Source organism: Dromaius novaehollandiae, chromosome 4 (assembly GCF_036370855.1).
Source record: "Dromaius novaehollandiae isolate bDroNov1 chromosome 4, bDroNov1.hap1, whole genome shotgun sequence".
NCBI classification, from domain to species: domain Eukaryota; kingdom Metazoa; phylum Chordata; class Aves; order Casuariiformes; family Dromaiidae; genus Dromaius; species Dromaius novaehollandiae.
In genome coordinates, this window is record NC_088101.1 from 6,520,967 (window position 1) to 6,638,951 (window position 117,985).

Below are 117,985 nucleotides of genomic sequence, written 5' to 3' on the forward strand. Positions count from 1 at the left end.
GGGCCACGGCCAGGGCGGGCGGGCGGGCGGAAGGAAGGAAGGGCGGGCCACGGCCAGGGCGGGCGGGCGGGCGGAAGGAAGGAAGGGCGGGCCACGGCCAGGGCGGGCGGGCGGGCGGAAGGAAGGAAGGGCGGGCCACGGCCAGGGCGGGCGGGCGGAAGGAAGGAAGGAAGGGCGGGCCACGGCCAGGGCGGGCGGGCGGAAGGAAGGAAGGAAGGGCGGGCCACGGCCAGGGCGGGCGGGCGGAAGGAAGGAAGGAAGGGCGGGCCACGGCCAGGGCGGGCGGGCGGAAGGAAGGAAGGGCCGGCCACGGCCAGGGCGGGCGGGCGGAAGGAAGGAAGGGCCGGCCACGGCCAGGGCGGGCGGGCGGAAGGAAGGAAGGGCGGGCCACGGCCAGGGCGGGCGGGCGGAAGGAAGGAAGGAAGGGCGGGCCATGGCCAGGGCGGGCGGGCGGGCGGAAGGAAGGGCGGGCCACGGCCAGGGCGGGCGGGCGGAAGGAAGGTAGGAAGGAAGGGCCACGGCCAGGGCGGGCGGGCGGGCGGGAGGAAGGAAGGGCCACGGCCAGGGCGGGCGGAAGGAAGGAAGGAAGGGAGGGGCACGGCCAGGACGGGCAGGCGGGCGGGCCACGGGCAGGGCGGGCGGGCGGAAGGAAGGAAGGGCCACGGCCAGGGCGGGCGGGCGGAAGGAAGGAAGGAAGGAAGGAAGGAAGGGCCGGCCACGGCCAGGGCGGGCGGGCAGAAGGAAGGAAGGGCCACGGCCAGGGCGGGCGGGCAGAAGGAAGGAAGGGCGGGCCACGGCCAGGGCGGGCGGAAGGGCGGGCCACGGCCAGGGCGGGCGGGCGGGCGGAAGGAAGGGCCACGGCCAGGGCGGGCGGGCGGAAGGAAGGGCCACGGCCAGGACCAGCAGGTGGAAGAAAGGAAGGAAGGGCCACGGCCAGGGCGGGCGGGCGGGCGGGCGGAAGGAAGGGCCACGGCCAGGGCGGGCGGGCGGGTAGAAGGAAGGAAGGGCCACGGCCAGGGCGGGCGGGCGGGCGGGCGGAAGGAAGGGCCACGGCCAGGGCGGGCGGGCGGGCGGAAGGAAGGAAGGAAGGGCCACGGCCAGGGCGGGCGGGCGGGCGGAAGGAAGGAAGGGCCACGGCCAGGGCGGGCGGGCGGAAGGGCCACGGCCAGGGCGGGCGGGCGGAAGGAAGGGCGGGCCACGGCCAGGGCGGGCGGAAGGAAGGAAGGAAGGGCGGGCCACGGCCAGGGCGGGCGGGCGGGCGGGCGGGCGGGCCACGGCCAGGGCGGGCGGGCAGAAGGAAGGAAGGAAGGAAGGAAGGGCGGGCCACGGCCAGGGCGGGCCGGCGGGCGGAAGGAAGGGCGGGCCACGGCCAGGGCGGGCGGGCGGAAGGAAGGAAGGAAGGGCGGGCCACGGCCAGGGCGGGCGGAAGGAAGGAAGGAAGGAAGGGCGGGCCACGGCCAGGGCGGGCGGGCGGGCGGGCGGAAGGAAGGGCGGGCCGGCCACGGCCAGGGCGGGCGGGCGGAAGGAAGGAAGGGCGGGCCACGGCCAGGGCGGGCGGGCGGGCGGAAGGAAGGAAGGAAGGAAGGGCGGGCCACGGCCAGGGCGGGCGGGCGGGCGGAAGGAAGGAAGGAAGGGCGGGCCACGGCCAGGGCGGGCGGGCGGAAGGAAGGGCGGGCCACGGCCAGGGCGGGCGGGCGGGCGGAAGGAAGGGCGGGCCACGGCCAGGGCGGGTGGGCGGGCGGAAGGAAGGGCGGGCCACGGCCAGGGCGGGCGGGCCGGCGGAAGGAAGGAAGGGCGGGCCACGGCCAGGGCGGGCGGGCGGGCGGAAGGAAGGAAGGGCGGGCCACGGCCAGGGCGGGCGGGCGGAAGGAAGGAAGGAAGGGCGGGCCACGGCCAGGGCGGGCGGGCGGAAGGAAGGAAGGAAGGGCGGGCCACGGCCAGGGCGGGCGGGCGGAAGGAAGGAAGGGCCGGCCACGGCCAGGGCGGGCGGGCGGAAGGAAGGAAGGAAGGGCGGGCCATGGCCAGGGCGGGCGGGCGGGCGGAAGGAAGGGCGGGCCACGGCCAGGGCGGGCGGGCGGAAGGAAGGTAGGAAGGAAGGGCCACGGCCAGGGCGGGCGGGCAGGCAGGCGGAAGGAAGGGCGGGCCACGGCCAGGGCGGGCGGGCAGGCGGAAGGAAGGGCGGGCGGGCCACGGCCAGGGCGGGCGGGCGGGCGGGCGGACGGAAGGAAGGGCGGGCCACGGCCAGGGCGGGCGGGCGGGCGGAAGGAAGGAAGGGCGGGCCACGGCCAGGGCGGGCGGGCGGGCGGGCGGAAGGGCCGGCCACGGCCAGGGCGGGCGGAAGGAAGGGCCACGGCCAGGGCGGGCGGGCGGGCGGGCGGAAGGAAGGGCCACGGCCAGGGCGGGCGGGCGGGCGGAAGGAAGGAAGGGCGGGCCACGGCCAGGGCGGGCGGGCGGAAGGAAGGAAGGAAGGGCGGGCCACGGCCAGGGCGGGCGGGCGGGCGGAAGGAAGGAAGGGCGGGCCACGGCCAGGGCGGGCGGAAGGAAGGAAGGGCCGGCCACGGCCAGGGCGGGCGGGCGGGCGGAAGGAAGGAAGGGCGGGCCACGGCCAGGGCGGGCGGGCGGAAGGAAGGAAGGGCGGGCCACGGCCAGGGCGGGCGGGCGGAAGGAAGGAAGGGCGGGCCACGGCCAGGGCGGGACGGCGGGCGGAAGGAAGGAAGGGCGGGCCACGGCCAGGGCGGGCCGGCGGGCGGAAGGAAGGAAGGGCGGGCCACGGCCAGGGCGGGCGGGCGGGCGGAAGGAAGGAAGGGCGGGCCACGGCCAGGGCGGGCGGGCGGGCGGAAGGAAGGAAGGGCGGGCCACGGCCAGGGCGGGCGGGCGGAAGGAAGGAAGGAAGGGCGGGCCACGTCCAGGGCGGGCGGGCGGGCGGAAGGAAGGAAGGGCGGGCCACGGCCAGGGCGGGCGGGCGGGCGGAAGGAAGGAAGGGCGGGCCACGGCCAGGGCGGGCGGAAGGAAGGAAGGGCGGGCCACAGCCAGGGCGGGCGGGCGGAAGGAAGGAAGGAAGGGCCACGGCCAGGGCGGGCGGGCGGAAGGAAGGAAGGGCGGGCCACGGCCAGGGCGGGCGGGCGGAAGGAAGGAAGGGCCGGCCACGGCCAGGGCGGGCGGAAGGAAGGAAGGAAGGGCGGGCCACGGCCAGGGCGGGCGGGCGGGCGGAAGGAAGGAAGGAAGGGCGGGCCACGGCCAGGGCGGGCGGGCGGGCGGAAGAAAGGGCTGGCCACGACCAGGGCGGGCGGGCGGGAGGAAGGAAGGAAGGGCCACGGCCAGGGCGGGCGGGCGGGCGGAAGGAAGGAAGGAAGGAAGGAAGGAAGGAAGGGGGGCCACGGCCAGGGCGGGCGGGCGGGCGGGCGGAAGGGCCGGCCACGGCCAGGGCGGGCGGAAGGAAGGGCCACGGCCAGGGCGGGCGGGCGGGCGGGCGGAAGGAAGGGCCACGGCCAGGGCGGGCGGGCGGGCGGAAGGAAGGAAGGGCGGGCCACGGCCAGGGCGGGCGGGCGGAAGGAAGGAAGGAAGGGCGGGCCACGGCCAGGGCGGGCGGGCGGGCGGAAGGAAGGAAGGGCGGGCCACGGCCAGGGCGGGCGGAAGGAAGGAAGGGCCGGCCACGGCCAGGGCGGGCGGGCGGGCGGAAGGAAGGAAGGGCGGGCCACGGCCAGGGCGGGCGGGCGGAAGGAAGGAAGGGCGGGCCAGGGCCAGGGCGAGCGGGCGGAAGGAAGGAAGGGCGGGCCACGGCCAGGGCGGGCCGGCGGGCGGAAGGAAGGAAGGGCGGGCCACGGCCAGGGCGGGCCGGCGGGCGGAAGGAAGGAAGGGCGGGCCACGGCCAGGGCGGGCGGGCGGGCGGAAGGAAGGAAGGGCGGGCCACGGCCAGGGCGGGCGGGCGGGCGGAAGGAAGGAAGGGCGGGCCACGGCCAGGGCGGGCGGGCGGGCGGAAGGAAGGAAGGGCGGGCCACGGCCAGGGCGGGCGGGCGGGCGGAAGGAAGGAAGGGCGGGCCACGGCCAGGGCGGGCGGGCGGGCGGAAGGAAGGAAGGGCGGGCCACGGCCAGGGCGGGCGGAAGGAAGGAAGGGCGGGCCACAGCCAGGGCGGGCGGGCGGGCAGAAGGAAGGAAGGGCCACGGCCAGGGCGGGCGGGCGGAAGGAAGGAAGGGCGGGCCACGGCCAGGGCGGGCGGGCGGAAGGAAGGAAGGGCCGGCCACGGCCAGGGCGGGCGGAAGGAAGGAAGGAAGGGCGGGCCACGGCCAGGGCGGGCGGGCGGGCGGAAGGAAGGAAGGAAGGGCGGGCCACGGCCAGGGCGGGCGGGCGGGCGGAAGAAAGGGCTGGCCACGACCAGGGCGGGCGGGCGGGAGGAAGGAAGGAAGGGCCACGGCCAGGGCGGGCGGGCGGAAGGAAGGAAGGAAGGGCCGGCCACGGCCAGGGCGGGCGGGCGGAAGGAAGGAAGGGCCGGCCACGGCCAGGGCGGGCGGGCGAAAGGAAGGAAGGGCCGGCCACGGCCAGGGCGGGCGGGCGGATGGAAGGGCCGGCCACGGCCAGGGCGGGCGGGCGGAAGGAAGGAAGGGCGGGCCACGGCCAGGGCGGGCGGGCGGAAGGAAGGAAGGGCCGGCCACGGCCAGGGCGGGCGGGCGGAAGGAAGGAAGGGCCGGCCACGACCAGGGCGGGCGGAAGGAAGGAAGGAAGGGCCGGCCACGGCCAGGGCGGGCGGGCGGAAGGAAGGAAGGGCCGGCCACGGCCAGGGCGGGCGGGCGGAAGGAAGGAAGGGCCGGCCACGGCCAGGGCGGGCGGGCGGAAGGAAGGAAGGGCCGGCCACGGCCAGGGCGGGCGGGCGGAAGGAAGGAAGGGCCGGCCACGGCCAAGGCGGGCGGGCGGAAGGAAGGAAGGAAGGGCCGGCCACGGCCAGGGCGGGCGGGCGGAATGAAGGAAGGAAGGGCCGGCCACGGCCAGGGCGGGCGGGCGGAAGGAAGGAAGGAAGGGCCACGGCCAGGGCGGGCGGGCGGAAGGAAGGAAGGAAGGGCCACGGCCAGGGCGGGCGGGCGGAAGGAAGGGCCACGGCCAGGGCGGGCGGGCGGGCGGAAGGAAGGAAGGGCCACGGCCAGGGCGGGCGGGCGGGCGGAAGGAAGGAAGGGCCACGGCCAGGGCGGGCGGGCGGGCGGAAGGAAGGGCCGGCCACGGCCAGGGCGGGCGGGCGGAAGGAAGGAAGGGCGGGCCACGGCCAGGGCGGGCGGGCGGAAGGAAGGAAGGAAGGGCGGGCCATGGCCAGGGCGGGCGGGCGGGCGGGCGGAAGGAAGGGCCACGGCCAGGGCGGGCGGGCGGAAGGAAGGTAGGAAGGAAGGGCCACGGCCAGGGCGGGCGGGCGGGCGGGAGGAAGGAAGGGCCACGGCCAGGGCGGGCGGAAGGAAGGAAGGAAGGGAGGGGCACGGCCAGGACGGGCAGGCGGGCGGGCCACGGGCAGGGCGGGCGGGCGGAAGGAAGGGCCACGGCCACGGCGGGCGGGCGGGCGGAAGGAAGGAAGGGCCACGGCCAGGGCGGGCGGGCGGAAGGAAGGGCCACGGCCAGGGCGGGCGGGCGGAAGGAAGGGCCACGGCCAGGGCGGGCGGGCGGAAGGAAGGAAGGGCGGGCCACGGCCAGGGCGGGCGGGCGGGCGGGCGGAAGGAAGGAAGGAAGTAAGGAAGGGCGGGCCACGGCCAGGGCGGGCGGGCGGAAGGAAGGAAGGAAGGAAGGGCGGGCCACGGCCAGGGCGGGCGGGCAGAAGGAAGGAAGGGCTGGCCACGGCCAGGGCGGGCGGGCGGGAGGAAGGAAGGAAGGGCCATGGCCAGGGCGGGCGGGCGGGCGGAAGGAAGGAAGGGCCGGCCACGGCCAGGGCGGGCGGGCGGAAGGAAGGAAGGGCCGGCCACGGCCAGGGCGGGCGGGCGGAAGGAAGGAAGGGCCGGCCACGGCCAGGGCGGGCGGGCGGAAGGAAGGAAGGGCCGGCCACGGCCAGGGCGGGCGGGCGGAAGGAAGGAAGGGCGGGCCACGGCCAGGGCGGGCGGGCGGAAGGAAGGAAGGGCCGGCCACGGCCAGGGCGGGCCGGCGGGCGGAAGGAAGGAAGGGCCGGCCACGGCCAGGGCGGGCGGGCGGAAAGAAGGAAGGGCCGGCCACGGCCAGGGCGGGCGGAAGGAAGGAAGGAAGGGCCGGCCACGGCCAGGGCGGGCGGCGGAAGGAAGGAAGGAAGGGCCGGCCACGGCCAGGGCGGGGGCGGAAGGAAGGAAGGAAGGGCCCGCCCACGGCCAGGGCGGGTGGGCGGAAGGAAGGAAGGAAGGGCCGGCCACGGCCAGGGCGGGCGGGCGGAAGGAAGGAAGGAAGGGCCATGGCCAGGGCGGGCGGGCGGAAGGAAGGAAGGAAGGGCCACGGCCAGGGCGGGCGGGCGGGCGGAAGGAAGGAAGGGCCGGCCACGGCCAGGGCGGCGGGCGGAAGGAAGGAAGGAAGGGCCGGCCACGGCCAGGGCGGGCGGGCGGAAGGAAGGAAGGGCGGGCCACGGCCAGGGCGGGCAGGCGGAAGGAAGGAAGGGCGGGCCACGGCCAGGGCGGGCAGGCGGAAGGAAGGAAGGGCCACGGCCAGGGCGGAAGGAAGGAAGGAAGGGCGGGCCACGGCCAGGGCGGGCGGGCGAAGGAAGGAAGGAAGGAAGGAAGGAAGGAAGGAAGGGCGGGCCACGGCCAGGGCGGGAGAGCAGAAGGAAGGAAGGAAGGAAGGAAGGGCCACGGCCAGGGCGGGCGGGCGGAAGGAAGGGCGGGCCACGGCCAGGGCGGGCGGGCGGGCGGAAGGAAGGGCGGGCCACGGCCAGGGCGGGCGGGCGGAAGGAAGGAAGGGCGGGCCACGGCCAGGGCGGGCGGGCGGAAGGAAGGAAGGGCAGGCCACGGCCAGGGCGGGCGGGCGGGCGGGCGGGCCACGGCCAGGGCGGGCGGGCGGGCGGGCGGAAGGAAGGGCGGGCCACGGCCAGGGCGGGCGGGCGGAAGGAAGGAAGGGCGGGCCACGGCCAGGGCGGGCGGGCGGAAGGAAGGAAGGGCGGGCCACGGCCAGGGCGGGCGGGCGGAAGGAAGGAAGGGCGGGCCACGGCCAGGGCGGGCGGGCGGAAGGAAGGAAGGGCGGGCCACGGCCAGGGCGGGCGGGCGGAAGGAAGGAAGGGCGGGCCACGGCCAGGGCGGGCGGGCGAAGGAAGGAAGGGCCACGGCCAGGGCGGGCGGAAGGAAGGAAGGAAGGAAGGAAGGAAGGGCCGGCCACGGCCAGGGTGGAAGGGCCGGCCACGGCCAGGGCGGAAGGGCGGGCGGGCGGAAGGGCCGGCCACGGCCAGGGCGGGCGGAAGGAAGGGCCACGGCCAGGGCGGGCGGGCGGGCGGAAAGAAGGAAGGGCCGGCCACGGCCAGGGCGGGCGGGCGGGCGGGCGGGTGGAAGGAAGGAAGGAAGGAAGGAAGGAAGGGCCGGCCACGGCCAGGGCGGGCGGGCAGAAGGAAGGAAGGGCCACGGCCAGAGCGGGCGGGCAGAAGGAAGGAAGGGCGGGCCACGGCCAGGGCGGGCGGGAGGGCAGGCGGAAGGGCGGGCCACGGCCAGGGCGGGCAGGAGGGCGGGCCACGGCCAGGGCGGGCAGGAGGGCAGAAGGAAGGGCCACGGCCAGGGCGGGCGGGCGGAAGGAAGGGCCATGGCCAGGGCGGGCGGGCGGGCGGGCGGAAGGAAGGGCCACGGCCAGGGCGGGCGGGCGGAAGGAAGGGCCACGGCCAGGGCGGGCGGGCGGAAGGAAGGGCCGGCCACGGCCAGGGCGGGCGGGCAGGCGGGCGGAAGGAAGGGCCACGGCCAGGGCGGGCGGGCGGGAGGAAGGAAGGAAGGGCCACGGCCAGGGCGGGCGGGCGGGCGGGCGGAAGGAAGGAAGGGCCACGGCCAGGGCGGGCGGGCGGAAGGAAGGAAGGGCCACGGCCAGGGCGGGCGGGCGGAAGGAAGGGCCACGGCCAGGGCGGACGGGCGGGCGGGCGGAAGGAAGGGCCACGGCCAGGGCGGGCGGAAGGAAGGAAGGGCCACGGCCAGGGCGGGCGGGCGGGCGGAAGGAAGGAAGGGCCACGGCCAGGGCGGGCGGGCGGGCGGAAGGGAGGGCCACGGCCAGGGCGGGCGGGCGGGCGGGCGGAAGGAAGGGAGGGCCACGGCCAGGGCGGGCGGAAGGAAGGGCCACGGCCAGGGCGGGCGGGCGGAAGGAAGGGCCACGGCCAGGGCGGGAGGGCGGAAGGAAGGGCCACGGCCAGGGCGGGCGGGCGGGCGGAAGGAAGGGCCACGGCCAGGGCGGGCGGAAGGAAGGAAGGGCCACGGCCAGGGCGGGCGGGCAGAGGGAAGGAAGGAAGGGCCACGGCCAGGGCGGGCGGGCGGAAGGAAGGAAGGGCCACGGCCAGGGCGGGCGGGCGGAAGGAAGGGCCACGGCCAGGGCGGGCGGGCGGAAGGAAGGAAGGGCCACGGCCAGGGCGGGCGGGCGGAAGGAAGGAAGGGCCACGGCCAGGGCGGGCGGGCGGAAGGAAGGGCCACGGCCAGGGCGGGCGGGCGGAAGGAAGGAAGGGCCACGGCCAGGGCGGGCGGGCGGAAGGAAGGGCCACGGCCAGGGCGGGCGGGCGGGCGGGCGAAGGAAGGGCCACGGCCAGGGCGGGCGGGCGGGCGGAAGGAAGGGCCACGGCCAAGGCGGGCGGAAGGAAGGAAGGAAGGAAGGGCCACGGCCAGGGCGGGCGGGCGGAAGGAAGGAAGGAAGGAAGGGCCGGCCACGGCCAGCACGGGCGGGCAGAAGGAAGGGCCGGCCATGGCCAGGGCGGGCGGGCAGAAGGAAGGAAGGGCCAGCCACGGCCAGGGCGGGCGGGCAGAAGGAAGGAAGGGCCGGCCACGGCCAGGGCGGGCGGGCAGAAGGAAGGAAGGGCCGGGCACGGCCAGGGCGGGTGGGCAGAAGGAAGGAAGGGCCGGCCACGGCCAGGGCGGGCGGGCAGAAGGAAGGAAGGGCCGGCCACGGCCAGGGCGGGCGGGCGGGCGGAAGGGCCGGCCACAGCCAGGGCGGGCGGGCAGAAGGAAGGAAGGGCCACAGCCAGGGCGGGCGGGCAGAAGGAAGGAAGGAAGGAAGGAAGGAAGGAAGGAAGGAAGGAAGGAAGGGCGGGCCACGGCCAGGGCGGGCGGGCGGAAGGAAGGAAGGAAGGGCCGGCCACGGCCAGGGCGGGCGGGCAGAAGGAAGGAAGGGCGGGCCACGGCCAGGGCGGGCGGGCAGAAGGAAAGAAGGGCCACGGCCAGGGCGGGTGGGCAGAAGGAAGGGCCGGCCACGGCCAGGGCGGGCGGGCAGAAGGAAGGAAGGGCCACGGCCAGGGCGGGCGGGCAGAAGGAAGGGCCGGCCACGGCCAGGGCGGGCGGGCGGGCGGAAGGAAGGAAGGGCGGGCCACGGCCAGGGCGGGCGGAAGGAAGGAAGGGCCGGCCACGGCCAGGGCGGGCGGGCGGGCGGAAGGAAGGAAGGGCCGGCCACGGCCAGGGCGGGCGGGCGGGCGGGCGGAAGGAAGGGCCGGCCACGGCCAGGGCGGGCGGAAGGAAGGAAGGGCCGGCCACGGCCAGGGCGGGCGGGCGGGCGGAAGGAAGGAAGGGCCGGCCACGGCCAGGGCGGGCGGGCGGGCGGAAGGAAGGAAGGAAGGGCCACGGCCAGGGCGGGCGGGCGGGCGGAAGGAAGGAAGGGCCGGCCACGGCCAGGGCGGGCGGAAGGAAGGAAGGGCCGGCCACGGCCAGGGCGGGCGGGCGGAAGGAAGGAAGGGCCGGCCACGGCCAGGGCGGGCGGGCGGAAGGAAGGAAGGAAGGGCCGGCCACGGCCAGGGCGGGCGGAAGGAAGGAAGGAAGGGCCGGCCACGGCCAGGGCGGGCGGAAGGAAGGAAGGGCCAGCCACGGCCAGGGCGGGCGGGCGGAAGGAAGGAAGGGCCAGCCACGGCCAGGGCGGGCGGGCGGAAGGAAGGAAGGGCCGGCCACGGCCAGGGCGGGCGGGCGGAAGGAAGGAAGGGCCGGCCACGGCCAGGGCGGGCGGGCGGAAGGAAGGAAGGAAGGGCCGGCCACGGCCAGGGCGGGCGGGCGGAAGGAAGGAAGGGCCGGCCACGGCCAGGGCGGGCGGGCGGAAGGAAGGAAGGGCCGGCCACGGCCAGGGCGGGCGGGCGGAAGGAAGGAAGGAAGGGCCGGCCACGGCCAGGGCGGGCGGGCGGAAGGAAGGAAGGGCCGGCCACGGCCAGGGCGGGCGGGCAGAAGGAAGGAAGGGCCGGCCACGGCCAGGGCGGGCGGGCGGAAGGAAGGAAGGGCCGGCCACGGCCAGGGCGGGCGGGCAGAAGGAAGGAAGGGCCGGCCACGGCCAGGGCGGGCGGGCGGAAGGAAGGAAGGAAGGGCCGGCCACGGCCAGGGCGGGCGGGCGGAAGGAAGGAAGGGCGGGCCACGGCCAGGGCGGGCAGGCGGAAGGAAGGAAGGAAGGGCCACGGCCAGGGCGGGACGGCGGGCGGAAGGAAGGAAGGGCGGGCCACGGCCAGGGCGGGCCGGCGGGCGGAAGGAAGGAAGGGCGGGCCACGGCCAGGGCGGGCGGGCGGGCGGAAGGAAGGAAGGGCGGGCCACGGCCAGGGCGGGCGGGCGGGCGGAAGGAAGGAAGGGCGGGCCACGGCCAGGGCGGGCGGGCGGGCGGAAGGAAGGAAGGGCGGGCCACGTCCAGGGCGGGCGGGCGGGCGGAAGGAAGGAAGGGCGGGCCACGGCCAGGGCGGGCGGGCGGGCGGAAGGAAGGAAGGGCGGGCCACGGCCAGGGCGGGCGGAAGGAAGGAAGGGCGGGCCACAGCCAGGGCGGGCGGGCGGAAGGAAGGAAGGAAGGGCCACGGCCAGGGCGGGCGGGCGGAAGGAAGGAAGGGCGGGCCACGGCCAGGGCGGGCGGGCGGAAGGAAGGAAGGGCCGGCCACGGCCAGGGCGGGCGGAAGGAAGGAAGGAAGGGCGGGCCACGGCCAGGGCGGGCGGGCGGGCGGAAGGAAGGAAGGAAGGGCGGGCCACGGCCAGGGCGGGCGGGCGGGCGGAAGAAAGGGCTGGCCACGACCAGGGCGGGCGGGCGGGAGGAAGGAAGGAAGGGCCACGGCCAGGGCGGGCGGGCGGGCGGAAGGAAGGAAGGAAGGAAGGAAGGAAGGAAGGGGGGCCACGGCCAGGGCGGGCGGGCGGGCGGGCGGAAGGGCCGGCCACGGCCAGGGCGGGCGGAAGGAAGGGCCACGGCCAGGGCGGGCGGGCGGGCGGGCGGAAGGAAGGGCCACGGCCAGGGCGGGCGGGCGGGCGGAAGGAAGGAAGGGCGGGCCACGGCCAGGGCGGGCGGGCGGAAGGAAGGAAGGAAGGGCGGGCCACGGCCAGGGCGGGCGGGCGGGCGGAAGGAAGGAAGGGCGGGCCACGGCCAGGGCGGGCGGAAGGAAGGAAGGGCCGGCCACGGCCAGGGCGGGCGGGCGGGCGGAAGGAAGGAAGGGCGGGCCACGGCCAGGGCGGGCGGGCGGAAGGAAGGAAGGGCGGGCCAGGGCCAGGGCGAGCGGGCGGAAGGAAGGAAGGGCGGGCCACGGCCAGGGCGGGCCGGCGGGCGGAAGGAAGGAAGGGCGGGCCACGGCCAGGGCGGGCGGGCGGGCGGAAGGAAGGAAGGGCGGGCCACGGCCAGGGCGGGCGGGCGGGCGGAAGGAAGGAAGGGCGGGCCACGGCCAGGGCGGGCGGGCGGGCGGAAGGAAGGAAGGGCGGGCCACGGCCAGGGCGGGCGGGCGGGCGGAAGGAAGGAAGGGCGGGCCACGGCCAGGGCGGGCGGAAGGAAGGAAGGGCGGGCCACAGCCAGGGCGGGCGGGCGGGCAGAAGGAAGGAAGGGCCACGGCCAGGGCGGGCGGGCGGAAGGAAGGAAGGGCGGGCCACGGCCAGGGCGGGCGGGCGGAAGGAAGGAAGGGCCGGCCACGGCCAGGGCGGGCGGAAGGAAGGAAGGAAGGGCGGGCCACGGCCAGGGCGGGCGGGCGGGCGGAAGGAAGGAAGGAAGGGCGGGCCACGGCCAGGGCGGGCGGGCGGGCGGAAGAAAGGGCTGGCCACGACCAGGGCGGGCGGGCGGGAGGAAGGAAGGAAGGGCCACGGCCAGGGCGGGCGGGCGGAAGGAAGGAAGGAAGGGCCGGTCACGGCCAGGGCGGGCGGGCGGAAGGAAGGAAGGGCCGGCCACGGCCAGGGCGGGCGGGCGAAAGGAAGGAAGGGCCGGCCACGGCCAGGGCGGGCGGGCGGATGGAAGGGCCGGCCACGGCCAGGGCGGGCGGGCGGAAGGAAGGAAGGGCGGGCCACGGCCAGGGCGGGCGGGCGGAAGGAAGGAAGGGCCGGCCACGGCCAGGGCGGGCGGGCGGAAGGAAGGAAGGGCCGGCCACGACCAGGGCGGGCGGAAGGAAGGAAGGAAGGGCCGGCCACGGCCAGGGCGGGCGGGCGGAAGGAAGGAAGGGCCGGCCACGGCCAGGGCGGGCGGGCGGAAGGAAGGAAGGGCCGGCCACGGCCAGGGCGGGCGGGCGGAAGGAAGGAAGGGCCAGCCACGGCCAGGGCGGGCGGGCGGAAGGAAGGAAGGGCCGGCCACGGCCAAGGCGGGCGGGCGGAAGGAAGGAAGGAAGGGCCGGCCACGGCCAGGGCGGGCGGGCGGAATGAAGGAAGGAAGGGCCGGCCACGGCCAGGGCGGGCGGGCGGAAGGAAGGAAGGAAGGGCCACGGCCAGGGCGGGCGGGCGGAAGGAAGGAAGGAAGGGCCACGGCCAGGGCGGGCGGGCGGGCGGAAGGAAGGAAGGGCCACGGCCAGGGCGGGCGGGCGGGCGGAAGGAAGGAAGGGCCACGGCCAGGGCGGGCGGGCGGGCGGAAGGAAGGGCCGGCCACGGCCAGGGCGGGCGGGCGGAAGGAAGGAAGGGCGGGCCACGGCCAGGGCGGGCGGGCGGAAGGAAGGAAGGAAGGGCGGGCCATGGCCAGGGCGGGCGGGCGGGCGGGCGGAAGGAAGGGCCACGGCCAGGGCGGGCGGGCGGAAGGAAGGTAGGAAGGAAGGGCCACGGCCAGGGCGGGCGGGCGGGCGGGAGGAAGGAAGGGCCACGGCCAGGGCGGGCGGAAGGAAGGAAGGAAGGGAGGGGCACGGCCAGGACGGGCAGGCGGGCGGGCCACGGGCAGGGCGGGCGGGCGGAAGGAAGGGCCACGGCCACGGCGGGCGGGCGGGCGGAAGGAAGGAAGGGCCACGGCCAGGGCGGGCGGGCGGAAGGAAGGGCCACGGCCAGGGCGGGCGGGCGGAAGGAAGGGCCACGGCCAGGGCGGGCGGGCGGAAGGAAGGAAGGGCGGGCCACGGCCAGGGCGGGCGGGCGGGCGGGCGGAAGGAAGGAAGGAAGTAAGGAAGGGCGGGCCACGGCCAGGGCGGGCGGGCGGAAGGAAGGAAGGAAGGAAGGGCGGGCCACGGCCAGGGCGGGCGGGCAGAAGGAAGGAAGGGCTGGCCACGGCCAGGGCGGGCGGGCGGGAGGAAGGAAGGAAGGGCCATGGCCAGGGCGGGCGGGCGGAAGGAAGGAAGGGCCGGCCACGGCCAGGGCGGGCGGGCGGAAGGAAGGAAGGGCCGGCCACGGCCAGGGCGGGCGGGCGGAAGGAAGGAAGGGCCGGCCACGGCCAGGGCGGGCGGGCGGAAGGAAGGAAGGGCCGGCCACGGCCAGGGCGGGCGGGCGGAAGGAAGGAAGGGCGGGCCACGGCCAGGGCGGGCGGGCGGAAGGAAGGAAGGGCCGGCCACGGCCAGGGCGGGCCGGCGGGCGGAAGGAAGGAAGGGCCGGCCACGGCCAGGGCGGGCGGGCGGAAAGAAGGAAGGGCCGGCCACGGCCAGGGCGGGCGGAAGGAAGGAAGGAAGGGCCGGCCACGGCCAGGGCGGGCGGGCGGAAGGAAGGAAGGAAGGGCCGGCCACGGCCAGGGCGGGCGGGCGGAAGGAAGGAAGGAAGGGCCCGCCACGGCCAGGGCGGGTGGGCGGAAGGAAGGAAGGAAGGGCCGGCCACGGCCAGGGCGGGCGGGCGGAAGGAAGGAAGGAAGGGCCATGGCCAGGGCGGGCGGGCGGAAGGAAGGAAGGAAGGGCCACGGCCAGGGCGGGCGGGCGGGCGGAAGGAAGGAAGGGCCGGCCACGGCCAGGGCGGGCGGGCGGAAGGAAGGAAGGAAGGGCCGGCCACGGCCAGGGCGGGCGGGCGGAAGGAAGGAAGGGCGGGCCACGGCCAGGGCGGGCAGGCGGAAGGAAGGAAGGGCGGGCCACGGCCAGGGCGGGCAGGCGGAAGGAAGGAAGGGCCACGGCCAGGGCGGAAGGAAGGAAGGAAGGGCGGGCCACGGCCAGGGCGGGCGGGCGGAAGGAAGGAAGGAAGGAAGGAAGGAAGGAAGGAAGGGCGGGCCACGGCCAGGGCGGGAGAGCAGAAGGAAGGAAGGAAGGAAGGAAGGGCCACGGCCAGGGCGGGCGGGCGGAAGGAAGGGCGGGCCACGGCCAGGGCGGGCGGGCGGGCGGAAGGAAGGGCGGGCCACGGCCAGGGCGGGCGGGCGGAAGGAAGGAAGGGCGGGCCACGGCCAGGGCGGGCGGGCGGAAGGAAGGAAGGGCAGGCCACGGCCAGGGCGGGCGGGCGGGCGGGCGGGCCACGGCCAGGGCGGGCGGGCGGGCGGGCGGAAGGAAGGGCGGGCCACGGCCAGGGCGGGCGGGCGGAAGGAAGGGCGGGCCACGGCCAGGGCGGGCGGGCGGAAGGAAGGAAGGGCGGGCCACGGCCAGGGCGGGCGGGCGGAAGGAAGGAAGGGCGGGCCACGGCCAGGGCGGGCGGGCGGAAGGAAGGAAGGGCGGGCCACGGCCAGGGCGGGCGGGCGGAAGGAAGGAAGGGCGGGCCACGGCCAGGGCGGGCGGGCGGAAGGAAGGAAGGGCGGGCCACGGCCAGGGCGGGCGGGCGGAAGGAAGGAAGGGCCACGGCCAGGGCGGGCGGAAGGAAGGAAGGAAGGAAGGAAGGAAGGGCCGGCCACGGCCAGGGTGGAAGGGCCGGCCACGGCCAGGGCGGAAGGGCGGGCGGGCGGAAGGGCCGGCCACGGCCAGGGCGGGCGGAAGGAAGGGCCACGGCCAGGGCGGGCGGGCGGGCGGAAAGAAGGAAGGGCCGGCCACGGCCAGGGCGGGCGGGCGGGCGGGCGGGTGGAAGGAAGGAAGGAAGGAAGGAAGGAAGGGCCGGCCACGGCCAGGGCGGGCGGGCAGAAGGAAGGAAGGGCCACGGCCAGAGCGGGCGGGCAGAAGGAAGGAAGGGCGGGCCACGGCCAGGGCGGGCGGGAGGGCAGGCGGAAGGGCGGGCCACGGCCAGGGCGGGCAGGAGGGCGGGCCACGGCCAGGGCGGGCAGGAGGGCAGAAGGAAGGGCCACGGCCAGGGCGGGCGGGCGGAAGGAAGGGCCATGGCCAGGGCGGGCGGGCGGGCGGGCGGAAGGAAGGGCCACGGCCAGGGCGGGCGGGCGGAAGGAAGGGCCGGCCACGGCCAGGGCGGGCGGGCAGGCGGGCGGAAGGAAGGGCCACGGCCAGGGCGGGCGGGCGGGCGGAAGGAAGGAAGGGCCACGGCCAGGGCGGGCGGGCGGGCGGGCGGAAGGAAGGAAGGGCCACGGCGAGGGCGGGCGGGCGGAAGGAAGGAAGGGCCACGGCCAGGGCGGGCGGGCGGAAGGAAGGGCCACGGCCAGGGCGGACGGGCGGGCGGGCGGAAGGAAGGGCCACGGCCAGGGCGGGCGGAAGGAAGGAAGGGCCACGGCCAGGGCGGGCGGGCGGGCGGAAGGAAGGAAGGGCCACGGCCAGGGCGGGCGGGCGGGCGGAAGGGAGGGCCACGGCCAGGGCGGGCGGGCGGGCGGGCGGAAGGAAGGGAGGGCCACGGCCAGGGCGGGCGGAAGGAAGGGCCACGGCCAGGGCGGGCGGGCGGAAGGAAGGGCCACGGCCAGGGCGGGAGGGCGGAAGGAAGGGCCACGGCCAGGGCGGGCGGGCGGGCGGAAGGAAGGGCCACGGCCAGGGCGGGCGGAAGGAAGGAAGGGCCACGGCCAGGGCGGGCGGGCAGAGGGAAGGAAGGAAGGGCCACGGCCAGGGCGGGCGGGCGGAAGGAAGGAAGGGCCACGGCCAGGGCGGGCGGGCGGAAGGAAGGGCCACGGCCAGGGCGGGCGGGCGGAAGGAAGGAAGGGCCACGGCCAGGGCGGGCGGGCGGAAGGAAGGAAGGGCCACGGCCAGGGCGGGCGGGCGGAAGGAAGGGCCACGGCCAGGGCGGGCGGGCGGAAGGAAGGAAGGGCCACGGCCAGGGCGGGCGGGCGGAAGGAAGGGCCACGGCCAGGGCGGGCGGGCGGGCGGGCGAAGGAAGGGCCACGGCCAGGGCGGGCGGGCGGGCGGAAGGAAGGGCCACGGCCAAGGCGGGCGGAAGGAAGGAAGGAAGGAAGGGCCACGGCCAGGGCGGGCGGGCGGAAGGAAGGAAGGAAGGAAGGAAGGAAGGGCCGGCCACGGCCAGCGCGGGCGGGCAGAAGGAAGGGCCGGCCATGGCCAGGGCGGGCGGGCAGAAGGAAGGAAGGGCCAGCCACGGCCAGGGCGGGCGGGCAGAAGGAAGGAAGGGCCGGCCACGGCCAGGGCGGGCGGGCAGAAGGAAGGAAGGGCCGGCCACGGCCAGGGCGGGTGGGCAGAAGGAAGGAAGGGCCGGCCACGGCCAGGGCGGGCGGGCAGAAGGAAGGAAGGGCCGGCCACGGCCAGGGCGGGCGGGCAGAAGGAAGGGCCGGCCACAGCCAGGGCGGGCGGGCAGAAGGAAGGAAGGGCCACAGCCAGGGCGGGCGGGCAGAAGGAAGGAAGGAAGGAAGGAAGGAAGGAAGGAAGGAAGGAAGGGCGGGCCACGGCCAGGGCGGGCGGGCGGAAGGAAGGAAGGAAGGGCCGGCCACGGCCAGGGCGGGCGGGCAGAAGGAAGGAAGGGCCGGCCACGGCCAGGGCGGGCGGGCAGAAGGAAAGAAGGGCCACGGCCAGGGCGGGTGGGCAGAAGGAAGGGCCGGCCACGGCCAGGGCGGGCGGGCAGAAGGAAGGAAGGGCCACGGCCAGGGCGGGCGGGCAGAAGGAAGGGCCGGCCACGGCCAGGGCGGGCGGGCGGGCGGAAGGAAGGAAGGGCGGGCCACGGCCAGGGCGGGCGGAAGGAAGGAAGGGCCGGCCACGGCCAGGGCGGGCGGGCGGGCGGAAGGAAGGAAGGGCCGGCCACGGCCAGGGCGGGCGGGCGGGCGGGCGGAAGGAAGGGCCGGCCACGGCCAGGGCGGGCGGAAGGAAGGAAGGGCCGGCCACGGCCAGGGCGGGCGGGCGGGCGGAAGGAAGGAAGGGCCGGCCACGGCCAGGGCGGGCGGGCGGGCGGAAGGAAGGAAGGAAGGGCCACGGCCAGGGCGGGCGGGCGGGCGGAAGGAAGGAAGGGCCGGCCACGGCCAGGGCGGGCGGAAGGAAGGAAGGGCCGGCCACGGCCAGGGCGGGCGGGCGGAAGGAAGGAAGGGCCGGCCACGGCCAGGGCGGGCGGGCGGAAGGAAGGAAGGAAGGGCCGGCCACGGCCAGGGCGGGCGGGCAGAAGGAAGGAAGGGCCGGCCACGGCCAGGGCGGGCGGAAGGAAGGAAGGGCCGGCCACGGCCAGGGCGGGCGGGCGGAAGGAAGGAAGGGCCAGCCACGGCCAGGGCGGGCGGGCGGAAGGAAGGAAGGGCCGGCCACGGCCAGGGCGGGCGGGCGGGCGGAAGGAAGGGCCGGCCACGGCCAGGGCGGGCGGGCGGAAGGAAGGAAGGAAGGGCCGGCCACGGCCAGGGCGGGCGGGCGGAAGGAAGGAAGGGCCGGCCACGGCCAGGGCGGGCGGGCGGAAGGAAGGAAGGGCCGGCCACGGCCAGGGCGGGCGGGCGGAAGGAAGGAAGGAAGGGCCGGCCACGGCCAGGGCGGGCGGGCGGAAGGAAGGAAGGGCCGGCCACGGCCAGGGCGGGCGGGCGGAAGGAAGGAAGGGCCGGCCACGGCCAGGGCGGGCGGGCGGAAGGAAGGAAGGAAGGGCCGGCCACGGCCAGGGCGGGCGGGCGGAAGGAAGGAAGGGCCGGCCACGGCCAGGGCGGGCGGGCAGAAGGAAGGAAGGGCCGGCCACGGCCAGGGCGGGCGGGCGGAAGGAAGGAAGGAAGGGCCGGCCACGGCCAGGGCGGGCGGGCGGAAGGAAGGAAGGGCTGGCCACGGCCAGGGCGGGCGGGCGGAAGGAAGGGCCACAAGGAAGGAAGGGCCGGCCACGGCGAGGGCGGGCGTAAGGGCGGAAGGAAAGAAGGGCGGGCCACGGCCAGGGCGGGCGGAAGGAAGGAAGGGCCACGGCCAGGGCGGGCGGGCGGGCGGAAGGAAGGGCCACCACCAGGGCGGGCGGAAGGGCGGGCGGGTGGGCGGAATGGCCACCACCAGGGTGGGCAGAAGGGCGGACAGGTGGGCCACAACCAGGGCGGGCGGGCAGGCGGGCGGGCAGAAGGGCCACAACCATGGTGGGCGGGCAGAAGGGCCACAACCAGGGCGGGCAGAAGGGCAGGCAGAAGGGCCACTGCCAGGGCGGGCGGGTAGGCAGGCGGGCAGAAGGGCCACTGCCAGGGCGGGCAGGCAGAAGGAAGGGCGGGCAGGCCACGGCCAGGCAGGCGGAAGGAAGGGCGGGCGGGCCACCGCCCAGGCAGGCAGGCAGAAGGAAGGGCGGGCAGGCCACCGCCAGGGCGGGCGGGTGGGCCGAAGGAAGGTCGGGCAGGCCACCGCCAGGGCAGGTGGAAGGATGGGCGGGCCACCACCAGGGCGGGCAGGTGGAAGGAAGGAAGGGCGGGCAGGCCACCGCCAGGGCGGGCGGGTGGAAGGGCGGGCAGGCGGGCCACCGCCACTGCCAGGGCGGGCGGGCGGAAGGAAGGAAGGGCCGGCCACGGCCAGGGCGGGCGGGCGGAAGGAAGGAAGGGCCGGCCACGGCCAGGGCCTCTGGAAGGGGACCCTAAGGAAAGGAATCCCTGGGCAATTGTAGCCTTTGAATCCAAGGTCTCCACCCCTCATGTGGTAGTTGGGACCACTAGTAATATTCAGCTCTGGGGTCTCCTGTTCCTTATTGGGTCCCATTGTTGTCCCTGGGCAGGCTGTTTCTTTCCTCATCTTTACTGGTGTGGTTTCTGCTGAGGGATGTGCCTTTGTTCCTTGTTGGGTCCCTCTGTCTCTCAAGGTCCTGAGGAGGAGGAGGTGGTTGCAGACCACAACTCTCCCTGCCCCAGCAGGGAGAGGAGGCTTTGTTTCTCGAGGTCCTGATGGCCAGCACAGGCCTTATTTCAGAGTTGTGACATCCTCCCTTCTGGAGTGTGAGACACAGGGATACAGACTGCTTGTGATGTCCTTGTCTTTCCAGCTGGAGCTGGCCCTGGGGCCTCTTTTCCTGAGCTGGATGCAAGTCCCTCCTGTTCTCTGAGTGTGGCCTAAGGCTTCAGCAAATTGAACTACTCATGCCAAGTGTTTATAGAAGTTGTGCTGGGCAGCTACCTCTAGACAGTTTCAGTTCAATGTTCTTTAGCAGTCCTCCCTTTGTTTTTATTAAGCATCCCTGCTAACACTTGAAACAGTCCTCAGTCTTCTGAGGCAGACTGTCACTTTCCATAATTTCATGTATAATATGGTTGTAAGTGATGGGCATGACACAGCTGAACTTAACTACTACTGGGTGCAGCAGGTGATTATAAATCCCTGTTGTGCTTGGTGACCATCCTAGGAGTGTTTCCCACCCATGATGGTCTCCATCCTTCCTTATCCTTTCTAAGACATGGTATCTCTTCTGTATCATGAGTGGTGAGAGTTCTTGTCCATTGTTTTGGATGCCTTCTAGCAGTTGATGCAGGTCATCATGTTGTAGTAGCTTTTTCACCAGTGTAAGATGTATTCCAGTGGGGGTAGGTAGTAAATTCTGAGTCAATGTATAATTAGATGGTAACAACTGTTAAGATCTAACAGGAGCTGAATGATTGAAGTTGCATCCCATAATTTTGGTCCAGTTATGAACACAAATATTTGAGTCACTACTTGTATTTGCAGCAATGGTGTCTATGAATATAAGACTGCCAAGGGTTCTCATACATGCCCGTCTCTTTCCAGTGTATGCAAGTACAGTTCAACTTGAACAGCCAAGTAAGAACACAGCATGGCAGTATATGGCCTGTCCCACTTAGGTTCTGACTTGGATTTTTGTAGAAATGTTTTACCTAAAGCTTCATCCCCAGGCTGTCTGTCATGTGCCTGAATGTCAGATGGTACTGGCTGAAACCAGGGAGCCTGATTTTGTGAAGCCTTAAGCTGCTCCTGTAAAGCTAGTACATGTTGTGTCACTTGTTCATCTCTAACAGGCTGGTCTTAGCAGGGGTGTAAGGCCCTGGTATGGCTCAATGTCTCCCAAAGGGAATTTCTGCTGGTGTTGCCCCTCTGGGTTGTCATGGGGCATTTCAAACATCCCATAGAGCTAAGTTCAATGCCTCTGGCCATTTTAGAGCTCTGTGTGTGTGTGTGTGTGTGTGTGTGCATATTCCCCCCATCATGCTTGGGGATGGAGGCTAAGTCCTGCATTTCTGGTGCTCCCAGACAGGCCCCGGGGGCTCGTTTGGGGGCTCCAAAATGGAGGCTCATCCTGCAAGTCCGGGGCTCAAGCCCAGGCTGCTGGGACTGGTCTCAGAGCTCACAAAGGGGGCTAGGTCCTGGGTTTGGGTGCTGGAGAGCAGGTTCAGGGGGCTGTATTGGGCCTTCGGCTCCTGCACCCCTCGGGCCCCTTCCGCCCCTCCGCCCCACGGCCCCCTCTGCCCCTCCGGCCCCCTCCGCCCCTCCGCCACATGGCCCCTCCGCCCTCCGCACCCCGCCCTCTGCCCCTTCTTCCCTCCGCACTCCGCCACTCCGCCCCTCCGCCGCTACGCATTCTGCCCCTCCGCCCCTCGGCCCTCCGCCCCTCGGCCCTCCGCCCCTCGGCCCCTCCGCCCCTCGGCCCTCCAACCTTCCGCCCTCCGCCCTTCTTTCCTTCTGCCCGTCCACGCTCCGCCCCTCCGCCCTCCTGCCCCTCCACCCGTTCCACCGTTTCCGCCCCTCCAGCCTTCTGCCTCTTCCCCCCCCTCCGCCCCTTCCACCCTGCTGCCTCATCCGCCCCGGAAGGGCCACGGCCACGGTGAAGCGGTGGAAAAAAGAGCCATGGCCACGGCCGGCCGGCGGGCCGAAGGAAGGGCCACGGCCAGGGCCCGCATGCCGAAGGAAGGAAGGAAGGGCGGGCCACAGCCAGGGCGGGCGGGCAGAAGGAAGGAAGGAAGGGCGGGCCACGGCCAGGGCGGGCGGGCGGGCGGAAGGAAGGAAGGAAGGGCAGGCCATGGCCAGGGCGGGCGGGCGGAAGGAAGGGCGGGCAGGCGGGCGGGCCACAGCCAGGGCAAGCGGAAGGAAGGGCGGGCGGGCGGGCAGAAGGGCGGGCAGGCCGGCCACGGCCAGGGCAGGCCAGCCACGGCCAGGGCGGAAGAGCGGGCCGCGGGCGGAAGGGCGGGCGGGCCACGGCCAGGGCGGAAGGGCGGGCCAAAGGAAGGGCGCAAGGGCGGGCGGGCGCGAGGAAGGGCGCAAGGGCGGGCGGGCGCGAGGAAGGGCGCAAGGGCGGGCGGGCGCGAGGAAGGGCGCAAGGGCGGGCGGGCGCGAGGAAGGGCACAAGGGCGGGCGGGCGCGAGGAAGGGCGCAAGGGCGGGCGGGCGGGCCGGCCACGGCCAGGGCCGGCGGGCGGAAGGAAGGGCGGGCGGGCGGAAGGGCGGGCGGAAGGGCGGAAGGGCGGGCGGGCCACGGCCAGGGCCAGCGTGCAGAAGGAAGGGCGGGCCATGGCCAGGGCGGGCAGAAGGAAGGAAGGAAGGGTGGGCCACGGCCAGGGCAGGCGGGCAGAAGGAAGGAAGGGCCACAGCCAGGGCGGGCGGGCATAAGGGCCACCACCAGGGCAGACGGAAGGGCGGGCGGAAGGGCCACCACCAGGGCAGGCGGAAGAGCGGGCGGGTGGGCGGAAGGGCCACGACCAGGGTGGGCGGGCAGAAGGGCCACGACCACTGTGGGCGGGCAGAAGGGCCACAACCAGGGCAGGCAGAAGGGCGGGCAGGCGGAAGGGCAGGCGGGCAGAAGCGCCACAGCCAGGGCGGGCGGGCAAGCAGAAGGAAGGGCGGGCGGGCCACCGCCCAGGCAGGCAGAAGGAAGGGCGGGCGGGCGGGCCACCACCAGGGCAGGTGGAAGGAAGGGCAGGCAGGCGGGCCACCGCCCGGGCGGGCGGACGGAAGGGCGGGCAGGCCACCGCCCAGGCAGGCGGAAGGAAGGGCGGGCAGGCCACCGCCACTGCCAGGGCAGGCAGGCAGAAGGAAGGGCCGCAGCCAGGGCAGGCAGGCGGAATGAAGGAAGGGCCACAGCCAGGGCCGGAAGTTACACAATCCAGGCAGGGTCACAGCAAAGAACCTGTCATGACACACACAGAATTTTATGTGATTTACTACACTCAATTTGTGCTGCAGGAGTATTCACCTCTCACACATGCCTCCTCCAACACTGACAGCACATGCTGACATACTGCCTTCAATATAAGGCACAGAGACTGCAGCTGTGCTAGCAACTAGAGCAGGAAGTACTGTCCAGCCAGCATTTTATCTTCCTCCAGTTTTTTCCCTTTTGTCTCTAGTACCTACTGTCCTGGTATAATTGTCATCACCCTCCCCCCCACTCCACTGCAGCTTGTTGGAAGTTATGCTGATACATAGAAGAGGTATACATTTCACAGCCTCATAAAACTATTTCACAAGCATGACACAAGCCCTTATCAAACCAAGGCTGCCCCCGGGTTAGCAGTCACCATTCCTTTTAATGGCACTGTAATGCAGCTTGTCTTGTTCTCCTTAGTGTTTCATGTTTCTTCACTTGCTGGGAAGAAGGTTTCTTTAACCAGCTTGCCTTGATGCTATTTATCCAGAGAACTGATGCCCTGCTGCTGCCACCAACACAGCCTTGCTTCAGCCCTTGGGAAGTCGAGGCACACCACATTCTGACAGGAAGGTGACACAAGCTGACAGCCTGAGGACAAGACACAGGGAACAGCAGGTTCTGCAACAACTGCACTCTCATTCAGCCAGTGCAGAGCCTGCAGAGATGCTCCCCTTGTCAAGGGCCCCATCTCCTTGTCAAGGACTGCTCCCTGTCCCCCCAGCTAGGCACAGACTTGCCAGGCTGATGCTCTGGCAGCTGTCAGAGCCCTTAGCAGGCTAACCAGCCCTCTCTGCTGCTCCTGCTAGTGGGAAGCCTGCAGAAGAAACACCCTCTCTTGGTGAGGTGATCCTCACCCATGTTGTGACTTGGGGCCTTAGGCCCATGGAGCCAGCTCTGACTCCAGGCACTCTCTCTCCCCACTTCTCCTTGAAAAAGCATCAGGCAATACACTCATTCCCTCCCCCTCTCCCCCCACCTTCTCTTTTCTTCTACCTGGGCACTTCCAGTTGAGTGCTTGGCCTCAAGCCAGGGCAAGTCTCTCACCAATTCAACAAGGCCCAAACAGCACCCCTGATTTTCAGCTAAGTTTTTGAGTATGGAATAGCAATAACCCAATCCCACCAAGAGTGCCTCTACTACAGAGTTACTATGACACACAGGACAGCATTCAGATCTAGGACACCCCCACTGACACCACTTTCCCTTCTCACCATAGTCTAATTCCAACAGATGCTTCTTCCCCTGGACAACAGCATGAAGTCACCACGGCTTTAAGTTGTTTTTAAAGCAGTTACACACCTAAAGGTACTACAGAAAGAGACAGGATAATCCTCGACAGAAAAAGACAAGCTAACAGTCCTTTCCCAAGCCAGGGCCCTCTAGGAAGGGAGCATTTCAACACCAGAAAGAGGACCAGAATGGGAGCAGTCAGTCTGCCTCATCTTAGGAAGCCAGGGAGCAGTAAAAGCAAGAACTCAATTCTGTCCTCCAGAGCAAGGCCAGAGCTGGAGACAAGACAGAGTAGCTGGGAGCATTAGGTCTCATGCTTATGTTAGGTCTGTCCCTACGCCAAGCAGGACTCGTGGATGGTTAACTTCACTAGGCCTGTACATAACACTAGCCCTGCTCTGAGCTGCAGCCCTTAGCTTCCCTGCTACAGCAACCCCAGTGCTCCCTTGCATGTCCACACAGGTAACTGGTTTCTGTCCCCCTCCCCACCCCCTTTGTGGCTGCATAACTCCATACATCCACATGTCACATTAAATGGAAGGGGAGGACAGAGGCCAGGATTCCCTCATCAGCAAGGACACAGCCTGCACACATCCACCCACCAGCTCACAGCTCCAGTGCTACCCGGCTGCAAAATTAAAGCAGGCCTCCCTTTGTGAGGACAGCAGTGAGACAGGAAACCATATATTCCACACCATTAACCCTCAAGTACACTTCCCTCTAACCAAGCTCCAGACTACCAAGCCTCTACAACCTGCAACAGTTGGGTTTCAGCTATTTCAGCTTAACACTGGATACACTGAACTATTTAGCAGCTTAACACCCTTGTCACATTTAACTTTCACACCCAGAGATTAGCCTGAGAGTGCAGCCACTTTATAGGTCAAACCCTCCCACAGTGGAGTCTAGCTTTTTCTTAAAAAGAAAAACCTTCACCCCCCTGAGACTCTTTCAAAACCATTTGTGGTTTTTTATATTGGTCTCTTCAGGGCAAGCATCTGAAGAGAAGCAGTGTCTGAAGACCCTGTCACACAACACTAAGACCTCCCAGTCACTGCTAGAACTCCTCCCCAGCACACCTCACTGTATCCCCCAGCTCTTGCAGGTGCACCTCACTGGGACATGCCAGGTGAGGGTAACCACCTCACCCCCCCCCCCCAAGACCCCTTCACAGCTGGGACACTGAGTGGGTGGCATGCCCACTGCTAGTTACTGCTTGTAAAGCATTTCCATGTGACTACACTAATCCCAACACAAGCTTTGAGCTCGCCACAAGAAAACCCTCTGTGTCATCAGACAGAATCCACAAGGAAATCCTGACTATCAACTAGTCAAGCATCTTGTAGTTCAGCAAGACAGGAACTCACAATGAGGCAGGAGTTGAACAGTGCTGACCACTCCAAAAGGCAAGCCTGCCAAGAGCCATGCTTTGCACTTTCAGCTACTTCCAGAGAAGCAAGACTCTGCACACTGGGCAGCACAGGGTGTCCTATCATTTTACCCTTGATGTGGTAGCTGGCCCCCTTCTGTGTCCTGGGGGCATAAGCCATGTCTTTAGCTAGGGCAGCAGCAGCTCAGGCTTTTGAAGCCCAGAGACTGCAGCAGAGCTCTCCTGCAGCTGCTTCTCTCTTCTCAGCTGCAGCACTCCACATGCCTTTGGAGAGCTCCAGAGAGAAACAAGAGCATCCAAAGGTGTTACAAGACAACCCTGAGAAGCTCAGAAAGAATGTTTGAAGTAGGTACATCTGGATAACTTCTATCTTAGATAGAAGTTGCTTAGCATGAGTAGCTAAATTTGCTGAAGCCTTAGGCCGCGCTCCTAGTTCGGTAAGAAAGGGCCTCAGAGCTGGTGCAGGCTGGAAAGATGAGGGAGTTACAAGCAGTCTGCATTCCTGTGCCCCACTCTCCGAAAGGGAGGATGTCAAGGCTGAGAAATAAGGCCTGTTTGGGTGCCAGGACCTTGGGAAGCAAAGCCTCCTCTCACTGTTGAAAACAGTGCTGATTAAGGGGTCTGGATTATGTCCTCTTCCTCAGGACCTTGGGAGATAACACCTACTGACCTAGCTGGGGCAGTGTTAACTGATCAGGACCTTGAGAAGCAGGGGTGGGACCCAGGGAATGAAGAAATCACTAACCAATCACTGTAAAAGGGAAAGTCACAAATCTGGCAATTTGTGTGTATAAATGCTACTTGAAAAGTTGGGGGGGTGTGCTTGATTTGTGGGAAACCACTGAGCACCCAGGCTCACGCAACTCTGAAATAAACAAATGTCTCTCCTGAGTGTGTAATTATTGGCTTATTGCACACCGGGCAACAAATCCGCTTTTCAGACAACAAAGGGAGCTGGAAAGAGAGGAGACACTCATTTCTCCTCAAAACATAGCACTGCCAAGCATCTGCCAAACATGGCTGTGAAGCTATCTGACCAAACTTGGGAGGTCTTTGAACACTTTGTGTTTTGTCTCTCATTCTTCTCTGCTAGGCTTGATTACAACAACACTGCTTAACTTAAGCTTGAAGCATGAAGATTTCTTGAGAAGACCTGCCTTAAGTACTGGGACATTTGGAAAAACACTCTCACCTCCATCTCAGAAGGCACAGGCATAGTCAAGGAAGGACTCTGACCCAATTCTGTCATAGGAACTGGGTTTTGTGGTCAGAAAACAATGCTTTTGAAGAACTCCCTCCTGAGCTGGTCATCTAAGCATCTTTCACAGCCTCCCCACCTTCTTCCCCCCTCCCCCCAGCATAAAATAGCCTTTCCTGCAAGATAAGGAGAGGCAATAAACAAACTGCATGAAAGAGGAATTCAAGCCCTTTCAGCTGCAGAGATTCTACATCTGACCAGCTCCTTTGATTTCACACTTTTTGCTTTCCAAGAAATGAGACTGGGAGTTTTCAAGCTTCTCCTGGTGGGGCACTCTTCCCATTTAAAGAGAGCAGCCCAAGAAGCATCCTACCAGAAGCTGAAGGGCACAGCTTTTCAACAGGGACTCCTCAGGAGATCAGAAGTATTAGCCCCTCAAATCACAGAGTAACTCCTAGCAAGGAGCACTCAACCCTAGTTACATACTTACCTCCTAAGGAACAGGAAACACAGCAGGACTCCAGGAACAAACACAAGCTTACAAGCCTGGGTGATCCAAACACACACAGACACACAGTCAGCCTTTGCACACCTACAGCCCTACAATGCCAGGGCACCACAGCAACTTTAAGAGTCACCTCACACAGAGCTCCACACAGCATAAAACAGAGACAAACAACTAAACAGACCATGCACAAGCACCACCCTAGAGACCCAGCCCCCAAAACACACTCACCCTGCACGCACGCACGCACACGCACGCACACACACTCACTCTCTCTCTCTCTCTCTCTCTCTCTCTCTCACTCACTCACTCACTCACTCTCCCTCCAGGGCACCCAACAGGAACAAGGGGCCCCTCACCAAGCTTAAATGCAGCCCTCTGGCCAATGGGTAGAGGACAGGTGGGTGGAAGCCCCAGCTGATTCTGGTCAGGGAAGCCACAGCTGAGCCTGGTCAGGGCAATTAAGGCCTCCTGCTGCACCAAGGGCCCTAGTGCCATAGCAAGAAAGCTCTTCCATGTGAAAAGTGACAGTCCCTTGGAACACCTCACATGGAAGCAAAGCTTAACCAGGACAATTTTGTTAGGTGGGTATATCATACCCACATATATACATGTCACCTGCCCCCAAAGGCCTTTGATACGATGGTAGTGAAAGCCTTCTTTGAATACCTGCTAGCGTTTGATGTCGAGAACCTTCCCAACACTTCCAAGAAGCTGTACCTGCCTAGATGTGCAGCGCGAGCATACAGGAATCCTTCTCCTGCAGGTGTCATGTATCTTGCTATCTGTGGCTCAAGCATTCCCAGCACCAGAGGTGGTGCCTCTGCATTTCACATCCCTCACAGGTTTTTCTTTCCTGAGAGTTTGTCCAGGCTTTTTTGGAGCCCATGTGAACTGTTCACATCCAGCCAGAAATTCCAGCGCCTATTTATGCATTATGTGAAGAAACATCTCTTGCATGCTTTGGGCCTGGCCCTCGCTAGCACTGCTTAGGGGCTTTTTTTAGTCCCTACAACGCAAGAAGCAGAAAACAAACATTCCCCAGTCATTTTCCTCTCTTGCAGAATCTTTTGGTGTTTCCTCAGCAAACTACGTAAAACTCCAGCACCAGCTGGAGCTGGGTGCTGCTGAAGAGGGACCCTGAACAAAGAAATCCCTTGGGCAATTGTAACTCTTCAGTCTAAGTTCTCCACCCTTGTGTGGTAGTTGGGACCACCAGCAATACTCAGGTGTGGGGTCTTCCCGTTCTTCCTTGGGTCCCATTGGTGTCCCTAGGCAGGCTGTCTCTTCCCTTCTCTTTGCTGCTGTGACTTGTGCTGAGGGATGTGCCTTTGTTCCTTGTTGGGTCCTGCCCTTGTCTCCCAAGGTCCCGAGGAGGAAGAGGTGGTAATTCCAGACCACAGGAACTACCCCTGCCCCAGCAGGGACAGGAGGCTTTGTTTCTCAAGGTCCTGATGGCCAGCACAGGCCTTATTTCAAAGTCCTGACATCCTCCCTTTCAGAGTGTGAGGCATGGGAATGCATGTCAGAGCCTTCTAGTGCTGTGGCTTCTGACTCCCTTCAGGATTATTTGGGAAGAGATGCTTGGTGTGTGTTAAACTCTCTTAAAGCAAGGCTTCATTTAATGCCCCGTGCTGCTGGTGCCCACAACACAGTTGTGTCCTTGTTGGGAATTGCTTCTGAGTCCCTCGGAGTGAGAGGGGAAATGGAGCGGGACTGTGTCAGAGCAGCAAGTGGGAGCTGGAACTGGCACATGGCCTTCTTGCTCTGTAAGAGAAAACAGTCCTTTGAAGTTCCAGTTGTTGTCAAAACTGGAATGCAGGCACTGAAGGAGAGGAGTAAACAGTGGCCTGGAAGAGACCATCCAGGCTCTTCCCGAATGAGCAGTAGTTGGGGGTAGTTGCATTAGGATGTGCTATCTCTTTTAGCCTTATGTTGATTTAAAAGAGAGCAAGTCTAAGCAAATGCTTCTCAGCCAACAAGTGTCAACTAACAACAAAGCAGGAAAAGCCTCAGGCAGTGAAGAGCTCTTCTCCCATGCACAAGGTGTTTCCTGGGTTTTTTGGTCAGCAAACTGAATTGATTCAGGCCCTGGAGTGGAAACCCAATGTGATGGGAACCCAGGTCTTGGCTCCAAGTCAAGGCAGGTGGTGAGGAAGGCCTTGGGAGTCAGGGTGCCCTGGGTCTGCTCCTGGGAGCTCCTCACAGCTGTAGCACAAGCAGATGCTGCCTCCAATTCTCCTGCCATGGAGGGGCTGGGGTGGGCAGGAAGGCAAGGAGGGGAGCCCTTGGCATGAGCCCTCAGAGTTGTCCCAGTGGGACCTGGTGCTTCTTGACTGCCCCAAAGCAGCAGGTCTGATCTGGTGCTGATTAACCAATTAAAACTGCCTGAATTTCCCTAACTGAAGGAGGGAAGGAAATGAGTGTGACCTCCCCCCCAACACCCCTTCCCATGATAATGGAGGAGGGACTGCTGTTTGTGCTCTGCCAGGGTGTGGATTTTCTCCCCTTCCTGGTTTTTGACAGCTGGTTTTGATGCTTTTTCTTCCCTGTTTTGGGGACAGTGCTTCTTGAGACAGGGGGCTCCTTCCCAGAAGCTGTTTTCCAGTGTCTCTAAGTGGGTGCTTGGAGCTTCTCAGCACTGTCCCCTCCCTGGGCACCTGTTGGTGTTACTCCCTCTTTTGCCCTAGGGGCCCTTTGCCTCAAGGCTGCCTTTCTCCTTCCAGGAGCTTCTGGAAGCTTCTGGGGCTGCCTGTGGGGCGGGGCTGCAGCTGATTGGTGGAGGGGTGGGGCTGGTGTGAGCTGATGGGGGGGCTGTTGTGGGGGAGGGGGGAGTGACAGGAGCTGCCTCAGGGAGTGGGGGGGGGGGGCTTCCCCCAGGCTGCGGGGGGGGGCTGGGTGCCTCTTGCAGGGGGTGGCTGCCCCGGGCCGTGGGAGCCCTGCTGTGCTGGAGGCAGTGGGTGGCTGGGGAGGAGGAGGTGGGGCTGTGCAGCACCAGGGGGGAGGAGCTGGGGACACCAGCCCCTTTGCAGAGCTCTGCTGAGGTCAGTGCCTGAGCCCGGGGGCAGGGCAGGAGGGACAGCTGGGGACAAGGCTGGTGAGAGGCCTGAGCTGGGGAGGCTGTGAGCTCCTGCCTCCCGGCAGCTGCAGCAGGGCTGCTTGTGCCTGCTGACCCGAGGGTCTGGGCAGGGCCCTGTGCCCAGTAGCTGAATGGGGCAACAAGCCCTGGTAGGACAGTTGGGAAAGCAGCTGGCTCTGGAAGGGGCTCGTGCAGCTTTTGCATTTGGATGTGTGATGTGCTGAGGGGGAGCAGCAGGTGACAGTGCCTGGGGGCTCCTTTCAGCAGGCAGCAGTCCCCTGTCTTCCTGCCAGACATGCTGTCATGGCACAGGCATTGCTTGTTGGGGGCTTTTTCCTGGGCCCCGTGCTCTTTGGAGAGCCCTTTTTAGTCTTTCTCATGAGAGGTTGTGAAGCTTGATGGGCCTGAGATGTTAGTGGCTTGTCAGAGGAGCCATCCAGTGAGGTGAGTTGCTGCATGCTTTGAGTTTCCAGTCTCTGCCTAGTCCATTGACATGGGTGTTGATCACCCCAATGGGCTTGAATAAGCTTTGCTTGGAGGTACAACAGTGTAGTGATTGCCCCTGTGTTTCAGTATGTGGCATGCCAAGTCCTGTAGCTAATCACGGGGTACAATTGGGTTGACTCTGCTTTTCCCCTGCAGGTCTTAGAAGAGTGCTGTGTCTCATGAACATGGCAAGATGGGGTCTGCTCCCAAGGCAGACATAACTGGGATCCGAAGGCTGCCATCAAAAGCTGAAAAATGTACCTGGTATGTTGTCTGCCTCGTGTTGCTTTGACTTTTTAGACATGATAGAAGTCAAATAGGACTGCTTCAGAGACTGCCTAAAACTATTTTATCTGTCAAGGAGATTCCCCAACTGCCTTCTACTATAGGGTGTGTGCAGAAACTGAGTGGTGTGTAAAACTAGCCCTTACCAGCCCCCCAGGAGACTCCTGAGCTTAGGACAGTGTGTTTCAACATGACTGCTTTGTGAGCTCTTGTGAGCACAGTCCAAATCTCTCCTGAATGTAGTGGGGCCAGGAGGGACTTGTGGGAGGAGCAGGGGGTTAAGAGTGTTGCCCTTCTGGTGACAGCTGGAACAGAGGCTCAAAAGGAGAGCAAGGGCAGTTTGGGTGGTTTGAGAAGGGATGAATTATTTCCAGAGCTGCTGAGAATGAGTAGCCCTCTTGGGAGGGGGGAGTATTGGCAGGCAAGGCCCTATTTAAATCCTTTAGTACTGCTGAACTGTGTCTTAAAATCCTGTACAAGGTAAAGCCCTCGGGTAATAAGCAGAGAAATTGTCAGGCATGACACTAACCCTTGAGCATGGGGCTTCCCAAAGAGGCTCAGACCAGCAGTTGGTATTGCTCCAACAGTGTTAGGGAAGGTTAGGTTTGCTGCCCACCACAGCAGGGTCTGACCCTAGGTTCCTGCTGGGAAGTGTGGAGCCAAATCCAAGTGAATGAAATGAATTTTAATGGCATGTGTGCAGTAATTGCAGCTTGAGCTGGGTGCCTCTGGAAGGGGACCCTAAGGAAAGGAATCCCTGGGCAATTGTAGCCTTTGAATCCAAGGTCTCCACCCCTCATGTGGTAGTTGGGACCACTAGTAATATTCAGCTCTGGGGTCTCCTGTTCCTTATTGGGTCTCATTGTTGTCCCTGGGCAGGCTGTTTCTTTCCTCATCTTTACTGGTGTGGTTTCTGCTGAGGGATGTGCCTTTGTTCCTTGTTGGGTCCCTCTGTCTCTCAAGGTCCTGAGGAGGAGGAGGTGGTTGCAGACCACAACTCTCCCTGCCCCAGCAGGGAGAGGAGGCTTTGAAATAAGGCCTGTGCTGGCCATCAGGACCTTGAGAAACAGAGTTGTGACATCCTCCCTTCTGGAGTGTGAGACACAGGGATACAGACTGCTTGTGATGTCCTTGTCCTTCCAGCTGGAGCTGGCCCTGGGGCCTCTTTTCCTGAGCTGGATGCAAGTCCCTCCTGTTCTCTGAGTGTGGCCTAAGGCTTCAGCAAATTGAACTACTCATGCCAAGTGTTTATAGAAGTTGTGCTGGGCAGCTACCTCTAGACAGTTTCAGTTCAATGTTCTTTAGCAGTCCTCCCTTTGTTTTTATTAAGCATCCCTGCTAACACTTGAAACAGTCCTCAGTCTTCTGAGGCAGACTGTCACTTTCCATAATTTCATGTATAATATGGTTGTAAGTGATAGGCATGACACAGCTGAACTTAACTACTACTGGGTGCAGCAGGTGATTATAAATCCCTGTTGTGCTTGGTGACCATCCTAGGAGTGTTTCCCACCCATGATGGTCTCCATCCTTCCTTATCCTTTCTAAGACATGGTATCTCTTCTGTATCATGAGTGGTGAGAGTTCTTGTCCATTGTTTTGGATGCCTTCTAGCAGTTGATGCAGGTCATCATGTTGTAGTAGCTTTTTCACCAGTGTAAGATGTATTCCAGTGGGGGTAGGTAGTAAATTCTGAGTCAATGTATAATTAGATGGTAACAACTGTTAAGATCTAACAGGAGCTGAATGATTGAAGTTGCATCCCATAATTTTGGTCCAGTTATGAACACAAATATTTGAGTCACTACTTGTATTTGCAGCAATGGTGTCTATGAATATAAGACTGCCAAGGGTTCTCATACATGCCCGTCTCTTTCCAGTGTATGCAAGTACAGTTCAACTTGAACAGCCAAGTAAGAACACAGCATGGCAGTATATGGCCTGTCCCACTTAGGTTCTGACTTGGATTTTTGTAGAAATGTTTTACCTAAAGCTTCATCCCCAGGCTGTCTGTCATGTGCCTGAATGTCAGATGGTACTGGCTGAAACCAGGGAGCCTGATTTTGTGAAGCCTTAAGCTGCTCCTGTAAAGCTAGTACATGTTGTGTCACTTGTTCATCTCTAACAGGCTGGTCTTAGCAGGGGTGTAAGGCCCTGGTATGGCTCAATGTCTCCCAAAGGGAATTTCTGCTGGTGTTGCCCCTCTGGGTTGTCATGGGGCATTTCAAACATCCCATAGAGCTAAGTTCAATGCCTCTGGCCATTTTAGAGCTCTGTGTGTGTGTGTGTGTGTGCATATTCCCCCCATCATGCTTGGGGATGGAGGCTAAGTCCTGCATTTCTGGTGCTCCCAGACAGGCCCCGGGGGCTCGTTTGGGGGCTCCAAAATGGAGGCTCATCCTGCAAGTCCGGGGCTCAAGCCCAGGCTGCTGGGACTGGTCTCAGAGCTCACAAAGGGGGCTAGGTCCTGGGTTTGGGTGCTGGAGAGCAGGTTCAGGGGGCTGTATTGGGCCTTCGGCTCCTGCACCCCTCGGGCCCCTTCCGCCCCTCCGCCCCACGGCCCCCTCCACCCCTCCGGCCCCCTCCACCCCTCCGCCACATGGCCCCTCCGCCCTCCGCACCCCGCCCTCTGCCCCTTCTTCCCTCCGCACTCCGCCCCTCCGCCGCTACGCATTCTGCCCCTCCGCCCCTCTGCCCTCCGCCCCTCTGCCCTCCGCCCCTCGGCCCCTCCGCCCCTCGGCCCTCCAACCTTCCGCCCTCCGCCCTTCTTTCCTTCTGCCCTTCCACGCTCCGCCCCTCCGCCCTCCTGCCCCTCCACCCGTTCCACCGTTTCCGCCCTTCCGCCCCTCCAGCCTTCTGCCTCTTCCCCCCGCTCCGCCCCTTCCACCCTGCTGCCTCATCCGCCCCGGAAGGGCCACGGCCACGGTGAAGCGGTGGAAAAAAGAGCCATGGCCACGGCCGGCCGGCGGGCCGAAGGAAGGGCCACGGCCAGGGCCCGCATGCCGAAGGAAGGAAGGAAGGGCGGGCCACAGCCAGGGCGGGCGGGCAGAAGGAAGGAAGGAAGGGCGGGCCGCGGGCGGGCGGGCGGGCGGAAGGAAGGAAGGAAGGGCAGGCCACGGCCAGGGCGGGCCACAGCCAGGGCAAGCGGAAGGAAGGGCGGGCGGGCGGGCAGAAGGGCGGGCAGGCGGGCGGGCCGGCCACGGCCAGGGCAGGCCAGCCACGGCCAGGGCGGAAGAGCGGGCCGCGGGCGGAAGGGCGGGCGGGCCACGGCCAGGGCGGAAGGGCGGGCCAAAGGAAGGGCGCAAGGGCGGGCGGGCGCGAGGAAGGGCGCAAGGGCGGGCGGGCGCGAGGAAGGGCGCAAGGGCAGGCGGGCGGAAGGAAGGGCGGGCGGAAGGAAGGAAGGAAGGAAGGGCGGGCGGAAGGAAGGAAGGGCGGGCGGGCGGAAGGGCGGAAGGAAGGGCGGGCGGGCGGAAGGGCGGGCGGGCGGAAGGAAGGAAGGGCGGGCGGGCGGAAGGGCGGGCGGAAGGGCGGGCGGGCGGAAGGGTGGGCGGGAGGAAGGAAGGAAGGGCGGGCGGGCGGGCCACGGCCAGGGCCGGCGGGCGGAAGGAAGGGCGGGCGGGCCACGGCCAGGGCCGGCGGGCGGAAGGAAGGGCGGGCCATGGCCAGGGCGGGCAGAAGGAAGGAAGGAAGGGTGGGCCACGGCCAGGGCAGGCGGGCAGAAGGAAGGAAGGGCCATGGCCAGGGCGGGCGGGCATAAGGGCCACCACCAGGGCAGACGGAAGGGCGGGCGGAAGGGCCACCACCAGGGCGGGCGGAAGGGCGGGCGGGTGGGCGGAAGGGCCACGACCAGGGTGGGCGGGCAGAAGGGCCACGACCACTGTGGGCGGGCAGAAGGGCCACAACCAGGGCAGGCAGAAGGGCGGGCAGGCGGAAGGGCAGGCGGGCAGAAGCGCCACAGCCAGGGCGGGCGGGCAAGCAGAAGGAAGGGCGGGCGGGCCACCGCCCAGGCAGGCAGAAGGAAGGGCGGGCGGGCGGGCGACCACCAGGGCAGGTGGAAGGAAGGGCAGGCAGGCGGGCCACCGCCCGGGCGGGCGGACGGAAGGGCGGGCAGGCCACCGCCCAGGCAGGCGGAAGGAAGGGCGGGCAGGCCACCGCCACTGCCAGGGCAGGCAGGCAGAAGGAAGGGCCGCAGCCAGGGCAGGCAGGCGGAATGAAGGAAGGGCCACAGCCAGGGCCGGAAGTTACACAATCCAGGCAGGGTCACAGCAAAGAACCTGTCATGACACACACAGAATTTTATGTGATTTACTACACTCAATTTGTGCTGCAGGAGTATTCACCTCTCACACATGCCTCCTCCAACACTGACAGCACATGCTGACATACTGCCTTCAATATAAGGCACAGAGACTGCAGCTGTGCTAGCAACTAGAGCAGGAAGTACTGTCCAGCCAGCATTTTATCTTCCTCCAGTTTTTTCCCTTTTGTCTCTAGTACCTACTGTCCTGGTATAATTGTCATCACCCTCCCCCCCACTCCACTGCAGCTTGTTGGAAGTTATGCTGATACATAGAAGAGGTATACATTTCACAGCCTCATAAAACTATTTCACAAGCATGACACAAGCCCTTATCAAACCAAGGCTGCCCCCGGGTTAGCAGTCACCATTCCTTTTAATGGCACTGTAATGCAGCTTGTCTTGTTCTCCTTAGTGTTTCATGTTTCTTCACTTGCTGGGAAGAAGGTTTCTTTAACCAGCTTGCCTTGATGCTATTTATCCAGAGAACTGATGCCCTGCTGCTGCCACCAACACAGCCTTGCTTCAGCCCTTGGGAAGTCGAGGCACACCACATTCTGACAGGAAGGTGACACAAGCTGACAGCCTGAGGACAAGACACAGGGAACAGCAGGTTCTGCAACAACTGCACTCTCATTCAGCCAGTGCAGAGCCTGCAGAGATGCTCCCCTTGTCAAGGGCCCCATCTCCTTGTCAAGGACTGCTCCCTGTCCCCCCAGCTAGGCACAGACTTGCCAGGCTGATGCTCTGGCAGCTGTCAGAGCCCTTAGCAGGCTAACCAGCCCTCTCTGCTGCTCCTGCTAGTGGGAAGCCTGCAGAAGAAACACCCTCTCTTGGTGAGGTGACCCTCACCCATGTTGTGACTTGGGGCCTTAGGCCCATGGAGCCAGCTCTGACTCCAGGCACTCTCTCTCCCCACTTCTCCTTGAAAAAGCATCAGGCAATACACTCATTCCCTCCCCCTCTCCCCCCACCTTCTCTTTTCTTCTACCTGGGCACTTCCAGTTGAGTGCTTGGCCTCAAGCCAGGGCAAGTCTCTCACCAATTCAACAAGGCCCAAACAGCACCCCTGATTTTCAGCTAAGTTTTTGAGTATGGAATAGCAATAACCCAATCCCACCAAGAGTGCCTCTACTACAGAGTTACTATGACACACAGGACAGCATTCAGATCTAGGACACCCCCACTGACACCACTTTCCCTTCTCACCATAGTCTAATTCCAACAGATGCTTCTTCCCCTGGACAACAGCATGAAGTCACCACGGCTTTAAGTTGTTTTTAAAGCAGTTACACACCTAAAGGTACTACAGAAAGAGACAGGATAATCCTCGACAGAAAAAGACAAGCTAACAGTCCTTTCCCAAGCCAGAGCCCTCTAGGAAGGGAGCATTTCAACACCAGAAAGAGGACCAGAATGGGAGCAGTCAGTCTGCCTCATCTTAGGAAGCCAGGGAGCAGTAAAAGCAAGAACTCAATTCTGTCCTCCAGAGCAAGGCCAGAGCTGGAGACAAGACAGAGTAGCTGGGAGCATTAGGTCTCATGCTTATGTTAGGTCTGTCCCTACGCCAAGCAGGACTCGTGGATGGTTAACTTCACTAGGCCTGTACATAACACTAGCCCTGCTCTGAGCTGCAGCCCTTAGCTTCCCTGCTACAGCAACCCCAGTGCTCCCTTGCATGTCCACACAGGTAACTGGTTTCTGTCCCCCTCCCCACCCCCTTTGTGGCTGCGTAACTCCATACATCCACATGTCACATTAAATGGAAGGGGAGGACAGAGGCCAGGATTCCCTCATCAGCAAGGACACAGCCTGCACACATCCACCCACCAGCTCACAGCTCCAGTGCTACCCGGCTGCAAAATTAAAGCAGGCCTCCCTTTGTGAGGACAGCAGTGAGACAGGAAACCATATATTCCACACCATTAACCCTCAAGTACACTTCCCTCTAACCAAGCTCCAGACTACCAAGCCTCTACAACCTGCAACAGTTGGGTTTCAGCTATTTCAGCTTAACACTGGATACACTGAACTATTTAGCAGCTTAACACCCTTGTCACATTTAACTTTCACACCCAGAGATTAGCCTGAGAGTGCAGCCACTTTATAGGTCAAACCCTCCCACAGTGGAGTCTAGCTTTTTCTTAAAAAGAAAAACCTTCACCCCCCTGAGACTCTTTCAAAACCATTTGTGGTTTTTTATATTGGTCTCTTCAGGGCAAGCATCTGAAGAGAAGCAGTGTCTGAAGACCCTGTCACACAACACTAAGACCTCCCAGTCACTGCTAGAACTCCTCCCCAGCACACCTCACTGTATCCCCCAGCTCTTGCAGGTGCACCTCACTGGGACATGCCAGGTGAGGGTAACCACCTCACCCCCCCTCCCCAAGACCCCTTCACAGCTGGGACACTGAGTGGGTGGCATGCCCACTGCTAGTTACTGCTTGTAAAGCATTTCCATGTGACTACACTAATCCCAACACAAGCTTTGAGCTCACCACAAGAAAACCCTCTGTGTCATCAGACAGAATCCACAAGGAAATCCTGACTATCAACTAGTCAAGCATCTTGTAGTTCAGCAAGACAGGAACTCACAATGAGGCAGGAGTTGAACAGTGCTGACCCCTCCAAAAGGCAAGCCTGCCAAGAGCCATGCTTTGCACTTTCAGCTACTTCCAGAGAAGCAAGACTCTGCACACTGGGCAGCACAGGGTGTCCTATCATTTTACCCTTGATGTGGTAGCTGGCCCCCTTCTGTGTCCTGGGGGCATAAGCCATGTCTTTAGCTAGGGCAGCAGCAGCTCAGGCTTTTGAAGCCCAGAGACTGCAGCAGAGCTCTCCTGCAGCTGCTTCTCTCTTCTCAGCTGCAGCACTCCACATGCCTTTGGAGAGCTCCAGAGAGAAACAAGAGCATCCAAAGGTGTTACAAGACAACCCTGAGAAGCTCAGAAAGAATGTTTGAAGTAGGTACATCTGGATAACTTCTATCTTAGATAGAAGTTGCTTAGCATGAGTAGCTAAATTTGCTGAAGCCTTAGGCCGCGCTCCTAGTTCGGTAAGAAAGGGCCTCAGAGCTGGTGCAGGCTGGAAAGATGAGGGAGTTACAAGCAGTCTGCATTCCTGTGCCCCACTCTCCGAAAGGGAGGATGTCAAGGCTGAGAAATAAGGCCTGTTTGGGTGCCAGGACCTTGGGAAGCAAAGCCTCCTCTCACTGTTGAAAACAGTGCTGATTAAGGGGTCTGGATTATGTCCTCTTCCTCAGGACCTTGGGAGATAACACCTACTGACCTAGCTGGGGCAGTGTTAATTGATCAGGACCTTGAGAAGCAGGGGTGGGACCCAGGGAATGAAGAAATCACTAACCAATCACTGTAAAAGGGAAAGTCACAAATCTGGCAATTTGTGTGTATAAATGCTACTTGAAAAGTTGGGGTGTGTGTGCTTGATTTGTGGGAAACCACTGAGCACCCAGGCTCACGCAACTCTGAAATAAACAAATGTCTCTCCTGAGTGTGTAATTATTGGCTTATTGCACACCGGGCAACAAATCCGCTTTTCAGACAACAAAGGGAGCTGGAAAGAGAGGAGACACTCATTTCTCCTCAAAACATAGCACTGCCAAGCATCTGCCAAACATGGCTGTGAAGCTATCTGACCAAACTTGGGAGGTCTTTGAACACTTTGTGTTTTGTCTCTCATTCTTCTCTGCTAGGCTTGATTACAACAACACTGCTTAACTTAAGCTTGAAGCATGAAGATTTCTTGAGAAGACCTGCCTTAAGTACTGGGACATTTGGAAAAACACTCTCACCTCCATCTCAGAAGGCACAGGCATAGTCAAGGAAGGACTCTGACCCAATTCTGTCATAGGAACTGGGTTTTGTGGTCAGAAAACAATGCTTTTGAAGAACTCCCTCCTGAGCTGGTCATCTAAGCATCTTTCACAGCCTCCCCACCTTCTTCCCCCCTCCCCCCAGCATAAAATAGCCTTTCCTGCAAGATAAGGAGAGGCAATAAACAAACTGCATGAAAGAGGAATTCAAGCCCTTTCAGCTGCAGAGATTCTACATCTGACCAGCTCCTTTGATTTCACACTTTTTGCTTTCCAAGAAATGAGACTGGGAGTTTTCAAGCTTCTCCTGGTGGGGCACTCTTCCCATTTAAAGAGAGCAGCCCAAGAAGCATCCTACCAGAAGCTGAAGGGCACAGCTTTTCAACAGGGACTCCTCAGGAGATCAGAAGTATTAGCCCCTCAAATCACAGAGTAACTCCTAGCAAGGAGCACTCAACCCTAGTTACATACTTACCTCCTAAGGAACAGGAAACACAGCAGGACTCCAGGAACAAACACAAGCTTACAAGCCTGGGTGATCCAAACACACACAGACACACAGTCAGCCTTTGCACACCTACAGCCCTACAATGCCAGGGCACCACAGCAACTTTAAGAGTCACCTCACACAGAGCTCCACACAGCATAAAACAGAGACAAACAACTAAACAGACCATGCACAAGCACCACCCTAGAGACCCAGCCCCCAAAACACACTCACCCTGCACGCACGCACGCGCGCACACACACTCTCTCTCTCTCTCTCTCTCTCTCTCTCTCTCTCACTCACTCACTCACTCACTCACTCACTCACTCTCCCTCCAGGGCACCCAACAGGAACAAGGGGCCCCTCACCAAGCTTAAATGCAGCCCTCTGGCCAATGGGTAGAGGACAGGTGGGTGGAAGCCCCAGCTGATTCTGGTCAGGGAAGCCACAGCTGAGCCTGGTCAGGGCAATTAAGGCCTCCTGCTGCACCAAGGGCCCTAGTGCCATAGCAAGAAAGCTCTTCCATGTGAAAAGTGACAGTCCCTTGGAACACCTCACATGGAAGCAAAGCTTAACCAGGACAATTTTGTTAGGTGGGTATATCATACCCACATATATACATGTCACCTGCCCCCAAAGGCCTTTGATACGATGGTAGTGAAAGCCTTCTTTGAATACCTGCTAGCGTTTGATGTCGAGAACCTTCCCAACACTTCCAAGAAGCTGTACCTGCCTAGATGTGCAGCGCGAGCATACAGGAATCCTTCTCCTGCAGGTGTCATGTATCTTGCTATCTGTGGCTCAAGCATTCCCAGCACCAGAGGTGGTGCCTCTGCATTTCACATCCCTCACAGGTTTTTCTTTCCTGAGAGTTTGTCCAGGCTTTTTTGGAGCCCATGTGAACTGTTCACATCCAGCCAGAAATTCCAGCGCCTATTTATGCATTATGTGAAGAAACATCTCTTGCATGCTTTGGGCCTGGCCCTCGCTAGCACTGCTTAGGGGCTTTTTTTAGTCCCTACAACGCAAGAAGCAGAAAACAAACATTCCCCAGTCATTTTCCTCTCTTGCAGAATCTTTTGGTGTTTCCTCAGCAAACTACGTAAAACTCCAGCACCAGCTGGAGCTGGGTGCTGCTGAAGAGGGACCCTGAACAAAGAAATCCCTTGGGCAATTGTAACTCTTCAGTCTAAGTTCTCCACCCTTGTGTGGTAGTTGGGACCACCAGCAATACTCAGGTGTGGGGTCTTCCCGTTCTTCCTTGGGTCCCATTGGTGTCCCTAGGCAGGCTGTCTCTTCCCTTCTCTTTGCTGCTGTGACTTGTGCTGAGGGATGTGCCTTTGTTCCTTGTTGGGTCCTGCCCTTGTCTCCCAAGGTCCCGAGGAGGAAGAGGTGGTAATTCCAGACCACAGGAACTACCCCTGCCCCAGCAGGGACAGGAGGCTTTGTTTCTCAAGGTCCTGATGGCCAGCACAGGCCTTATTTCAAAGTCCTGACATCCTCCCTTTCAGAGTGTGAGGCATGGGAATGCATGTCAGAGCCTTCTAGTGCTGTGGCTTCTGACTCCCTTCAGGATTATTTGGGAAGAGATGCTTGGTGTGTGTTAAACTCTCTTAAAGCAAGGCTTCATTTAATGCCCCGTGCTGCTGGTGCCCACAACACAGTTGTGTCCTTGTTGGGAATTGCTTCTGAGTCCCTCGGAGTGAGAGGGGAAATGGAGCGGGACTGTGTCAGAGCAGCAAGTGGGAGCTGGAACTGGCACATGGCCTTCTTGCTCTGTAAGAGAAAACAGTCCTTTGAAGTTCCAGTTGTTGTCAAAACTGGAATGCAGGCACTGAAGGAGAGGAGTAAACAGTGGCCTGGAAGAGACCATCCAGGCTCTTCCCGAATGAGCAGTAGTTGGGGGTAGTTGCATTAGGATGTGCTATCTCTTTTAGCCTTATGTTGATTTAAAAGAGAGCAAGTCTAAGCAAATGCTTCTCAGCCAACAAGTGTCAACTAACAACAAAGCAGGAAAAGCCTCAGGCAGTGAAGAGCTCTTCTCCCATGCACAAGGTGTTTCCTGGGTTTTTTGGTCAGCAAACTGAATTGATTCAGGCCCTGGAGTGGAAACCCAATGTGATGGGAACCCAGGTCTTGGCTCCAAGTCAAGGCAGGTGGTGAGGAAGGCCTTGGGAGTCAGGGTGCCCTGGGTCTGCTCCTGGGAGCTCCTCACAGCTGTAGCACAAGCAGATGCTGCCTCCAATTCTCCTGCCATGGAGGGGCTGGGGTGGGCAGGAAGGCAAGGAGGGGAGCCCTTGGCATGAGCCCTCAGAGTTGTCCCAGTGGGACCTGGTGCTTCTTGACTGCCCCAAAGCAGCAGGTCTGATCTGGTGCTGATTAACCAATTAAAACTGCCTGAATTTCCCTAACTGAAGGAGGGAAGGAAATGAGTGTGACCTCCCCCCCAACACCCCTTCCCATGATAATGGAGGAGGGACTGCTGTTTGTGCTCTGCCAGGGTGTGGATTTTCTCCCCTTCCTGGTTTTTGACAGCTGGTTTTGATGCTTTTTCTTCCCTGTTTTGGGGACAGTGCTTCTTGAGACAGGGGGCTCCTTCCCAGAAGCTGCTGGTGGGGTTGCTGTTTTCCAGTGTCTCTAAGTGGGTGCTTGGAGCTTCTCAGCACTGTCCCCTCCCTGGGCACCTGTTGGTGTTACTCCCTCTTTTGCCCTAGGGGCCCTTTGCCTCAAGGCTGCCTTTCTCCTTCCAGGAGCTTCTGGAAGCTTCTGGGGCTGCCTGTGGGGCGGGGCTGCAGCTGATTGGTGGAGGGGTGGGGCTGGTGTGAGCTGGTGGGGGGGCTGTTGTGGGGGAGGGGGGAGTGACAGGAGCTGCCTCAGGGAGTGGGGGGGGGGGGGCTTCCCCCAGGCTGCGGGGGGGGGCTGGGTGCCTCTTGCAGGGGGTGGCTGCCCCGGGCCGTGGGAGCCCTGCTGTGCTGGAGGCAGTGGGTGGCTGGGGAGGAGGAGGTGGGGCTGTGCAGCACCAGGGGGGAGGAGCTGGGGACACCAGCCCCTTTGCAGAGCTCTGCTGAGGTCAGTGCCTGAGCCCGGGGGCAGGGCAGGAGGGACAGCTGGGGACAAGGCTGGTGAGAGGCCTGAGCTGGGGAGGCTGTGAGCTCCTGCCTCCCGGCAGCTGCAGCAGGGCTGCTTGTGCCTGCTGACCCGAGGGTCTGGGCAGGGCCCTGTGCCCAGTAGCTGAATGGGGCAACAAGCCCTGGTAGGACAGTTGGGAAAGCAGCTGGCTCTGGAAGGGGCTCGTGCAGCTTTTGCATTTGGATGTGTGATGTGCTGAGGGGGAGCAGCAGGTGACAGTGCCTGGGGGCTCCTTTCAGCAGGCAGCAGTCCCCTGTCTTCCTGCCAGACATGCTGTCATGGCACAGGCATTGCTTGTTGGGGGCTTTTTCCTGGGCCCCGTGCTCTTTGGAGAGCCCTTTTTAGTCTTTCTCATGAGAGGTTGTGAAGCTTGATGGGCCTGAGATGTTAGTGGCTTGTCAGAGGAGCCATCCAGTGAGGTGAGTTGCTGCATGCTTTGAGTTTCCAGTCTCTGCCTAGTCCATTGACATGGGTGTTGATCACCCCAATGGGCTTAAATAAGCCCCTCTGAGCAAGCTTGCTTGGAGGTACAACAGTGTAGTGATTGCCCCTGTGTTTCAGTATGTGGCATGCCAAGTCCTGTAGCTAATCACGGGGTACAATTGGGTTGACTCTGCTTTTCCCCTGCAGGTCTTAGAAGAGTGCTGTGTCTCATGAACATGGCAAGATGGGGTCTGCTCCCAAGGCAGACATAACTGGGATCCGAAGGCTGCCATCAAAAGCTGAAAAATGTACCTGGTATGTTGTCTGCCTCGTGTTGCTTTGACTTTTTAGACATGATAGAAGTCAAATAGGACTGCTTCAGAGACTGCCTAAAACTATTTTATCTGTCAAGGAGATTCCCCAACTGCCTTCTACTATAGGGTGTGTGCAGAAACTGAGTGGTGTGTAAAACTAGCCCTTACCAGCCCCCCAGGAGACTCCTGAGCTTAGGACAGTGTGTTTCAACATGACTGCTTTGTGAGCTCTTGTGAGCACAGTCCAAATCTCTCCTGAATGTAGTGGGGCCAGGAGGGACTTGTGGGAGGAGCAGGGAGTTAAGAGTGTTGCCCTTCTGGTGACAGCTGGAACAGAGGCTCAAAAGGAGAGCAAGGGCAGTTTGGGTGGTTTGAGAAGGGATGAATTATTTCCAGAGCTGCTGAGAATGAGTAGCCCTCTTGGGAGGGGGGAGTATTGGCAGGCAAGGCCCTATTTAAATCCTTTAGTACTGCTGAACTGTGTCTTAAAATCCTGTACAAGGTAAAGCCCTCGGGTAATAAGCAGAGAAATTGTCAGGCATGACACTAACCCTTGAGCATGGGGCTTCCCAAAGAGGCTCAGACCAGCAGTTGGTATTGCTCCAACAGTGTTAGGGAAGGTTAGGTTTGCTGCCCACCACAGCAGGGTCTGACCCTAGGTTCCTGCTGGGAAGTGTGGAGCCAAATCCAAGTGAATGAAATGAATTTTAATGGCATGTGTGCAGTAATTGCAGCTTGAGCTGGGTGCCTCTGGAAGGGGACCCTAAGGAAAGGAATCCCTGGGCAATTGTAGCCTTTGAATCCAAGGTCTCCACCCCTCATGTGGTAGTTGGGACCACTAGTAATATTCAGCTCTGGGGTCTCCTGTTCCTTATTGGGTCTCATTGTTGTCCCTGGGCAGGCTGTTTCTTTCCTCATCTTTACTGGTGTGGTTTCTGCTGAGGGATGTGCCTTTGTTCCTTGTTGGGTCCCTCTGTCTCTCAAGGTCCTGAGGAGGAGGAGGTGGTTGCAGACCACAACTCTCCCTGCCCCAGCAGGGAGAGGAGGCTTTGAAATAAGGCCTGTGCTGGCCATCAGGACCTTGAGAAACAGAGTTGTGACATCCTCCCTTCTGGAGTGTGAGACACAGGGATACAGACTGCTTGTGATGTCCTTGTCCTTCCAGCTGGAGCTGGCCCTGGGGCCTCTTTTCCTGAGCTGGATGCAAGTCCCTCCTGTTCTCTGAGTGTGGCCTAAGGCTTCAGCAAATTGAACTACTCATGCCAAGTGTTTATAGAAGTTGTGCTGGGCAGCTACCTCTAGACAGTTTCAGTTCAATGTTCTTTAGCAGTCCTCCCTTTGTTTTTATTAAGCATCCCTGCTAACACTTGAAACAGTCCTCAGTCTTCTGAGGCAGACTGTCACTTTCCATAATTTCATGTATAATATGGTTGTAAGTGATAGGCATGACACAGCTGAACTTAACTACTACTGGGTGCAGCAGGTGATTATAAATCCCTGTTGTGCTTGGTGACCATCCTAGGAGTGTTTCCCACCCATGATGGTCTCCATCCTTCCTTATCCTTTCTAAGACATGGTATCTCTTCTGTATCATGAGTGGTGAGAGTTCTTGTCCATTGTTTTGGATGCCTTCTAGCAGTTGATGCAGGTCATCATGTTGTAGTAGCTTTTTCACCAGTGTAAGATGTATTCCAGTGGGGGTAGGTAGTAAATTCTGAGTCAATGTATAATTAGATGGTAACAACTGTTAAGATCTAACAGGAGCTGAATGATTGAAGTTGCATCCCATAATTTTGGTCCAGTTATGAACACAAATATTTGAGTCACTACTTGTATTTGCAGCAATGGTGTCTATGAATATAAGACTGCCAAGGGTTCTCATACATGCCCGTCTCTTTCCAGTGTATGCAAGTACAGTTCAACTTGAACAGCCAAGTAAGAACACAGCATGGCAGTATATGGCCTGTCCCACTTAGGTTCTGACTTGGATTTTTGTAGAAATGTTTTACCTAAAGCTTCATCCCCAGGCTGTCTGTCATGTGCCTGAATGTCAGATGGTACTGGCTGAAACCAGGGAGCCTGATTTTGTGAAGCCTTAAGCTGCTCCTGTAAAGCTAGTACATGTTGTGTCACTTGTTCATCTCTAACAGGCTGGTCTTAGCAGGGGTGTAAGGCCCTGGTATGGCTCAATGTCTCCCAAAGGGAATTTCTGCTGGTGTTGCCCCTCTGGGTTGTCATGGGGCATTTCAAACATCCCATAGAGCTAAGTTCAATGCCTCTGGCCATTTTAGAGCTCTGTGTGTGTGTGTGTGTGTGCATATTCCCCCCATCATGCTTGGGGATGGAGGCTAAGTCCTGCATTTCTGGTGCTCCCAGACAGGCCCCGGGGGCTCGTTTGGGGGCTCCAAAATGGAGGCTCATCCTGCAAGTCCGGGGCTCAAGCCCAGGCTGCTGGGACTGGTCTCAGAGCTCACAAAGGGGGCTAGGTCCTGGGTTTGGGTGCTGGAGAGCAGGTTCAGGGGGCTGTATTGGGCCTTCGGCTCCTGCACCCCTCGGGCCCCTTCCGCCCCTCCGCCCCACGGCCCCCTCCGCCCCTCCGGCCCCCTCCACCCCTCCGCCACATGGCCCCTCCGCCCTCCGCACCCCGCCCTCTGCCCCTTCTTCCCTCCGCACTCCGCCCCTCCGCCGCTACGCATTCTGCCCCTCCGCCCCTCTGCCCTCCGCCCCTCTGCCCTCCGCCCCTCGGCCCCTCCGCCCCTCGGCCCTCCAACCTTCCGCCCTCCGCCCTTCTTTCCTTCTGCCCTTCCACGCTCCGCCCCTCCGCCCTCCTGCCCCTCCACCCGTTCCACCGTTTCCGCCCTTCCGCCCCTCCAGCCTTCTGCCTCTTCCCCCCGCTCCGCCCCTTCCACCCTGCTGCCTCATCCGCCCCGGAAGGGCCACGGCCACGGTGAAGCGGTGGAAAAAAGAGCCATGGCCACGGCCGGCCGGCGGGCCGAAGGAAGGGCCACGGCCAGGGCCCGCATGCCGAAGGAAGGAAGGAAGGGCGGGCCACAGCCAGGGCGGGCGGGCAGAAGGAAGGAAGGAAGGGCGGGCCGCGGGCGGGCGGGCGGAAGGAAGGAAGGAAGGAAGGGCAGGCCACGGCCAGGGCGGGCCACAGCCAGGGCAAGCGGAAGGAAGGGCAGGCGGGCGGGCAGAAGGGCGGGCAGGCGGGCGGGCCGGCCACGGCCAGGGCAGGCCAGCCACGGCCAGGGCGGAAGAGCGGGCCGCGGGCGGAAGGGCGGGCGGGCCACGGCCAGGGCGGAAGGGCGGGCCAAAGGAAGGGCGCAAGGGCGGGCGGGCGCGAGGAAGGGCGCAAGGGCGGGCGGGCGCGAGGAAGGGCGCAAGGGCGGGCGGGCGCGAGGAAGGGCGCAAGGGCAGGCGGGCGGAAGGAAGGGCGGGCGGAAGGAAGGAAGGAAGGAAGGGCGGGCGGAAGGAAGGAAGGAAGGAAGGAAGGAAGGGCGGGCGGAAGGAAGGAAGGAAGGGCGGGCGGGCGGAAGGAAGGAAGGGCGGGCGGGCGGAAGGAAGGGCGGGCGGAAGGGCGGGCGGGCGGAAGGAAGGGCGGGCGGAAGGGCGGGCGGGCGGAAGGGCGGGCGGGCGGAAGGGCGGGCGGGCGGAAGGAAGGAAGGGCGGGCGGGCGGGCCACGGCCAGGGCCGGCGGGCGGAAGGAAGGGCGGGCGGGCCACGGCCAGGGCCGGCGGGCGGAAGGAAGGGCGGGCCATGGCCAGGGCGGGCAGAAGGAAGGAAGGAAGGGTGGGCCACGGCCAGGGCAGGCGGGCAGAAGGAAGGAAGGGCCACAGCCAGGGCGGGCGGGCATAAGGGCCACCACCAGGGCAGACGGAAGGGCGGGCGGAAGGGCCACCACCAGGGCAGGCGGAAGAGCGGGCGGGTGGGCGGAAGGGCCACGACCAGGGTGGGCGGGCAGAAGGGCCACGACCACTGTGGGCGGGCAGAAGGGCCACAACCAGGGCAGGCAGAAGGGCGGGCAGGCGGAAGGGCAGGCGGGCAGAAGCGCCACAGCCAGGGCGGGCGGGCAAGCAGAAGGAAGGGCGGGCGGGCCACCGCCCAGGCAGGCAGAAGGAAGGGCGGGCGGGCGGGCGACCACCAGGGCAGGTGGAAGGAAGGGCAGGCAGGCGGGCCACCGCCCGGGCGGGCGGACGGAAGGGCGGGCAGGCCACCGCCCAGGCAGGCGGAAGGAAGGGCGGGCAGGCCACCGCCACTGCCAGGGCAGGCAGGCAGAAGGAAGGGCCGCAGCCAGGGCAGGCAGGCGGAATGAAGGAAGGGCCACAGCCAGGGCCGGAAGTTACACAATCCAGGCAGGGTCACAGCAAAGAACCTGTCATGACACACACAGAATTTTATGTGATTTACTACACTCAATTTGTGCTGCAGGAGTATTCACCTCTCACACATGCCTCCTCCAACACTGACAGCACATGCTGACATACTGCCTTCAATATAAGGCACAGAGACTGCAGCTGTGCTAGCAACTAGAGCAGGAAGTACTGTCCAGCCAGCATTTTATCTTCCTCCAGTTTTTTCCCTTTTGTCTCTAGTACCTACTGTCCTGGTATAATTGTCATCACCCTCCCCCCCACTCCACTGCAGCTTGTTGGAAGTTATGCTGATACATAGAAGAGGTATACATTTCACAGCCTCATAAAACTATTTCACAAGCATGACACAAGCCCTTATCAAACCAAGGCTGCCCCCGGGTTAGCAGTCACCATTCCTTTTAATGGCACTGTAATGCAGCTTGTCTTGTTCTCCTTAGTGTTTCATGTTTCTTCACTTGCTGGGAAGAAGGTTTCTTTAACCAGCTTGCCTTGATGCTATTTATCCAGAGAACTGATGCCCTGCTGCTGCCACCAACACAGCCTTGCTTCAGCCCTTGGGAAGTCGAGGCACACCACATTCTGACAGGAAGGTGACACAAGCTGACAGCCTGAGGACAAGACACAGGGAACAGCAGGTTCTGCAACAACTGCACTCTCATTCAGCCAGTGCAGAGCCTGCAGAGATGCTCCCCTTGTCAAGGGCCCCATCTCCTTGTCAAGGACTGCTCCCTGTCCCCCCAGCTAGGCACAGACTTGCCAGGCTGATGCTCTGGCAGCTGTCAGAGCCCTTAGCAGGCTAACCAGCCCTCTCTGCTGCTCCTGCTAGTGGGAAGCCTGCAGAAGAAACACCCTCTCTTGGTGAGGTGACCCTCACCCATGTTGTGACTTGGGGCCTTAGGCCCATGGAGCCAGCTCTGACTCCAGGCACTCTCTCTCCCCACTTCTCCTTGAAAAAGCATCAGGCAATACACTCATTCCCTCCCCCTCTCCCCCCACCTTCTCTTTTCTTCTACCTGGGCACTTCCAGTTGAGTGCTTGGCCTCAAGCCAGGGCAAGTCTCTCACCAATTCAACAAGGCCCAAACAGCACCCCTGATTTTCAGCTAAGTTTTTGAGTATGGAATAGCAATAACCCAATCCCACCAAGAGTGCCTCTACTACAGAGTTACTATGACACACAGGACAGCATTCAGATCTAGGACACCCCCACTGACACCACTTTCCCTTCTCACCATAGTCTAATTCCAACAGATGCTTCTTCCCCTGGACAACAGCATGAAGTCACCACGGCTTTAAGTTGTTTTTAAAGCAGTTACACACCTAAAGGTACTACAGAAAGAGACAGGATAATCCTCGACAGAAAAAGACAAGCTAACAGTCCTTTCCCAAGCCAGAGCCCTCTAGGAAGGGAGCATTTCAACACCAGAAAGAGGACCAGAATGGGAGCAGTCAGTCTGCCTCATCTTAGGAAGCCAGGGAGCAGTAAAAGCAAGAACTCAATTCTGTCCTCCAGAGCAAGGCCAGAGCTGGAGACAAGACAGAGTAGCTGGGAGCATTAGGTCTCATGCTTATGTTAGGTCTGTCCCTACGCCAAGCAGGACTCGTGGATGGTTAACTTCACTAGGCCTGTACATAACACTAGCCCTGCTCTGAGCTGCAGCCCTTAGCTTCCCTGCTACAGCAACCCCAGTGCTCCCTTGCATGTCCACACAGGTAACTGGTTTCTGTCCCCCTCCCCACCCCCTTTGTGGCTGCGTAACTCCATACATCCACATGTCACATTAAATGGAAGGGGAGGACAGAGGCCAGGATTCCCTCATCAGCAAGGACACAGCCTGCACACATCCACCCACCAGCTCACAGCTCCAGTGCTACCCGGCTGCAAAATTAAAGCAGGCCTCCCTTTGTGAGGACAGCAGTGAGACAGGAAACCATATATTCCACACCATTAACCCTCAAGTACACTTCCCTCTAACCAAGCTCCAGACTACCAAGCCTCTACAACCTGCAACAGTTGGGTTTCAGCTATTTCAGCTTAACACTGGATACACTGAACTATTTAGCAGCTTAACACCCTTGTCACATTTAACTTTCACACCCAGAGATTAGCCTGAGAGTGCAGCCACTTTATAGGTCAAACCCTCCCACAGTGGAGTCTAGCTTTTTCTTAAAAAGAAAAACCTTCACCCCCCTGAGACTCTTTCAAAACCATTTGTGGTTTTTTATATTGGTCTCTTCAGGGCAAGCATCTGAAGAGAAGCAGTGTCTGAAGACCCTGTCACACAACACTAAGACCTCCCAGTCACTGCTAGAACTCCTCCCCAGCACACCTCACTGTATCCCCCAGCTCTTGCAGGTGCACCTCACTGGGACATGCCAGGTGAGGGTAACCACCTCACCCCCCCCCCCCCAAGACCCCTTCACAGCTGGGACACTGAGTGGGTGGCATGCCCACTGCTAGTTACTGCTTGTAAAGCATTTCCATGTGACTACACTAATCCCAACACAAGCTTTGAGCTCACCACAAGAAAACCCTCTGTGTCATCAGACAGAATCCACAAGGAAATCCTGACTATCAACTAGTCAAGCATCTTGTAGTTCAGCAAGACAGGAACTCACAATGAGGCAGGAGTTGAACAGTGCTGACCCCTCCAAAAGGCAAGCCTGCCAAGAGCCATGCTTTGCACTTTCAGCTACTTCCAGAGAAGCAAGACTCTGCACACTGGGCAGCACAGGGTGTCCTATCATTTTACCCTTGATGTGGTAGCTGGCCCCCTTCTGTGTCCTGGGGGCATAAGCCATGTCTTTAGCTAGGGCAGCAGCAGCTCAGGCTTTTGAAGCCCAGAGACTGCAGCAGAGCTCTCCTGCAGCTGCTTCTCTCTTCTCAGCTGCAGCACTCCACATGCCTTTGGAGAGCTCCAGAGAGAAACAAGAGCATCCAAAGGTGTTACAAGACAACCCTGAGAAGCTCAGAAAGAATGTTTGAAGTAGGTACATCTGGATAACTTCTATCTTAGATAGAAGTTGCTTAGCATGAGTAGCTAAATTTGCTGAAGCCTTAGGCCGCGCTCCTAGTTCGGTAAGAAAGGGCCTCAGAGCTGGTGCAGGCTGGAAAGATGAGGGAGTTACAAGCAGTCTGCATTCCTGTGCCCCACTCTCCGAAAGGGAGGATGTCAAGGCTGAGAAATAAGGCCTGTTTGGGTGCCAGGACCTTGGGAAGCAAAGCCTCCTCTCACTGTTGAAAACAGTGCTGATTAAGGGGTCTGGATTATGTCCTCTTCCTCAGGACCTTGGGAGATAACACCTACTGACCTAGCTGGGGCAGTGTTAATTGATCAGGACCTTGAGAAGCAGGGGTGGGACCCAGGGAATGAAGAAATCACTAACCAATCACTGTAAAAGGGAAAGTCACAAATCTGGCAATTTGTGTGTATAAATGCTACTTGAAAAGTTGGGGTGTGTGTGCTTGATTTGTGGGAAACCACTGAGCACCCAGGCTCACGCAACTCTGAAATAAACAAATGTCTCTCCTGAGTGTGTAATTATTGGCTTATTGCACACCGGGCAACAAATCCGCTTTTCAGACAACAAAGGGAGCTGGAAAGAGAGGAGACACTCATTTCTCCTCAAAACATAGCACTGCCAAGCATCTGCCAAACATGGCTGTGAAGCTATCTGACCAAACTTGGGAGGTCTTTGAACACTTTGTGTTTTGTCTCTCATTCTTCTCTGCTAGGCTTGATTACAACAACACTGCTTAACTTAAGCTTGAAGCATGAAGATTTCTTGAGAAGACCTGCCTTAAGTACTGGGACATTTGGAAAAACACTCTCACCTCCATCTCAGAAGGCACAGGCATAGTCAAGGAAGGACTCTGACCCAATTCTGTCATAGGAACTGGGTTTTGTGGTCAGAAAACAATGCTTTTGAAGAACTCCCTCCTGAGCTGGTCATCTAAGCATCTTTCACAGCCTCCCCACCTTCTTCCCCCCTCCCCCCAGCATAAAATAGCCTTTCCTGCAAGATAAGGAGAGGCAATAAACAAACTGCATGAAAGAGGAATTCAAGCCCTTTCAGCTGCAGAGATTCTACATCTGACCAGCTCCTTTGATTTCACACTTTTTGCTTTCCAAGAAATGAGACTGGGAGTTTTCAAGCTTCTCCTGGTGGGGCACTCTTCCCATTTAAAGAGAGCAGCCCAAGAAGCATCCTACCAGAAGCTGAAGGGCACAGCTTTTCAACAGGGACTCCTCAGGAGATCAGAAGTATTAGCCCCTCAAATCACAGAGTAACTCCTAGCAAGGAGCACTCAACCCTAGTTACATACTTACCTCCTAAGGAACAGGAAACACAGCAGGACTCCAGGAACAAACACAAGCTTACAAGCCTGGGTGATCCAAACACACACAGACACACAGTCAGCCTTTGCACACCTACAGCCCTACAATGCCAGGGCACCACAGCAACTTTAAGAGTCACCTCACACAGAGCTCCACACAGCATAAAACAGAGACAAACAACTAAACAGACCATGCACAAGCACCACCCTAGAGACCCAGCCCCCAAAACACACTCACCCTGCAAAACACACTCACCCTGCAAAACACACTCACCCTGCAAAACACACACACACACTCTCTCTCTCTCTCTCTCACACTCACTCACTCACTCACTCACTCACTCACTCACTCACTCACTCACTCACTCTCCCTCCAGGGCACCCAACAGGAACAAGGGGCCCCTCACCAAGCTTAAATGCAGCCCTCTGGCCAATGGGTAGAGGACAGGTGGGTGGAAGCCCCAGCTGATTCTGGTCAGGGAAGCCACAGCTGAGCCTGGTCAGGGCAATTAAGGCCTCCTGCTGCACCAAGGGCCCTAGTGCCATAGCAAGAAAGCTCTTCCATGTGAAAAGTGACAGTCCCTTGGAACACCTCACATGGAAGCAAAGCTTAACCAGGACAATTTTGTTAGGTGGGTATATCATACCCACATATATACATGTCACCTGCCCCCAAAGGCCTTTGATACGATGGTAGTGAAAGCCTTCTTTGAATACCTGCTAGCGTTTGATGTCGAGAACCTTCCCAACACTTCCAAGAAGCTGTACCTGCCTAGATGTGCAGCGCGAGCATACAGGAATCCTTCTCCTGCAGGTGTCATGTATCTTGCTATCTGTGGCTCAAGCATTCCCAGCACCAGAGGTGGTGCCTCTGCATTTCACATCCCTCACAGGTTTTTCTTTCCTGAGAGTTTGTCCAGGCTTTTTTGGAGCCCATGTGAACTGTTCACATCCAGCCAGAAATTCCAGCGCCTATTTATGCATTATGTGAAGAAACATCTCTTGCATGCTTTGGGCCTGGCCCTCGCTAGCACTGCTTAGGGGCTTTTTTTAGTCCCTACAACGCAAGAAGCAGAAAACAAACATTCCCCAGTCATTTTCCTCTCTTGCAGAATCTTTTGGTGTTTCCTCAGCAAACTACGTAAAACTCCAGCACCAGCTGGAGCTGGGTGCTGCTGAAGAGGGACCCTGAACAAAGAAATCCCTTGGGCAATTGTAACTCTTCAGTCTAAGTTCTCCACCCTTGTGTGGTAGTTGGGACCACCAGCAATACTCAGGTGTGGGGTCTTCCTGTTCCTCCTTGGGTCCCATTGGTGTCCCTAGGCAGGCTGTCTCTTCCCTTCTCTTTGCTGCTGTGACTTGTGCTGAGGGATGTGCCTTTGTTCCTTGCTGGGTCCTGCCCTTGTCTCCCAAGGTCCCGAGGAGGAAGAGGTGGTAATTCCAGTCCACAGGAACTACCCCTGCCCCAGCAGGGACAGGAGGCTTTGTTTCTCAAGGTCCTGATGGCCAGCACAGGCCTTATTTCAAAGTCCTGACATCCTCCCTTTCAGAGTGTGAGGCATGGGAATGCATGTCAGAGCCTTCTAGTGCTGTGGCTTCTGACTCCCTTCAGGATTATTTGGGAAGAGATGCTTGGTGTGTGTTAAACTCTCTTAAAGCAAGGCTTCATTTAATGCCCCGTGCTGCTGGTGCCCACAACACAGTTGTGTCCTTGTTGGGAATTGCTTCTGAGTCCCTCGGAGTGAGAGGGGAAATGGAGCAGGGACTGTGTCAGAGCAGCAAGTGGGAGCTGGAACTGGCACATGGCCTTCTTGCTCTGTAAGAGAAAACAATCCTTTGAAGTTCCAGTTGTTGTCCCAACTGGAATGCAGGCACTGAAGGAGAGGAGTAAACAGTGGCCTGGAAGAGACCATCCAGGCTCTTCCCGAATGAGCAGTAGTTGGGGGTAGTTGCATTAGGATGTGCTATCTCTTTTAGCCTTATGTTGATTTAAAAGAGAGCAAGTCTAAGCAAATGCTTCTCAGCCAACAAGTGTCAACTAACAACAAAGCAGGAAAAGCCTCAGGCAGTGAAGAGCTCTTCTCCCATGCACAAGGTGTTTCCTGGGTTTTTTGGTCAGCAAACTGAATTGATTCAGGCCCTGGAGTGGAAACCCAATGTGATGGGAACCCAGGTCTTGGCTCCAAGTCAAGGCAGGTGGTGAGGAAGGCCTTGGGAGTCAGGGTGCCCTGGGTCTGCTCCTGGGAGCTCCTCACAGCTGTAGCACAAGCAGATGCTGCCTCCAATTCTCCTGCCATGGAGGGGCTGGGGTGGGCAGGAAGGCAAGGAGGGGAGCCCTTGGCATGAGCCCTCAGAGTTGTCCCAGTGGGACCTGGTGCTTCTTGACTGCCCCAAAGCAGCAGGTCTGATCTGGTGCTGATTAACCAATTAAAACTGCCTGAATTTCCCTAACTGAAGGAGGGAAGGAAATGAGTGTGACCTCCCCCCCAACACCCCTTCCCATGATAATGGAGGAGGGACTGCTGTTTGTGCTCTGCCAGGGTGTGGATTTTCTCCCCTTCCTGGTTTTTGACAGCTGGTTTTGATGCTTTTTCTTCCCTGTTTTGGGGACAGTGCTTCTTGAGACAGGGGGCTCCTTCCCAGAAGCTGCTGGTGGGGTTGCTGTTTTCCAGTGTCTCTAAGTGGGTGCTTGGAGCTTCTCAGCACTGTCCCCTCCCTGGGCACCTGTTGGTGTTACTCCCTCTTTTGCCCTAGGGGCCCTTTGCCTCAAGGCTGCCTTTCTCCTTCCAGGAGCTTCTGGAAGCTTCTGGGGCTGCCTGTGGGGCGGGGCTGCAGCTGATTGGTGGAGGGGTGGGGCTGGTGTGAGCTGGTGTGAGGGCTGTTGTGGGGGAGGGGGGAGTGACAGGAGCTGCCTCAGGGAGTGGGGGGGGCTTCCCCCAGGCTGCGGGGGGGCTGGGTGCCTCTTGCAGGGGGTGACTGCCCCGGGCCGTGGGAGCCCTGCTGTGCTGGAGGCAGTGGGTGGCTGGGGAGGAGGAGCTGGGGACACCAGCCCCTTTGCAGAGCTCTGCTGAGGTCAGTGCCTGAGCCCGGGGGCAGGGCAGGAGGGACAGCTGGGGACAAGGCTGGTGAGAGGCCTGAGCTGGGGAGGCTGTGAGCTTCTGCCTCCCGGCAGCTGCAGCAGGGCTGCTTGTGCCTGCTGACCCGAGGGTCTGGGCAGGGCCCTGTGCCCAGTAGCTGAATGGGGCAACAAGCCCTGGTAGGACAGTTGGGAAAGCAGCTGGCTCTGGAAGGGGCTCGTGCAGCTTTTGCATTTGGATGTGTGATGTGCTGAGGGGGAGCAGCAGGTGACAGTGCCTGGGGGCTCCTTTCAGCAGGCAGCAGTCCCCTGTCTTCCTGCCAGACATGCTGTCATGGCACAGGCATTGCTTGTTGGGGGCTTTTTCCTGGGCCCCGTGCTCTTTGGAGAGCCCTTTTTAGTCTTTCTCATGAGAGGTTGTGAAGCTTGATGGGCCTGAGATGTTAGTGGCTTGTCAGAGGAGCCATCCAGTGAGGTGAGTTGCTGCATGCTTTGAGTTTCCAGTCTCTGCCTAGTCCATTGACATGGGTGTTGATCACCCCAATGGGCTTAAATAAGCCCCTCTGAGCAAGCTTTGCTTGGAGGTACAACAGTGTAGTGATTGCCCCTGTGTTTCAGTATGTGGCATGCCAAGTCCTGTAGCTAATCACGGGGTACAATTGGGTTGACTCTGCTTTTCCCCTGCAGGTCTTAGAAGAGTGCTGTGTCTCATGAACATGGCAAGATGGGGTCTGCTCCCAAGGCAGACATAACTGGGATCCGAAGGCTGCCATCAAAAGCTGAAAAATGTACCTGGTATGTTGTCTGCCTCGTGTTGCTTTGACTTTTTAGACATGATAGAAGTCAAATAGGACTGCTTCAGAGACTGCCTAAAACTATTTTATCTGTCAAGGAGATTCCCCAACTGCCTTCTACTATAGGGTGTGTGCAGAAACTGAGTGGTGTGTAAAACTAGCCCTTACCAGCCCCCCAGGAGACTCCTGAGCTTAGGACAGTGTGTTTCAACATGACTGCTTTGTGAGCTCTTGTGAGCACAGTCCAAATCTCTCCTGAATGTAGTGGGGCCAGGAGGGACTTGTGGGAGGAGCAGGGAGTTAAGAGTGTTGCCCTTCTGGTGACAGCTGGAACAGAGGCTCAAAAGGAGAGCAAGGGCAGTTTGGGTGGTTTGAGAAGGGATGAATTATTTCCAGAGCTGCTGAGAATGAGTAGCCCTCTTGGGAGGGGGGAGTATTGGCAGGCAAGGCCCTATTTAAATCCTTTAGTACTGCTGAACTGTGTCTTAAAATCATGTACAAGGTAAAGCCCTCGGGTAATAAGCAGAGAAATTGTCAGGCATGACACTAACCCTTGAGCATGGGGCTTCCCAAAGAGGCTCAGACCAGCAGTTGGTATTGCTCCAACAGTGTTAGGGAAGGTTAGGTTTGCTGCCCACCACAGCAGGGTCTGACCCTAGGTTCCTGCTGGGAAGTGTGGAGCCAAATCCAAGTGAATGAAATGAATTTTAATGGCATGTGTGCAGTAATTGCAGCTGGAGCTGGGTGCCTCTGGAAGGGGACCCTAAGGAAAGGAATCCCTGGGCAATTGTAGCCTTTGAATCCAAGGTCTCCACCCCTCATGTGGTAGTTGGGACCAACAGTGATATTCAGCTCTGGGGTCTCCTGTTCCTTATTGGGTCTCATTGTTGTCCCTGGGCAGGCTGTTTCTTTCCTCATCTTTACTGGTGTGGTTTCTGCTGAGGGATGTGCCTTTGTTCCTTGTTGGGTCCCTCTGTCTCTCAAGGTCCTGAGGAGGAGGAGGTGGTTGCAGACCACAACTCTCCCTGCCCCAGCAGGGAGAGGAGGCTTTGAAATAAGGCCTGTGCTGGCCATCAGGACCTTGAGAAACAGAGTTGTGACATCCTCCCTTCTGGAGTGTGAGACACAGGGATACAGACTGCTTGTGATGTCCTTGTCCTTCCAGCTGGAGCTGGCCCTGGGGCCTCTTTTCCTGAGCTGGATGCAAGTCCCTCCTGTTCTCTGAGTGTGGCCTAAGGCTTCAGCAAATTGAACTACTCATGCCAAGTGTTTATAGAAGTTGTGCTGGGCAGCTACCTCTAGACAGTTTCAGTTCAATGTTCTTTAGCAGTCCTCCCTTTGTTTTTATTAAGCATCCCTGCTAACACTTGAAACAGTCCTCAGTCTTCTGAGGCAGACTGTCACTTTCCATAATTTCATGTATAATATGGTTGTAAGTGATAGGCATGACACAGCTGAACTTTACTACTGGGTGCAGCAGGTGATTATAAATCCCTGTTGTGCTTGGTGACCATCCTAGGAGTGTTTCCCACCCATGATGGTCTCCATCCTTCCTTATCCTTTCTAAGACATGGTATCTCTTCTGTATCATGAGTGGTGAGAGTTCTTGTCCATTGTTTTGGATGCCTTCTAGCAGTTGATGCAGGTCATCATGTTGTAGTAGCTTTTTCACCAGTGTAAGATGTATTCCAGTGGGGGTAGGTAGTAAATTCTGAGTCAATGTATAATTAGATGGTAACAACTGTTAAGATCTAACAGGAGCTGAATGATTGAAGTTGCATCCCATAATTTTGGTCCAGTTATGAACACAAATATTTGAGTCACTACTTGTATTTGCAGCAGTGGTGTCTATGAATATAAGACTGCCAAGGGTTCTCATACATGCCCGTCTCTTTCCAGTGTATGCAAGTACAGTTCAACTTGAACAGCCAAGTAAGAACACAGCATGGCAGTATGTGGCCTGTCCCACTTAGGTTCTGACTTGGATTTTTGTAGAAATACTTTACCTAAAGCTTCATCCCCAGGCTGTCTGTCATGTGCCTGAATGTCAGATGGTACTGGCTGAAACCAGGGAGCCTGATTTTGTGAAGCCTTAAGCTGCTCCTGTAAAGCTAGTACATGTTGTGTCACTTGTTCATCTCTAACAGGCTGGTCTTAGCAGGGGTGTAAGGCCCTGGTATGGCTCAATGTCTCCCAAAGGGAATTTCTGCTGGTGTTGCCCCTCTGGGTTGTCATGGGGCATTTCAAACATCCCATAGAGCTAAGTTCAATGCCTCTGGCCATTTTAGAGCTCTGTGTGTGTGTGTGTGTGTGTGTGTGTGTGTGTGCATATTCTTGCTATTTTTTCTTTTAATGTTCTGTTCATTCTTTCTACTTGTCCTGCAAACTGTGGGTGATAAGGGATATGCAGGTTTCTCTCTCTCCCTAGGGATGTGTATAGTTGCTTGATTATGTTTGCTGTGAAATGGGTAGCCCTGTGTGACTCCATTGCTTCTGGAACCCCATATCTGGGTAGGATTTCTTTTAGTTAGGTTTTTACCACCCCTCCTGCCTCAGCCTTTCTTGTTGGGAAGTCCTCTCCCCAGTCTGATGACTGATCTCCTATCACTGACAAGTGTTTGTACCCATTGGTGGATGGCATATCCGCGAGGTCTAGTTGTAGCCTTTGAAAAGGGAAGGAGGCCCACGGTTGTCCCCCTAACTCTGAGGTTGGTTTGCTGCTGGAGACCTTTTGGCAGGTTGGGCAGCTATCAGTTATTCTTTCTGCAGCTGCATAAATTCCTGGTTTGGCCCATGCTTTCTGTGTCTGGTTAGCTACTGCCTGGGCTCCCCCATGAGCTTTATCATTAAACCACCTAGCTACAGTAATTACTTTGTTGGGGTGGGTAGAATGTTTTCCCCCAAGTGTCCATATTCTATTGTCATTTTGTTTTTTCCCATTGTTTCTTCTCTGCTCCTGAGCAGTCCTTTTCGTGCATGGTTTTGGGGTGTATTAAATTCAGCCATTCACTCTGGTTCCTGATTGGAGCTGCAACCACACAGTCTCTCAAAGGTTGTTGGGCTGCAGCCTTTGCAGTGGTGTTGGCTAAAGCATTTCCTTTCCTAATTTCTGTAGTGTCCTTAGTACGGACTGGGCAGTGCATCACAGCAATTTCTTCAGGCAGCTGGACTGACTCTAGCAAATCGCGTGGTTTCTTCTCCATTAGCCACTTTCTTTCCTGACTATGTGAAAAGTCCTCGTTCTTTCCAAAACATCCCAGTTGCATGACATACCCCAAAGGCATATTGAGAGCTGGTGTAGATGATGACTTGCTTTCCTTTTCCCAGGTGCGCTGCCTGTGTCAAGGCTACTAGTTCTGCTCCTTGCACACTCATTTGTGTGAGAAGCGGTTCAGCCTCTATCACTTGTTCCTGGCTGACTACAGCATACCCAGTTTGTCGCTGTCTGTGCAGCTAGTAGGATGAGCCCATCTACAAATAGAACTAGATCTGAGTTTTGCAAAGGAACATCAGTTAAAGGGGTTATTGGCTTACTCGAAGTGTGCATTACCTGCTCATGTTGGACATGTTTCTCTCCATCATCAGGCAGAGGTATTAGGGCTGCTGCATTCAAGGCATTGCCTCTTTTCAAGACTACATGATCTGCCATGAGGAGGATCAATTCATATCTGTGTGCCTGTTGTGGCAACAGTGCTTGGGTTGCATGTTGTTTTAGCAGTATCTCCCCTTTGTGTGGGACAAACAGTTACAGGGTGTCCCAGAATGGGAGGGTGGCTGCTCTCCACTAGTGCTGCTGCCACAGATTTGGTGCAGGCTGGTGCCCCTGCTGCAGCCTAATCTAGTTGAGCAGAATAACATGCTACTGGTCTCTGGTGGGGTCCTAATTCTTGCATTATTACTCTGCTGGCAATCCCCTTAGGTCCATATATGTACAAATCGAAGGGCTTTGTCTAATCTGGGAGCTGGACAGCAGGTGCAGATGCCAAAGCTCCTTTCATAGTGCTGAAAGCTTGCTCTCTTTTGGGGCCCTGTGCAATGGGTTCTGCTTCTTCATTCTGGGTTGCCTCTGCCAGGGGTTTTGTTAATTCTCCCAACCCAGGAATCCATGGTGTGCAAAATCCCCCAGCTGCAAGGAATCCTTGCAACTGTTTCTTTGTTCCTGGAGGTGGGAGATTTATTACAGCATCTCCTCTTTCTGGGTCTAGTAGTTGTTGCCCTTATTTCAGAATGAGCCCCAGGTATTCTACTTCCTTTTGACACAGCTGGAGACTAGATGGAGATGCCTGGTGACAGTTTTCTGCCAAAGCAGTGCAGAGATGTACAGAGTCTATTAGACAGGTATCTTCATCTCTACTTGCTATCAGCAAGTCATCTACATACTACACTAGAGCTAATGTGGATTACCCCCAGTAATTTGATATCCTTTACATCCTTCTCCAGTATTTGTGGAAAAAAGGGGTGGGAGACCCTGTGAAACTTGGTGGGAGGTGTGTCCATGTTAATTGTTGCCCTTTCCCTGTAAAAGCAAATAAGGGTTGGCTACTTTGTTGGCTGCAAACTCTTGGAGCATGGTCTGGGGTACTAGGATCTGCTAGTGAGAGTGTCACCTTTGGTGGGGTTCCCTTCCTCCCTGCTTTCTGGCTTGAATGCTCCTGTGCCCATGCCCAGTTATCCCAAATGGACCAGTAATCTGTTTGAGCTGGAAACCTCTCTTCTAGATGATGTTGCAGGAAAGCTACTGTTTCCTCATCAGAAGTCCCTTCTGCTGGCCACTGTTGTGCTGGATTACCATCTGTTGCGAAGGGCCACTCTTCCTGCCATAATGTAACTGTGTGCCTTTTTGACAAGCCAACTGTACCATCAGTCTTTTACAATTTTCCTGTGCCTCAGCTAAGGGCATCCCCTTCTCCCTGCCAGGTACATTCCCCATTGCCTGGGTGATGCCTTGTGCCACGCGGGGTTTATCCTGCATCTCAGAAACACTTTCCAGGGAAGTTGCTGCCCCGACTGGTTTCTCTGCCTAGATACTGAGAAGGGAGGTGATGCGGAGACACCATTTTGCAGGCACTACAGGGCCCATGTCTGCAGCTCTGGGACTCCCTGGCAATAAGGAAAAGCAAGGCCAACCTGTTCCTTTCTGGGCTGCGTCCCCAGGGCGACAGAGCGGAGATCTACCGAGAGCTGGAGAGAGTCCTGCAGGGCGATGACGGCCGCGTGCAGAGCGCTGTCCTGGCCAGAGTGATCGCAGCGGCCTCGAGGGACATGAGAGAGGCGCAGGTGAGCTGCTCCTCTCTGAAGGCAGCCAGAGGCGCCTGGCTAGAGCCCGGTTTGGTAAAATGTAGGAGGGCTCTGAGGACCTGTGTCTAGCACTAAGCCCTGTCAGAGGCTCCCAGACCCCCTGTGACAGCTCCTTCCCCGCGGATGCGGCTCCGCGATAGCAAAGGCCGTATCCAGCCCTGCTGCAGAGGGAGCGCAGAGCAGAGCAGCTGCCTGTGCCAGCGGCGCCTGCGCCCAGGGCTGGTGGCGGAGCTGGGACGTGCAGGGCCACGATTTCTGCACCAGCAAGTGTTTCCTGGAGGCAGAGGCCTTGGGGACTCATCGCTGCAGTGGATTTGGGGGGTGATACCTGGAGCTGTGCGGGGAGGTGGCCAAGGCAGGAACCGAGAGCTGGAGGCAGGCGATTGCTGCCGGCGCCTTCAGCCTTTCTCCCGCTCTCGCCAGGGTGTGACGGAGGAGGTGCGGATGGCCGCCAGTGACGTCCTGGTGGCTCTGGCCCACTCCCACTTTGATAGCGTCATGTACGAGCTGCAGTGCCACCTGAGGGCCCTGGGAGAGATCTCCGAGGACCTCGTGTTCGTCACCTTGGGCAAGCTGGCCAGCAGCTACGGTAGGGCCCGTCAGCCTCTGGCTCGGGGCTGTGGTCTGCGGTACCCGGGAGAAGGGATCTTCCCCGATCTCCCCAAAATGTTCCATGCTGAACCGGAGGCTGCAAGGTTTCGGTGCCGCTCGCTGGCTGCCGGGGCTGGCTCTGCCCCCGCCGCCCTCCCAGGCCCCCTGAAGGGCTGCCCCGCACCCCACTTGGGGCAGGCACCAGCACCCCATCGAGTCCCGCCAAGCCGTCCCCATGCCGGGGCCTGCCCCAGCCCCTGGGGCAGCTCTGGTGCCCCCCTGGCCCCCCGGCGCATCGCCAGGGGCCCAGCAGCCTGGGGGCTCCCCCCGCCGTGCTGCCCCGGGGCTCCCCCGCGCGCTGTCCCGGCTCCCAGTGATGACGGCCGCTCTCTGCGCCTCTGCCCTGCCCTCTCTGCAGCCCTGCGGTGCGTCCCCTTCGTGGGCATGACGCTCTTCGCCCTGCGCATGATGCTGAGCCAGGTGGGGAGCAGCCGGACCCTGCGCGCCGTCTGCAGCGGTGAGTGTCGGCCCCGCGGGCAGGGGCAGGGCCGGGGCAGCCTCGGCGCCTCTGCTGCTGCGCTTTGCTCCCGGTGCGACCTGCCGGGCTCTGAGCTCTGCCCCGGCTCCCTCCCGCCTGCTGCGTGCAGGGCGGGCTGGTTTTGGGGGGTTTTGGGGGAGAGGGCGAGTGTTTGGGACGGCTGGGGCAGGGACGCAGGGGGAAGCGCAGGAAGGGAACACGGCTGGGAGGAGGAGGAGGAGGAGGTGTGATGGGGAGGAGGAGAGCAACAGCGCAGCGTTTCCATCAGGGCATCTCCGAGCACCGCGCGGCTTGTGCCTGGGGCCGGACCCGGTCTCGGATGGAGCCGCGGCGAGCGGGGGGCTGCGGCTGAGGGCAGGCTGGGGCAGCAGAGCAAGGTCTCGTCCCCGCCACAGGCTCTGCCCTGATCCTTCTGCCCTTCTCTCGCCGCAGTCCTGGAGCAGTGGTCGAAGGCCGTGAACACCTACCTGGGCGCCTGGGAGCAATGCAGCTTCCCGCGCATGGGGCAGGCCCAGTTCTGCAGCAGCGTTTCCCCGCTCTTCCACCACGTGGTGGGGAGCTGGCTGGGCTGCGAGGAGGAGGAGGTGAGAGCGGCTGCCGTGCCGGCCCCGCGACTCCGGGGGCCTTTGGGCGGGGCCGGGGTGGGGACGTGCCCTCTCCTCTGGAGCAAGGCCTTCTCCTCCAGGGGAGCAGGGCACTGCCTCTCCGTGGGGAGGGCAGACCGTGTCGGGGTGGAAGGACGTTGGGCCCCGCTGAAGAGCGTCTTGCTGCCCTCCCTGCAGGCCAAGCAGGCTGTCCTGGGGGCGATGGCTGCCATGATGGGCCTCCTTGTGCGCGAGGAAGAGCACCACGAGTGCATGTGGGAGCAGCTCCCCTGGCTCCTGGGGCAGTACCAGCAGGTCCAGGACACTTTCCGGGTGACCAAGGTGAGGCGTTATGTGGGGCACGGTAAGGCTGTGGGGTCTGTGCGTGTGCCGCGAGGTGTTGGGGGTCTGTGGGGTGTCTGAAGGAGCTGGGAGCCCTTGAGAAGAAAGGGGGAGAGCAGGGGAGGCTTGAGGCCTGCTGGGCTTCTCGGGCAGCGCCAGAGCAGCCCAGGTGGGGCCGAGAGGGAGCTGAGCATCCCCGGGGCTGACCTCCTTGGGAAGGGAGGGTTTTTTTCCAGGGGGCTGGAATTTCATCACAGAAACGCTGGGTTTCCTTTCTTAAGACGTTGCTTTAGGTGACAGCCCCACTCTTCTTCCCACCCCCGTTCCCTTGCAGGCTCTGAGTTATTTTCTGGAGATTTTGGGGGAAGTGCAGATCCCCATCCCCCAGGACGAGGTCCAGGCCATTGGCACCGCTGTGCACCACCAGGTAAGGGCAGCCTGACCCCGTACCGCTTGCGCTGGGTGCAGCAGACCTGACCCACGGGGACAGGAAGGTCCTGCTGGGCGGCCGGGCAGAGTGTCCTTGCGGCGGGACCTACCTTAAGGCCAGGTCTATGCAGATATTTGGGAGTTGCCTCCTATGCTGGGGTCTAGAGGCTGCTGTAGCCAAAGCCCCCGGGGAGACAAGAGCGGAGGCAGCAGTTTCTTTCCAGTCCCCTCGGAGCTGATGCTCTTCTCTCTAAAGCGCCCCTTGTTCCCACAGCTCAGTGATGGGAGCAAGCAGCACAGCGGGGAGCACTGGTCGGAGCTGTCCTCCTGCGTCCTGCTGCTGGGTGAGGGGAGGAGACTCCGCGGGACACCGCTGTGCCCTCGCTGCTCTCTCCCTACTCTCTGGCTAACGCAGAGCACGACTTTTCCCTCACAGCCCGAGTTTGCCCTGAGGACACGGTGGCCTTTCTGCGCTCACAGCTGGGGAGTGGGAGCGAGGCCACTCACGTGGTGTCCTTGGATCTGCTCAGAGCCCTGGTGCGCCCCACAGGTCAGCGGGGCGCAGCGAGGCCAGCCAGGGGTTTGGGCTGCCGGGCTGGGGGCAGACATGACTGCAAGTGATGCACAAACGCCCGAAACGAGCTGCAAAGTGCGTGTTCCCCAGCCGAGCTGCCACGCAGCTGCAGGGACAGGGATGAGATGAGGCAGCTGTAAATGGCGACGCACCGGTGACAGCACTCGACGCTCGGTGATGGGGCCGGGACATGAGCTACTTGTACCCATCGCATTTCTGCAGCACTCTGTGTTGTTAAAACAGTCGGTCCCGTCACCCAGTTGTGTCTGTAAACAGAGTCACTGGGGGACTCTGCTGCTTCCTCGGCTGTCACAGTCTTGTCCTGGGTTTTCTGTGCCGCTCGTGTGTGAGCGAGCTGGGAGCTTTGGCAGCTCCCTGCTGAAATGAGGGCTCTGCCTGAGCGCCCGCCTCTCCCCGTCTTTTCCAGCAGCAGAGAGAGGCCAGAGCCTGCCCCTGCTCGTGCAGGCGGTGCGCTGCGCGCTGGGAGACCCCAGCAGGAAGGTGAGCTGGTTGGCGCGGGGCGGCACCGCGGTGGGCAGCAGAGAAAGCTTTTGCTGGGGGCAGAGCCTGGCCAGCCCCTGGCAGGGCTGCTGCTGGGGGTCGAGCCTAGAGGAGCGTTTCCCCGTGGAAATGTTGCTGCGTGGCAGTGGCTGTGGGAGCAGCGGGGCCTCCTGCACCCCCATGGTCTCCCCGCGGGGCACAGGGGCTGGATGGGTGTGAAGGTGTCTGCCCCTGGGCTTTTGAGCAGAGGAGGGTAACTGCAATGTGCTCCGTGGCAGGTGGCGAGGGCAGTTCTGCGCTTCACCAAGGAGCTGCTCGGCCTGGGATCTGGTGGCCCACGTCTTCGCCACGTTCAGCCAGGCCTCCGGCAGACTGGTGAGGGCAGAGCGTGACGCTTCGGCTTTGCTGTGTGCCTGGGGTGTCCTGGGAGCCCCTGCGGGTGCCCTGGCAATGGGGAGCCCCCCCCCCCAGCAGGGCTGCAGTCCCCGGTGCAGAGGGCTGAGCGGCGTCCCCACCGCCGTTCCCGGGGAGATCTCGGAGGAGGCTGGGGGAGTGCTTTGGCCTCCCACCAGCACACAACAAATCCGACTGCGGTGCTGCCTGGGCCGTGACTCCGCTGGGCCGTGCGTGCTGCCATTTCAGCGCTGTCACTGAGTACAGCCCTGCCGCAGGGCAACCTCCTTGCATCGGCTTGGTGCCACTGCGGCATCACTTGGGCCCTGGAGGAGCTCGTAATCCTGACACCCCGACTAACGATGCTGGCGACCGCCCCAAGGAGCAGCGAGTCTCCCTGGTCGCAGCCTGTTTAGTGCTTCCTTCCCCTGGGATCTGGCCTCTCCTGTGGGACTTTCTGCTCTCTCCTGCCTCCGGAGATGGGGGCTCCCAGGGGAGCATCACAATAGCGCTGGGTGGTTCATGCTTCACCTCCCATCTCAGGGACAGGGGCTGATGCTGGTGTTGTCCCAACTGTGTCTTGCAGGCGCAGAGAAAGCTGTCTCAAGCAGAAGCGCAGGAAGCAGCAGATCTTCAAGCCCTGTGCTTGGACATCCTGCGCTCTCTGGACGTCTCCGTCTGGGGGATGACCAAAGTAAGTCGTCCTGCGCCCTGCTGCTGCCTCCCTGCCCCACTCTCCCCAAAGTGCTCCCTGAGCAGCCCCTTAGGCGCACAAGGTGAGTGGAAATGCAGAGTGTCGTTTCCATCTCAGAGCTGAAACGAGCTCGAGCTGGCACGGAGGTGGGAGCCACAACGTGCTGAATGGCCTCGTTCTTCCCTGCAGCTCCTGTGGCCGCGGCTGCTGCAGTACGTGGTGCCAGCCCAGTACGCCGGCACGTTGGTGCCGCTCTGCCGGTGCCTGCGAGAGCTGGCCGAGAGCCGGGGGAGAGCAGGGGGCGAGGACGGAGAGGAGGAGCCCGATGTCGTGGCCTCCCGGGAGCGAGGTAGGAAGCCGAAACTCTCGCCGTGAGCCGTGTCAGGCTGTGCCGGGGGCCCGTGGGCCGCGTGGGGGCTGCCCAGCCTGGGCAGGGGCAGGATATGGCGGGTCGCGCCGCTCTCACCGGCCTTTCTGTCTCCTCACAGCCAAGCTGCCGAGGCCGCAGGCCCTGCTGGCTCGCCTGCTGGTGAGTAGGGGCCCCGGGGAAAGCGCTTTCAGGGGCTGGAGGTGACGGGAGAGGTCGGGGCAGAGCTGTGTCGCAGGCCAGGGCCAGCAGCCCGCAGGGAGGAAGAGGCGTGCGAGAGCGAGTCGGAGCCTCCCTGGCCCCGCGGGACCCTGCTGCTGCGCGGGGGAGAAGCCGGCGGCGCCAGGGAGAAGCTCCCAGCTGGGCCGGGGCCAGGCAACCGCCCTCCCTGTGGGGAGAAGCTGCGGCTCCTCCGGCCGCCCCGAGCCCAGGTCTCGCCTGCCCTCTCCCAGGTGGTTGCGGCAGCTCCTCACGCCGGCTGCAGCGTCGCTGCCCTGCGGCTGCTGCAGGCCCTGTCCACAGAGATCCACAGCGCCGTGGGGATGGTGTGGGCCATGAAGATCCCCTTCCTGCTGCAGTGCCTGGAAGGTAACGTGCCGTCAGGGAGGAGGAGGCTGGAGAGGCCGAAGGGGAGGCAGGAAAAGGCAGCGTCCAGGCGTGAGGGAGGGGAATTGGCCCTGGCTTTCTCAGCGCTGGCTCTGCAGCTGTTGCCCTTCCAGGGAGCAGCGCTGACGCCCAGGAGCAGTTCATCTGGGGGATGGGGCCTTTCTTGCCCGTCACTGCCACGAGCAGGTGTTGCAGCACCCCGGCGTCCTCGCTGGGTGGGTGTTTGGGAGGGCTGGACTTGGTGCTTCTGGGGGTGGGTGAAACGTGTCCTGGTGCAAATGTGTGTGCGTGGTCCGAGCCCTCGTGTGAGGGCCTGGTTTGCTCTGGAGCTGCAGTCGAGCGATGGGGACTGGGAGCGGCGGGTGTGTGGCTGAGCTGAGTCCGTGCCCCTGTCCCCCGTCCCCAGGGTCCGTCAGGTGTCCTGGGCCTGGCCAAGAGTTTGGCATGAGGGCTTGAGCCTCGCGGCTTGGGCCCCTTCTGGTGTGGGAGCCGGAGGGTGTTTGAGTGCCAAGGAGCCCCCGGGCTCTTCTGTGGCACCAAGTAACACGGAGGGTTTTCTTGCTCCGGCTTTGTAGGGCAAAGCGAGAGCTGCCTGGACTCTGCCGAGTGGGAGCAGCTCCTGCTTAAGGTACAGCACTGCTGCGAGGGCAGCAGCTACCGGTGGGAAAGTGGGGGAAGGTGTGGGTGGAAAGGTAACCAGGAGCAGGGGAGCCCTGAGCAGGGAAATGCCAGTTTTGTTCAGAAAACAGGAAACACAGGAAAGACCCCCTGCAAAGGCCCTGAGGATTTTGTTTTGCAAAGAGCTGTGGATCACAGAGGGTCGTGTCGTGTTGTGCCATGTCCCATCGTTGCACGTTGTGACCCGCTCTGCGGGGGCTTTGCTTCAACTTGTGTTTCTCCTAGTTCCTGAGGACATCGCTGGAGACGATCGAGAGCCAGGCCTGGACCATGGGCCTGAGCGTGGAGCTCAGCCAGCAGACGGGCAGCTACCCCTGGCTGTCCCGGGAGCAGGTGGGTCCCTGCTGAGGCCTCGTTTCTGCGGGAGCCGAGCTGGACGGCCAGGCGCCGCGGCCAGCTCAGTCGTGCCTGGTGTGGGCTGGTGCGTCGCGGCCCGGCTCTGTGCCGCCAGGCTGTGCGTGACCACGTCTGGGGTGGCCGCTTGTCTTTCAGGCCTTCCTGTATAAAGCTGTCGGGGTGTCCCTGGCAGCGTGTCAGCATGTCCCCTACGTCCGCCGGGAAATGAAGAAGCATCTCTCAAGGACAAATTACTTGGAAGCGTCTGAGAGAGAGGTGAGTTTCCTCTTCTCCCCTTGCTTTCCCCGGAGCCCCTCGGTATTTCCAGGGGAGCGGTGATCTCTCCGAGCAGAGCGCTCCAGGCTCTTCTCATTTCCTTGTCACTGCTGTTTCTGTCGGACGATATCGCGAGTGTCGCTCGGAGCTTGCCGTGGCTGAGTGTCGGCCAGAGGCCGCCTCACCCTTTCCCTTGTGTTGCAGGCGATGATTTCTGTTTTGGCCGGCTCTGCCGAGAGCCACTTCCACCTTGCCTTGGAGGTGGTGCAGGAGTTTGGGGCGTCCATGGAGGAAAGACCAGTGTCTGGGGCTTTCAAACGCCTGAAGGTAAAGGATGCCGGGTGTCTTGGCTCGTTTTTCCTCTGCTTTATTTTCACTTCCAAACCAGTAGCAGCCCAGGGGTGGCTGCTGCGTGGAAAGCGGGGCAGCTCCTTCGCCGGGAGGCAGCGGGAGCTGGGGCCCGACGGAGGCGCTGGGCTGACGTCTCGTGGCTTCTCCCACGGCGCAGGAATACCACCAGGGGAAGAGAGCGGGGAGGCACATGGCCCTCGTGCTGGCCTACGGCCAGATCGCGCTCTGCGCCCCCCCGGAGCAGCTCCTGGCCCGCGTGGAGAGCGACGTCGTGGGGCGCATCCTGCAGCACTACCGCGCCAGCTGCCAGGTGGGTGCACGGGCGCAGGGCCAGCCACACAGACGTGGGTCTTCCCTGAAGCTCCTGCGAGTGCCGACTGCCCCCAGCGCCCCGGGGGCGGTTGTGCCCTGCCCGTGCTGGCGGAGGGGGACGCGGCAGCCCTGGTTCGTCCCTGCTGCCCTGCGGGGTCTGTGTGCTTCGGGGCCGTTGCTGCGTGTCCTGCGTCTGTGCGCCTTGGTTCACTGCCTCTCACTCCACCGCCTTTCCCCTTCCAGGTGCTGGGCTTCTCCTTCTCCACCAAGGTAAGTCCTGCCCCCCGGGGCCTTGCTCGCTGCCCTTCCCACACCCCTTTCCCCACGCAGGCGTGCCGGACTCGCCCTCCCGCTCCCCAGGCCGGGGGCCGGGGGTCTCCTTGCGGTAGGTAGCCGGGAAAGCTCATGCCTTCGCGGGGGGAGCTTCTTCCCAGGAGGGGAGAGGAGGTTTCCTTCCTGCGACCCGTGTGCCGAGCCGGGGCTCTGGGCAGACGCAGTCGCCCTTGTGCGCTGTGCTCTGGGGCTGGACTGCCCGCCGTGTTCCTCGTTGAGCCCTTGGTGCTGTGAGGAGTTCCTCACCGGTGCCGCCGTGTTTCCCTGTGCCGGGACGCAGGACATGCAGCTCAAGCTGGCGCTGATCCGGAGCGTCACCGAGGTCAGCCGGGCCGTGCGGGTGGCGGGGGGCTCCCGCGGCGTGGAGCTCTGCTGCAAACGGGAGCTGCTGGACACCTTGCTGGTGAGTGCCGGGGCCGGGACGGTGCCACCGGGGAGGTTGGGGCCGAGCCCCGAGGCCGGTCGTCCCGAGGCGCGATGCTCTGCCTTGGCCGCACGCGACCTCTGGAGCGCCCTGAGCCTGGTCCCGGTGGGAGGGCTCTCGGCGGCTGCCCGCTGCCCACTGTGCGCGTGTCTCTGTGACCTGCAGGGCTTCGTGCAGGGGGAGCCCCGGGATCGCCTGGTGTCCCCCGTGCGCCAGGAAGCGTTTGTGGCCGTGGGGCACTTGAGGTAGGGTCTTTGCGCCGGGGCTGCGGGGAGTTGTCATCTGAGCCGCTGCTCTGGGCAGTGGTAGTGAGACTCTTGTGTGTTTCCCTCTTTCTCTGCCAGCAAACTGAAGCCATCGCTGAGCCGGGAGGAAAACCGCGACCTCCTGGATCAGTGTGTGCGGAGCGTGATGCCCCTGCCTGCCCTGGAGCCGGCGGAAGAGGAGGGGGCGACAGCGGCAGACGCTCTGCACGTGCAGGTACCTGCTGGCCCTTCTCTGCCGGCCTCTCTGGGGATCCCTCAGCAGCACGCGCTGCGCTCTGCCCCCTCCGGCCGAGCTGGGCGTCTCTGAGCGCGGCCCAACGCCCGTCCTTCTCCCCGCGCTCAGGGTCTGCACGCGCGGACCATGGGGGCTCTCGGTGAGCTGGTGACGGCCCTGCTGGAGGAAGACCTCAGCTCGGACTGGCTGTCGGAGATGCTGCACGTGAGTGTCCGTGGGGGGACGGGGAAGGCGTCACCAGTGCCGGGTGCGTGGGGAGAGCTGGGCTGTGGAGGCGGCGGGGTCAGCGCGAGGTGGCCGTGGGGCACGTCTGCGCCGGTGCCCTCCATGAGGGGCTGCCGGGGCCGGCAAGGGGCTGTGCCGCCAGCTGCCGAGGCAGCAGCTCCTCGGCGGGACTCTGGGTGGGAGGGAGGCGTTTGGGGTGGCAGTGGGCAGGCCAGGATGGCTGGGGGGACTGTTGTGAGCCAGGTGTGCTCTTCCGCAGGTGCTGGAGTACTGGCTCACCTCGGCCAAGGAGTGGGAGCGGGAGAGGGCCCTGCAGGCCTGCGCCCAGCTGCTGGGTGCTTTCGAGGAGCGATTTGAGCTCACGGTGAGAAGGGACCCCCCATGTGCCATGTCCCCCCTCCCTGCTGGCTGCGGGCCCAGCTGGGAACTCTGCCCCGGGGGTCTCCTGGGCTGTGGGGCTGCACCGCTGCCTGCCCCGATGCCCTGCCACAGCTCGGGCGCCAACACAGCTGGGACAGGGAGATCAGCCGCCAGGGCTGCCTGCGACCTCCTTGTTGTCCTTGTGTTTCCCCAGGGAGAAACCTCTTTCGGGCCCTTTGGCTCCATGGTGGGACTGCTGGCGCCTTTCACCTGCGACTCGCTGGCCACGTCCCGCCAGCGGGCAGGGGCCTGCCTCGGCCACCTCCTCCGCATACAAGGTGAGGGCAGCCCCCTCCTGGCCTCAGCCAGCTCCCCGCTGCCCCCCGCGCCCCACGACTGCGCGGGGCTGGGCTCCGTTACTCCTTCCTCTCTCGGCCCCTGGGCCAGAGGTGGGTCTCCGTCACCAAGGCTGCCCTTCTCTCCTGGTGCTCCCTGCAGGCAAGATGCTGGAGACAGGGGCCGAGGAGGACGAGGTGCAGCCTTTGTGCCAGTGCCTGAGTGCCCCAGACGCCGAGGCTCTGCTCCAGGCTTCCTCCAGACTCAGAAAGGTACCTGGCCCCACGGCGCGGGGGAAGCCGGTGCCCGGGCTCCCGTGCGGCTCCCTGCTTCGCTGCTGGGGCCCCGCTGTGTTTTGGGAGAGCTGCCACAACGGGCGCCCGGGGTTAGGGAGCAGCAAGCGGCTGTCGAGCAGCACAGAGCATGGCAGGCCCTGCCTGCACAGCTGCCCTGTAAAGCCCTGGCACCCTGCAGGCCCAGCGAACTGCCCCGCTGACCGCGCGCTCGAGTTTCCTCTCCTTTGTGAAGGGCCGGAGCAGACCTGCGACGTGGCCTCTCCCGTTTCTGATGTCTCCCCAGATCGTCTGCAAACACATCCCGCCAGCGCAGGCCACGGACTTCCTCTCTGCCGCCCTGGACGGGATGCTGTCGGCCAGGTCCGCGTGTGCTCAGGCAGCGGGCGAGTGGCTGCTCACCTTCCTGGAGACGTGCGGGGGACAGCTATTCACGGAGGTGAGAGACGCCTTTTCCCGGGGGTTCGGGCCTTCCCGCCTCCGCCGTTGCCGGGCACCTCGTGCAGGTGCCGGGGGCCAAAGTGCCGCCCCTGGTGCGCAGCGCCGAGGGCTCTGTCGAATCCGAGTGCCGGCCGCCTCATCCCGGGGTTGTTCTTCGTCCGGTGACACTGACCCTGCTGGGCCAAACCCCGGTGGCTCCCACGACAGAGGCAGTTAGAGCTGAGGCACCCAAAGTGCCCAGTTGCTCCCCGGTTCTCGGGCGTGATGCTCAGCCCTCCCGGCCCGAGGAGCCCAGGGTGGCTCCTTGGCATTGCCCTCGGTGGGCAGCAGAGATGTGTCCCCATGGCCGTCCGGCATCCCCCCGCCGCTGCGCAGAGCCTTGGGGCTTTAGGGCTGGGTCCTGAGAAATGGTCGGGGAGCAGGAATTGCTCATGGGCCGAGTGGGGGTGCCTGGGCCGTGCGGGAGGAGCAAGAGAGGATGGAGACGACGGCTCTTTTGGTCTGCGTTCAGGTGCCAGAAATCCTGAGCATCATCTACATCCGGATGCCGACCATGCAGCAGGACACCCTCCGACACTTCCTCTTGGAGGCGGTGTCCCTGCTCGCCCTCTACCACCCCGGGGCCGTCATCAACAGCCTGCTGCAGAAGCAGCTGCCCATGGACAGGTACGTGCACTGCCCCAGCCCCACGGACGGGCAGGAGCCGCCGCTGACGGGGCGAGGAGGAGCCAGCGGAGAAGCCGGTCCTGCTGCTCCGGGGGCAGAAAGCCTGAGCGCGGCAAGAGCCGTCTTGGAGGCCAGGAGAGCGTTTGGCCCCTGCCGAGGGCGTCGCAGGTACCAGAGCCCACGGGCTCACGGGGGAACTTCTGCTCCCTTGCAGTGACACCGAGGAGCTGTGGAGGGTCCTGGGGGGGAAGTTCTTTGTGGACCACTTCCTGAGGGTTTTGATGGAAAAACTGAAGAACTCAGGAAGCAACCAGCCCAGGACCAGCTCTGCCAAGCCTGAGGCAGATGAGGAGGAGGCTGCGCTGGAGCCTCTCAAGGTACATGCACCGGCTTTGTACCTGACTTCCCAAATCACCCTTCAGCCTGAGGGAGCTCCGTGCATGCTGCGAACATCCCTGAGCCCCCCGGGCTGGTGCCATGCTGGGCCCTGGGCAGCGCTGTCAGCCGAGAGCGTTTGCTGCTGCCAGGCTGCAGGGGAGTAAACTGCAGGCAGTAAAGGTCCCCGAGGCGGGCAGGGCACAGGTGGGAAAAGGCCTTGTTTTCACAGGCAGCTTTTGGTTGCATTTCTCTGCAGATGACCCGGGCCATCTCTGTGGTGGTGTCAGCGCTGCAGAGCCCGGAGGCTGTGCAGCGCCTGCTCCCGGAGCTGCTGCCGGTGCTGCTGAAGCAGATCAGCGCCACAGTGGGCAAGGAGATGCCATCTTCCCCACTCAGCACCCGGGGAAAGCTGTTCCTGAAGGGCCACGCGAGCGATGACAATCCTTGCAGGTAGGAGCCAGGGGACGGAGACGCAGGGGCTGGGCTTGGGTCCCTGTCACTTTGATTCCCAGGGAGGAAGGTGCCCCAGGGAGACTTGTTTTTTCCCCGGGCTCTATTTATTTTGGTTTGGGTTTGTCTGTTTGGTTGTAGTTCTTGTTTTATGAGTGTTGGCGTGCTGGTTGGTTTGGTCTCTGTTTGGCGTGTTTGTGAGCCGACGGTCCCTAGGGTCCGTAGGCCAGGTTTCTTAGAGCTTGTCAGGCTTCAGGGTTGTGAGATGTCATTCCAGGGGTGTTTGCAGCTCCCTCGGTGAGGCTGAGCACGAGTGAGCGAAGGCCTTGCCGGCGGCAGCGTTTCCTTCGCCTGTTGCCGTGACTGAGGCCTCGCTGCTCTCTTCTCGCCCAGGCTTTCCCTGGAGACCCTGGAGGTGGTGCTGCGCACGTGCCTCGATGGGAAATGGCTGTGGCTGCTGCGGAAGCAGGGCGCCTGGGCTGCCCTGGAAGACCCCCGGGCTCACCACGACGGCGTCTGCCTGCTGACCGGGTGAGAGCCCGAGGAGGCGCCTCGCTGCTCCGGGGTGGCCGCGACCCGGGAGGGGCTGGCGGGACCCTTCCCCTGGGCCCGGGCATCTCGGAGGTGCCGAGCAGAGCCCGCGTGGGAGCGGGGGGATCGCGGGGGCCCGAGGCTGGGTGCCGCCCTGTGTAACCGCACGTCGCCTGCCTGTGCTCTGTGCGCAGGGTGCTGCTCCGCGCCGGGACCATCTCGCTGCCCCTGGTGCTGACCCAGTGGCTGGACGCCCCCTCGGCCAACCTGCGGGTCATGGCCACGGCTTTCTTTGCGGAGGTGAGGGAGAAGGTGGGAGAGGGAGGTTTAGGAGGGCTTTTCTCAGGATGCCAGCAAGAAGGTGCCGGCAGAAGGTGTCACATTCCCGGCGGGAGCAGATCCCCCCTCATAGCAGGTCTCTCAGGAGCTGCCCTTCCTCAGCCCCTTCCCACCCCCCACCCACCCATGAGCACCCCCGGGCACAGGGCAGCGCTGCCCTCAGCCTGGCCAAAGCCGCAGCCTGGGCCGGGCCCCAAGGAAAGCTGCCGGGCATGGGGGTGGTCAGCTGGGGCTGGTGGGGCTTCCTCGTGCGGAGCCCGGGGCGGCTGCTGTTCCCGGGCCTGGTCTGCATCCGTCTCCAGGTGCCGATGGCCGGGTTGCTGTGCTGCAGCTGATGAAGGAGCCGGCGCTGCAGGAGTGGAGGTGCCTCCAGCCCATCGCAAGGGCCTTGCTGGAGAAGCTGCAGGACTCGAGCAGCACCGTGCGGCAGATGGCAGCGCGCGGCCTGGGCAACCTGGTCAGCGGAGCACCGGAGAAAGTGAGAGAGGCTTTGCTCTGCATGAAACGCAGCCCCTGCGTGACCAGAGAGATGCCGGCGGGGAGCTGCGGGGGGATTAGAGAGTGGGCAGAGCAGCAGAGGCAGCTGTGAGTCTTTGCCCCGAGGGCGCTCTGTTCTGGGGCACCAGCCGGGCTGCAGAGGGGACGGAGGTGCCGACGGGCCCCTCGGGCTGCGATGTGCTCGGGGGCTGCTTCTGAGAGCTTCAGCCCCTGGAGGCGATGGGGAAGAGGAGCGGTTGGAGGCAGGACTAGCAGGAGGCTCACGTGTGTGTCACGCTTGGCAGCTGCGAAAGCACAAGGGAGCCGTGCTGGAGGCGCTGCGGAGGAGCCTGGAGGACGTGGCCGCGGCGGAGGTGGTGTCAGAGAGCCTGCTGGCGCTGGCGAAGGTGGTGACGGAGCTGAAGGGGAAGGCTGTGGGCTCCACCTTCAGAGACATCGCCAGGGCCACCAAGGGGTTCTTTGATGCTGTGAGTGAGCAGTGGTGTCTGACGCCTGCTCGAAGGGTCCCTCGCGGGCTCGTCCGAGAGGGGCGGCGTGGGCAGGGGCCGCTGCGGATCGGGAGGGTTCGGGGAAGATGCTTCTCCCTGGGGAAGGTGGGGGAGCTACTGTTTGTGACCCCTGTGGGGGTCCTTTCTCCGGGCATTGTGCTCGACCGGCAGCGCCCAGGTGTTGCAGAAACAGCTGTACGCGGTGTCCCAGTCGCCCACCTGAGGGCTGGGGTTTCTGGGTTGCAGGAGCAGGCGTCGCTGCGCTCGGCGGCCTTCACCCTGTACGGGGTGCTGGCCGCCTCTGCCACGAGGAGGTGGAGGTCTTTCTTCACGGAGGAGCTGGGAAGCACGTGGGCCAGCCTCGTCCTGCACCTCCGGGACCCCGACCTGGGAGCCTCCATGGTAAGAGCCCCGGGGGGAAGGGAAGCAAGACGTGAAGCCAGGCAGCAGCTGCAGGGACATTGCTGCCGTTGCCGCCTGCTCAGCAGCTGCAGGGTCTCTGCAGAGCCTCCCCGAAAGCGTCCCCGCGCAGTTGCCCCTGCACTGCCCAGGGTAGTGACTCCAGCACCCCGGCTCACCTCTCTTTGGCAGGCGTGCCAGGGCGCCCTGCGGCTGTGCGCCCCGTTTTTGGGGCTGCGGAGGGTGCGGCAGGGCCTCGCTGTCAACACCCGGCTGAGCGCGGCCGAGCTGCTGGGCGACATCTGCAGCCAGCTGGTGAGGAGCTGCACGCCCGGGCGCGATGGGGCTGCGGGGCCCTCGCCGGCCCCGGGAGAGGGAGGGAGCGGGCAACACGCCGAGGGCGGCGGGGTTTTTTTGCGGCCGAGAAGGACAGTGTGTCCCACGTCCCCCAGGCCCAGGAGAGCCCCGAGCACCAGGAGATGCTGTACGTCGCCGCCAGGCGCTGCTTCCTGGTGAGCTGCGGGGACCTGCAGGCTGCGGCCCTCGACGTCACCGGTGAGTCGGAGCGGGCGCTCTCTGCGGCTGTTCCCCCCACGCTGCTGCTGTCCCCGTCTGCCCGGGCTGGGGGTCCCGGGGGCACTCTGATGTCGGTGTGTCGCCCTGACGTCGGTGTGTTGCTCTATGCACGCAGGGGTCCTCGTGGAGCACGCGGGCATCGAGTGGCTGACAAGGGAGGAAGTGATGCCGCTCTCAGCAAGTAGGTGACAGGGCCCTGGCGCCCCGGGCCTGGGGGCTTGGTGGAGTTTGGGCCCCGGCATGGAAGCAGCTGCGGGGCAGCATCGCCCTGCCGGGGAGGCTGGGCTGGTGCCGGGTGCGGCCCTGACGCCGTGGCCGGTGCCGTTGCAGCTCTGCGGGTGCTGCGGAAAGACAAGGACCCGCGGGTGCAGCAGGCGGCCGCTCGGCTCCTCCGGGACACTGGCCTCGAGCAGCCCCCGCGGCGGTGCTGAAATAAACCTCGCCGGGAACCTGCCGCAGCAGCGGGGGTGTTTCTGCGCCGGGGCCTGGGAGTCGCTTTGCTCCCCACTGCCCCCCTTGGCCACCGGGTCCCCGGGGCTCTGGCCAGGGCTGCTGTCCTGGGGCTGAAGGGGGTGTGGCCAGAGCTGGGGTGGGGCGGGGCTGAAGGCTGGGGTGGGGCTGGAACCAGGGGCGGGGCAAGGCTGCAGGTGAGGTGGGGCAGGGCCAGGCCAGGGGCAGAGCAGAACTGGGAGGTGGGTGGGGCCAGTGCCAGGGGCAGGGTGGAGGGAGGTGGGGTGGAGCCAAGGGAGGGGTGGGGCCAGAGCAGTGGGCAGGGCCAGATCCAGTGTGGGGTGGAGCTGTGGGCAGGGACATGGGCAGGGCAGTCCCAGGTGGCCCTTTCCTGGCACCTGCGCAGCTGCTCTGGCCCCCAGACCCGCGGGTGGGCAGTGGTGGTGGGTGGTGGTGGCGCTGGGTGTCCGGGACCCCCGGGCAGCCCCCTCCCTGGTGCGGGGCTCCCGCTTGCCGCAGCCTGGAGTCTGGGCCGTGGGCGGGGCGGGGCGGGGGGCTCTGCCTGGCTGGGCGAGGCGGCACGGGGCAGGAGGCAGCTGCGGGCCCCGCCCGGTGCCAACAGGGCCCGGGCCCCGCGGTGGGGGAGCAGCCGCGCTCAGCCAGGTTCAGGCTGCGGGGCTGGCGGGGGCCGGCGCGGTGCAGTAAAGGCCGAGGGGCCGGAGCCCAGCGCCCGCCCGGCCTGGGCTGCCCAGCGCCGCGGGGCTGGGCCCTGCCTGCAGGGAGCGGAGGGTCCCCCCGGCCCAGGGGCCTGGTTAACACCTGCTGGTGCCGGGAGGGGAGGGCTGATGCCTGGGGGCTGCGAAAGGGGCTCAGGGCACTGCTGTGGGGCTGGAATTGGGGGTGGTGCAGGGCTGGGAGGGGAGGGTGAAGGGGCAGTTTGGGGGACTCAGTCTCCACTTCAGAGCCCCCAAATGAGCACCTGGAGCCTGTCTGGGAGCACCAGAAACGCAGTGCTTGGGGATGGAGGCTAAGTCCTGCATTTCTGGTGCTCCCAGACAGGCCCTGGGGGCTCGTTTGGGTGCTCCAAAATGGAGGCTCATCCTGTGAGTCTGGGGCTCAAGCCCAGGCTGCTGGGACTGGTCTCAGAGCTCAGAAAGGGGGCTTAGTCCTGGGTTTTGGTGCTGGAGAGCAGGGTCAGGGGGCTGTTTTGGGGCTGGAGAAACAGGATGGGGGTCCGGTGTAGGGCTTAGAAAGGGAAGGCAAACGCTGTGGTTTTGGGGCTCAAAGGTGGGTTGAGGGGGCTGCTGTTGGGGTCAGAGTCCATTTCTGAGACCCAGACCTGTGTTTGAGCTGCAAGAAGGCAGGGTTTAGCTTCCCTTTCTCAGTCCTGCATTTCTGGGCCTCAGAAAGCAGGTGCTGGGGGCTGTGCTGGGGGCTTGGAGACAGAGGCCTGGTCTGGGGTTCTTGAGCTCAAAAAGGGAGACCAAGTCCAGTGTTTTGGGGGCTTGAAAACTGGTCGGGTGGGCTGTTTTGGGGCTCAAAACCAGAGGCTAAGTCCTGCGTTTTTGAGATTTGAAAACACACTCAGCCATCTGTTTTCAGCCCCAGAACCAGAGGCCAAGGGGGCCTGTTGGTTGGGGGTGGGAGGGGTGTGGGCAGGGCCTGTGGACCCTCCCTGGAGTTGGGGGTCCATGCGCAGGCACCCCGCAGGCAGGGAGGCTGGCATGCACCAGGCCAAACCTCGCATCTGAGAGAGTCTCTGGCGCAAAAGCAGTTTTGGGGAAGAAACACCAGCCGATGCCAACTTCCCAGTCCAGCCTTTATTCAGTGTTCACCCAGCACTTTCACCACTAATTAAGCAGTCAGCTTAGGGGAATTGCATCCATACTGACCAGGGAGTCAATGTCGATGCAATATCCATAAGCCTAATGCTCAGTTAGTTCAAGCAGTGCACAGGGAACTGACATATATGAACCAATTAGTCAGCATTTACCCCCTACTTTCAATACTAAGTAACCACATCCCTTACAATCCTTGGAGCAATGCTAAGCAACTAATTAGTGGTTATTGATTCCATATGAGTAAGGTCATTAGTCATCCCTGAGTGCAGGTACCTTAGCTCCTTACTCAGCCTTCCCTGAATCTCCATGGGGTAATTAGTCCCCACTGACCCAGCAGCCCTCAGCTGTGGCCACAGTGCTGCACACTGGTACAGCTGCCCTCCACCTCCAGGCTGGGGCAGCAGCTGATTTAGGGCCCTGTCCAAGATCAGTCCATCAGCCTGTACCTACGGGGTCGATATGAACTGGTTACCAGCAGTGCGGGTGCCACATGCGCAGGCTCGTCGCTCAGCACCGCGTCCCTGTCCCTGTCCCCATTGCTGCCCCGGGGGGGCCCGGTGACACCCTCCGCCCGGGGACAGTGGCTGGTTCCCAGCCGCGTCGCTTCCGCGGGGCCCCAGCCCACGGCACCAGGCAGCAGCTGGTGGCTCCGGCCCGGGGCATTGGCCCCAGCGGCACCGGTGGCTCTGGCTCCCAGCGGCAGCTCCGGCTCCTGCGGGAGGGAGGGAAGAGGCGCCCGGGGAGCCCTCGCAGCCCCCCCCGCGCCGCCCGGGGCCCCTCCAGCCCCGGCCAGGCCCATCCGGCAGCGCCGGGGCCCGACCAAGCCCCCCGGGCAGCCCCAGCCCGGCCCAGGCCCCACGGTCCGGGGGCAGCACAGAGACCCCTCTGCCGCGGGCAGCGCCCAGGCCCGGCCCCGCCGCCGCGGCCTCACCCGCTCCTCCGGGCAGGGCCGGGCTCGGGCTCCCTCCGCCCCACGGACAGACCCGGGCCGCCCCGGTTCTCCCCGCACCCCCCGGCAGAGCTAGTGCCCGGGCCCCCCCGCCGCAACCCGGCTGCGGCCTCCCGCTCCCCACCGGTACCTGCTGCTGCCGCCGCTGCCCGGTCCTGCGGCTCCGGTTCCGCCCCTCAGCGCCGCTCCCCGGTGACGTCACGGCTGCCGCGGGCGGTGCTGTGCCGAGGGGCCCCGCGCCACGTGCGGGGGCCGCGGGGAGCCCGGAAGCAGGAGGCCGCGGCTGCGAGTGCCGGAGCAGGGCTGTAGCCTGGCCGCGGGTGGGCGGAGGGGGGGGCGGGTGGCGCTGGGGCAGCAACAGGCTTCGGGGGGGGGGATGGTTGGGGTGCAGGCTGGTCCCGGGGCGCCACCTGGGTCCTGGGGCCTCGAGTGGCAGCTGAGCCGGGTGCTGGGAGCAGAGACCAGGTCGTGTGTTTTGGGGTCCAGAAACGGAGACGCAGCCGCTGCTGTGACTCCCAAAACAGCCGACCTCGCCTCTGTTTCCCAGTCCCAAAAATGCATGACCTGAGTCTCTGTTTTGGGGCCACAAAGGGCAGGTTAGTCCTGTGTTCAAGCACAAGAACAGGCCAATGAGCCCTGGGTTTTGGGGTCCATAAGCAAGGCCAAGTCCTGCATTTTGGAGCCACCAGTGGAGGCTCATGGGGCTGAAAGCAGCAGCTAAGTGCTGCATTTTGGGGCTACACAGAGCATCTTAGTCCCCCTGTTCAAGCACAAGAGCAAGCCAATGAGCCCTGGGTTTTGGGGCCATGGGTGGAGGCTCACAGGGCTGGAAAGAGCAGCTAAGTGCTGCATTTTGGGGCCACAGAAGGGCATCTTAGTCCCTGTTTTCAAGCACAAGCACAGGCCAATGAGGGCTGTTCCTGTGGCTGAAAACAGAGACTAAGTGCTGCGTTTTGGGGACTCGGAAACAGAGGCGAGTTCAGCTGTTTCCAGCCCCCAAGTGGAGGCCGAGGGGGCCCTTTTGGGGTGGGGGCAGGCAGGGGTGGGGGCAGGGCACATGGACCCTCCCCAGAGAGGGGGGTCCATCCGCAAGCCCCCCATAGGCAGGGAGGCTGGCATGCACCAGGCCGAACCTCGCATCTGAGAGAATCTCTGGCACAAAAGCGGTTTTGGGGAGGAAACACGATCAGACACTGTCTTCCACTTCCAGTGTTTATTCCACATTTGTACAATACTTGGAATATTTTATTCCATGTGTGTATTGAGTATGTACACTGTTAATATTGCATACATACTGAGTTTATCATATTTATACTATATATAACATATAATACGCACTATTAAACTATGATATTAATATGCAAGCTGTGACAGTGATTGATTTATGACCTTGTCAGTCACCACCATTGCTGTAATGAGGCCAAGCCCTAAGGAGCCAGAGCTGAGCTGTGAGGAGCCCGTGCTGTGCTCCCAGCAGGCTCCCAAGGAGGCCCAGAGCCAGGTGGGCCCAGGCAGGTCGTCCCCAGCCAGGAGCAGGGCAGGAGGGAGGCGAGCAGAGGCATCCTGCTGCGAGCAGGGAGCCAGGCAGCTTCTGTCTGGGAGGAAACAAACCTCACACTGCCTTTCTGTGCCACAGTGCTCCCAGCTTCATTGCAGAGCGCAGAAAGGAGGTGCGAGGCCATTGTGTGGTGTCAGCAGCCCCTGGCCAGGACACAGAGACAGGCAGCAAGGCTGGAGCTGTTACTCACCAGTGACACAACCCTCCCAGGCTCCTTAGGGAGAAGGCACCAGGGGAAAATGCCCCCCCCTGGCTCACCAGGAAGCACCTCCGAGGTCCCTGTGGGGGTGAGAGGGGCCGGGATGCAGCCCCTGCTGCCGGACACGCTGTCTCAGGCTCTGCGCGCAGGCGGCAGCGTCCGAGAGCCGGTGCTGGGGCGATGCAGGGGCGTTTGCACTGGCCGTCCCAGACAGCACTGCTGGGACTCCTCTGTCCCTGGAAAAGTAAAAAGCAAAAAACAAACACAAAAAAGTAGTGCAGGGCATTTCAGGAGAGGCCCAGCACCACCACAAGCCACCCCCAGGCACCCGGCTTGGCCGTGCCCACCCCGCCGGGCACCCCGCAGCCCCCCACGCTCAGCACTGGGGCTGTGGCAGAGACACTGCAGCCCTGCCGCAGCCTCCCCGGGCAGAGCTGCCCCGCGGGGCTCGGCCTGAGCCCGGCAGCAGCCTGGGGGAAGGTTTTCAGCCAAAACAAAGAGCACTACAGGCCATAACGACAGGCATGTAAGAGCTCTCATTCCCAAGAGTCAGCAAAAGTTAGGGCTCATTCAAAAAAAACCAATAGATTTGAAAACTAGCTTTTCCACACTGCATCAAGCCACCTGAAGGGTATTCAGTCATACAAGCAAGTGGCCTGACTATTAACAAACAATTCAACAGAACAGAGGCTTAGAAATAACACCGAATCTTTGCAACAACTCATCTCAGTGTGGACTACAAATCGTATTTCCCCATTTCTGGTTGAAGACAGTAGGGACAGACAGGTCATAATCAGCCAAGTACAGCCACAGTTACAGGCCAGACCATTCGAGGAGACCCATCTCACTAACTAGCCCCAAGCAGACACACAAACTGATCCACGTTACCTGGTCTAGGTCCTCGGGGTGGAAAACCTGGTCTTTCCCTTGGATGCTGTTCACGTACGCGAGGAGGCTGAGACTGAGCTTTGGGTTTAGTTTCAACTCTTGGCTGAAACAGGAGGAAAAGACACATTATTAAACACCGTGTATTAAAGAAAAGCCCCAGTTAAAAAAAAAACAAAAAACAAACAAAAAAAAAACACACACACACCAAAAATCAGGCAAGACAGGTAAGCAGCATGCACAAGACAAACTCGGGAAGATATGCATCCATGTCAATGTGTTTGTGTTTCGAAACTGATTTTTTTCCACCTCTATCAATTCCTCTGTACCAACCCAGGACTGCAGTGTTCAATTTTGTCTACTAAAAGGTGCAAAGCAAACATCTCTGAATCAGAACTTTTCCCCAAATGCACCGCTAAAGTGAACTTTCTGTGTTTGACCAGGCATTGAGACCCCCAATGCCCCATAATTCAAGAATCCCTTGACCTGGCTAAACAACTGCCCCCCCCCCCCATAGATCAAATAAAGCTTCCTCATGCCAAGCTCAAAGTTGAAGGATTAGCAGGGGGTCCAAGACAAACATGAAGAGATGGAGAAATCACATTTTCCATTCAAGCCCCTGAAGGATTCTTTTTCTAGAGTGCTGGAGAAGTGCAAGGCAGCTACTGAAAAGCAAGAGGAAAACCAAACAAAAGCCTTCAGAAGCACATTTCTGATATAAAAAAAACCACCTGAAACAACAATTTCTACAGACTACCTGCTGAGATTCCTCCTCAACTTTCGTTATGTCAAGGTCACAATGTACAGAGGACAACCTGGAAGTTCTCAGGAACAAGAACGTCTCAGTCAAACTTTTGCAAGTAAAAAATGCCTTTAAAGGTATTTTGAAGAAGAGACAGACAGAACTTTCAAAACTATTTCCAAGCAGCCTGTTGGTTACTGAAGCAATTTCCAACCTTTTTCAAAATCCATTTTTTGTACAACAGTCCAGCAGCTGCTGCTGCACTTGCTTATCATCTTGGAAAACCAAAATAATTTGTAGAAGCTACAAGATGAACACTAGCTTCCGAGTAAGGTTACACAAGGACAATGGCTATAAGCTCAGTCTATCAGACTGCCACTGAAAAGGAGTTCATGTTAAGCAGCTCCCTTGTTTTCCTTTGAGGACTCAAGGCAACTGACAGTTGCAACTGGAGAACCCCCGAGAGGGAAAAAAAGACATGAAACACCCAGGTATTATGCACCAAATAAGTGTCTCGGTCCTCCTATTGCTTGTGCTCTATTCAGCTAGGCATTACCTTGTCTTTCAAACATTTCTGGAATCAGTACTTCAACTCCAAGAATCAGCTGGAAAAATCATCATACCTCCTTCTGGCTCATAAGATCACCACCGTCTTTTACTCACACATCTTTACTGCATTAAAAATTACACCTCTGAAGAAAAACTCAAGATGTTTCCATCCTCCATTGCTTAGACTCTTACTGCTATCAGGATTAAATACTCTTCCCCTACCCCAACCAGAGCAAAACTTTGCTAAGTCACTGATGTCCCTCTTCTAGATCTTGTTATAACAGAAAACCGCTTTGCAGTCCTGTGAACTTCTCACCTCCCACGTAAATACTTTCTCTATACCTAACCAAAAAGCAGCTCATCTCATTAGTTGCTTTCTAATCAGTACCACCCCCTTTCACAGAGAAAAGCTGCCTCAGTGCTCTCTGGTGCTGCTCAAAGATGTGAGCACTCCTGCAAATCTCTGCTCTGCCAAAAATACTGTAATCATTAGCAGCATCCCAAGGTTCCTGTAAAGAGCTGCCAGTTACAGTCCAAGCAGCAGCTAATTCAAAGACTAAAGGAGTGCTCAGCCCGGGAGCAAGTTATGCCACAAATCTCAACCTACCAGAGCCTTGAGAACAACTCCGGAAAAGATGACAGCGTCTCCGTTCGCTCCTAGAGCTCCAAAGGAGAAGGACATGGGCCTCTTTCTGCCACTGCAGTGCTACTGGCCATGACAGCAAAAGCAGTCAGCCACAAGCCTTTCCTCAGTTTGGAACAGAATACCCTCCTCAAACAGAGGAGGACGGGCAGAAAGGGCGAGACACGAGGTGGCTCCAAAGGCCGGTACAATTCTATTCCGGAAATCTTCAAGGTTTAAAAGCCTCTCCAGAGTGAGATGTTTGCCACACTGATGACACGTGCATGCAAAGAACCAACTAGCCAAGCAAAGCAACCAACCAACCCCACAAAACAAAGGAAAATGAAAAAAGCACATCCCCTCACCTGGATTCCAGCAGTCAGGTTAGATGCATAGCTCAGACCGCTGCCACGCTGTCTCGGAGGCAAACAGGGACCACGTGAGAACTCTCTGAAAGGCACTCGTCAGTCACTTCCACAAAGGCATCACAGACTGACACAAGCTACCGAGCCAAAAACGCTAACCATCCTAAACCGAGAGAGGACGGAGCAGCTTTCAGAGCCTTCTCTTCAGTTAAACCTTGCTCCATAAAACTGAAGTCGGCCTTAAAATACCTTGGACTTCCAGCACAGTTATGTTTAATGCACAGATCCCTCCACAGAAAAAATTTAAAGTCTATTTAAAGTCTGAAGAGATTTTAGGTGGTGAGGTGAATGAAGCCTGTATAAACACCAACCTCATCTTGAGCTCACCATTTCCAAGCCCAAAGGAAAGGGTCAAGGAGTACCCTGCCTGCCTCCCCACCACCACCTCTAGGACAGCTACGGTATGAATGCCAGCAGAAGGTCAGGATGGCTTTCCGTTTACAGTAAAGAGCAAGACATGCAGCTAATGAGTGCAGAACAAGTAAAGGCACTCTCGCAACAGGCAAGGGCATCTCTCCCTCTTGCAGCAGGTCATTTTTTTTTAAGCTCGTGGTAAAAGTCCAAGTGCCTGGTCTGCACCGGATCTCTGAGACTACTCACAAACACCAGCTATCCTGAGGTTAAAAACTAAGTCTCTTCTTTGCTGTAAAGAGAAGGTCCAACTTACCACTGCAGGTTGCTATTGGTCAGTGACAATTTCTAATCACCCACAAAGAGAAAAAGAGCAAGGATTACCTCAGCCAGGAATGCCGACCTGTTTAACTTCACAGCTGTCAACAGATAGGACCTGAACGGGTTTTTATCTGAAACACTACACATGAAGTCCTCCAAGGTGTTCCGAGCTATACCAAGGAGGTTTCATTTAAAACTTGATAAAAGACGGGGAAAAAAACTGGAGCGATGGAAGGAGAGGGCTGAGACAAACAGTTTCTGGACTGTTTTGTAACATCACTGATGCTGGTTTGAGCAGCATCCCCTCCCCACCCACCGGTGCAATCTACTATCCTTGTTTACATGTACCAGACATTAATGAAGGCAAGAGCACGGGAACAAACTGCTGCTGCTTTGTAACCCCTCGTAGAAATAGTTTGGGTGCCTTTTCCACCAGCTTTCTGCACACCGTGTCTGAAAAGCGTGCAAGAGAAGGAATTGAGAACAGACTATCCTGTCTCCAAAAGAGTTGAGAGAGTTATCCTGCCTGTTCCTGTTCCTCTCTTGTTCAAAAACTTCCATGCAAAATTACTTGAACATGAAGTCACAGCAAACGTAATCTAAAAGGTGGAAACCACAACGAGCTGCAGAGGCAACATAAAGAAGGTTCAGCTGGACACCTACAGCCTATAGTCTGTTCTCTGGACTAGATCATTTTAAATGATTCTTCAGTCATATTACAAAAATCTACTCTCTCTATTGCAACTAAAAGCACTGAAAAGCCTGTTCTGGTTTTGTATAAGGAAAACCTATTTTGCACTAAAAAAGAAGCACCGTTTTGACTGCTCAAATACCACCTGAATGCTCAAAGCCCTTTTGAAGCCGATGAAAGCAGACAGTCTTCCCAACTCCTTACACAGCCATCATCTGATTTTCATGACAACCTTGTCAGACCAGAAGCAATACCATACAAGGCAGATTTTTCTTTTTTTTTAAAAAAACATGCTTTTGGCTGAAGAGCAATCCTAGACTGGTTCCTCTCTGTCAATAAAAAATGAAGAAACCACTGCAAAAACAACAGCTGCAATAACACAGATGCCCTACTAAAAGTTGCAGTCTTTGTAAAAGGCTGGACATGAGCTGCGCGATATACGTGCCTGTGGAACACAGCGTCAGTAAAACAGATTAAAGCGCATGATGTTTTTTATTTCGAGGGCTCTTTGTTTACATGGAGGCAGCTGAATTGAGAGTCTCAGGTCATCTCACACCAAGTTTTTTGGCATGTGCAGGACATGAGCTACCACCCGGTCCAACTTTCTTTCTCTGGTCCTCTGAAAAATGGTGCAATCCCTTTTGCTGCTGGGGCACTTCTGCCAACGAAATACCCCTTTCGCACACGCATTAGGAAACTACTATTTTGGGGGTTTTCTTGTGCTTTTTGTTGTTTTTCTTTTTAAGCCAAACCATATCCCAAAAAGACAGGCCAAAGAAAAACCTTAGTAGTCATTTCCTGATTGCATATTAACAGCTTTTAACTTTACCACCACCCAAAGTTTCACCTGTTAAGTGTACGTGCCTTCAGCTGTGACAAGAAGGTGAGTGCATTAACATTGAAGACACAATTCATTTGTGAAATTTCAGCCATGCAATCTGATCTGTTAAGAACTGAAGCAGTTTGCAGAAGTAATGAGACAACCCAAGGTGTTCACAGAGGGGTTACCTGTGAGACGGTGCTTTAACGTGGGGTGGAATTGCAGAGGAAGAAACAGACCCACCAGAGGCAGGTTTTTCCTGGTCACCGAAGCCCAAGAGAAAGCCTGCAGGAAACGCCACAAACCTGGGCTGCTCATCACAGCAAACCGCTGACATTCCTGCAGGGAAACTCGTCTGCTGAAAATACACTTTTGGTTCACATGCAGCTATTAAATCATTGCTGTGCTGGCATTACCTCGACGATACAGAAGGATTTGCAGTTCTAACCAGCTGTGGACTCCAACAGCACAGATCGAGCAGGTACCGTACTCACTGCCACTATGTGAGTGAGCTCAGCTCCCTCAGCATCCCGAGATCGCTGCTTTCCGTGATGTAATCAAACCTAGGACTGAAGGCAGACGCTGCCCTGGGCGGGTGCGTGCCCTGGCTGCATTTAGTGCCACCGAGCCCAGCGGGACCTGCGCACTGCCCCCCGCCACACCCCAGACCGCCCCATGCAGGTGACAGCAGCCAGGAGCCACGAGGCAGGAGGGGTGTTTCCTGGCCAGCAGCCGGGCACAGGCACTCACCGGACACCGCCTCCCTCCCGCGCCGGCATCCCCCAGCGCTCCGTGTCCGGGCTGCGCTCCTCGCCACGGCTCAGGCTGAGCTTTCCCCGCTCAGCCGCTCCCGCGTGGCATCACCTGTGCTGGCAAAGGCCCTCGCGAGGGACCGGCCGCAGAGCCGCAGCGAGCAGGATCCGGCTCTCGCCCGAGCAGCAGCTCCCGCCCCAGCGCTGGGCTGGACCTCGGGATCTCGCTGTGATGGAGCAGCTGGGGATCACGGCCGCTCCCCACGAGGCTCCCGTCAGTCAGACACAGCCATCACAGCACCACCGCCGCACACAGCACCACCGCAGCAGAGCCAACCCACACGACCGCGTTGCACAGGGCCCAGAGCCGCCCCCTCCGCAACCACCCTGTTGCAGCAGCGCCCGGTGCCAACGGCCCCTCCCTGCGTTACCGAGGCCCTCGGAGGAACAAGGAGCATCTCTGACCCCCAACAGCAGAAACCCTGCTCCCCTCACGGGGAAAGCAGTAGAAATGCTTTGCCCAGGCTCGGCCGTGTAGCTCAGCAGCTGCTGTTCAGAGGGAAACACTGACACCTGATGAAAAGTTGTAGTTTACAGAGCATGCCTTGCTCCTGATTTGGTCCTCTGATAGTCACTAACATTTTCCTTTCAGGTAAAACAATGACCTTTCATTCATGATAAATTAGCAGCTGCCTGTTACCTTCTCCAGGGTTAAGTGTTCCTGTACTCCAAGTCACCAGTTTTATTACACAAAGGCTGCAGCTGCAGTCCCTGTTTTCCAGGGCACTAAAACACCCAGACCACCACCATCTGCTTTTTCACCATTTAAAAAATAAGGGCAAAGTCAGGACTAGCTTCTCTCTGACAGCCTGTACCTCAGGCATATGATCACCTCCAGAAATTAGATGCTTCTTCAGCCTATCTGTAAATCCACCTTCCTTCCATCCGCACAGCCTATGGGAAAGAGAGCACATCTCATGGCTCAGAAAGATGCAGACTTCAGAGTACTCCTTTGGAAGCTGCACTGAGTTCAGGGTTGGGGGTAATACTCATGTTAATTCATTGAAGAAAAGGTTGAGGCCAAACCAGAGGACTTGGAGCATTTAAAAAGCAAGAACAGCAGTGTTCTGCCACTGGGAGAGGACACAGCTACCTAGAGGCCTTGATCTCTGAGAGCTCCTAAAGGAAAAGACTGGGATTTCTGCAATAAGAAAAGATCACTGCAAAGCAGCACCTAGTGACAAATGCTGCAATGTCTCTGGGATGTGATTTCCATGCCTGCTGCTTAGGTCTTTCATCTAACTAGACATTATCTGCTCTTCTCACTGTATACATCAGTTTCCTTCCACAAAGATGTCAACATGGCACCATCAAGAGGACCCAGTACGCCCATGTTTGCTTAGGCTGCATAACCACATTCATTCTGCATTGAGTTCCTCTAGTCTATCTAAACAGAAAAACTGTATTTATCAACAAAGTACTCCAGCATCTTACAAAAAGCCCTCTCCTTTTGTGTCACAGTTCACTCAGACTGTTTCAAGGGTTTAATTCTCTCCCCTTCTCTGGTGCCTGGCAGACCCTGCTTTGCCTCACGCGGCAATGCTTCTTCATTACCTACAATGCTTGCAGTGCTTTACCGTGACATTTCAAATGCTGCAGTTACAGCCTTTCCAGGGGAACTGAACCACAGGCTCTCTGTGAAGGTAGCCATGGCTCAAATCTTATGAAATCCTGCAATCAAGAGAGATGAACAGCTGTCTGAGGAAGGGGGGGAGGCAGGAGGGGCGTTTAATTTAGGGCCATCGTACCTGCGGCACAGACTCTTTTCTGCGCCTCTCCACAGCAGACGAACCAGCATCCACTTGTCATCTGACCCGTCATTCATGGACTGCCTGGATTAGTGTCTTCTGTTCGTTTTGGCTGCAGTCTGTTGGGAGAAAAAGTTATTCGGGGTGGGAAAACTAGAAGCAACAAAAGCAACGACTCTGTCTTTGACAAGCTGCTCCACTACTACTCTTTCTTTCTTTCGTCCTCTGGCTGTTGAAGGCAGCCCCTTCCCTTTGGAGCGCAGCTCCGGCTCGTGGCTGACACCCATCCTCACCTCAGTCTCCGGGATTTGGGGCTGCTTGCTGGAAAAGATTTTAGCCTTTGTCGGATGCTGTGAGTACACGCTTGCAATGTACCTTGTATTTTCTTTCAGGAGCATAAAACTGAAGAGGAAGACCACCCTTCACATCATCTCAGCAGCTCCACTTTCTCTGCCACAGAATAAAGAGCAACACTCGTATTTTTTTTCCCCCTTCAAATTACAGCACAGCTTTAAGCCGTGTTCCTCCATGTTTGCCAAAGTGTTTCCAAGTCTTAGGCATCTGTTTTTTCAGAGAGCAGGTGAAAAGCTTAGCTCCCAGTAAAATGCATGAAGTCTGAAAAAGAGGTCATCTCAGAAATCTGTTATGTAACACATCTTTAAAGAAGCTATTTCTCTCTATGTCTGGCAGCACCCGTTGCCAATTGAGACAAGAAAGGAGCACTTCTGGGAAGGGGATGCGCTGGTTCTGCTCAGCAGAGCATCCGGAGAGGAGCACAGAGTCTCTCAGGAAAAGCCTGAAGGCTTACCGTGAGGACATGGGACACATCAAATGATGCACAACATACAGACAGAGCCATGAATCCACCTGACCTTCACTTTCTGATTTCTTCTGATCTAATGAAAATGCTAAACAAGGCAGGATTTGGTAGGTACAGTAAGTTCCCATTATAATAATAACTATAATAATTTATATTTAATTATTATAATAATTTCTGTGGCTCTTTGATACCCGCATATATTTATACACTTGTCCAAACCTAAACTATATTTCCTCCTTAATGAAAACCTGGTAATTTTTCCCATCAGCCTGGGTGGCTTGCTCTTTACAACTCTGTAGTCCAAGCGTCTAATCCTGCAAGATAGTGCTTACAGTAGTTGGTTCAATTAAAACCTAGTTGCATCTCTCCTACTTTCAACATTCATTATTTTGAAATACAAAGACTACTTTTAATTCTCTCTCCTCCTTCAAGAGTATTTTCCCAAAACACAGATTTGCATGAAGAAATTTGGATACAAATAGGCACTGCGTGATCCTGACCATTCTCCGCAGTACAGCAGCATTTCACAGAGCAGAGGGTCACTGCCAGGGGGTCTGAGTCTCTCCGCTTTGCAGCCTAACACCAAAATCTTTCTCTTTTGTTTCATGGGAACCTCGGGAAGCCACAGTCAGGACTGGCGCCTCGCTGGGCTAGAGGGTGGATAAGCAGCTGTGAGGACGGGGGAAAGTTTGCAGTCCTCCCTGCTTTTTCCAGTGCACATCTATTTCCTTATGAAAAGCGTTAACAGCTGCTCCAGATGAGTTCTGGTAGTTCTAGAGACAAGCACTTTGAGGTGCTTTGGGCAAATATACCCGATCTTGCTCTGCAAAGACTTTTCACATTAGATTAATCCACTCTTCACATCAACTGAACAAACCAGCAAGGCTGGCAGTCCTTTGACATGGGCACCTGCCTCTTGCAATATGGATTAAAGTCATAAGACTCATTTCTTACATACCAGAGGACCTTTCTGAGAGCATCACAGACACCTTGGCTGTGCCGGGCCAGAGCCAACGAGCAGGGGGTGAAAACTCCCCATTTCACAACAAACCCCTGCAGCCGTCCCATCCATCCTGTCAGCACAATGTTGGATTCTGTTCCAGGGAGCCCCTTCTCCATCCTTCTTCAAAGAAAGGTGCGTTTCCTCCTTACCGGGGTTCTGCGAGAAAGAAGAGCTACACTGTAAAAAAAACACTGCTATCACTGCTAGATAAAAACAATCTTGCTGCTTTAGAGGAAATAAAGCACAGAACACAACTGCAAAGTGAACTCCTTGGCGGTCAGCTGGATCGGGCAAAGCTCCTTATCCTTCAGGTAGTCCAAAAAATTACATATTTTAATGCTTGACAAGAGGTGGCATGCTGAGCATAAATGCCCTAGATGCTGAGACAGCTAAAGAAATGTTTCCATTTCCAGCAACTTCTTTGGTTAACTCTTTGACACTTGAAATAAAAAAAAATGCAGACAAGTTCATTAAATACAGCCCCTGGTACATCTGATCACTTCATGGTATGATGTCACATGCCTACTGCTAATACCTAGGAAAGACAGAAAACCCATCATCACGTGCTGAACCTAAGGACTTCTGCTCCCAAAACGCTCTTTCCTATAAATTTCTATGAACTGATGAAGAAACAGCAGCAACAGAAACAAGACCTGTGTGTCACCTACCCCAATCAAGTAAGCACACAATGTCTTTTTCCCAGGTTTTACACTAACCAGTCATCATGATGAGTGTGACTATGAAACCCAACCAGGATACACCTCCCTAGGCCTCCTGCCCACTTACAGCCATCCCTTGCACTGCCAGTGCAATGAATCAGTTTCAGACTGCCAGTTCACAGAAAATCCTATGCCCACAGGCTTTTCTGCAGCCTTGTTGAAAGCCATGACCCCAGAGCAGACCTTAGCTTCCTTTTGGTTCATGTTTCCAGCCCCACCACCCCCATATGCTCCCTGCTGAAAGCTGAGGGGGAATTGGAGGACTGCAGGGCTCAGGCCCACAAGCTCATTTCTAGAAACCCCACTCACACCAACAGGAAGCTGCAGGCAGTTCCCATGCTCAGCAGGGACACAGTCTTTTACATGGGGCTTTGTGGTGGCAGTGGGCAACAGAAGAGGAACAGCAAGGAGGAAGACTGCTGGTGACCAGGGCAGAGCTCTCTAGGGAACAGGAGGATCCCTCCTGGGCCTCATGTGCAGGATACAACCGGATTTAGGTCTCTCTGGGCACACAGGGAGAGCAAAAGCTGGGGGAATTGGCTGCCAGCTTGAGCTTTGTGCAGTGGGTCAGGACACAGCTGCAGGCAGCAGAGATCTTGATTGCACCCTCTACCCCACCCAGGGGTCCAGCCTCAGGAGGGAACCCAGCATGCTCCCCATGCAGCCTCCCCCTCCCCTCAGCCCCCCACACCACAGCAGCTGTGGGCTTCCCCACTGTGTCCAGGCTTCAGGAAGCTCAGGGCTCCCACACTGGCAGACCTCATGCCTCCAGAGCAGGACACAGCTGCACCCATGGTGGAAGAGAAAAGGAGGGAGCAAGGGAACCCCTGTGGCTGTACCACTGCACAACCCACTCCTGCACCCACAGAGTGGCAGCTGCTCTTTCCTCCAAGGCTCCTCCCAAATGCTCTCTCTACACCTAGCAGATGAACAGTGGTAGCTCCTGGGCCAGGAGGACAGTCCAAAGCAGCTGACCTGGCAGCTGTCCCCAGCTGCTCTCCACACTGCTGAAAGCAGCTGTCATGTACAGATGAGAGAAAGAAAAGTCTCCTACTTGCACAAATACAGCATATCACAATCACAACACACAGGGTTATCCCCACTGGTTGTGGAGCCTTGTCTGGAAACCACTTAATTATATGTGGGTCTACTCCCTTCCAGCAAGCACACATCTGCCAGCTGAGCAATAGCTTGAGATCCAGGCACTTGACACCTTCCAGGGATAGCTCCATTTTTTCCTCTTTTCCTCAGGCTGACAGAAGAAACAAGTTACTTTGTAGACACACCCAGCACTTGCTGAGGCACCCTTTCCACTGGGGGTCCATTTTATGCTTGGTAGTTTTCAGTGAAACATGATCCATCATCAATGGACCCTTATCACTAGGCCTTAAGGCAGTCAACACTGCTCCATGAAGTCCAGTTGCATCAGAAAGTGGAATGACTTATGGTTTGAAGGCTGGAGAAACAATCCCTATGTGTAGCTCTCTGTGCTAAAGAGATGCTGCTCCCTTTCCACAAACCACCTTTGGAAGATGTAGATAATGCCATAAAGTTTCCTGGGACAATGTCCATCCAACTGTCTCAGCTGAAGCCCAGTTCAATCACTAGTCTTGGTTTGATGCATAACAAAGACAAAGAGCAACCCATGCATCTGGCCTGAAAGGATATTTTCCTGTTTCCACAGGCTCCAGGACAACCCCCAGTGTGTTTTGCATGCTCATCACCAAATGCCAGAAGCACTGCATTGGCATTTCCAGGAGCTAACAGGTAGCACAGCTGTTTGGGGGCCTGAGTGTGAGACACCCAATCCCTGTCCACAGCAGGCTTTTCAGACCACACTGTGGACACAGCTGCATGGAGGAGGCAGAACATGCCCAGGCCAAGCAGTGCTGCAGGAGCTTTGGGTCCCAGCAGCTGCCTCAGTCATACCCAGGCTTGAGGAGTACAAGGCTTGGCTGCGCAGGCTGACTGGAACACACCAAGGAAAAGATGTCTTCTTCAGCTCTGGGGCTTGCCTGAAGAGCTCTGCCCTTTTCTTAGTAGTCCCCATATGAAGGACAGGCCAAGGGCAGGATATGGCCTCAGCTGTAAGGAATTGCAGCACATCTGCTAAGGAAAAAGACATCTTGGTGAAGAGTTTCTGGCACAGGTACTTACTTCTCCCACACCACAGGTCAAGGGACACAGTGACACAGCCAAGGCGGGCGGAAGGGACACAGCCAGGGTGGGAAGGCGGGCGGGCAGAAGGGACACAGCCAGGGTGGGCGGGCGGAAGGGACACAGCCAAGGCGGGCGGGCGGAAGGGGCGGAAGGGTAGAGGGGCGGAGGGGCGCAGGGGGCGCAGGGGCAGAAGGCGGAGGGGCGGCGGGGGCCGGAGGGGGGGGGGCGGGGGGCAGAGGGGGCAGTGGGCGGGGGGGGCGGGGGGGGCGGAGGGGGTAGGGGGGCAGGGGCTGGAGGGGGCAGGGGGGGCGGAGGGGGCAGGGGGAGGAGGGGCGGAGGGGCCAAAGGCCCAAAACAGCCCCCTGAACCTGTTCTCCAGCACCAAAGCCCAGGACTAAGCCCCCTTTCTGAGCTCTGAGACCAGTCCCAGCAGCCTGGGCTTGAGCCCCAGACTCACAGGATGAGCCTCCATTTTGGAGCCCCCAAACGAGCCCCCAGTGCCTGTCTGGGAGCACCAGAAATGCAGGACTTAGCCTCCATCCCCAAGCACTGCATTTCTGGTGCTCCCAGACAGGCTCCAGGTGCTCATTTGGGGGCTCTGAAGTGGAGACTGAGCCCCCCAAACCGCCCCTTCACCCTCCCCTCCCTGCACCTCCCAGCCCTACACCACCCCCATTTCCAGCCCCACAGCAGTGCCCTGAGCCCCTTTCGCAGCCCCCAGGCACCAGCCCTCCCCTCCCGGCACCAGCGGGTGTTTGCCAGGCCCCTGGGCCGGGGAGACCCTCCACTCCCTGCAGGCAGGGCCCAGCCCCGCAGCGCTGGGCAGCCCGGGCCGGGCGGGCGCTGGGCTCCGGCCCCTCGGCCTTTACTGCACCGCGCCGGCCCCCACCAGCCCCGCAGCCCAAACCTGGCCGAGCGTGACTGCTCTGTGCCCCCACAGGGCCCGGGCCGCGCCGGCAGCGGGCAGCACCCGGCAGCGGCACCAACAGGTAGGCACCAGGCCGGGCCTGCAGCTGCCTCCTGCCCTGCGCCCACCCCGGAGCCGCGTCGCCCAGGCGGGCAGAGCCCCCCGCCCTGCCCGCCCCGCACACGGCCCAGACCCGGCCAGGCCGCCCGGCCCCAGGCTCCAGGCTGCGGCAAGCGGGAGCCCCGCACCGGGGAGGGGGCGGCCCGGGGGTCCCGGACACCCAGCGCCGCCACCACCCACCGCCACTGCCCGCCCGCGGGTCTGGGGGCCAGAGCAGCTGCGCAGGTGCCAGGAAGGGGCCACCTGGGACTGCCCTGCCCATGTCCCCACCCACAGCTCCACCCCACACTGGATCTGGCCCTGCCCACTGCTCTGGCCCCGCCCCTCCCTTGGCTCCACCCCACCTCCCTCCACCCTGCCCCTGGCACTGGCCCCACCCACCTCACAGTTCTGCTCCGCCCCTGGCCTTCAGCCCCACCCCTCCCCAGCTCTGGCCACGCCCCCTTCAGCCCCAGGACAGCAGCCCTGGCCAGAGCCCCGGGGACCCAGCGGCAAACGGGGGCGATGGGGGGCAAAGCGACTCCCAGGCCCCGGCGCAGAAACACCCCCGCTGCTGCGGCAGGTTCCCGGCGAGGTTTATTTCAGCGCCGCCGCGGGGGCTGCTCGAGGCCGGTGTCCCGGAGGAGCCGAGCGGCCGCCTGCTGCACCCGCGGGTCCCTGTCTCTCCGCAGCACCCGCAGAGCTGCAACGGCACCGGCCGCGGCGTCAGGGCCGCACCCGGCACCAGCCCAGCCTCCCCGGCAGGGCGACGCCGCTCCACGGCCGCCACTATCTCAGCGACCGCTGCAGTGCCGGGGTCCAAACTCCCCCAAACCCCTGGGCCTGGGGCCCTGTCACCTACCTGCCGAGAGCAGCATCGCTTCCTCCCCTGTCAGCCACTCGGTGCCCGCGTGCACAGGGCGACACACCGACATCAGGGCGACACACCGACATCAGGGCGCCCCCGCAGCCCCCCGGCCTGGGCAGACGGGGACAGCAGCAGTGCAGGGGAAGCAGCCGCAGAGAGCGCCCGCTCCAGCTCACCGGTGACGTCGAGGGCCGCAGCCTGCAGGTCCCCGCAGCTCGCCAGGAAGCAGCGCCTGGCAGCGACGTACAGAGTCTGCTGGTGCTCGGGGCTCTCCTGGGCCTGGGGGACGTGGGACACGCTGTCCTTCGCCACCGCAAAACACCCCCTGCCGCCCCGCGGCAAGCAGGTCGCGCGGACTGTGGGGCATGGAGGAGATGAAGCGGGGCCGGGAGGCATGGCCAGGCCCAGCGCCAGCCCCGCAGCAGTGCCCTGCCGCCCTCAGCGTGTCGCCCGCTCCCTCTTTTGGGGCTGGCAAGGGCCCCATGGCCCCTGCAGTGCACAGCTCCTCCTCAGCTGGCTGCACAGGTCGTCCTGGAGCTTGGCCACGCTCAGCCTGGTGTTGATAGCAATACCCTCCTGCGGGACCCTCCTCAGACCCAAAAACAGAGCACGCAGCCTCTGAGTGCCCTGGCACACCTGACAAGGAGAGTTGAGCCCTGTCACTGCTGTCCCAGCACAGCTGGGCCCTTCCCAGGGAGCTCGTCATGCCGCAGTCTGCCAGTCCCGGCCCTCAGCCCGGAGAAGGGGTCGCGCTGCACGCAGTATCCCGGCGGGAGGGAGGGATGATACCGTAGGACGGAGCCTTCCCCAGCCTTGTCCGCGGCACCCTGCAAACAGCACTGCTGTGGATCGGAGGCGTCTGTGAGGCTGCTGCAAAAGCCCATCCCCAAAACTTAACACCAGGCCTACTCACAGCTTACCACTAAGAGGGCCACCCTCGTAAAACAGCTCCCAAACCAACCAGGGCTCACATGCACAAGCTCTGGGTAGGAAAACATTACTATTCCATGCCTAGGGCAGTCCCACAACAAGTGTCCTGCTCAGCTCCCTCACCTCCTGTATCTTATGCCAGGCCTACTCATGGCTTACTACCAGGAGTGCCATCCTGTTAAAATGTCTCCCACACCAACCAGGGCTCACACGCACGAGCTCTGGGCACCTCAAGTTTGCCTCGGCATGACGAGGGCAGCCCCACAACAAGCGTCCTGCTCAGCTTCCTCCCCTCCCAAAACTTACACCAGGCCTACTCACAGCTTACTGCTAGGAGGGACAGCCTGCTGAAGTGACTCCCCCACCAACCAGGCCTCACAGGCAGGAGCTCTTGGCACGACAAGTTTGTCTTCACATGCCTAGGGCAGCACCACAACTAGTGCCCTGATCAGCTTCCTCCCCTCCCAAAACTTACACCAGGTCTACTCACAGCTTAGTCCAAGGAGTGCCATCCTGCTACAATGGATCCCCCACCAACCAGGGCCACACGCAAGAGCTCTGGGCATGACAAGATTGCCTCGGCATACCTCGGGCAGCCCCTCCACAAGTACTGCACTCGGCTTCCTCCCCTCCCAAAACTTACACCAGGCCTACTCACACCTTACCAGGATTTAAAGCGAGTTGCCCACAACCTCCATACAGCTTAAACTGGATGCTGCTTTTGGGAAAATTCCTTTTTCCTTGCATAAAGAGGCTGCATTTATTCCAGTACCTGATCCTGGGTGTTACCTACAGGAGCCCTCACCCTTTTCACTGTGCTTTCAATTTTTTCAACCTTTCAGCTTTTTCTACCTTTTTGCTGATAAGCCCCTAATGTAATCACAGTATAGGAAGATGACTCACTCCATGTATAGATCAAGAAGTGTTTATACTTGGTGCTAACAGTCAAGAAACCTTCTCCTTAAAAGCTGGACATCCACTGCAAATTAGATTCATGTGGCCCCAAATTATGTTTGGTAATCACAGCTGTACTAAATTGATTTTCCTTACTACCATCCACACCCATCTGTGTTTGCTTAAAGATTATCACTATCCCTGCAGCAAATTAGTGACCTATATGGAATTCAGTTGAGTTACACATAATTTGTAAATTGTAAAATGTATTTTTTACAAATTGTACATTTGTTAAAAAAAAAAAAGAAAAAAGCTTGTAAAAAAGGAAATAAAACAACCCCAGGAGGATTGGTGCCAACCCTGCTGGTGCAGCTGCTAACCTAACTGTTCTCCAGCCAAAGTGCATTAGGCCAGCCAGTATGTCAGTGCAGTTTACCTAGGAAGGTTTGTGCACACAGACCATGGGGTGGGGAGTGATTACTTTTGGCTGTATTGATCTGAGGTGGGTTTGGTAATTCTGCTTTGCATCAGCTTCCACAAAAAGAACAAAGCCTTTCCAATAGCCATGGCTGATGGCTTTGGAGCAGCTCAGTCTCAGGGGAGAAATCCAGCAATACCTGACCAAACTAAAATTGGAAGCACCGGCTCAGTGTTGCTGCCCACATCCCCCATTCAAAACACTCCAGGGCTGTGTCCAGTCCCACCCCTCCCGTGCCACCCCCCCATCCCCATCCCACCCATGTCCATGCTGGGAGCTACCAGAAGACTGAAGATCCTCCCTGCTCGCCTCGAGGCACCCCTGGACTGCAGCGGGTCATCCGGCACAGCAGAGCAACTGCCCCATTGCTCAAAGGGGCCTTTCTGGGGGAACACATGGCTGCCTCCAGTTGCCCTTTCACAAAGCTGTGTGCCCTGGGGGGCAGGACTGAGCCCAGTAGATGTATTGAGCCCAGGCATTTGTGAGATACGAGTCTTCCCTTAAAGAAAAAAGCAAAAGAACCACAACAAAACTAACTGCTTGCTGGTTCACACAACCTCAGTCCAGGAGGCCTGATGCAAATCAGACAAGGCAGTAAGTCTGAACTCTTCCCAAGCTTGTTCAATAGGAGAAAGGGAAGGTGCTGCTTTAGGAAACACGTGTTTTGAAACATGCGAAGCCTGGGAAGCAGAAGGAAAAGCAATGCTGCATGACAGGCACTGTCTGACCATGGGGACTCAGGGGGACAAAGCCTTTGTGTGGGACCTTTCACAGTAGGAAAGACAGGGGAAGAAGACTCAAGTGTCTTTGACAAGGAGGATTTTCCAAGTCCTATATGGGACAGTTATAGTCTAGTATTCCTCACTATCATTTGTAAGGGAGTGAAACGTGCCTTTGCTTTAACAAGAGAGGAAGAGCTAGACTTTCTGTTTGCTCTGCAGCTCCGCAGGGGATGGGCTGAGCCCATCCCTGCAGAGCACAGTGCTGGGAGCAGGTCGTGGAGCTGAGGAAGAGGCTGAGCCCACCCCTGCAGAGCACAGTGCTGGGAGCAGGTCGTGGAGCTGAGGAAGAGATTGGAGGCCGGTCTCATCCCTGCTGCTGCCTGGGCCGTCCGTGACGCTGCTCTCGCCTGGCTGCCCTGGTCCTTGCTCTGCGACGTGGCCGTGGAGGTGAGGAGTTCCCTGGCACAGGACTTCTCTCTCTCCCAAGGTGTTACAGCGCCCGGCACAAAGGGGCCCTGGATTTAACTAACAGCCTCTTCAAGCAAAGGGAGGAAATGTTAATCCATTCTTCTTTGTTACTTTCCACCTGGCTTTTTAAGGTGCTTTTCCAAAGCAATAGGTTTTAAAGGGAGAAGAAAAGCCAGGGCAGCGAGCCCTTTTCAGGAGTAAAACGTTTCAACTGTTTGTCCTTTCTAGTGAGCGGGTGTTAAGGGTTCTCTCTTCTGAGGTGCCTCACTCGCATCAGTACATGACCTTGTAGTGTTTTGCACTGAAGGTTGAGCTGCAATTGCGTAGTGGCCCTTGAAACTACCATCGCTTACCTTCTCAAAAGCAGGATGGGGGGAGAAGGAGTAATGAAAAACAGTGGAGCAACTTGAAAATGCTTGAAATAAGAAAGTGACACAGCAAACTACCTTCCTTACTCTGGACACAACTTACCAAGAAAGCTAAGCAAGCAAATGAAGAGGGAATCGCTCAGAGTCTGACTCTCAATTGCCTTCAGCTCCCTTTGCACCACTGTGGAGATGTGACGCTCCCTCCCCAAGCATAAAGGGGTTCAGACTCATCGGGGGGTGCTATGAACAGGGGCCATGTCAAAGTGAGAATAAACCCTTGTGCTCAGTCTGGGCAGCTGATGGCTAGGGCTTGACTAGTTTCCTACCAATGGGAGTGGAAAGATACCTGCTGAGTTTGAAGGAAACCCAACTTGGCTTTTGTGGCTCATCTTCTCAGAGAAGGAAAATAATTCCTGATGGTGTTTCTGCAGTCTCTTGTAGCTGAACTGAAGAGCGGCTCAAAGGAGAAGCTCTTGATTCAGAGCCCCAACCTTCTTTGTACCATCTTGTCTGATCTGCTTTACATGGGAGAAGCTACTTTGTGATGTAGCAATACTCTGAGTTCATCAGGTTGTACCTCGAGACAGTTTCTCTTGTGTTCTCTTTTCTGTTCATCTTTCCCTTTCTCGAGCTGCTTTCTTTTCATGTTCTTATCAAATTTTTAGCAGACAGATGTGCACAGCAGTATGAAGAGGGCTGCCTCGCAGAAAATGAGTTCCAGAACTGCCGTTCATCTTAGTCACTATTTATTTTATTTTTCTACCCTCTTATTGGATTTAGAGAAGGAAAATACATAAAGCATGTTTGAACATCTTACACTTGCTTGGAGAACCCTTCCCTCAGCCAACAATGTCAATGGTGAGGACCAGGACTAGGATGTCAGAGGTGGGCCACTCAGTGGGCGAAACATGACCCGTTGCCCATGCAGTGAATTAGGAGCGGGAAGTCATGCCAGCTCTTCTCGCAGTGACTGTTGCATTTTTAAGTGCTTATTGATGTTTCTCCTGTTAATGGCAGCAGGATTTTCAGGAGCACAAAGAAGAGCCTGCTCTCCAGCAGGCCACTGGAGTGCTCTGTGACCTTGCCTTCTTAAGGGTCCTATTTTGCCCGCGAGCAGCTGAGGTTGCTGTTTCCTTCAGAGGGAGCTCAGCCCGGGAGTCAAGGTGCAATTCAGTTGTGAGCTGCCTCGTAAATGTGTCTGGGGAGAACTCCCATCCTGCCCCAGGCAGCCTTTGCGGCAGTGGAGGGGGAGGATAGGTTCCCTTTGCACAAGTGCCACAAAATGTCTTCACCCACCTGCGAGGCAGCTTAAAGAGGGCACGAGGTGATGGTGGGTTATGGTATTTGGCCTGTTCAGAAGGTGTGCGAGTATTGGCGGCGGCGGTGGTGGTGCAGTCTGGCTGGTCCTTGTGGGCTTAGCATCTGCCCTCGATCTACTGCCTTGTCTTCTGCTGCTTTTCCTGATTGCTGCCTGGGTCCTTGAGCTCTGTGCAAGAGAGAAATGGGGCAGCTTCTTGCAGTGAGTGCTGGGACACTTCGTCCGTGGCCTGGTAAGCTCCTACAGAGGCACCTGCTCACCCAGAGGGGCCTCCCCTTTGTCTCTGCCTTCTTCACGCCACTCTGCAAGCGCTTGTGGCCTCCGCAGCCAGAGTTCCTGGCACTGCAGTCTGAAGGCTACCCGCACATCACCTTGGTGCAGTAAAATTGCTTTTGTTTTTTGTCCCTGGCAAGCGAATGACCAGGGATGACTGTTCAGTGCCGTTCAAACTCTGTGAGGTTTCCTCTTGCCAGGTTCATGCAGTCTGCTCCTGCGCAAGCTGGAGGATCCTTTCTTCCTGGGGGCAGGAGGGAGCCCTGGGTAGGTGGTTCTCAGGCTTCTTCTTCGGCCGGTGTCAAACGAGCCCTTCTTATAGGCAAGTATATATTCAGGTACCCTGGCATAAAGTGTGTAGTATCTTTCTTTTTCTATGCCAGTGCATAAAAAGAAAGGGGGTTTTGTGGGTTGGACTGGCTTGGAGATGTTTGGTGGCAGATGGCACGTTTCTCCTGGAGGTCTCTGATTCCCCTCCAGGCCAGGAGGTTGTTGCTCTCAGGTAGCTGACAGTGTGTGCAGAAGAGTCTCAGTGTGAGGAGGGATGCTGCACAGGAACCTAGAGAAGTAGGCAAAAGAAGCTAGTAGCCAAAGAGAACCATCCCCGGAGCTCCGTGCTTGGGGGACAGCAGAGGTGTGGGTCAGTTTGCCACCAGCGCTGTGGCGGGGAAACTCTCCAGCCCCTCCATGCTGGGCTGGGCTGCTCTTGGCAGCATTGTGTCCTGGGGACAGGAACCAGGGCAGTGGCCGCAGGGCTGTTGCCAGTGGTTTGCCTGCTCTGTCTGTGGTCTTCAAGCAAGCAGGGGAAGGAAGAGGGAAGCCGGAGGATGTCAATAAATTAGGAACATGCATTACTACTTACCTGAAAACACGGCCTCTTCAGTGTTTGTATCTCTTCATTTTTCTTTCTTGGTACCCCTAATGCGTGCCAAGGCCCCCGTCATTGCTGGGAAGGGTGAGTGCCCAAAGTGTGCAAGACTCTCGGCCTTGTGTGTGTAGAAAGCCTGAGCTTTACTGGAAGCGTTTGCCTGAGAAGGTGCTGCTGAGCTTTCAAGCTTGAACTGGAGAGTCCGGCTCCTGGTTTGTCTCCTTTGTGACCGGGCTGGCTGGACTTGGAGCAGGTGACGGTGCTGTGAGCCTTCAGGGACACAATGGCAAAATACTGATGGCCTTCAGGGAGGCCAGAAATTCTCCCTGGGCCTTTGTTGACCCGACCGTTGTCCCTTTCAGTAGAGCTCTGTGCCTGCTTCCAGCTGGGTCTCCTTACTTGCCCAGGGCGCAAGAAGGCATGGGAGGTTTTCAGGGTCCTGCGAGTCATGTGAATCATGAGCGCACAGTCCTTGGCAGGGTAGGGCGTGTTTTGTGAAATAGCTCAGTACTAACGGGGTCTGCTCTGCAGTTTTGCCCTGAATTAACAAGCTAGTAATGGCAAAATGGTTTAATATTTGTCTCTCCTCTGCGTAGAAAAATGTCATGTGCCTAGGCTCTCCTGTTTTTAAAACCCACACGTTTTGCTGTGACACCCGCACCGTTTCCCCTCCAGTGCACGCAGCCCATGAGTAATTTTCTTGGAATTGCAGACAACCACTGCTTCTCACTGGCTAGGTGATGCCCATGCAAGCTGTATTTTGCTCTGTAACACTCCTTGGCCTTGTGAGGGACTCTGGGGGGCAAAAGGAAATGGCTGAGCAATTAGCTTTCTGGCAGCGCTTTTGTTGCTGCCTCCTGTCCCCCAGCAGGTTTTCTCAGGGATTTGTTGCCACAGGTGGGAAAGCAGCCTGCAGTGCCTGCTGGGGACCTGGGCCTGGGGGCTTTATTTCCCTTGGTGCTCTGGAGTGACGTGCCCAGCCATGGACGGGGCATATGTGACTGCTGTGTGACGGATTGTGAGTGACGGCAGCTCATTGCTGGGCCTTCCAGCCCCACTGCGGGTCATGGGAGCTTTTCTGTGCCGAGAGGGAACCGGGGAATTGCTGGAGGTGAGCGTCCTTGGTGGGTGGTTTGGGGGAAGCTGGGGCAGGCTGAGTGTGTCTGTTTCCATTCCTGGCAGCGATGGAGCCTCCCGGTGCTGCAGAGGGGCTGGGAAAGTCTGCCTGTGTGCTGCTGGCACCAATAAAGTGTGCGGCAGGTCGTTCTCCCTTGCGCATCGCAGCCCTGCCAAGGCAGGAACGTAACAGCACGGGTGTGGGGTGGGAGAGCTGTTCATCTGTTGCCATGTGCTGCTGACGTGGGTCGTAGCTGGGTTTGGTCTGGGATCCTTCACTTGTGGTACTGGTATGTGCCCGGAGGAGAACGTGGATGCAGATGGTGGGGATAATTTTGCAGAGTTAGCATTTGGGTTTGATGTTTTGCAGTTGCACGTAAAGGATCGTGTTCAGCGCAGAAGTGCCAGCGGGCCGTGCTTTCCCGTTGTGTTTGCCTCCCAACCATTTGCTCCTTTTTCAGCAGAGCTGGAGCAGCCATTTCTCCAACAGTTGCTGTTTGATCAGCTGGGGCCCAGCTGCTTGTGGAAAGCAGCAGAACTGCTGCCATGGGTTTGTAGGGGGCCGAGTAGGCTTGTGGTCAGAGCACTGGGACAGACTTGTGGCGGGAGAAAAGCGGTGTTACCAGCTGATCTCCACAGGGCTGCTTCGGTTTATGCTGATGGGGCTGAGGCATCACGCTGTAGCTTGCTGTCACAGAAGGGGGTAGCTTGAGTCCTGCTTGATCATCTTGTTTCATATTCAGTGAAGAAGTGCCATCAGGCCTCGCCTGGCAGCTCGTGCCTGGAGTGGCAGCAGTACAGTGCATCTGCATCACTACGAGTGCTGCTTACATCCCCCCCAGGACACCCGGAGAAACTTCCTGCTGTCCAAAATCACTGTTTGGAGGACCTTGTTTGCCTTGGTGTCGTGTGCTGTTCAGGGTGTTTCCCGGTTGTGGGCGCAAGGTGGGGGTGCCACCCCGACCCCAGGCAGGGACAGATGCACAAATGCAAGGCACACAAGGATCGTTAGAAGATCAAACAGCAGCTGTTGGAGAAATGGCTGCTCCAGCCAGTCTGTGTCCCTGCAGGGGTTCCCCCGTGTTATCCTCATCAAGGCGATAAGAAGATGGGAGAGTCCCCGGCACCGCTGAGCGTCGGTCCATGGCGAGGAACCCAGGGAGGGGGAACTAAGAAGTTTTTATGCAACAGGCGCATGCGCAATAAGCAGAATTACGTTATGCTCATGAAACGGTCATGTGACATTATAGCCACTAAAACATGCCAAGCTAGGGGTTGTAACAGATAAGATGTGCAGGACAGTTTATACTGTTTCTCTTTCCTCCTGGGACAGTCTGGCTAGTTCCCATCGCCTAGCTCCTCAACGCTCTTCCGCATTACTCCATACACCGGTGTTTGCGTGCGTGGAGTTGTAGGGGAAGTTTTCCTGGGGTAGAACCGGCTGGTGAGGTGAGGCGGGGAGCTGGCTTACATGGAAGGGGCGGTTTGAAAGATGATGCTTCTTGGCTGACAGACCTTCCAGTAAGGAAGGCCAAGTCCAGCCGAGCAATCTCCAGGCAGCTCTGCTCTTTGGGCTCTGCCATAAAACCCTGGTCTAGTCTGCTGGAACAGCTTCTGATAACGCACGTAAGGATGAATTTCTGCACTGACAGACTCCTCAGGAAACTTCACAAGACAAACATGGGGCTTCTGTAACAAAAGAAAAAAAACTTTCTAATTCTGTGCTGCAGTTACACGTGTTAGCGATCACAAAAACAAGACAGCCCTCAGAGAGGGACAGACAGATAGGACCTGCTGTCTGAACATGACTTCCACCTGCTGTACTTAAATGAGACTCTCAGTTTAACGCGTGCATCAAGCATGCAATGCGATTAGCTTCCTGTAGACTCCTTTCTCAAGGAGTTGGGCTTGTAGCAGAGGGAGGATGCCAGCAAAAGAGGAGGACCCAAACCTGCGGAAGCAAGGATGCCTGTTGTGCCAGAAGCAGCCTCTTGCTCAGCTCCAGAGGCTCTCGCTCACCACTTGAAACGTGGCCGCGGGACCTTGTTCGACAGCGGTGGGAGGCTGATGCTGGATGACTCCTTGGTCTGTGAGTGATGAACAGCAGTGCACGATTGCAAACCTCTGCTCACGACTAAGCTCCCTCATTGCCCACAACTGTTGGAGCCAGGCAGTGCAGATGATGCTGAATTCTCCATGTGCATCTCTACCACGCTCCTCTACGTCATGCTTTGCCACTTCCCTAGCTATGTCCCTGGGAGCCAAACCCCTCCCTCAGGAGCAGGGCAGCTCAGGCAGAGCAGCTTCGTGCCACTCGCTGCATTTGCACCAAGGAAATGATGCTGCAGCCTTGGGTCAGGCTCGGTGCTGTTGCTCGGGGCTCAGTGCAGGAGCTCGACCTGCTGGTTCCCAGGCTGGGCCATTTCCCTGGTTTTGCTGCTCCCCTCCCTGCCTTGGGAGAGACTTTGTGCGGGGCCAGTCTGGGCATTAGTGCTGGTGTCTGAGCAGGGCAAAACGCTGCAGGGGAAGAAATCCCCTCTGCAAGGGAGGACGAGGGCGCCTGTGTGGCGTCGTTCAGCCCTGCCGGGAGGAGACTTGGGATGCTTTCTGCAGCAGCTGAGCACTGCTCCCGCTGGACTCAGCCTCAGGGCCCCAGAAGAACGGCCTGCCTTGGCGATGGATGCGAAACCGGTCACAGCCCTGCGGAGGGCTGCGATGTCTCCCTGGCTCCCTGTCCCCCACTGCAGAGCCTTGCTTGCTCCCAGGGGGAAGAGGGAGCCAAAATCCTCTGCTGGCTCACAGGTCTCTGGGCACCGGCAGCTGCACCCTCTGCCTGGGGCTGCTGCACTGCAGTGGGGAGTTGGGGGACCTTCCTGCCCCATGGGAAGGGACTCAGCACAGAGCCTGCTGAGAGCCGCTCTCCAGGCAGGCAGCTCCCAAAGTGTTTCAGTGGGGGACATGGTCACGGCTCAACAGGGGCTGCGTGCTAGTGATTAAACCGAGGTGCCGGCCCTTTTCTCCCCTTGCGCTGCACCGCAGCCAGGAGAGAGGGGAGCCGCTGCTCTGCTGAAGGAGGCCCTGAAAGAGCCCAGGTCTGCCCTGTCTGCTGTCACGCAGCCGGGGTGCTGCAGCTCCCCGAGCTCTGAGCGCAGCAGTGTCCCGGGCTCCCGCACGTGTCTGGCGGCTGGACCGTGCTGGTCTGCGCCATCTCCCTGGTGTGGAAGGGTGGCTCTGTGTCAGCCAGGGAGAGCAGCTGGGACTTGCTGCCCCCGCACGCAGTTTTGGGGCTTCAGTATCCCACCTCACTAGTGAATAAGTAAATAAAAAAGGAAGAACAATGTGTGGTTGCTTAATATCCCAGGCGAGTTTGCTTGCTTTGCTGTCTGAAGAAGAGGGCAAACCATACACTTTGGCAGCTGCACACCTGGTGCTCAGTAACTTGGGTTGTGCCCTATTAAGGCTGCCCCCAGAGATGGTCGGGACGTTCGTCCTGCCTCAACTTCTGTGCCCAGGGTGCCAGGGCTGGCAGACGGGCCAGGAGACCTGCAGGAGAAAAATGCCTTTCTGCTGCTGGGGGAGACAGAAACAGATGATACGCCTTTCTGCTTTGGGGCTGCAAGACTTGTCTTGTGCAACATGAATTATCACATCTGCCCACGTCACAGACTGTAAAGGGACCATTCATATCAAGTGTGCCCAAGGCATCCTTTCTCCTTTTTCCACCGACTCACTGGGAACTGGCTGCGACAGGTATCTGGCTGCTGTATCTAGTATATAGCAGGCAGTTCCTGGTGGAGAGCTGATGGGATTATTCAGCTGACATCTTCAGCGGGGCGGGGGAGTGGGGTGCGTTTCCCTGCGTTCCAGGCAGGCTGCTCTCATCACTGAGCCTTTGGGGCCGTTGGCTCTGACAGGCAGGGAAGAGCCGAAGGCTGAGTGCTGCCAGCCCTGAGTGTGTTGGTGTCTGACAATAATCAGGGCGTAGGGGAGAATTACATGGGAGTTAGGCACATCTGTGTTGCCCCCAGGCAGTGGGGGACAGAACTGCATTTGCCGTGTTGCCGAAGCCCTAAGTGTGGAGAGCCCGAGACCCCTGAAATGTGGCGCCCGCAGGATAAGTGTGGGAGCCACTCGCTTCACGTTGGTTATGGTGATTTCAGAGCTGGGACTTGCTGCAGAGCTTGCGGTGCTCCTTCACTGCCCTCTGTCAGGGTTTGGTTTTAGTGATGCCCATTTCTGCTGAGTGTGGAAGGGTTGTTATGGCTTATGCTGATTAAAACCCCCAGTGCTCTTTCCTTTCAGACAAATGCACAGCATTTCTTGTGATTTGCTTGTTCCTGGTGCATCCTTTCATGTATTTAATAATGTTAAATGTAGTACAGATTAAAGCCTGGCAGTAGGCTTCCTGTTGGGCCCGCTGATGCTCTGTGAGTCAAAGGAGCAGGGCTGCAGCTCGCTGCACTTTTCCAGGTGCTTTAACAAAATGGTGCTGGGGAGTGACATTTGTGCTGTAGCCTTGGCACCGGTGATGCATGAATCCAACTGTGTGTGCGCGTGTGTTGTGATGGGCTTTGCTTAATTCACTTTGCATTTCACCCCCCGTGAGGGCTTTCTGGTTTGATCTGAGCTGCCCGCTCCTGGTGCTGTCCGGCTGCTACCTGGAGCCTTTTCTGATCCTCGTAGGTTGAACCTGGGGTTACTGTTACACAGGCAGCGATCTGCTTCCATTCAATACAACGTGCAATTCCACACGTGCTTACTGATCAAAAGACACTGGATGCATGCTTATGCAGTTTTCATTTAGCTTTAGTTTCTCACAAAACACTCTGTATATGCAGGCTGATTTGAAGCATGACTTCTGAGCGCTCTTGCCTGTGTGCCTAATGCTGCAGGTAATTAAGAGCAGTCCTACTAACTTGTTATGTTGTCAGCAATCGCATGCCAGACGGTTTTCCCTTCCCACCACAGCAACAGTTGGAGTTTCTGTGGGGTGGAGTTGGCAGCACTTTCCTCCTCTCCTGGTTGCAAGACTGTCGGACACAGGGTGTGCAGGCAAGGACAGGAGGCTGTGCCAAGGGATGGGAAGATCCTTTGGGAGCCGTTCTCAGTGGTCCCAGGGGCTGCTCCTATCCTTCCCTGCCATCACCCCATGGTTCTCCTTGCTTCCTCTTTCATCAGCTTTGCAGCAGAGCCTCTGCAGGGTGACCTGAAGCCCTGGGAGGGTTTTTGAAGGGCCACTTGGGTTTAAACCGCTCTGCCTCCTGTTCATTTGCAGCCGTGGATTAAGTGGGGCAGCAGTGCTTCCTGAAGGCTCTGTGGTCTCCACCTCCTCAGAGGTGGTCAGAAATCAGCAGTGACCAACTGCAGCCTGCACGGATCAATCTGTTCTGCTCCATGCAGCGCCGGAGAGACACAGTGTGTCGCCTCGGGGCAGCCGGTGCAGGAGCGGTCCCTGATCCCCCGCAGAGCCGGCACCTGGGTTTTTACCCACAGCTTAGGAAAGTGATGTGCTGCGACAGGAGTGCTGCTGCTTCTCTTGCGCTCGTGAGCTGTACGTCGCCACCTTTGCTGTGAACGAGAAGCTGTCAGTGCGGTCTGAGCTGCCGCTTGCATCCCTGTCACGGTGGTCGGGAGGATGGAGGGGGCAGAGAGCTGCCCAGCTCTTGTCTTGGGGTTCGGAAATGTTGAGATGGGGCCGTGATTTCTGTTTTACAGAGGCAGTGTTGCCCTCACCGCCCAGCATCTCTCTAGGGTCCCTGGATGGACGGTCACCTCTGGAGGGATGTGTTACAGATAACTGCGTGGGAAGCCCTGGCTACGGTAAGGCTGAGTACAGGTGTGCGGAGCAGTACTGACCCGAAGGGACCTGAAGGTCAGCTCATCCGCTCCAGGTTTGGGATCGTCGGTGTTTGGGGCTCAGTGGCCTTAGTGGAAACTGTTGATCGCTGCCTGCTGTTGTGTGATTCCACGCTGCGTATTTACCTCGGGGAGTTCAGTAGCCACGTGAGGTGTGCGCCAAGCCGAACTCTGCTGGGAGCCAGGGAGATGCTCCGTCCCTCCTCTCGTTGTGTGCGGGGTAACTTTTTCATTTCTTTGGCTGGCTGATGTTTTGTGTGATTGTGTTTTCATTGCAGCAGTCGCGTCAGGATATACAAACTTTTCAACCTGGGGAGATTTCCCAAAGAGGATTATTGCAGCCTTTGGGATTCAGGCTGCCTCTTCACGTGCCCTTTGTGCCCCATCTTTGTGTGCTCAAGGGAGGTCTTTTACTCTAGAATTTAGGAGTGAAGGCTTGTGGCTGACAGTATTTGCTGTCTTTGCAAGTAGCATTGCAATTGCAGAAAGGTCCCTTTTCTCCTCCCTGAGAGCTTTTGAAGAGCAAGGAGCCAGCATTGCTCTTCCTCACTTGTTCCCAAAGCTCCAGGCTGAGGGGTGCGGCTTCGTTGCTCCTGGGTACGTTAGCCTTTGCTGGCCGTTCAAATCCTTGTTCTGGGGCTGCCAGTGCACTCTGGGTGCTTTCTGAAAAACGCAAGCTGCAGTTGGCTGTGTGTTGGCTGCGTCTGGCAGCCTTAACAGGCATCTTGGCTCCCGGTCCTTATTACTGGACCTTGATGGAGCCCCGGCTTGCAGAGGGATTTACCTCCTCCAGCAGCAGCAGCAGCAGCGAGCACCAAGGCACTGGTGAAAAGGGAGGTGCTGATCATGCTCCAGCTCGCGAGGATCACTGCCGTTGCCTGGGTAGGGCAAAACTGCCTGTGGGGTAGCTCAGCAGTTCAGTTGATCACCAGGCAAATGAGCCCAAGTTTGCCGTTTTTCTAGATTTGGAAGAATGCCCTAAGTGGCTTCACAAATCCGTGCTACAGCAGGGGAGCTCCCAGTGTATTTGGGATGGGGAGGAAATCAAAGCCTGTTAGCAGTAAGTGTAGAGGAAGTGGGGCTCTGAATGTGCCCTGGCCTTTCTCTTTTGGATGTTAACTCCAACTATTGGAGCTGAGACACTGACCTAGAAGCATTTGAAAGACATGGCAGTGCCTGGCTGGGTTGAGCCGGAGTGACAGGAGAGCGGCAAAGCCTAGCAGGGCATTGCACCTAACCTGGGCTCCTTTTCCCTGCTGCAGAGGTCCCCGAGCAGAGGTGCCGCTCATCTGGAGTCCCCCCAGGAAAATGCGGGCGATGCTCCCCAGGAGCTGGGTGGCCGCTGCAGCCTGCCAGACAGTGCTGTGGCCACGGCCTCATCTGCTGCCCCTTCCTGGGAAGCTGCCGCTCACCTGTGAGCTCCTGCAGCTGCTCTTGTGTCTCCAAGGTCAGACTCGGGGAGCTGCTTTGCACCGCAGGAATTGCTCAAGGTTGGCAATGGCTGCAGTAAGCAACAGGCTGCTGCAAAATCCTCTCCGTGGTTCCTCTCCGTCCCTTGTTCTCTTCTTGCTCTCTCTCTCTCTCTCCTCTGCCTTCCTCTCCTCTCTCTCTTGCCTTCTTTCCCCTCTCTTTCCCTCTCTTTGCCTCTTTCCCTCTTTTTCCTTCTTTCTCTTTCACTTTCTCTCCCTCACTCACTTTCTCCCTTCTCTCTTCTCTCTCTCTGTTCTCTCCCTCTCTCTTTTTGTCTCCTTCTGTCTTCTGTTTCTCTTACTTTCTCTACCTGTCTCCTTCTGCATTTCTCTTCTTGTCTCACTTTCTCTCTTCTCATTGTCTTTCTTTCTTACTTTTTCTTTCTCTCTCCCTCTCTTTCTCTACCTCACTTTCTCTTTTTTGCTTTTCTCTCATATTTGCCCATCCTTCTCTCTTTCTGTCTCTCCGTTTGCCTCTCTTGTTTCCTTTCTCTCTTCTTCCCCCTTTGTCTCTCTTGTTCTTTTTTCTCTCCTTCCCCTCCTCTCTCCTTCCTTCTTTCTTTCTTCACCCTTTCTCTCTTTTCTTCTCTCCCTTTCTCCCTCCCTCTCTTTCCTTCTCCCTTTCTCCCTCTTCTCTCACCCCCCTCTAGTCTCTTCTTTCTCTCTCTTTTGCTCTTTCTCCCCTTCTTTTTCCCTTTTCCCTTTTTCTCTCTTCGTTTCTCTTTCCATCTTTCTCTCTCCATCTTTCTCTCTTGTTCTCTCTTCTCTCCTCTCCCTCTCCCTCTCTTTCCCTCTTTCTTTCTCTCTTCCTTTCTCTTCCTCTTTCTCTCTCCCTCCCTCTCTTGCTTTCATTTATCTCATTCTGTTCTCTCCGTCTACTTGTCTCCTCTCTCCCACTTTCTCTCCCTTTCCTTCTGTCATCTTGTCTCTCTCTTCCTCTGTCCTTCTGTATTTCTCTTCCTCTCTCACTCTTTCACTCTTCTCACTCTTGTTCTCACTCTCACTCCTTCCCTCCTCCTTTCTCTTTTGCTTTACCTCACTTTCTCTCTTCCTTTCTTCTTTCTCTTTCTCCCTCCCTTTCTCTTTCCCTCTCTCTCTCCTTCTCTTCCAGTCTCCTTTCTTTTCTTCTCTCCCCCCTCTTTCTTCCTCTTTCTTCCTCTTCCTGTCTCTTTTTCATTCTCCCTCTCCCTCCCTTTTTTCTTTTTCTTTCCCACTTTTTTCTCTCCCTATCACACTTCCCCTCCCTCTTTCTCTCCCTCTCTCCCTCTTTCTCTTTTGCTTTCCTCTCTTCTCTCCTACCACTCTCTTCTTTCCCCATCACCTTCTCTCCCTCTTTGCCTTTCTCTCACTCACTCCCTTTTTCCCTTTCTCCTTCTCATATTCTCTTCCTCTTTGTCTGTTTCTCTGTCCCTCTCTTTCTCCCTCTCTCTTTCTCTCCCTCCTTCCCTCCCTTTTTTCTGTCTCCTTCTGTCGCTCTCTCTTAGCTCCTTTTCTTTCTCTTACTTTGTCCTGTATTTCTCATCTCACTCACTCGCTTTCTCCCTCTCTTCATTACTTTTTTGTCTCCTTCTCTTTTCCTCTCTCTCCTTCCCCTTCTCCCCTCTCCTTCTCCTGCTCTTCTCCCCCCACTCTTTCCCCCTCTTCCCCGCTCTTTCCCCCTTCCTCCCTCTCTTCCCCTCCTCTTCCCCCCTTCCCCCCCTTCCCCCTCTCTCTTCCCCCCTCTTCCCCCTCTTCCCCCTCCTTTCCCCCCTTCCCCCCTTCCTCCCTCTCTTTCCCCCCTTACCCCCTTCCCCTCTCTCTTCCTCCCCTTTCCCCCTCTTCCCCCCTCTTCCCCCTCTTCCCCCTCTTCCCCCTCCTTCCCCCCTCTCTTCCCCCTCCTTTCCCCCTCCTTTCCCCTCTCTTCCCCCTCCTTTCCCCCTCTTCCCCCCTCTCTCTTCCCCCTCTCTTCCCCCTCTCTCTTCCCCTCTTTCCCCCCTCTCTCTTCCCCCCTCCTTCCCCCCCTCTCTTCCCCCCCCTTTGCCCTCTCTTCCCCCTCCTTTCCCCCTCTCTTCCCCCTCCTTTCCCTCTCTCTTCCCCCTCCTTTCCCCCTCTTCCCCCTCTCTCTTCCCTTCTTTTTTCCCCCTCTCTCTTCCCCTCTTTCCCCTATCTCTCTTCCCCCTCTCTCTTCCCCCCTTCCCCCTTTCTTTTCCCCTCTTTCCCCCTCTCTCTTCCCCCCTCTCTTCCCCCCTCTCTTCCCCCCCTCTCTTCCCCCTCTCTTCCCCCTCTCTTCCCCTCTTTCCCCTCTCTCTCTTCCCCCCTCTCTCTTCCCCCCTCTCTCTTCCCCCCTCTCTTCCCCCTCTTCCCCCCCTTCCCCGCTCTTCCCCCCTTTCCCCCCTCTCTTTCCCCCCCTTATCCCCTTCCCCCCTCTCTTCCTCCCCTTTCCCCCTCTTCCCCCCTTTTCCCCCTCTTCCCCCTCCTTTCCCCCCTCTCTTCCCCCCTTTCCCCTCTCTTCCCCCTCCTTTCCCCCTCCTTTCCCCCTCTCTTCCCCCTCCTTTCCCCCTCTCTTCCCCCTGCTTTCCCCCCTCTTCCCCCCTTCCCCCTCTCTCTTCCCCTCTCTCTTCCCCTCTCTCTTCCCCCTCTCTCTTCCCCTCTTCCCGTCTCTCTTCCCCCTCTCTCTTCCCCCTTTCTCTTCCCCCCTCTTTCCCCCCTCTCTCTTCCCCCCTCTCTTCCCCCCCTCTTTCCCCCCTCTCTCTTCCCCCCCCTCTTCCCCCACCTGCTTCCCCCCTCCTCCCTCATGCTATTTCTGGTTTTCTCTTTATCTCTCTGTCTCTCTAGCTCACTTCCTCTCTTTTGCTTGTCTCTCCTTTCTCTCCTATCTACCACTCCTTCTTTCTCATTCTTTCCCTCTCATTGCCTCTCTCTCTTTCCTTTCTCTCTCTTTTGTTCTACTCCTTCCCTCTCCCTCTTCCCCCTCTTTTTCTCTTGTTTTCTTTCCCTCCCTTTCCCTCATTCTTTCTCTCTCTCCCTTCCTCCTCCTCTGTTCTTTCTCTTTCCCTCTCTCCATCTCTCCTTTTCTCATCCTTTCCCTCTCTCTGTTCCCCCTCTCTTGTTTTCTTTCTCCCTTTTTCTCTCCCTTTCTCTCTTCTGTCTTCTCTCCCTTTCTCTCTTCTTTCCCTCTTTCTTTCCTGTCTTCCTCTTTTTTCTTTCTCTTTTCTTTTTCTCCCTTTCCCTCTCACTCTTTATCTCCTCTCTTCTTTCCCTTTCTCTCTCATTTTTTCTCTTTTTCTCCCTCCCTCCCTCTCTATTCCTTCTCTTTCCCTGTTTCCCTGTCGTTCTCACTCTCTCCCTTTCTCTCTCCATTTCTCCCCTCTCTCTTCCCCCTTTCTCCTCTCCTTCTTTCTCATTCTTTTTTCACTCCTTCTCTCTCCTCTTTCTCTTTCTCCCTCCTTCTGTCTCCCTCTTTCTTCTTCCCCTTTTTCCATATTTACCTCCCTCTTACTCCCTTTCTCTTCTTTTTCCATTTTTCTCTCTTGCTTTTTGTCTCTTTTCTTTTTCTCTCTCCCTCCCACTCCCCCCTTTTCTCTTTCACTCTCACACTTTTCTCTTTTTACCTCTCTTTTCCCTTTCTCTTTCTTGCTGTCTTATTTTCCTTCTTTCTTTCTTGCTCTCTCCTTTTTGTTCTTTCTCCGTTATGCTTTTTCTTTCTCACTCCTCCTCCCTCTTTTTCTCTCTCCCTCTATCCTTCTTTCTTCCTCCCTCTTTCTCAATTTCTCTCCCTTTCTTCCCTTTTCTTTCTTTTCTCTATCCCTCACCCTCTTCTCTCTTTCCCTCTCTCCTCTCTTCAACTCCCTCTTTCTCTCGTCTTTCTCTCCATCTTCCTCTCTCTCCTCTCTACTATTCCTTTTCTGTTCCTCTCTTCCTCTCCCCCTTCCTCTCTCCTCCCCTCTCTCCTCCTCTCTTCCTCGCTCTCTTCCTCTCCCTCTCTCCCTCCTTCCCTCCCCCTCTCCCTTCCCTCTTCCCCCTCCCATTTCTTCCCTTCTCTCTCCCTTTTTCTCTCAACCTCTCCTTCCTCCCTCTTTCTCTCCTCTCTCTTCTCTTCCTCTCTTTTGTCTCTGCTGTGTCACTCTCTACCTTTCCCTCTCTCTCTCTCTGCCTTGTCTCTTTCTTGCTCTCTTCCTCTGTCCTTCTGTATTCTCTTCCTCTCTCACTTTATCTTTCTCTTTTCTCACTCTTGTTCTCACTCTTGTTCTCACTCCTCCCCTGCTTCTCTTTACCTCACTTTCTCTTCCCTCTCTTTTGCTTTTCATCCCTCTCCTTTCTTTTTCCCTCTCTGCCTCCCTTTTTTTCTTACATCTCCCCCTTTTTTCTCATTTTCTCCCTTTCTTTCCCACTTTCCCTTTTTTCTTCCTTTCCTTCTTTAACTCTTATTCTTTTTCTCTTCCTTTCTCTCTCCCTTTCTTTCCCTCTTTCCCTCCCTCCCTCTCCCTTTTTGTTTCTTCTTGTTTCTCTCTTTCACTTTCTCTTTTCCCCTCCCTTTCTTCCTCATCTGCTTTTCTTTGTCTCTCTGTCCCTTTCTCTCTCCCCTTCTCCCTCCTCTTTCTTTCCCTTCCTTCCTTCCTCTTCCTGTCTTTCTCTCTTGTTCTCTCTTTATTTCTCCCCTTCTCTTTCTCTCCATTTTCCCTTTTTCTTTCTCCCTCCTTTCTTACTTCTCTCTCTCCCCTCTTTCTCCCTCCTTTCTTTCCTTCCTTTCTCTTTCTCTGTCTTTGGTCTCTATCTCTGCCCTTCTCTCTCTCTCTCCATTTTCCCCTTTTCTGTCTTTCTCTCTCCTTCTTTCTCACTTTCTCTCCTTTTCTTTCTTCTCTTTCTCCCCCGATCTGTTTCTCCTTTTCCTGCTTTTTCTCTTTTGCTTTCTCACTCTCTGACACCACTTTCTCTGCCTTTCTCCCTCTTCCTTCCTTTCTTTTTCTCTCTCTACCTTCTTCTCACAGTCTTCTCTCCTCCCTCCTCTCTTCTCTTTCTTTCCCTCTCTGTGCTGCTCTCTTATTCTCTCGTTCTATTTCTCTTTTGTCTCAGTCTCTCCTCTCTCTGTACTTGTTGCTCTCCTTCTCTCTGTTCTCTCCTCTTTTTCTCCCTTTCGCTCTTTCTCAGTCTCTTTTTTTCCCTTTCTCTCTCTTTCTTCCTTATGTTTCTTCTTTTCTCTCTTCCCTCCCTTTCCTCCCTCTTCCCCCCATCTTCACCCCTGTTTTCCCCCTTCTCTTTCCCCTGTCTTCCCCCTGGAATCTGGTGAAGGGAGAAGGTACACCTTGTGGTATTAATATACAGAATCAGTAATTAATAGATAATAAATGTTGCTCATATGTGGCAAACTGAATTGTCAGTATTGCATAAAGATGGTTTTCTTCCTCCTCCGCATGAGTCTCACACAATAAACATGAACTCAGGGCCTGAAGTACTAGAGTCTTTGTGCGAATATGTCTGCGGCTACTTCCAGATGCACTTGTCTGAGTCGCCATACGAGCTGTAACACTGTGAGGTGCTGCCTTGTCCTCTGCTGGTCTCTAAAGGTAAGCAGTGACTGTACAAAAAACATTCTTGTGCTTGACCAGGCACTCTGTCAAGAGTGTTTCTTGATGATGTGAGCTGCGTCCAGGTTCCTCAGGCAACATCATTTGGACTGCAGATTTTGCCATTAGCAAAACGCGCACAACTGAGTGTGCACTGTTAGAGAGAGATCTCTGTCAGTTGAACTGGAGCACTCAAGCTTTTGAAGGGCATTGCGTTCATCATTGAATCCCGCCCGCATCGTGGGGTGCAGGTTATTTGTATTTCTAACCTCAGGACCAGGAGTGGAAAGGCGAGCAATTTTCCCCTGTGATGTATGGGAATGAAGCCTAACTGTGCAATTCTTAGCTGTGTTTTTTCCTGCACACAGGAAGTGTCACCAAAAACTAGAGCCAGTCTTTGCCCTTAGTGAAGACAGACGTTTTAATTGCTTCTGTAACAGACTAATTCAATAAGACGGCTCCATTTCTGGTAGGTTGTTAGGAATAGGCATTGCGTGTCCCAGGGAACTCTCAAGAGTCCCCCTTCTCTTTTGCGTATAGGTAGAAGCAGTCTGTGACACACAGCGAATGTGATGTTCCCATGTGCCCTGTGCGAGTGGCCGCTGCCCCGGGAGCTTTCCCCTCCAGCCATACCCTGTTGGGTGGTGAGGTGTGTTGGACCAGAGACCGCCCGGGCCCCGCAGTGCCCCCACGGCGCGTGGGCGGACCCGGGCAGTACCGGAACCAGCGAGGCGGGGCGGGGCAGGGCGAGCCGGGCCCTGGCAGTAGTGGCTGCAACAGGAGCAGAAGAGCAAGAGCAGCAGAAGCAGCAGATACCAGCGGGGAGGGGGGCACCAGGGGCGGGACGGGGCTCTGGGTGTGCTGGGAGGGGACCTGGAGATACTGATGGTCGCCGGAGCAGACCGAGGCAGGGAGGGTCACACCGGGACCGCCTGGCTCTCTCCCCTCCTGATGGGATCCCCGGGGGGCTCGGGCAGGGGCCGCCCCCAGTTCCCCCCTGGCTGCTGGCACCGGCGCTGGGCTGGGGCCCCTCCACTGGGAGAGCCCTGGACCGGGCCTGGTGCGGAGCCAGACAGGGCTGCGAGCACTCACGGGACACCTCTTCCCTCCTGCAGGACCCCAGGAGCCAGGGAACGGCGGAGCCGGGGCTGCCGGGACCGACCGAGCCGGATGGAGCCGCAGAGACGCTGCCAAGAGCCCAGAGTCGCTGCTGCCCGGCCCCGCAGCCTGGGGCTGCTCTGGTGCAGGGCCCCACGAGAGTGACCCAGCTGGGAAGCAGCTGCTGTCCTGGGACAGGGGGGGTCACTGGGTCCTGCTGGGGCAGCCCTGAGCCCCTGTGTGGGGTCAGCGAGTGACCAGCGCGGGGGTGTTGGGATGGTGACGAACAATGAGCTCGTGTACATGGCATCAATATTGACTCGTTAGTTCATACTGATTCAATACCTATAAGCTAACTGGTTAGTTATTATTGAAAGTACTGACAGCACCATAAATCAATCACTGCTTTAATAGTGGAGCAGTACTGAAGCCTTAGCTGATGTATATGGAATCAGTGTTGACTAATGACCTTATGTGTATGGAATCACTGTTGACTAATTAGTTACTAAATAATCAGTTACCTTTTAGGTACTGAAGTAATAGTAAGCATTCAAAGTATTGTGTAAATGCTAACTGATCAGCTTCTATATGTTGAATCACTGTTGGCTAATTGAACTAATTGAGCAGTTTGCTTAGGTCTGTTGAATTGATACTGACTCAGTGATCAGTCTTGATTCAATACCTATAAGCTAACTGGTTAATTAGGGTTGAAAGGAGGGGATGAGTGTTGCATAAATAGTGGACTTGGCCAATGATGCCTACTGGTGTTTTTCTCCCCAAAAAACTGCTTTTGTGCCAGAGACTCTCAGATGCAAGGTTTGGGCTGGTGCATGCCAGCCTCCCTGCCCTTGGGGCACTCGCAGACCCCTGCACACACACCCCCCTTTCAGGGAGGGTCCACACACCCTGCCCTTTCCCCCCCAGCCCTCTGCCTCCCCCCACCCCAAAAAGGGCCCCCTCATCCCCCACTTTGGGGCTGGAAATGGCCAGACTCACCTCCGTTTCCAAGTCCCCACAACACAGGACTTGGTCTCCATTTTCAGGCACAGAAACAGCACACTGAACCTCCATTTGTGGCCCCCAAAACACAGGACTTAGCCTCTCTTTTGGACCCCCCAATGCAGGCCTCCAGAACTGGGGAATGCGCTTGAAAACAGGGA

The 117,985-nt window shown here is 59.4% G+C and overlaps 2 protein-coding genes across 2 annotated transcripts; both read left to right on the forward strand.

Moving 5' to 3' along the window:
* Positions 1-18,547: 18,547 nt before the first annotated feature.
* Positions 18,548-69,048, forward strand: LOC135328223 (uncharacterized). Its single transcript, XM_064510915.1, has 19 exons — positions 18,548-18,622; positions 60,932-61,054; positions 61,499-61,664; positions 62,085-62,183; positions 62,637-62,788; positions 62,987-63,130; positions 63,465-63,557; positions 63,834-63,903; positions 64,882-65,009; positions 65,614-65,721; positions 65,911-66,070; positions 66,210-66,250; positions 66,541-66,676; positions 67,270-67,322; positions 67,598-67,705; positions 67,865-67,984; positions 68,189-68,311; positions 68,493-68,645; positions 68,891-69,048. The coding sequence occupies exons 1-19, from the start codon at positions 18,548-18,550 to the stop codon at positions 69,038-69,040; spliced, it is 2,202 nt and encodes a 733-aa protein (XP_064366985.1). The 3' UTR covers positions 69,041-69,048.
* A 983-nt stretch (positions 69,049-70,031) lies between these two features.
* LOC135328224 (maestro heat-like repeat-containing protein family member 2B) lies at positions 70,032-75,466 on the forward strand. The gene is made up of 14 exons (XM_064510916.1): positions 70,032-70,109; positions 70,390-70,494; positions 70,705-70,828; positions 70,989-71,098; positions 71,406-71,558; positions 72,072-72,226; positions 72,441-72,603; positions 72,861-73,054; positions 73,448-73,585; positions 73,780-73,885; positions 74,256-74,402; positions 74,707-74,889; positions 75,157-75,312; positions 75,443-75,466. The coding sequence occupies exons 1-14, from the start codon at positions 70,032-70,034 to the stop codon at positions 75,464-75,466; spliced, it is 1,836 nt and encodes a 611-aa protein (XP_064366986.1).
* Positions 75,467-117,985: the final 42,519 nt, after the last annotated feature.

Bases quoted from the DNA above. Each gene is read 5' to 3' on its own strand.
- LOC135328223 (XM_064510915.1), top strand. From the start codon at position 18,548: ATGGTGGGCGGGCAGAAGGGCCACAACCAGGGCGGGCAGAAGGGCAGG. The intron at 62,184-62,636 runs GTGAGTGTCGGC...CTCTCGCCGCAG, and splicing joins CCTGCGCGCCGTCTGCAGCG to TCCTGGAGCAGTGGTCGAAG. The intron at 65,010-65,613 runs GTGAGGGCAGAG...TGTGTCTTGCAG, and splicing joins GCCAGGCCTCCGGCAGACTG to GCGCAGAGAAAGCTGTCTCA.
- LOC135328224 (XM_064510916.1), top strand. From the start codon at position 70,032: ATGGGGGCTCTCGGTGAGCTGGTGACGGCCCTGCTGGAGGAAGACCTC. The intron at 72,604-72,860 runs GTACATGCACCG...ATTTCTCTGCAG, and splicing joins CTGCGCTGGAGCCTCTCAAG to ATGACCCGGGCCATCTCTGT. The intron at 74,890-75,156 runs GTGAGTGAGCAG...TCTGGGTTGCAG, and splicing joins CCAAGGGGTTCTTTGATGCT to GAGCAGGCGTCGCTGCGCTC.